This window comes from Trichoplax adhaerens, genomic scaffold, assembly GCF_000150275.1.
Source record: "Trichoplax adhaerens TRIADscaffold_2 genomic scaffold, whole genome shotgun sequence".
Taxonomy (NCBI): domain Eukaryota; kingdom Metazoa; phylum Placozoa; class Uniplacotomia; order Trichoplacea; family Trichoplacidae; genus Trichoplax; species Trichoplax adhaerens.
The window spans coordinates 6,780,736-6,924,914 of NW_002060944.1; the positions used below are offsets into that span (position 1 = coordinate 6,780,736).

The following is a 144,179-nucleotide window of genomic DNA, read 5'->3' on the forward strand; positions in this document are numbered from 1 at the left end:
GCCAATTTTTTTACTACATTATTACATTAGAGCCGTAATTAAGAGAAATGAGAAGGAAAAGAAGTGATCAAACTTCAGAAACTTTTGATGAGAATTTTTTTACTTTTATTCTAGATTATTAATAAGCTTTATATCGCAATTTGATGTTTTATTCAAGTCATGCAAATAAAATGGATATTTCGTTCGCTATCATTGCCTTCACTTATAATATGACATTGCTCTCTATTCTATCAGCTAATTGGAATCTTGTATTATTACTTCTAGTTGATATGTCATCGAATGGCCATCGCTGTCATCAAAGGTTTGCTGCATCAAGTAGCTATCAATCTGATCAACCCTCTCATCATGCCATAGATAGGAATAAACATCAGGATTTGCCTTATCATGGAAAAGCTAAATCACCTGATTTATTATCACCAATATCAGCCCATGATCGATATCAACAAGGCCGCCAACAACAAGATAGAACAAATCAAAACTATAAAGCAGATAATTATCGACAACCTCACGATGTAATTAGAGAATTTCAATCAGAACAACAGATTAATAGTAACGATGATGCCGATATTGATGATGAAATTCATCCAGTTGTATGCTGGTATTTACATAAAGACGAATGGCCAAGGAAATATTTTGTTAAACTATCCCAATGGAGATATCCTTTCATAGATGGATTTAATATTATCAAGTAGTTAGATAGAATTCGGTCTTTAATTAACCTTGATTATATCTAGCTCTCTCATTTCTGCAAGTAGCCACTTTATACGCGTACCCTTCATTAGTTTACCAGTCTTTAAAATTATCTACAATACAGAATGACCTAACTATAAAGATTGGTCATAATTATACTGTACCTTAATAATGACGACTAGTTCATCAAAATTGCAAATCATGTAATACGTATCATCTAATATATATTGAATTTATAGTATTTATATGCGTAGCATAATTATTAACTTTTATTTATTTTTATATCCTCATTCTAAAAGTATTGGCCTTAACTTTTGCTTTCTCACATGGTTCGAGCGAATTACAATCATCGTTATCTTAATTAACTGCGTTACTTTAGGCTCTTATAATCCAGCTGGTCAATTTAAAAATAATACTTGCGTGGATAGCACATGTCAAATAACGAGTGTGGTCGACAATATTATATTTGGTTATTTTGTAGTAGAAATGATTATCAAAATGGTCGCTTTAGGTGTTTTTGGTAAATATGCCTATTTTTCAAGTGGCTGGAATCGATTAGATTTTATAATTGTCTTAACTGGGTAAGTTAGTCAAGTTTACAAGTGCGGCTAAGCATGACTAGAATATAGGGCACAGTAAAATATAAATACTCAATACTATATGCTTATCTTACCTATAATGAGATCTACACCCTATCTATCTTGATAACTGATGATCTAAATAAATTCTGCAAAGCTTATTGCTAGCAATATAACGTAGAATCTCATGAAAAGTGAGATATTATTGTGATTAATGCATCAAAATTCTTGCCATAATTTCTAGATGCCTGGAATATTTAATTAATGAAGGAGAGTTTTTAACGATTATACGTACAGTCCGCGTTTTAAGACCACTAAGAGCAATTAATCGCGTTCCGAGTAAGTAATTTTATTCTATTAACCATATAGCAAATACATTGTTTCTATCAGGGCAATAAAATTATCAATCTAATGAACGATGACTTGGGTTGGAAATTCGATGACATTGAGTAAAGCGTATCCATGCAATCCTAGTTAATATCAAATTTTTTTCCATCTTTCAATTTATAGGCATGCGGTTATTGGTTAATCTCTTACTAGATACTTTACCATTACTTGGCAATGTTTTAATGTTATGCTTCATAGTATTTTCTATATTTGGTATCGTTGGTGTTCAATTATGGAAAGGTATTCTGCGTAGCCGATGCACTTTACAACAGAATATCACTGCGCCACCAGGGTAAGGTCTTGCAAGTATCATAGTACTACCTTTACCGCTATATGTCAGTAACGAGTTAAAACTATCTCTCTGTATTCTTCTATTTCCTTTCCCAATCTCTTGTATTTTAGACTTATTCTATATTTATTTTACGTATTTCGATGCATGTAATTATAAAGATCAGTAACTTTAAATTAGATTTAATGTTAGAGCTAGTTGAATGTATTAGTTATAGCTGAAATTATATACTATAGGTGTGAGTATTTTAAATTAACGATGACTTTTTTATCATTACCTAGCATCTTTTTATATCGATACTATTTACCGAGCTACGAAGATCCTGACTATGTTTGCAGCTTACCTGAGTATAATGGGATCCATCACTGTAGAGATCTAACATTATCCAACCTAACGTTAGACTTAACATGCAAAATAACAAACCAAACATTAGCCAGTCAGTATGGGGACGGAACATGTACAGAATATCTTCAGTTCTACGATACATGTAGTACCAGCGGACCAAATATATTCTACGATAATATTTCATTTGACAACTTCGCTATGGCATTTATAGCAATATTTCAGGTAGAATCTTTCAGTATTTGAAACTAAAGTTGAATATACACTTTAGATATAATGATCGTCGAAAAATGTTGCATCAAGGATCTAGATGTAGATTCAGTATTCATACCTGTAGATTTATGAATATGTGCTTATAGTGAATGATCATGCAGTTCTATTTGCACGTAATAAATGTGATGAAAAATAATATTATAATATATTATAAATACATTGTATTTAGACTTGATAAAATATGATCAAAGTTCAGATCAGAACATCATATAAAATGTAAATAATGGGCAAATAATTGTTGTATATTATCCATGGCTAGGTAATTACGTTAGAAGCATGGGTAGATATCATGTATGCCATTCAAGATGGACATGCTTCCATAGATTGGATCTATTTTGTAATTTTAATATTGGTAAGCAAATTTTAAATTCAAAAATTAATTTGTTACACGATAACCTTAGGTACCTATTAATGGAGTACATCAGGTTGCATATATGAATATAGATTTATTTATGTATATAATCCATGCTATTAGTTAGAATATAGAACCTTAGCCGTCAATGCATACTAAATCACTAATATTCTTTGTTATTAAATACAGATTGGTTCCCTCTTTTTACTCAATTTTACATTGGTGGTTATGGCTACGCAATTTTCTGAAACTAAACGTAGAGTTACTAAAAAAGCAAGAAATAGCCCATCTGCTATAAGATCTCGTCGTGGCTCATTTAGCACATTGTCTAGCAGCGCCGAATCGCGGACATGCTATAATGAAACAATTCGTTTAATACGCCGCATAATACTATACATAGCATATTTGATCCAGCAATTCTATAGTCGATGTTTAAAAAAAATGTAAGTACTGTTATAAAACTGATAGGGTAAGCTACTAAAAAAATAAATGTAGCTATTTCGGTGTAGTAAATAAATTCTGAAGCTAAAATCTTGTGCTAAAAACTTGTCAATAAGTTTCTTTATGTAGTCTAAACTAACCAAATTGCGACTTTACAATGAAGTTTAAAGTACTATAATCGTAGGATTAAGACCTTATCACACAGTAATAGAACGATATAATCCTGTAACAACGATATAATAATCCTTATTTCTATCCCTATTTATGATAGCTGGAACCGTTTATACAATCGATGTCTAATATGTAAAAGGAAATGGAGCTCTCGCCATCAACGTTCAACCTCTATGAGTGAAAGCCGCGTTAATGGAAATGCTAAATTTACTTCTGATGATCAGCGATTAGATCGCTTGCATCAAAATTTCTTTCTGCCTGATATAGACGGATCATGTTTATCTGATGGTACTGAAAGATCAACATATTTAGCATTTCGATTAGATAATTGGCGTCAACGATCTTACTCTCAGAATACTACTACAACCAGCCAAATCTATCAGGAATCAGCACTTCGTGATCGATTAGGAAAGCGTAATGGTGATCTTGCAATCAATAATTCGCTATACGATGGAACAACTGATAATGACGGCGATACACCTATCCATCCGTTAGAAAGTAATACCGAATTACAATTATTCAATTTTCAACTCCGTCATCAACCGGATGGTGTAAGTTTGACTACCGATCTATCCAATAAACTTACCAATTATCAAAAATTAAAGCAGCGGATCCGACGACTTCGAGTTCGCTGTTGTATATTCACAAAGAGTCAAAAATTTTCTTTAATCGTTTTATTTGCAATTCTCGCCAACACGATTGTAATGGCTATTGAGCATCATAATCAGGTAAAATCAATTTTAACAATGTATAATGCAGTTGTAAATTCTTTCGTTACATATATGCACAAGCACAAATTTAATAAGGCCTCCAGTAAATTAATCTTATAAAAGCGCTTAGCAATAAATTTTAAATTGGAGAAGAGGCGATGACTAAGTATATAGTTACAGTTCACTTCGTCCTACTATTAAATATTCAAAATCGTTATTATCCTACTGTACTATAAAATTACAGTTATCGTGATAACTGACAACGAATAATATGCTATAAGGGTAGGAGATATAGAAATGATATTAGAATTTATTTTTTATATACGGACATATTCGTGCGTCTGAATATCTTGATTATACTAATTCCTATTGTATTATAACATTAAAATCTTAAGCCCACGTATCAAATCCAAGCCTTGGAAGTTTGCAATATCATTTTTACGATATTCTTTACCCTGGAAATGGTATTTAAGCTCTTCGCGCTGGGCTTACTACACTACGCTAAAGATAGTTTTAACGTTTTCGATGCCATCATTGTCATAGTTAGGTGAGAATTATAATAGAAAATTAGCATTATCAGCTTAAAATCTATAAGTCAGATGAATCTATATACTCGATACATCATAATTTAATAGATACATTTTAGTTCTACTACATAAATATGGTGCTATTGCAGATCGAATGATGATAATATAGTCAGCAAGTTAAAATAATTCGGTAGTCAGTTTCAAAGCAATATTGACCATTTTAAATAGTAGAGATCACTAGCTTTTTACTTTATAAGTAGAAAGCGTATGGACTATCTTAATGACTAGAAGATTCACATGATACTTAACAATGCGCGTCTAATGATAAACTAGAATTAATATCAATCTAACCGTTTACCTAAGTGAAATTCTTAATCTTTATATCCACACTATACTTTAATTATAGTGCCAATGATCATGAATCAAATAATATGTTAAATCATTCGATGCGTACAATTAAAAGTAAATTTTGCAAGTTAAAAATGATAGAGATTGTTAGCTCATTAATTTATATGTGATGAATTACTTAGTAATGTATTGGCCGAAACAAGAGCTAAGAGTGATCGTATTTAATTTTAATTTAGAGGTGTTTTAAATTACATGCGGTACCATAATTATAAAAGTAATGTTTACTTTTATTTCCTGGCTCTCTAACTGGACCATAAAGATTAATATTTTTGTATTTGTGTCGTTTTAATCTTTGTTAGCCTTGTTGAAATTGCTACTGATGGCAAGGGATTATCTGTTCTACGATCTTTCCGATTATTGAGAATCTTTAAGATTGTTCGCTTTCTGCCAACACTACAACGTCAAATGATGGTCATGGCGCAAACATTCGATAATGTTGTCATCTTTCTTGGATTACTATTCCTATTTATGTTCACTTTCAGCATATTAGGAATGCATCTTTTCGGTAATCGATTCTGCTTAGCACGCGTAAAGGATGGCCCAGTCGTTTGTTCGCGTAAAAATTTCGATAGTTTACTATGGGCATTTGTAACGGTCTTTCAGGTTAGCAATCTACACTATTAGTACATTAAATCGTAGTAATTTTATCTCGTAATTAATTATTAAATAAAAAGCTTTTTTTCTTCAAACTATGCATATTACTTGCATATATAAAATTAGATTTTAACACAAGAAGATTGGAACGTCGTCATGTATGATGGGATGTTAGCTCGTGGTAAATGGGCTGCAATTTACTTCCTAGCTTTGGTCACATTAGGCAATTATGTGCTACTTAATCTATTGGTTGCTATATTAGTTAACGGTTTCCAAGAGCAGGAGAAGGTATAATACATATATCAATATTTCTGGTTATAGCTGATATGCTTTTCAAATATTATCATGTTTCCAAGACATTCTTCATATTAACTACTGTAGCTATATACCGCATTTATTGACTAATCTAAAGGAACATAATGCTGTAGACTGCTTAAATTTATATATATATATATATATATATATAGCCAGCTATTCATACTAGTCTAGTCCTCAAATCCAGAAAAGCCTAATAATATACGCTAATAATATTCTATTAAAATTAAAATTAATCAAGGACGAAAAGAATCGTAAGAAAGATCTAACTGCTAAAATGGGAAGGGCTTTAAAACACTATTGTGACAGTATTACTGATGTACGATCAGAGGATCAACCTGCCAATCGGCAGGTAAATGCTCCAGATGAAAATTCAGGCTATCAAGTCGGTAAGGATTTGCAAGGAATTCCCACTACACAAATTGTTGAAGGTTATTATGGTAAAAGCACACCGATTTGCGATCATCAAAGTTGTGCTATGGAATCATCTGCATTAAGTCAGTCAAACAAGAGAGAAGAAGATGGTGATAGTCAAACTGAATTCTATATACGAACTTTCCAATCTTCGTCTTTATCGTGCAATCACAATCAAGAAGAAGAACAACAACAACTACCAAATCTGGTAGATCCTAATGAAGTCCAAATATTTCCGTGTCGCGTTCCAATTGGTCCTCGAGATCCACCACAGAGCAAAAATAAATTTGCAAAGTTAAGACGCCTGATGCCATGGGTCAGTACTGATTATCGATATTAATTCTATCCCTGAGATTAATGATATCGACTTTTTATTTCATTCCTCCTGGAAATATGAAAATATGCAAGTTTAGATTTGCCATTAGTATAAAGTAATTGACATCTATTTTTTGATACTACAACTACTAAGAGATCTATGCTAATATTGGCAATCACTATACGCATTTTTATCTTTTACCATCCTAAATCAGTCTCAGTAAATCCTGTTAAATGATATAATTACAATTAACTCATATAGTAAATCACGAAACGTAAGATCTTACAATTTTTATAATAAGTAGTTCACAAACTGTAGTGTATCAGTATTCAAATAGCAGAGAAATTTAAATTTACATTCATTTCCATCGTTTATCGTATATATTTAGAAGTCAAAACAGAAATGGCAAGCAATACGTCGAAAATATTGGATTTGCCCCGAAGAAGTGAATAACCCTAACTGGCTAACAAGACATCGGAATCATTCCTTGCTCATACTACCTAAAGAAAATAGGTTAGAATTTTGTAAATAATACTATTTCGGTTTCTTGAAAAAAATACTCCCTGTTGCAGTATTGGAGTATTGGAAATTATTCTTATGACTATTTCTCTTAACCAATATTTTTAGTAACTACAGCAATTATGATGGAACAAGTTAATAAATATCTGATTATTTGATTCATTTACTAGCCTTTTGTTTTTAAATATCAACTTATACACGCTTTTTGGAGATAATGTCAACCTAATCTTTTTGCGATCTTAATTATACGTACTTATATATCAAATATTTTTATAACACAATAATTAAACGTTATTTAGACAGAGAATAAATTAATTAAGCATATTAATTTATCGTTATTTCCAGGCTTAGTTAAAGCAGTGTTAAATCAAAGTATGATAAAATACAAAGTCTATCAAAAAAATTACCAAAGTTGACCTAAACAATTCTAATTCAGGTTTCGGAAATGGTGTAAAAATGTGGTTAAAAATCCCTACTTCGATCGTATTATATTGGTAGTTATCATTTTTAACTGCGTTACATTGGCCATGGAAAGACCAGGAATAGATCCGAATAGTATGGTATGTAGAATGAAAGCAATAAGCATTATTGAAATAATTTCGTCTCATCTGCGAGATATACTGTACTAATAAATGAAATTTTGCAAAATTTGTCTTTACATGAAATTTTATTCTGTACGGTATATGAGCATTTCAGGTAATAGAGTAAAATAAATTTTAAAATTAAATTCTATACTACTAGGAAAGGCATTTCTTAAACTTGATGGTTATCATCTTTACCTTCATCTTTACAAGCGAAATGATAATCAAGGTTGGTTGTTTCTCTCTGCTTCGTTTAAACTAAATTAGTACGGTAGTGTCAGTCCTAATGATGCTTATTGCTGGATTGTAGGTTCTAGCTTTGGGCTTAGTAACCGGCGATAAAAGCTATTTGAGAAATGGCTGGAACGTTCTTGATTTACTTTTGGTTATTATTTCATGGGTGGATCTAATTATAACATATACTGGTGGTGCCTCTAATATCTTGGGAGTTTTACGGATACTACGTGGATTTCGCACCTTACGTCCACTCAGGTAAATGATAATTAACGATTAATTCTTAACGGCTTCCTTCCCCGATTTCCTTGTGATTGAATACTATCAAGATATCTAACCTATATGGACTATCTGACCAATTAGATCAAATTTATAGATAATTTTTTATGAATATGAATGTCTTATGTAGACTCGTTCATGTATAGCAAGCACACGTTGGAAATTGCTATTTTTGGAGTAGCTATTACAATAGCCTTTTAAGCTTCATACTGTAATCCATATTTGGAAAAGCAGCTCCAGCTAGTGGATATTATCACATTTATAGTACATCTAAAATACAATTAAGAAGAATTAGCTTGGTTATACTAACCTCCTTATATTACTGACCTAGTGAAGGGATTGTGTTAGAGCTTTTCTTAATCATAGGTGTATAGCATTATTTACCAACTAGATTATTTTGTTTCATTATCTATCGACCTAACTATTCCATTCTTAATTTATCTAATAGAGTTATTAATCGTGCTCCTGGATTGAAGCTGGTCGTTCAAACGCTATTCTCTTCCTTGAAAGCTATTGGCAACATTGTTATAATATGTGTAGCTTTCTTTGTTATTTTTGGTATTTTAGGAGTTCAGGTAATTACGATTTAATGCTGCGAGCAGCGATAGAGTTTATCATAATAAGAAATAATATTTAATAGACAGAATATCAACAACATCCATTAGCTCTAATATGTTATATACTGGTAAAATGAATTATTTATCAGATAGTTATATCCAATTTTCTAAATAGAAGAAAAATTCTCTTGTTACAGTCCAAATTTTGTCCTAATGTAGCAATGCCGGTAGAATTAATCTTGACATAGTAATTTTGACAACATTAATATCAATATGAGTCCGCAGATATGTTAGATTTAGTTATTTTAAAAGTTGGCAATGCTAGGCTACGGTTTGATAATTATAAGCTTGATATCAAGTTATAATTTTTAAATAAGTTAGTTTAGCTAATATTAAAATGCTAACATGGGTGAGAAATATTGCATTTATTACTTTAAGAAATACTAGAGAGCAATAATTATAACGTAGTAATCTTGTTACTGAATTTGTTCCATAAATATGCTAAATTAGCTATAATATTTATTGAACATTGATAGAATTAGCAATTAACAACACCTTTGTTAATATGGATATCACTTTTTAAATCGCAATATTTAGTTGTTTAGCGGCAAATTTTACTACTGTAAAGCTACTGATGATGTGGAAAATAAGACTCAGTGCGTTGAGCAATATGGACTATCAGAATGGGTTAATCGACCGTATAACTTTGATGATTTAGTCAATGTAAGTACTTTTATAGTATATTTAAGGGTTCTCTATTATCCTCATGATATATTCACAAAGATCATGCTTTAATTTATTTCACTAACTAAACTAACACCCAAGTTACTACTTTTGAACTGTTTAGGCTTCTCTATCACTTTTTGTCATTAGTAGTAAAGACGGCTGGATGGATATTACATATCATGGCATTGATGCCCGAGGTGTTGATTTGCAAGTAAGTTCTAAAAGCTTAAACAGTGACATTATTAATGATCTTCATCGCCAATGATTATTGAAGCTAATTTTATATAAATTATTACTTCATGAAGAAGGTTGCAAATTTTTGCAAAGCTTGTAATCTTTTTTCGTTGTCAAGATAATTTTACGATTAGCTTCACATACTAAATATTACCATTTCGAATATACTTATTTGATTTATCCCTGTATGATGTTTTGATTAGCCAAAGAAGAATCATAACGTTGTGGTCTTACTCTATTTCATCTCCTTCCTTTTATTGGTTGGATTTTTCGTATTAAATATGTTTGTTGGAGTAGTAGTTGAAAATTTTCATAAATGCCAGGAGGAACATGAGCGAAGACAGCGAGAAAAGAAAAGAAATAGAAAGTTACAACGAGCTAAAAAGAATCAAAATAAAGCAAATGCTAAGAGTGTGTCCCAGATATTTTGCATAGTATAAGTTCTCAACTTAACGGAAGTTAGAGAACAATTTTATAGTATAGCCCTATTAAAGCTGTTTGCCTAATTCTAATCAGTCATGATCGCCACAATTAACTTTAACTTATTCTATTTTAGAAGTTATAATTAAGAAGAAAGTAAAAGAGAAGAAAAAAAATCATATACCACCAGTGGAAGATTATCCAGCGTGGCGTCGAAAGTTATACCGATTCTGTGTTCATCGTTATTTCGACATTACTATTACCATTGTGATTGCAGTTAATATTATTTTTATGGCGACTGAGCACTATAAAATGTCTCAGGTAATCTATAACTATAACATTACAGACCACTTAACTGCAAATAGCATTAGTTATCTTAGCCAGGATACTGATTAAATATTATAACCTCTGCAATTATCTAGGCTTGGGAAGAAGTCCATAAATATGCAAATTATTTCTTCACTGTTGTCTTTACATTGGAAGCTGTAATCCATTTAGTGGCATTTGGTGTTGTATATTATTTCAGAGATCGGTAAGATTAAATATTAAATGATGGATAGAATAAAATGGTAGCTAATGTTTTCACTTGGCATCTACGTATATTATTGCTCTCTTATATTCGTTTCCTATATTAAAATTGACAATTTTTTACAATAATTGGTGTTCAGTATTTACTTTAAAATCAGTTTAGATTAAAAATTTAAAGTCTTATTTTTCAAAGTTGGTGCGCTAAGAAGTAATAAAAGTGATCATAGTAATTATTTAATTGATTCGTATGTAGTATACTTCATTATTATTTCTATTCGCATTTGATGTAGGTGGAATATCTTTGACCTGTTAATCGTTATACTAAGTTGGACTGGTATTATTATCGAAAGCCAGGTCCTTAGCAATCCAACAATTAATCCTACTATTATTCGAGTCATGAGATTGTTAAGAATTGTACGAAGTAAGTATATCAAAACATTATCTTAAAATTGCTATCTCTTTAGTTAAGGTCCTTTTCATAACGATAATTAGAGTAAAGCCTTCATCTTGGAGATTCTCTCCGTTGAAATCTAGACTTTCGATTGTCTATATCGTTATGTATCGTGTATTCAGTTTGTTATACTATAACATTCATATTCTGGAATATTGAAAAATTAATTAATCTTATAATAATTCTAATTCTGTCTGTTATAACTGTTAACTTGCGCCATATTTTGTATCGCAGTATTGAAACTAATTAAAGCAGCAAAGGGTATCCGATCTCTCTTACGAACGATTATGAATGCAATGCCACAGGTATTTATTAGTTCTTAGCGATATACTCGTATTGAATTATAGATGATACGCTGCTACGATCCGAATTAGAATCCATGTTAAAACAAAATATTTCCATATTTAGGTGGTCAATTTGGGTATGCTATTTTTTCTATTATTCTTTATATTTGCTGCGCTCGGTATTGAATTGTTTGGCCGTTTAGGTAAATTATTTCAGTCATTTTCTAGTATACTTTTCCATCATTTAGCTAGGAGTATAGTTTTGTTCAACCGGTGCATACATTAGACTTAATATCATATTCTATTTGTTTAGATTGTACAACGGACAATCCTTGTAATGGTTTAAGTCAGCACGCTAATTTTAAAACATTTGGCATGGCTATGTTGACATTATTTCGTATTGCAACGGGTGATAACTGGCAAGGTATTTTACAGGTTGGTATATAGTCATCCATTCTTAGTACTCCAAAATAAAAGTAAAATTATTTTGCATAAATAATATGAGTATTATGTTATATACTAATGCATGAAATGTTTTACGGTATGAATATTATCAATAAACCCGTCAGAAGTATATATATATATATAGCGTGCTACTAGTTTGACATGATAATCTTGATAATCATTTAATTTTCCCTTCTATTAGGATACTTTAAGAGAGAATTGCGATAGGAGTGAAAATTGCCAGCAAAATTGTTGCTCCAACCCTATCTTGTCTTCATTATTTTTTGTGATCTTCGTTTTAGCAGCTCAATACGTCTTAACCAATGTTGTCGTCGCTGTCCTGATGAAACATTTAGAAGAATCTGACGAGAAAGAAAACAACGATCTCGATCCCGGTAGTAGTAGCGCAAAGGAAAGCCAAGGTTTAGATGATGGAATGACTGAATCCAATAATTATTATCCACCAGGCTTAACAGATATCCACCTGTCATCTAACCATAAAAATTTAGATAAAATTGGAGAAGATTATACAACGCATCAATTCGATCAAAATCATACCCTTAAATCACCTCTACCCTATCAAAATAAATATGCTCGAATTACCGTCAGCCGATCAATCACAGCTATCGTACCTCAAAAATCTACATTAGATCAAGCTGAAAATGAAGTTGTTATGCAAGATAAATTTCAAGTCCACGACATTAGGACTAAATCATCCTATCCATTAGATGATCATGACGATGTAGAAGATCAGATGGAATTAACGGCTTCCATTCATTGTGAAAATCGGAAATTACATCGACAAGGACAAAATAGCGATGATGGTCATCCATATCTACAGCAACATTCACCTTTATTTAGACATCAATCTTACGAGTCCAATTGCCACCATGGATCGATTCAGAGTGATTTTAATAGTTTTAGCAACTTGTCATCTGATACTAGCTCCTTTTCTGAAAATCCATTGAAAAGTAACAATAGTAAAGATAATCCAACGAGAGACCGTATTTATACAGCGGATGATCTAAATCGAATTCTATCAAAAAAGAGAAAATCGGTAATTATGATTCTTTCGTGATAGGCCTTTTTGTTTATACGCAGTGCAGATGTTGTAAAAATGTATACAATATAAAATGTAGATAAATAAATTATATTAACAGTTGAAACTGTTGGTTTTTTCAGCTAAAACGTAGCAATAGTTGGGATTTCAGTTTCACCTCGGAATTCAGCAATCATCGACGCTACCCATGTTCTAAGAAAAAAACTATCTATCCTTTTCATTATCCGTCTACTAAATTATCTAAAGATGATAGCACGATACCTGATCAACCTATGGTCGTTATTGCTAAAGAGAAAAAGGTCACATTACCTCGAAAAATGATTCAAACATTAGTATAATACATCTGGATAAATTTAATCAATATCAAGATTATAAAGGTTACAATTTTAAAGATAATCTCTGCATTTCAATATGAATTATTATACTGATGTAGAACAGCTTGTACGTTATGGTAATTCTATCATCTTAATGGCCTAATTGAACATAATTTTCTGAAAAAAGACCATACTGATCCTAGTTTAGTATTGCTAACTAAGCTAGTAACACCAATAAGAGTAAACTTTGTCAAATTTGGTTCTATTATAATAATTGGGGCTAAGTATGGAGAAAATTATGGTCATGTCTTAAAGATTAAAGCTATAACTGATCGTTTAAGCCAAATTAACTTTGTTTTATTCGATTTTATATGAGCAATATGAGTTTAAATTGATAGTTTACTAGTCTAACTGTGTTGTTACTACTATTTTACCGAGAGTCAACAAAAATTATTATTATTTCGTTTTATTGCATTATAAATTGTATTATTATACCGCTATGGGATTTACTATAGGAAATTTGTGACTTTCCTACAATCAAAATAGGATTTTTTTCTTTTCGATATTAGCAAATAAAGTCCTTCGCTATAGTATATTATTTGCATGAAAACAGGAGTTAGTGGATAGCATATCTTTAACAGGACTTTAACCTATTGCTAATTCTACAAGTATATTGACCAAGTATATTGATTTTAGATTGTCCTATCCGATTTAAAGACTATACTGCATATGTATGCTAGCACAATTAATGTTGTGATGCATGATTTGAATGTAAAAAAATTGACTAAATCGGCTTTATCTATTTTTCATATCGCTTTCATCATAAAGTATTGAAAATTAAACTGTTTCAACTTCTTTAGATGATGTAACAGATATATTTAAGCATTTTGTTATTTTATCATACAACAATAACTACCATGTATTATGGCTTCAATCTACTTTTGAAATGATCGTACTATTGGAATTACATCTTATATTTCAATTTTAATGAGGTCAACTGTTTCAATTTTAAACTCTTTCTTGCTGTACTAGTGGGTACTATGTCCGTAAAAAGTATCTAGAAAAAAATGAACTTGCTAGTAATACTCGATGTCAAACATTGACCTATTACAATATTTCAAGTTTTTATAGCTATTAATTTCTGTGTTTAATAGAATAATTTTATATGCGTACACAGTATATAGAATACCATTTTGGGAATGGATGATATTTTTATCATCATAATAAAAATTGAACATTTATTATTGTTATTCGGCATTCAACTTTAGGAAAATACAGCTGTTGTGTATGTAATTACGTTACCTAGTGAATTATGATAGCAAAAGACGAAGTATTGTGGTGCCAATTAGCTCTCTATTATTTACTCAAAAGACAATTTTGAGCACCAAATATTGATAGAGCATATTTATTGAATACGAACATAGATTATGCTTTTATTATTTACTCGTTAATAGTACTTACTAGCATTGATAAATAATTGTATCAAGTGACAAATCTTATGAAACTTTACGATACGAGTAAGGCTATATTAAAGTATGAACGACTAACATGATTAGTTTCTCTATTTTGTTTCTTTTTTGATTTGAATAAGTTATATTGATATCAGTCATTTTAAGTGAACGTTCATTAATTTCTTTCTATGATTAGCGTTTTCGGTTATTGCAATTAATTGCTAAATTGATACAATGGAGAAAATGAAATAGAATTTTGATCTGATAGCTTGTTATCTGAGCTTGGCATTTTCACACTTTTCCTAATCTATGATATTAACCTTGTTTCTATTTTACTTATTCAGAAAGATATCTTCTTTCGAAGGCTTTAACTACGTTTTATACCACACTAAGATAAAGCATTTGTAGTTGCAAAGAAGTAAAAAGCTTATTTTAAGATGTCAATTACGGTTGAAGGGATATTTCAATTTATAGCTCTATTATTATAATACATAATAGCGATTGTTATAAACATAGATATACGCAATGAATAATCGTTGAAATTATTTATCTTATCTAGATCGAGTGGCTCATTAACATTATTTACTGTATCAATAGCTGCAGCTTCTCGATGTAGCTTTGAAAATTGATATCGAAACGGTCGATCCATAGATTAATGCTCATATGTAATTACTAAGTTGGGAAGGTTCTTTATTCAACGTGAGTAATTTACTTATAACAGATCGAGTTCGAGTATATTATGTATTTTTATACGCGTAGAAGATAACATATCCTATTCATTTCTACATAAGCCAATGATCAGCTCATTCTCCATTTGTTTACATTTTCTTATTCGTACAAAATCAGGGGATATCGTGTTAGTAGCAATTTTCCATCTAGTTTTAATGAATAATTATAGGAAATTAACATCCAAGAGGTTTATTTATAGATTAAGAATTGAAGTTGGAGCTGAGGAAAAAGAAGTTTCGACAGCGATAGTTGAAAATGCACTCCAATGCCGTCACTGATTGCTACAAATCGAGTAACGACGAAAATTAACTTTACCATACTGCTAGAAATGACTAGGTGAACTACACAAAACTAAACCCGAACCTTATTTAAAAAAATTAACCAATTTATAGTACAGTATGAGCAATGAGAGGAGGAGTATCGTTCAATTAAAAAAAATTAACCAAGTTATAGTACAGTAACATAAACATTTGTAATGGGGGAGTATTGTTAAATAGAAATAAAAGTGTGTAGCGATTTATTAAATTATGCAATATGTATAATAATGCCAAGGATAAATCGTTAGTGGTAGTAACAGTAGCTTTTCAATGTCGTGTTGAACATTCATTTTACAGCGTTAATCTAATATGGATTAACGCTTATAGAAATCAGCTCGTAAAAGTTTTACCAAGTATAGCACATTGACTTATAATCAATCGGCCTCAAGCCGATTATTACAGGGTTTATCAAGTCGCCATGGAGACTTTTTCGACTATAATTGCTATACGAGTATTTATAGTCATGCATTGTCCTTCATTTTCTGTTTTCTTGTTTTTTCAAAATTAGGGATATGCGCGTGCAGTAGTGTCAGAAGCGATTTTTCAATAAGTTATTAGAAATGATTATAGGGAACTAATATCAATAGCATTAATTCCTCTATTTAATTTTTAGAATAACCAGCTTAGAAAAAATGTCTTTGTAAAGTAGAATAATGATGATAAGTTTTATAGCCAGCCAGATTCTAGTCGATTATTATAAGGCACCCAATGTCACGTCCAAGACGTTAATCTGTCCATTCATTTTTAATAATAACCAGCTTGGAAAAATATCTTTGTAACGTAGAATAATAATTGTACATTGACAGCCAGGCAGATTCTAAATGATTATTATAAAGCATCCTACGAGTATATCCTATCTTATGTGTTATTGTAAAGCACCATATATCAAACCCGATGTATCATTCTTCTGTTAGAATGATGTTTATGATCAGCTGATGTCGGATTTTATATCGCTAGTAATCAATTACAAATTACAATAACGAAGAGCAACATCTCGACCTAGTTTTGATGGTTGATTCCAAGCAATTGATGTCACAAAGGTTAGCCTATCCATTAGTGTTAATATGGTCAATTGAAAGAGTTTTGGATAATAGTTAAAATGGCATACATCGAATGGTTAGATACCGGTATTGGTATACCATGCCATCCATTTTTCTACATCAACTACGGTATAAAAGTCTAGCATACATTTATTTCACTTAAATTAGTGGAACATTAATCTTATTTGGGCTACATTGAACTGCAAATGAATGTTCCATTCACAGCAAGCATCCAATAACCAATCTCGTATATCCCATACAAGAGCGATAAGTGATTATCGTTATGATGGAGTTGTACCGTGGGCAAATGTCAAGAAAGACAAGCTTAACAGTAGGCTCGTCATGTTAAAATTTCCTCGTTGTCAATCTAGATTGGTAATAACGGTGAACACAATCTGCCTACCATTTATGAACGAATATTATGGCAATCTGCCGCAGCTAACGCAGACGATATACCAAACTATAATACCTTAATGCCAATAGCGGAAAATGTCGAATTGTTCAATATCATTTTTACTTCCTTTCATTGGTTCTATCGATATTGACTACTTCTAAAGTTTATGATCGTTAGGCTTTGCAAATCAACAGACGAATATCGTATACTATTCGCCGTACGATAAAGACCTGTATAGTAAAGTAAATCCTACCCTAGCCCTAACCCTAACCCTACCATAATCTATATTCACTACTTGACCCTCTTCGACCCTCGTCCATGATTTCTGATGCCATAAACTACGGCAATCAATCCTACTATGATCTCGTATGCTGGTTACTCTTAGTCCGTGCTGTGCTGCCAGGAACTATCAAACACGAAAGAGAGGGGTGACCACCGGCTATTTGTAATAATTTGAGCTTATTACATTATTGTAGCTATGTGTGTTGAAAAAGTACTAATAACGATGCTAATAATATGAAATTAAAGCTCTATACGACGTAGAATAGTCGCTGTGTTGAATACGTAAAGCAATTGTAGATGATGGCTGATATAATAAAACGGTATATTTGTATCATTGGTGTTTGTACTGCATTGGAGATTTGCTCTATTTTAATGGCTTCAAATTGGAGTTGGTAGATTGCCAACCTAATTGGTTACAAAGCTCAATCACTACCTAGATCATTGGAAGATACGTATCGCCTTCTATAGCCGTGCGTTACTGTTATTCTGATCTACGCGTATTTCAGAATATTAAATTTCTACTCAATGTCCTGTTATAATAAACATAAAGTATATTGGCAATAAGTGTATCCTTTACGTGGTTACTCTACTTCTAGTCTTGCATCTACTTGCCTATTTCTATCTGTTTTGCGCTCATGGTAGTCAAAAACTCTGATCTTCCATAATCGCTAAAAAGATATTACGCTGTATGTCTAAATCTGCGCAACGTTTAGTTGGTTGCGCACAGTTATTCCGATATAGTAAAATGGCCAGGAAGATAGATATTTACGAGTATAATGAGTCTTTCCATTTTTAGAAATGAAATGATACTCTGCTCCATTATGCAACTGGAGCAGCACTCCACTATACCATTCGACGTGGAGATACTTGTACGATGTAATTATTCTATGTCGACTACTCTGTCCTGCTATGATTAATATGAAAGATAGCAGTAACAATTACTGTAGTGATATATTTTAATGTGGTCGCTCTCTCTTCTACCCTTGTACCTATTTACCTAGTTCTACCCTGTTTTGTATTTATTTCAATTCAAAACTTGGACTACTTTAACCCAGGGCTCCAAACCATGATAGTGCTGACTGTGCTTAAATTGTAGTATGTTGTAGAAGCCATAATTCATATGTATTTATTACGTAGTCTTACTTTCTTCTCCCCTTCTACCTGTTTCGTATTTATTGCAATTCAAAACTCGGACCTTTTTGGACTATTTTAACACAGGGCTCCAAATAATGATAGTGTTGATTGTGCTTAAGTTATAGAAGCCATAATTCATATATGTTTATGGCGTAGTCTTGCTTTCTTCTCCCCTTCTACCTGTTTTGTAGTCATTGCAATTCAAAACCATGACCTTCTTGGACTATTTTAACCCAGGGCTCCAAATAATGATATTGTTGATCGTGCTTAAGTTATAGAAGGCATAATTCATATATGTTTATGGCGTAGTCTTGCTTTCTTCTCCCCTTCTACCTGTTTTATAATCATTGCAATTCAAAACCATGACCTTTTTGGACTATTTTAACCCAGGGCTCCAAATAATGATATTGTTGATCGTGCTTAAGTTATAGAAGGCATAATTCATATATGTTTATTACTTAGTCTTGCTTTCTTCTCCCCTTCTACCTGTTTTATAATCATTGCAATTCAAAACCATGACCTTTTTGGACTATTTTAACCCAGGGCTCCAAATAATGATATTGTTGATCGTGCTTAAGTTATAGAAGGCATAATTCATATATGTTTATTACTTAGTCTTGCTTTCTTCTCCCCTTCTACCTGTTTTATAATCATTGCAATTCAAAACCATGACCTTTTTGGACTATTTTAACCCAGGGCTCCAAATAATGATATTGTTGATCGTGCTTAAGTTATAGAAGGCATAATTCATATATGTTTATTACTTAGTCTTGCTTTCTTCTCCCCTTCTACCTGTTTTATAATCATTGCAATTCAAAACCATGACCTTTTTGGACTATTTTAACCCAGGGCTCCAAATAATGATATTGTTGATTGTGCTTAAGTTATAGAAGGCATAATTCATATATGTTTATGGCGTAGTCTTGCTTTCTTCTCCCCTTCTACCTGTTTTGTAGTCATTGCAATCCAAAACCATGACCTTCTTGGACTATTTTAATCCATAGCTCCAAACAATGATAGTGTTGATTGTGCTTGAGTTATAGAATTTATATGTATTTTTTATGTAGTCATGCTTCTTCTCCGCTTCTATCTACTTACCTCGTTCTACCTGTTTTATATTCATTGCAATCCAAAACGGCTAGCACCATTTTAAGCCAGTGCTCCCTCCATCCATGATATTATTGAGGATTATGCTTCACTTTTCCACCCCACTATTCAATTGTTTTCGTCTTTGCCCTTTTAAAATCGCACTGTTGCTTACATGGTTGCTTTTAGAATGGATTAATCCATCCTATCGATGTTGTATGCATGGACTAATGGAAGAAAAGAGGCAAAAGATTTTCTTCCATAAGTCCATGATGTTGATTCTCCATATTGGAAAGTTTCAGTACTGAAAATAGGCAAGAGTATAGTGTATGTATAATGACTTGTAGTATAGTCTCTATGACCAGTCAAGTGTGAGCAAGCACATTTTTGGGTGTGAACGCGCCTTCAATACGACTACTCAAACAGTACTCTTACAATACGATTGGCTAGATGGCGCTCGGTCATGATCCCGGTTACTATGTTCTACTATAGGCAAGTTGAAAAATAAATCGATAACCCAACACCAACTACCCTAACCCATCTACCACTCAACAACAAGTAGAATTCGTATGAGAACGAAAGGAACAACAAACAAGGCGATGGAGGCAGCGCCTTCTTGATCAAATCCAGACATTGAATGAAGGCCTCAGTAGGCAACAAGACTGCCAGCATCCGCCAACTTTTTCAACTTGTTGTTGATGATGGCATCGAGAAATAGCCATGATGGCAATCGACGAGATCTATCCAGTTGGGTCAAATTGAATGTAGGTGGGCAATATTTCCTCACCACCAGGATGACACTGTGTAAAGATGAAAATTCTTTTTTATGCCGTTTATGTAATAACGATCCTGATCTTCCATCGGATAAAGTAAGTCCAACACCATTTAATTCATCCAGTACTGCATGCAGTGTGTAAATTGATGGAGGGGCAATGGATGCCACGTATAGGATAGATGTTAGCCAATTGGATCATTTTATGTTCTTGTTATGCTTACCCTTTATCAATCCCTTCATTGGATGATGTTTCCATTCAGCTTTACAAGTGATTTATAGGGTAGAGAGAGAGAGAGAGAGAGAGAGATCAACATCTGTCCCATGGGTTGAGTCGACGACAAGCGATGGAAATGCTGCAAAAGCCAAATTACTGTAGATACTGTACGAGAGGAGAGAGAGAGAGATCAATTAAAATTGTTGTTGTACGACAGGCAAAATCCCATCGATTTGATGGTAGCATTGCTTACTTTCTCTGCCTTTCATCCAATAGTCATCATCATTCAATAGAGACAAGATATTCGTTTGTAAAATTGACTTTCTTGCAACGACCGTAAAACCCTCTTGCCTATGTTGTCATGGCTAGAACATGGCTACAACTGGACTTGTCTTGCTTCTTTTAGCCAGTGATTGAAGGCGAAAAATAATGTAAAATGATGTCCATGATACAAAATGGAGGATGATGCATTCAATAGTCGACTCTTATCCATTACATTCGATCTCTTCTTCATCTTTTTTTATGATGTATTATTTTGCTTGTGCTACTCATAGAAATAGAGACAAGCGATCGTTGACAACATGGAGTTAGAAGAGTAGAAGAAAATTCCACTTTATCCATCATATGATCATCATGTCAAGAAATGATTGCACTTTTTTTTCCAACTCCTTGTTATCCATCGTGTATCCAAGCACAGGACAATAAAAGGAATACAATTTAATCATTCCTAGATACAGTAGGTCCATAACTTGATTGCCACCATGTCTATCCAATGTTCCTAAAAGCAGACCTGAAGAAATAACCGATGCTCAACTTAAAACGATATCTGTGGCACTGGAGAAGAAATAGACAATAAATGACCATTCGACACAATTTCTACATCATATTTAGAATTGGCTAGAAAAAGATAAAATACATGGACCTAAAATAGTCGTCAATAATCCTGATGAGCCACACTATGATGATCGTCAATCATTCTAGGACTGCAAGAGGTAGCATTCAAAGTATTCAACTCCTTCTTCTATCTTTTCCGATCATCTAATGTAAATAGATTAGGGGAAAAAATAAAAGTCATCATTTAATAATAATATTATTATCATCATCATCAATATACTGTTATCCATCTTCAATTGCTACTGGTGATGAAAGCCCAAATTTCCATCCATTCTAGGGAGAAAACCATGACCTCCTCTATCCCTATCTTCCCTAGTGCTAAACCAACACGACGAACCGCTAGCGATATTCGAAAGTATTGAAACTGCCTATCCATCCATCTTGAGAAGATGAATCAACCAATAGATACTAGTTTACAATGGAATATTTTTGTATTCCAAGTCCATTAGTTTACGTGCTGACTGTGTCTTTCATTTATAGCCCAAGTCACATTCTCTAGTGCTATATTACGACGTTAAGAGGACAGCATTAGCAACATCTTGTTAATACAAAACATCAACGTTCTAAAAAGGAATTCATCCTTCCTTTTTTCCTTATTTTTTAATCAATATTCTTCAGAGACTTTCGCTTTTTATCTAAACTCGACTACCCTAACTTGTTCTCTTGCTATTGCTATCTAACTAATACAATATATAACATGGTATCCAGATTGAAGTAAATTGCTGGCATAATCAAAGCATTGCCATGGCCCTAACTTCAATTCATTCATTTTATTACCTATTTTTACCATCATTGTACCATGATGATAAAATAACCCCCAAAATGGCCTTTCACATGATTGTAATCTAATTTGAAAGGACAGTAAGACTTTTAGCCAGCTATATAATTATCCCATCGATCATGATATAATTACATTTTATCAAATTGAATTCAATAACTCTACCGCTGTAGTCTGGTAATAGACATTGTCCATCATCAAATACTTGATTCTATTTGAGTAAGATAGGGAAACAATATCCAACGTTGAATGAATCCTTTCCTAATCAGGAGATGGAATTATTACTTCCACTTTCAAGTACAGAATTAGTTTATTTTAATAATCCCTTCGACGTTTATCATGGCCATCTTTTATCAAATACGTCGACGGCGATGAATTGGATAATGTAGGAATAAGACATTGCCGTAGGATCGATGACTACCATACTCTATTCTGATTCATTCTAATGAAGGATCAAGTCTATTTTATTTCAACATCTTGTATTTACTGTAGGGTTAGGCTTTAGTTTTTCCTAGCCTAGCCAGAAAACATGAAAGTAAAACCAATTCAATCTACCCGTCGGAGACACTAATCTTATTCGGATCAAGACTTTTGAAGGAATTGATTTAGTAAACAAATTGGAAGAAATCAATATGGTCAAGACCATATTGATTTTACTTGATTTTTTCCAATTTTCAAGTCAAGTTGTCAACTACCCAATTATAGTGTAACAAACTAAGACAACAACAAGGTAGACAGAATTTGCCTTTTCTTCACTAATAGTTACATATTCAAACGATGTTGCCATTAGGTACTCATGCTAGTCTATGATTGCCTTATTCTGTCATGATTTATTTACAGCTGTCTGCATTGCTGTTTAAAAATAGACTTTTTGAATACCACTCTTTTGAAGTAGGCAATGGAGAATTATCCTTGTCTTGGAGACGATTGTCGTATACAGTACTGTACTACTGGTATATCAAATTGGATTTATTAATTAATTATTATCGGCCATCGAATCGATATGAAAGAGATCCGATAGCTTCTACATGATGACCATGATCGAAAGATACGCTAAAAAAGGAGATTCATGATCGGCTTGATCTCTAGAATACAAAAGTAGGGAATGTAAAGTTCAACTTGTCTCGAAAGATTGCCAAATACTATATCCGCTTGGATTATGACAATCGGCCATCGAGTCGATTTAAAAGAGATGAGATAGTTCCTACAGGATCATGATAATCGATAGAGATGCTAACAAGAAACTCTAGATCAGCTTGAATAATATTTTTACTTCCTTGCTCACAATGAACAAGACAAAAGTGTTTTTTTTCCCCCGTTCCTTTGCATCACTTTAGAGGGCAACTAGACCCTTGCGCTATTCTATAATTCAATAGCAAAATTGTCTTGCCAATCATTGACAGATTCCAATTAAAGCAATACTGTATATAGGTCTAGCTTGTACTCTTCCCAAAGTATGCAATCTATCCATTGCCATTACTATTGGTCCTTTTAGTAGTGAATAGTGGCGAGAAATTGGCTTCCAAATTACAACTAGTGTCACAATTTTAAATATTAACATGTAGCTAACGCTTATCACTTTCATCTACTGTCCAACAGACTTCTATCTTGCTTGATATTATATCAGATTAAAACGTTAAAATATTGGGTTATAACTTTCTCCCTCGACAATAGTATACGAGTACTGTAGTTGAATTATGGACAAGTAGAAAACCAACAACTAGTCTTCTTCTTCTTCTTGTAGCCTTTGCCTAAATCGATTCTATCATCGGTTATTGCACCAGTACTACCATTTTGTAAGCGAAAGCAGAATAAAGAATATTGATGGAGGATTCAACTAGATCGAAATAGTAAATGATGATCATCATTTTATAACCGAGTTTGAGTACTGCTTAACAATCAATTAGTTACAAGCCAAGATATTATTATTTTTATTCATGTCTACACGTAAATCGACATCATCATCGTCATTTTAAATTATAGATGTTAATTACAAAGGTTGAATGGAGTCATCGTCAACAAATTCACCATTCTTACACTCGTTATTGTCAATTATACGAGTAATCATAAAGCGATGAGTTCGCTATAGTTCATAAATACGTGTAAATCAAGATCATGATCGCCATGAAAATACCACACTAGTACATCCTAAACGAGAAGTTAATCTTGATGTGCAAACTCGTTAGGTTGATATCATTTTGACGATCATTGAATTGATGAATTTTAATGGTAAAGGATGAGTTGGTCATGATGAACAAATGTGCAAAATCCATCTTGCTATTTCAAAACTACTCGATGTAAATCCTACACATTTCTCAGTTATGGATTGTAAAAGTATCGAATCCACGTTATCATCGCCTTGTCGATACTACTAGATATCAATCCTACACGATGAATGTATTGAGTACAGTAGAATGATTTAAAATCCTCAACGATGAGTTAAAGTCATGCTTTACAAATATATCAATCCACGTAACCATTTCAATACTACTCGATATACAGGACATTTTTAAGGAGAAATTAGTCATGGTTTACAAAGACGTATCTATCATCAACATTATCATCGCTCATTTAATTCTACTACCGTAGATATCAATCCTAAACGATAAATTAATCATGGTTTAAGTACACTTCTGAGCTTTTTAAAATCCACGTTATCATCACCATTTCAATATTACTACATGTGTATAGTATATCTTAAAGGAGAAGTTAGTCATGATTTGCCAATGTATCCAATGTACATTATCATCGCTATTTTAATTCTAAACGATACGTTAATCATGGGTTAAGTACACGTTATCATCACCATTTCGATACTACTAGATATATCCAGTCAATCTAAAGAAGAAGTTATATGTTCAACTACATTAATTATCATCCCTATTTTTAAGTCTACTAGATATAAATCCTAAACGATACGTTAATCATAGTTCAGTATACGTATGAATTTTTTTTAAATTTACGTTATCATTGCTATTTCGATACTACTAGATATACAGTAAATCTTAAGGAGAAGTTATATGTTCAACTACATTAATTATCATCCCTATTTTTAAGTCTACTAGATATAAATCCTAAACGATACGTTAATCAAGGTTTAAGTACGCGTATGAGTTTTTTTAAAATCCACGTTATCATCACTATTTTAACACTACTAGATATAAATCCTAAACCGATAAATTCATTGTTGTTCACAACGATATCCACATTATCTTGGCCAATTCAATACTATTCGATAGAAATTCTTACCGATAAATTAGTTGTTATCAACATATTTTTAAGTGGATAACCTGATAATTAATAGAATCAACGTAAAGAATGGTTTTAGCATCGTCAACAATGTCATCAATGCTAATGAAATAGTCAATTGGATGGATAAACCTCGACTTGAGTATTGTTAGCAAATTTATCAACATAATATTAGAAATCTTCTTAGCAACATCGACAGGCAATCAATGTTTAAGTGACTGTGTATTTGTATTTTAGTGAAAGAGCAGTCTGATATTACTCATCATCATGTTGAATGGCTTTAGCCATGATAAACACAACAAATTCATGAGTATTATGAACATGCCATACTATCCAATTTCTTTTATTGCCTATCCCGTTTTAACCACTCCTTTCTATTATATTATTACCAATATCGTCTATCCTTTTACTTTATTATTTCAACTATATAGTGATATAGTGATGTTATTTACCTACAGTACAGTAAGCTAGATTGCGCTATTATTGTTGCCTTTGATTGGGAATTGATATGGATAGACTAGATTACCTCTTTCCTTTATATCATGATTAGCCGAATAAATGTCTCTCTAGTCCGTGATAGAAGATAGATTTTACTCAACATCATTCTTGCATCAATACAATTGCTACTGTAAGAAAATTTCTATCGTCAACAGACAATAACACCCTTTATAAATGACTTCAAGAAGACTCTATAGCTATCACTGTTTTCAATCATCCAATTTAACCACATCCTCAAGCTTTCCCCTAATTGCTGGTAGTAATGACAAGAATAATAATGGTCCATCTCAAGGGTTATTTATTGAGCGTAGAGTAGAAATTGATCTGACCACATTACTATCTACCTATAAATCATTGGACATATCGGCCATAAATGTTAGCTTTAATTTTTTCTCAAGAGATATCGAATTTTTTAAAATGCTATACCAAAACTATCATCAACATCATTGATGCTTCTTGAAAGGTTCAAGATAATATCCACCAATGTGAACTTGGATTTACTTCTAAGAAGATATCGAGAGAAAGCATATCTGAAAATGCTCTATTAGCCATCATAGATGCTATAAATGCTTCTGAAAGGTGCACGATATCGACCATCAATGCTAGCTTTCATTTTCCTTGAGTGGATAGCAAGGGGCATAGTTAAAAATGCTACCCTCAACATCTTCGACAAGATATCGAAAGGCCATATTCTAAAAACTAGCATTATGGCTACAACAAGTTCCAAGATATCAACCATAAATGTTAGCTTTGATATTTCACTGAGTAGATTTGGAAAGAGCCTTGTCTAAAAATGCTATTCTAGCCACCATAAATCATTATGACAAGGAACAGGTAATATCAAACCAATGTTGAAATCATTTTAACGGCTCGTTTCCCTAATAAGAAAAGTACACCTATCAACCCTAAACTAGCCCTAATGGAGATGACATATTGCTGCTTATCATTTTCGGTTAATCAATTTTTTTTCTCTCAGGACATTGAAATTAAAAATCCTACAAAACCTAAATTAATCATCATGGACGCCAAACGCTATTTAAGTCATTTAACTTTACTTAACTTAACAAGTCTTGCTTAAGTCTTAAGAAAGTCTTGAAAACCAAAACTAAACTTCATATAACTAGCTATAGTGATTAATGAAATACCCTTAGAGCCATAGCTTTTGGCATACTAATATCAAATCCTAAATGTTACTCTTTTCTTTTCATGATACTAAAATCGAACTTGCTACAGACGCTTAAGATATGCTTGACCCATAGTTTAATTTTATCGATATTATTATACTTGGAAATACATACCTTATAGAAGTGAATCTAAATCATAGACGTTATACATCGTCATTTTCCTGCTATTATAAATAACTGAGAAATCAAAATCTTTCTCAAGATACCATAAGCTTTTAAAAACTAAACTACCCATCTATCACTGATACGATACATTGCCGTTTCTAAAGGACTATGTACACTACAAAAACCATAATAATCTGTATTAAAGTCATCACATGTCGTGTTAATTAATTTTTACAATCCAGTATATCATCGTTTGCCATAGTTTACCAATTTTGACCTTCAATTGCCTATCGTAAAATGTCAAATATAGCCTATATCAATTAAGAAACTGAGCAATCATGGACGTTTTGATCTTCAAAGCGATACCCTGACTCAATAAGTAACGATCATGAACATATCGGTTATACGAAAATATGTTAATTACAAGGTGGAGGCGGAAAGTGCAAACTCTACGTTGAAGAATTTTCCATTCTGAACAAACACCTTGATGGACATATCCGCTTTAATAATTTTGGATATCAAAATTGATTCCCACTTCTCTCTTTTTCCATAGAAGTCTACCATTTCCTGATCATTTTTAAATTCTTTTAACGTAGGAACTACTCAATTAATTATAAATATCTTTCCAAGAATTGGATAGAAAATAGGTGGTGCTGTATCTCATTGATAGTCTTGATACTTACGTTGAAAAAATTTCTCGATCAAATAAATCATCAACATATAACATCCAAGTCTTGTCTCAAGTTCAATCTTCCTCTCTTTGATACTATATCCATGCTGCAACAGATTTAACATGATAAATGGATTAAACCACTGATAGGCAATGATGTTAGTTAACCCAACTTGAATATTTCTAAATTCTCCCATTAAAAAAGCCTTAACTCGACTATTTTTATTACTTCTACACTTTTAAATACATTAAATGATATCCTACTATTGAAATACCCGACAATGCTGTATTAGAATTTGACCTCCTAGTCTATTTGATGGACTTTTTTTTCAATGCTAGGGTAATTCAAGGTCTTTCTTTTTTTCGATATACTTAATTTATTATATCAACTTCGTTATGATTATGATTGATACAGAGTTAATATCTCCATTGAGTATTCATCCACATCTCCTCAATTGTCTCTCAAGTTGATGCCAATTAAATTGATATCACATATTAATCCATCTGCATTACACCTCCGTATCAAGTAAACACATTTGTTGATGCTATTTAGTAGCTTTTGAAAGATGTAAAATTGAATTTTACATATTTAATTATTAATGTAACTACATTATGTTAAGGAGATAGATGCATTGATGGAGTTGAAATAGTTTCAATCTTGTTGAAACCACCTATTAGAATTTCCACCCCCTAAATTCGTCTTCCTATTCAATACGAAGAGATTAGACCTTTCTAAACTAATAGACCTCATGAATAATTTCAATTTTTGAAAATTTCTCAATTTCATTAGCAGACTGGCGTAAACATCTTAATAGGGTAGATAAGACATACTTAGCTCTTGCTTTCACGCAGTTAATATTTGCCTAGCAGTATTCTATACCAAAATGATACATTATAATGTACTAGAGGTAGCACTTTGTAGCATCTAGTATATTGTTTTGCCCTAACCTTAAAATTAAAACAAAAATAGTTAGATTAATTATTATTAGTTTTTATTACTAGATTGCTTGTATCAGTAACATTATGAAGAAAGTACTTTTATACCCATGATACTGATGGCGTAATATCTTATTTCCGTTTTGTTATTAGGATGAAAATGGAGCTTACATGATTGACCGTGACCCACGTTATTTTAGGCCTATTCTGAATTTTTTACGTCATAGCAAGTTAATTATTGATAAGGATATCCCTTTGGAAGGTAGACCTTAACAATTATTGCCGCATAAACTACTTTATTATCTTATGATATATTGATATTTGTCTTCGTTGACGATTAATATCTTCTTTGTAATAATATCTTTATATCATTAAATTTCAACATCAAATCATGAGTCCATAGGTAGATACTTACTGTTGAAAAATCAAATTTGATTTAACTATCAGTGCAGTAATACATAACAAGTCAAGTATGTAACGAGTTAATCTTAACATTATTCTTAATGCTGTACAATGCGAAAAAGCGAGTGATGTTGTCTCTACACTAGATGTCATGATTTTGCTATAGTCTCGATCTGATAACTTTAATTAAAAAATATAGGTCTGCTATTGACGTTTGCAGTACTTATCGATAAATAGGCTCAATATACAGTATATAGCATCAAGTCAAGCAAAGTTGCATAACATTACCCATTCTTACAATGTTTAATAAATTATAAATTTGCTAGTAGCTTTTTTCAGTTAATTTCTTATCTCTCTTTAAAATATGAGTACTCAGTATTTACTATTGAATATATCCATGTTTAGGGGTCTTAGAAGAAGCTGAATTCTTTAATATGGAAAATTTAGTACAATTAACTCAGAGGCGTATTGAAGCTAGAGATTCCAAAGCTAAGGTAGAAATATATGAATAACATTTGCTATTGTGCTGTCTGTCAAAATTAGACATTCGATCAAATTTTATAGCATCATTTAACTACTTTTTAGAAACCATCCAATCATGTTTATCGTGTAATACAATGCCAAGAAGCTGAATTAACTCATTTAGTGTCTACAATGTCAGATGGGTGGAGATTTGAGCAGGTATATTTCAATATTAAAATTTACAAGTTAATGTTTTAGATTTTAAGCATTTATTATTTGCACGATAAAACACTTTCAGTAACGCTATCGTTTTATATTTAGGTCATCAATCTAGGATCAGGCTACACCTATGGCAATGAAGATCAATCAGAATTATTATGTGTCGTTTCACGTGATATAAGAGATTAAAAAAGAAAGCACCGTGATGTCATAAATCCAAGCACTAGTTATATGAGAATCAACCGGATAAAAACTATAGACTGTAAAGTTTCTGGTAATATCAAGAATATCGGCTTTCTTTATATGGTATTTGAATCAGACATAAAACAGGGCAATAGTCACTTTCAGCGAAATGATAAAAATGATATTGTTTACTTGCTACTTACTTAATCTAATATAGCATTTTTCTTGTAATTGCCTTTTTTATCAACGGATACTAATGAATCTTGCGAATCTTCTAATTTGCGATCGATAATTTAATGCTAAATATTTCTATAACTATACTGTATCATTACCGTCTTCCATTGTTGTAGGCATCAATTAATATTTCCGATGATTCCTACATTATTAAGCCACGACCGTACTAATTATAATTGTAATGAAATTAGAATATAAGCTGTAGGTTACTTATATAGTATTCCATTATCACAGATCTACTCACTGACTCTACATGATAAATAATCCAGATATTGGAGGTTTATAAAAAATTTTTTAAAAGTTTACTTTGCTGCATTTTTTGTATTAAGGTACTGTACTTTACTGTATATCCTACAATTTATTCGACTTCCTATTATGTAATCAGATGCATATAGGATATTGTGATATTGTGTATCCTAACTGATAGGATTTTCAATTAATTTCGTCAACTGAATTTTTATCACCTGAGGAAGGAGAATCGAATTGTTCAAATTACCCTATGCGCATTTAAGTATAATTTCGCTGCACATCACAGCTATAATAAACTTCCTATCGGTTACATTTCTCGTTCTATCTTGCGCTGTATACGCTAACACTTTATGCTTAACTTATATATTTAACTTAATTCTTATGATGAATTGTCTTCAACGATATGTTAAATCATTGTTCCATGATGCTCTATTATAATAATTTCGTATTATTATCATAGTCTTACTGATAGTATGAACAATTTAATAATATCTGATTAAATTGTTATTATTACTGCTATAAGTAAACGAGGTAGCTGCGAATTATTAGCGTCAAAATAAGTTTTAATCAATCCGTATTTTAACTATCAGCATATGCATTAATAAAGTTTAAAGTAAAAAATTGTCCTTGTATAAGACGGCTAGTATAATTAAATTGATGTTATAATTAGTTGATTATCAGAAAGTGTCTATTTGAGCACACATACTGCACATAAGTAGGTCTTAAAGTTATGGTCTAAAAACGTAATCTAATTAAAAGTACTTAGCCTCAATCATTCAATACAAAAGTAACTACCACGACGGGTATACTTTCTTTTTAAGAGATTGAATCCAGCTATCGTTAGATGCTATTACCACTTAGATGGATTACTTTATATTGCATCTTTACTCGTTCTTCATAAAGAACCAATCGTATGAAAGAGTACCAGTGCAGCGAGATTTTTTAAGCCTTCTACTGGCGGTATTGCTGTTAGTTTAAGATGCTTACATAAGTCAATAGAGATCACCAAATGCATTTCAACTTTGCTATTTTCGTGATCGATAAGCTTTTTTCAGCTATTTGATAGTTTTTAAGTGGCATAGCTAACAACTTTGTTGATGGTATATCTTCAAATTGTAACTATAAAGTCTATTAAATATACAAGCCATACTACTGCTTGGTTTACTATACTATTGTACAGTACTATAGCAAAATTGAAATACACTTAGTCTACTCTATAAACAAGTTTCTGCTGAAGATTGATCATTAATTGTTATTATAATAATAGACAGTAATTAAAACAATAAGTAACGTAAAATCGTATCACGAGCTGCATGGGCTTCAAAAATCTTCCATTTGCAGTGCTTTACAGTGCAGCAGTTATAAATTGATAACAGTGCATCATCGATTAAACGGTTTGTGTAAATCAAGTTCTCGCTGTCGGTAGAGTTTCTACTGCTGATGGAAACCGATCGATAATTATAAGAAGCAAGTAAGAAATTAAAGAGATTTGTACTGTCAAAACAATCATTATAAGTGAAGAAGAAGACGTCATGGATCCATGGGTCGTCGCTGTAACTCAACATTGCTCCTACTTATATCTAATATTAGCAACTATCGATATATGGCTTATCGCAATACGAGCGTATGGATAGCGTATCCTGGTCGAATGGGTCAAAACAACAATCGTTCCACTTTAATAACTGGTTGCGATTCAGGATTTAGCAATTTATTAGCTAAGTCTTTAGATTGGATTGATGTCATGTATTTGCTGCATGCTTAACCCAGTAAGGAGCCACCCAGCTAGCTCAATCGACTTCATCACGGGTAAAAACATTCATGATGGATGTTATACAGCAGCAAGACATTGTAAATGCTTACTGCATGATCAAGGCTACGCTACGAGAGGATAGAGGTATATGGGCAGTAGTCAATAATGCAGGTATACTACGAGCTGGATTAATTGATTGGATGCCAATGCAAGAATATAAAAAGGCCGCTGATGTCAATCTACGGGGAATAGCATCGGTTACTAAGAGTTTTTACCTATGGTCATTCGTGAACAAGGTCGATTTGTAAATGCGGTTAGTTTATACGGTATCTTACCATATGAATACATAGGTGCTTAAACCATCTCCAAATTTGCTGCAGTTCAGTATGTCGGGAAAATATTTCTGTGTGTTCTACGAGGATTGAGCACTTGTGGAGGGACGGCGATCATATTATTCCAATAATATATTATAAAAGCCTGACGGTAATGGATAATTCATTTACTTAACATACGTATTCCATGCTTGTAATCTACTCTTGTCTTTTACCTTACGTACGTTGTAACTTTAATAAGTTAAATTATGGCTATCTGAGCAGATATTAACGGTAACCAATGAAATAAACAACGTTTCCGGATTCTATACTCGTATACTAATAGTATTATGCAAACTAATTTAGGTTCGGTTACTATCGAAATAGCCCTGAACAGTGCAGATATCTACTAGTAACACCAAATGACGCGGATGCATTTTCGTAGTTATCGCATATAACAAACAAATAAATTGGTATTAGGCTTCGTTATCAAGTCACAAACAATTTTTTAATGATAATCGGTATCTGATCATTTGATAAATGATCGTCATCGTTAAATACTACAACTGGTTCATCCCCTTGTATTTGATCTTGCTGCTGTCTTGGCTATACTAAGTGCAGACAGTGAACGCATGGCATAGACTACTAAAAAAGACCTTTTAGTTGTCCATGACTGTGGTGAGTAACCTACGTTTTCGTATCGAGTAAATTGATTACACTTATGTGCATACTTTCTTAATTTAATGTACTCAATATTGAAATGTTGGAAGAGTTAAAAATATAAAGAGGACGAAAAATAATTTTATGATTGAATTTGTAAACTTATATGTTTTATATTTCCACTATTTTTAATCTACTCGTGCAGTTCATAACATTTCAGCCATTAAAAAGGATCTGATCTATCACATATTGCAATAAATATACCATTTTAACCTTATTACTTGAGCATATTTTACCTTCATGAATACATCAATAGAAGAATAAATATAGATAACCTTAATCTCCTAATAAGCAAATCGATTTCTATCGCTATAACCTCCGTAACATGGATTTAGCGTAACAAATTATAATACTGTAAGTTATCGGTGATGCAATAGTTAATACTAATACATAATTGCATAAAAGAAGTTTACTACTTATGATACTATTGGTAAATACAACATGAAGTCAATAAGCAGAGTATCTTTTACGGTCTTGCCAATTAGTAAACTGTAGGAATTTTAGGGCTATCCGAGTAGGCGATTATCAAGTCGTCTAACGCAGGACTTTATAATGATAGTTATAATCTTACGAATACCGAAATTACAAAATTTTGGTATCTTCTTATACAAAGGGAAATGCTATACAGCTTAAAAGCTGAAAAGAAAATTTATTGAGCCCGGAGCGACTACTGCCGGCGAATGGCAATTCGCTCGGTCTTTTATACCATCCCCACTCATTTGTGGGGCATACTAGTAAATTACTCCTTCCACAAATTGTATAAGTTACTATAGGGAATTACTCCCAGACAATTAACATTACTTAGTATGAGCTTGGATAGTAAACAGACACTAATGAAAAACAACCAATTATGGTGCTAATCAGCGAGCCTGAGCTCAGCACCAATACATGTAATTAATTATTGGAGCAATGCGCTCCCATAAGCTAATCCTATATTAAACGATATTATATCTAGCTACATATAATTAATCCTTGTTGATTGCTCCATTATTGTAAACAACCAGTACTAGTGCCCCATGGTTGTCTACCAAAATGGTAAACAACAGGGTTAATTAATTGTTATTACCTAATTTATAATTTACGGAGCTACACTTCGTAACAGATAGTTATAATCTTACGAATACCGAAATTACAAAATTTTGGTATCTTCTTATACAAAGGGAAATGTTATACAGCTTAAAAGCTGAAAAGAAAATTTATTTCGATCAATTCTACGTAGTATTTCATCTTTTTGGTCTCCTATTTTAAGATAAGAGATTATTTTATTACTTATTCTATGCTTTAATTGATTTCATATTTCTCCATAAAACATAAGAATATGCTTACTCACGATGTAGGTGTAGCCATTACATATGGTAAATCATGAATATCAATTAGCTAATCAATCAAAAAAGTCAATAATTAATTAGCTAATTAACGTAGAATGTTTATTTATTTCATGTGTATGGAAATTTATTGCATGTAAATTGAGATTGGGAGGAAGTAGCAACATGGCAAAATGAAAATAGTAAAGAAATAATAAGTGACTTGATAATTTTTTCTCTTTCTAGATTGATAGCTGCAGATGTTATTTCCATTTAATCATCTACTAACATATTACATGTAGAAATCTCGCCAATGGATGGCTGATCATTGCCGGTATGTTATACAGCTTGTAGTTATCTTCTATACTTCACCGGCCAGAAGGGCTAGTCTTCGTCTCAATATAACTACTAAGCTATGGAAGAGAACGATTATCCTGCTCTATTTGCTTAAACTAACATCATAATAGTTTCCAAATGTAATTAAAAGGCTAGTAGACTCAATAGTATGCGACTGGGTATTATTGACTTGTATACTCGTATGTAGCGGAAATTATATATAAAAAATCACCGTTTGACGTCCTCATAGGAATACCATATCAAGAATGATCGTTATTCTCTCCTGTCTACAATATGGCATTGCCAAGATTTATTCTTGTAGATAGCTGCTAATTAACACTAAATAAATTAGTTTGCATTAAATTAAACATAGCTAGAAATTCCATGTTAACCATTTTCGTAAGGTTAAAGATAGAAATTTTGCATTCGGGCAACGATATTTGGTAAGCAATGTTGGAACTGTCAAAATATCACTACGTTTGCTTAGTATCAAATATCATCCTTAAATTTACAGTGAGTAGCAGTATCGAAGAACACCTGGAGCCTTTTTAATTGTTTCTCATCACTAAAACAAAGTAATAATTACATTTTCAGAACTTCTATTTGTCCTTCTATACATTAAGGAACATGCTATCATAAATATTGGTCATTTAATAGCAGCCAGCTCTATCGTTATCCAAGAGAATTGATTCATCGCAGGTAATGAGGAAGTTATACTTGCAATTAAAGTTTCTTTTCGACTTTCTTTTGTTTAATGTCTTAGTTAGGATAGCATTTCATTCTTCCATCCTATGTCGTACTATACATTTCTTTTTAGATCATATTCCTATATAGAATATGATCTTTTGCTATTAAGCAGATTTAACGCAATGAATTGCTCTTAATGATGCTATTTTTGATCGGCCTTCAGGTACTGTAGCACTTAAAGTTTATTTTGAAAAGGAGAGTCAAAACTTTTTTTATTGGTCATTGATCTTTGTCAGTAGCTCTCTTACTATTGCTATATCGTGATATAGAGCTAGTCCCTACAAAAATCTAGCTTATTTTTCCGTTACACTCTAATACGATACGTATTCTTTGCCTTCAGACAGGTTTACTACAGTTACACTTAGCTATGTTATTTATGGATCTTAAATAGACATTATCGTTTGGAAGAGATCCTACTTGTTATTTCTGCTAACGATTGCAGTCAAGAAGAATTATTCATATCCGCTTCAAGTAGGATTTAAAAGCTGATTCAATGATAAATAATCGGGCTATTCTACTAGCTATTTCCATTACAGAATGCAATTATTCATCATTTCCTAGTAAAAGCTTCAGGTTCTTAAATGATAGGATGCCTTAGTGGTTCTTACTTTATTAGCGGCAGTTGTTTATGGATTTAAAGAAGAATTTAAAACTTGTGCAATTAGTATACATAAGCGCCATTCTTGTCAATTCCTTACGTGATAAACTATAAAGTAATAATTTAATTATCTACACTATTTGCATCATTCCGTATTTTTAATCTAAGAAATGGCGTTATTCTTCCTATAAGGCCATTTATTTAACAAAGCATCATCGTTCAATTAAACTGCCTTTACTGATAAACTCTGAATATAATTTGAAATAGCCTTGGTAGACAGTAAAAATTTTCATTGAAAGCATACAATGGCTAATTTATGTAGTATAATGAGGCTTTATTGCCTATTACGGGTAGCCATTTACTTTAGTAACTGTGTAACAGTTTATAACACACATATAGCATTTTATCGAATAGGTTATTGTCGATTACACATCGATGTCAATAACTCTATTTTCCATTTATTTTATAACATTTGACCGCAGATTTTATTGTTTCCTATCCAATAGGAACAACAATGTCTTTATGTTTAAAAGAATATTTTCGATCATTAGAATTAAAGCTATATTACATAATAATAGTGTCTTTATGCCACCAAGAAGAATGAGAAGAACTTATCAATACAGCCATTTTAACTGACTATAACATATATCAAGATATAATAATGGTCATAGATAACATCAGTAAGAATGCATAGGCGTATAGGCTATTGATAAAGAAATTAGCAATTTTCATTACTCTCCAAGTTCAATATGGTAGTCTACTTCTATTAATTGATACCATTTATTGCGTTATTAAATTAAAACTAAAAATGACAAGGGATTACAATAAAGATTACCTAAGATAGAGATGGTAATCTAGTCTTCATTTTTTAAGGATACATAATACATATGCTCGTAAACTAGGCCATACCGGTAATCAATATTAGTAGGAATTTGTATAAAAGTTTTTAACTAAGGACATGGTAATGATTATGGATACTGTGATGGAGGGTTCGATATCTCAGAGGATTGAGATTTAGTCGCCATTTACAATTATTACAACAAAGGGTTTATAAAAGTTATGCTTTATTGTAGGTTAGTAATATAAAGTACAGTGAGGTAGTTACGGTAGATCAGCGTGCAAGCTGTCGTAAGTAACGAGTAGAAGTATTAGACTGTGAGAGACTAACTAGAAGACTAACTGAGAGGCTAATGAACTCTGAGGTAGAAATCGCCGGTATTTATAGTTTTAAAGATAGAGCACATGCAGAGAATAGGATTGTGGAATTAGATACAACATATACCATAACAGGTTACAAAATAGCAGATGATTGTAGAAAACAGCGAGTACCGTAATAACTAAATACAGTAGTCTATATATGAATGTAGAGTAAGCGGACTGTAGATCTGTCTAAATATAAGAGCAATACAACATGTCTATATTTAAGAGTAGAATATAGTTACAGTATATTCTAAATACACTACAGATACTACTATCAATTGTACAGTAATACATTTAAAATTATTGGAGCAATTGCTGTGTCATTCACATATCATGACTGCTCCAATCTTGGTTATACAAGCTCAAGATTGTTGTCTACGTATTTCCTGGTCATTGATCTATCCTGATCGTTATGTTATTAAACTACAAATATCTTGATAATGATATTAAAAGCGACCTAAATTATGCATGTCTTCATTTATAAATTTTCTATTGCTAGTTATACTATATCACGTTGTAAAATAAGGAATTATAGATAGCCTGGGTATGATTATATAGGATGAAGAAGTAGATAATATACCCTTATTTGCAGTATTTTTGTTGATCATCATAAATTAATCGTATTAATAGTTAATAAATAAGAAAAGCTCATTAATATTTCATAGCTACTTCAATCGGAGTAGGCAAGCTCTATATAGTACTAATTAGGCTATGGATCGTAATATTAATCCGATATCTATTAATGTGTTTATATTTACTATTATTTTACTAGCTTGGGTCATCATCATTGGTAATACTGGAAATAGACTAACGTTAGGTAATTGCATTTTGCCGACATACACTACGAATAAAGTTTGTAACGAACTCTTCACGATAAGAATTGGACATTTCTCATTTTTTAGCTTGCAATATTACCAAGGCTCCATTTATTACTATTACACTGTAAAATGAATCATTTTTACAACGATAAATGTCCTCTTACGGCTGACTATTCAACTATAAACTCTTAAGTTCCTTTTATAATGTTTCGAACTGTAATGCCACAAGTGCAAACATCAAATCCTGTTTATGTGATGTCGCGTGTGTCAAGTTGAACTAAACCATACTTCGCGAAATTTTCAAAGCTTTTGCCGGTTGTTGTTATCAAAGTAGCATTATGAAATATCTTAAATATGACAACCTCTTAGTATAACAGGAACTAATATATTTAGCATAACGATATAGCTAATACTATATCTAATGTTCAATATCTAATGCATACTAGCTAATACCGTAGTTAATATTTATTACTATGTCTGGTACTTTACCTAATGGCTACTGTGATTAATATCGACAATCATTATATCAAGCATTCAATATCTAACAAAAATATCACACTCAATATTTAACACTATATTCAACTTTCAATACTCTCAATAAACAACATGGTTAATGTCTAATATCATATCCAACGCCCAGACTGAAAAAATGGTGATGTCTATAAGACTTCATCAGCTTTCTTTAGTTCTAATAAACTGCAGTTTATCTTCTGTTAAAATCAATCCATACTATAGACTCTTACTGAGGCGTATCAGAATTATACTGTGATAGAGAATAACTTACACTAAAAAATAACATTATTCCTAAACTTTCGCAAATGACTCATTATTCACTTAATTCAGTATATTGCAGTTAATAATATCATTAAAAATACCTCACGGAATGGCCTAGACAGAAGATAGAATCACTATGCAACTCTCATCAATATGCAAACTTAAATAGTAGCTTATAATTTCAATAATTGCGGGTTATTGTCTACTAAATAATTATAATATCACATTGCAGCATAGGTTATCGATATCATTGTAAATGATGAGATTTAAGACATAATTTATTATCTCTTGCATCCTCTCGTTACAAATTTCATACCATCAGCCCAGGCCGTCTAATATCTGAAATAAATGTAAAAGTCGCTCTAAAAACTGTAAATTATAATGATCAAAGAGCGTGTCGCATCTCTATAAGGCAACCAATAACGCATAGTGATAGGATTAACATTGGTATAAGCTCATAAGCCGTATATATAAATTTTTTGATAACATAATATGCTAGTTAGATGATTATACGGCAGTTTAATTTTTTGATGCTAATTGCGAAGATAAAAAATCGTATTTACTGAAAATAGAAAAGGACTCATGCGTTCACCTGATGTCGAAATTAGATAATCAATAAAGTAACGTACAATCTCTACCCGTATGTCTTCATCTTGAACGTCAATTTTTATCCATTATCGCTTCGCTATGCAATAAGAAGTCAACCGATATTCATACTAAGTAACGCCAAGAAATATTTACGTAACAGTCTAAATTAATTTCAATTTCGATCTTTGCTATTCAAATACGGGAATATACGCCTGAAATCCTATAAGCAGTTGATAAATTGATCATCGCTTGAGATAACTAACTTAAACATGTTCTCAAACAGGTTATTTGTCAACATTAAATAAACTGACGGAATAAGAAGGATTTTCAATTGGTCGAGGTCATTAACACGATCAGGTTGCCATTACATCGTATTCAATGTGATAATTATACTAGGGACAGACTTAATAGATCAATTAATCTGATATTGCATAGAAAAGTTGTTATTGTATTTGTTAAAGCAATAGTAATTTATACCTGTATAGCATGGAAAGTATAGCTCTGAAAATTAATTGCTGTTCCTTATTTGTTATAGCGATAGCAGTCATAGGAATATATTGTAATTTATTCTACTAATCTCAGATGGTTATCTTGCTATCATGGAAAATACATGGAAAAAAATTATGCAAGATTAAAGATTTATTTCCTACTCAATGAATTCATTGCCGCTAGAGGTATAAACTATTTTCATTTTAGATTAATCAGTTCCAATTTAAGTTCGAGTTTTAATCAATCAAAATAGATTCCGTTGATGATTATATGGCAGGATAGAAAATAACTGAGATAAATTAACTCAACGAGTATTTGAAGGTAAAGCTACTGTAATAAAATTAAACTCTAGTCTTTTCTTCAACTTATCATTTTAGGTAGTTCCAATTTCTGCGTAAGTTTAATCATCTCAAATTAGGTTTCAGTCGATCATTTGACATGATAACTTTGTCAAAATGAAATATAAAGTGAGCTGGAGTACAGCAAGATCTTGCTTACCTTTCAATTTAGTATCTTAATCGATTGCAGCTTTTGATCTATCTTGAATGGTGTCAAATTATGATTCATTGATGATTTTAACATGATAGAAATAATCTGGTGAAAGATGAAACAAGATCTGCAGCACGATAATAACAAACATAAGGTTACCTTTGGCCTTACATTTTACTTTCTTAGTTGATTCCGGTTTTCGATCAACCTCTGATGATATCAATCTTGTTCAAATAAGAACTAAAATAGAATAGTAATAACTCTTATTTGTTATCAGCATATTATTATCATTTATTGTAGAACCTTAACCACCTTCAATGCTGCTTAGTTGATGATCTGATAACTTTGCGAAAATTAGACATAACATGAACTCGAGTACTGCCGTAATAAGATCAATTCTTATTTCTTTTAACTTGTTATTTGTAATCGTTTTCAATTCTGCATAAGGTTAATCATCTTCAATCATGTTTAGTTCATGATATTAGAACTTATCCAAGATCGATACTCCAATAACTGCCGAATATTGTGAAATAAAGCACTCATCTACTCTCCGACTGCGTAAATAAGTTAGAGTGCTATAAATTACAACTGTAAAGACTATTTAGCTATGTGGATATTATTTTTGGTAATTACATGTATAAGTAGTTTTATCATTGAATCCTTTTCAATCATACTCAGTAGGTGACTTAATATGGTAATTTAGTTTGGCTCCAGTTTGTGTATAAGTTTAATCACCTTCAATCCCATTTAGTAAATAATTTGACATGATGAAATAGGATTTAATTCTTTCCTTAATTTCGAATTATTTCAATTGCTTCAAGATTTTGTTTAAGTTTAATCACATTCAATCCTATTTAGTTGATAATTTAAGTACAGTAATAAGATTTCACTATTGCCCTCCTAGCCGAATATTATTTCAGTCAGCTTCAACTTTTGTATAAGTTGAATTATCTCTAATCTTATTTAGCAAATGATTTGACATGATAGTTTTGCAAGAATTATACACAACATAAACTTAAATATGACAGTAATAAGGTTTAATTCTTGCCCTCCTTTCAGAATATCACTTCAATTAGCTACAATTTGTGTAGAAGTTTCATCGCCTTCAATCCTGTTTAATTGATAATTTGACATAATATGAACTAGGATACAGTACACTAGTAATAAAATTTAACTCATCCCCTCCATTCAGAACATCATTTCAATCGGCTCCAGTTGGTATATATAAATTTCATCATCTTTTATTATATTGAATCAATAATTAGATATAATAAATTTGCGAATATTAAAACAAAACATGATAAAGTTTAACTCCTCTCCTTCATTTGGAATATCATTTCAATCGCTTCCAATTGGTGTATAAATTTCATCATCTTTAATTATATTAATGCAATCATTGGACATGGTAAATATGATAAAATTCAACCCATCTCCTCCATTCAAATATCATTTCAATCTGTTGTAGTTTATACTTAAGTTCCATCACCTTCCATTATGTTAAATCGATGATTTGAAACGGTAAATATAAAATTCTACTCATTCCCTTCATCCAGAATGCCTTTCCAATCGATTTTAATTTGTACATCAATTTGAACACCTTTAATTATATTGAGTCGATAATCATTTGACGCGATCAATTTACAAAAATTCAACATAACTCGAATACAACAGTGACAAAATTTAACTTTTGCCCTCCCTTCAGTCTATTATTTTTTCAATTGGCTGCAGCGAATGTATAAGTTTCATCGCCTTCCATTATAATTAACCGATGATTTGATCGAATAACTTGGCGATGATAATATGCGCTGGAACAAAGCAAACTCTCGCTTTCCGCTAATTATCATCGCTGATTTTAATTCTAATCGGTATTAAACTCCATCAAATCATGTTGAGTATTTCGATATGATAGGAAGAACCTGGTGAAAAAATTAAACAAGAGCTGTTGCACAATAATGACAATAAGTTAAAACTCTTGCCTTCCTTTTCATACTCTATTTTTCACTATTGTTATGTTGATGATTTAGTATATTGTTCAGATCCTATCATCATTCTATTGAATGGTAGGCAAGTCTATTCTATATAATAATTAATATTCAATTGAATATCGGCTAATCATCAACTAGACATAAGCTTTATTGCATGATTTGCCAGACTCATTTTTTACGTCGTCATTGGTCTTATAGCTCATCAAAATTTACCTTGTAAAAGTTTGTTCAGGATTTACTGGGGAAAATTAACTGAAAGATTAGACAAAAAACTGCATTAGCTAGTCATCAAGACAATCCACTACGGTAGACTATCGTTAGTAAGGTGGAAAAAGACAAGTAAGTCATTAATATGGCTATTTAATCCTCTCCATCGTGGTAGTTATTGATATGGGTTGGGTTTTAATAATGTTTTCTAATTCTGTTTGTACAGTAACTATTCATCATTACTTTTACTGGGACCCATCTCCAATTCTTAATCAACATTCCTATTTCTTTAAATTGATCGATTTGCTCTATTTCCTTTTCAGGAACCCAAGTTGCAGTAGGAGAAATTCTCGTCTCAATTCTTCTATCAGATCAAGCTATTAAGAAAGGAAATTGGTAAGGTTTGCCTCCTTTTTACAATTGCTACGCTAAAGCTCCAAGTATAGCTCAAGGTTGTCTTCATCTCGCCTATTTACAACTTTCAACGCAAATTTATTTCGATCTAAATAGACGAAAGATCAAGATAGCTCAAAGAATAAAGGAAAGAAAGCTACCATGTCGAATGTACAGGAATTACAGAAGCAAACCGATTTCATCTATAAGGTATTCTTTATTATTTTCTCCCTTGACAAATACTTCAAATAAATGCAATCTCTAGAATAATGGTGATAAAATACTTTGCTATTCCTGTCTGGATTTTCTATTCCTACTCCTACGTTCCATAGTTTATTTTTAGACTAGATAATCATTAGCATGAAACCATTTCTTTTTTTTATCAACGTCAAACTTGTTGCCACTTATTCGTCTATTCTTACTTATAATCTACAGAATTTCAAAGAGCGATAAAAATGAGAGATTAAAAAAACCAGCTTATAATGATTTCAACGATAAACGGAATGGCCTATCACTAATTAACACTTTCTTATGATTAATCCAAGGTAGTTCGTAGGCTGATCTGAGATAGTACTAAAGATGTAAAAGGCACTAGCATAGTCATAGAAAGTGCTATTCTTTCCCTTCTTGTCACAAAATATTTTATATTTTATGAAATTCGTTTTTACCAAATCAATTGATCAAATTATACGTTCATTTCTACTAATTCATTTCGATAGTTCATTATGTATTCTATTCATATCAGGCTTAAAAATGACATAGATTTCGACCCACTTTTCATCCCGTTATTGCCTTTCCATTTCCTTCTATAGCAATATTATGAAGGCCTAAATAGATTCAAAAGTCAGTAAAATAAACAGTTCGAAATACAGATGGCTATTTCCTTCTTGCTTTTATGATCAAGATAGAATAAACATATTTTCTATTGAGCTACAGTATTTTATACCGACAGCATGAAATGATATCCTTGCATTACCACTTCATCTCGGTCGTGCATTTAACGTACTGGTATCCAATTTAAAAGTACTCACTCAAAATCAGTTTTAACCAAGGTTTATCCGTCCTTTCCTTTTACAGACAATATAATAGCAGGATAAAGTAGATTCAAAAGTCAATGACAACCTAGAGAGACAACTAAACTGGCTACTCTCTCCTCATCGCTACACTTAAATGTCCATTCTTTCGAGCACTCGTACTCTACATCTCTAATATCAAAAAATAGCTTTGCTAATTCGTTAGGGTAATATCTTGTATCTATTGGGCATCTTATTTGAAATAAAAATATCAATCTTTTAACGAGACTTTATAAAACTTGAGCTATTTCATTCCTTTAAAACAATAATTTATGATATGAAATGATCCATAAGTACTCGTATGATAGGGAAAAGTATTTTAAATGAATACGAGTAGTACTGGTACTATTTCCCTGACTTATTCCTTCAGTGATGATAGGATAGATTTTTTTCCACAGTAATACTTTAAATTTATGTACTTAATGTTATTAATTTCTATCGATAGTGCTCGATATAGATATTTTATTTGTTCCATCTACTTTTATAATATCATTTACAAGCAAGTTTTGATCACTTTCGGGCTATATTTTTTCTCTTATGTCAACAATATTATAAATATGGTCATCTTTACCGAATCACTTTATAATTGTTTTGAAATCATTAACTATTCCAACGGAATGGGTATATTAGATAGAGAGGTCTTTGAAGCGTTCTAGAAGAATCTTTTCGATTAAATATTATGTATTACAGCAAATTTAGGTACAGTCAATGTTAAGCGAGCCCCTTACTATCATTTTCTTCCCATGAAAGTGATACTGATGATAAAATTTATTATCTTAAACTAAACTACTTGGGAATTACTTCAAAAGTAACATCTTCTCCAACAGAGTGCATGCCGAAATAAGGTAGAATAGTCCTTCTATCCACTACCTTAGAAGAATTATTATTGACTTATCTAGTTCCATTTTAGCAAAATTAGAATCTTCCTTATGCTAAGCAAGTCTTTACTATAAAATTCCCTATAGGTTAGTGTTTTAAGCAAATTCATGATGGCTCCAATAATTAAGCTACTTCACGATCCCGCTTGAAAGCTACATTTTTTCATTAAAGTGGGTATACCAGACAGAATAATCAGCTCTTTCCGCCATTATAGCATCACTTTCACTTAACTTAGTTGGTATAATGGTAATTAGAACTTTTGGGAGAGCTATTTGTTAATATAAAACCAACTGACTATTCTTTTAATAAGTTTACTTATTAAATTAAATCAATCAACCCACCATCTCAATATAAAATCAACTCATCACCTTGGTACAGAAAAGGAAAATGTTGATTGTGCAAGTAGATATTTCCATATTTTTCAACTTTCTATGCAATGCTTATCGTAGTCAAATTTACTAATAGAATTTTGACTTTTTTTGTGATTTTGTTAGGGAGTTGTAGAGGTTTATATTTTATTCCCTTGCTTGTGTAATTATTCAATCGATTTTTTCTTTTCCTACACAAACTTTTATTGTTAATGTAAAGTAGAATTTATAATCATTTCATTACTACCAAAAGAATGGAAGGAAGGATTGAGCTAATCATAATTACAAATCATTCTTTTATGCCTGGTTGCCTATAAATGAAGATTAAATTTCATTTAAATTATTCAAATTTGGATATTATCCACTCATAGAATAAAGTAGAGGAAGTGAATCATTTCAATTAGGAGGGAGAGAGACAGGGGTAACTAATTGATTCGAATGCTGTATAGTTCTTATCGAATCCCTATCTAGTCTATCAATTACCTCCATTTAAATACTCTATCCGAATTCGGAACTAACGAAATATTTGGAAGAAGCTGAAGAGTTGTAATCATGGTGATAGATTAAACTATGAGAAGGGGCAGAGAGTCAGTAATGTAATCATTCGTTTACGTTCTATGTTAACCTTTACTTAATCCTACTACTCTGAGACTTCAACCTTCTAGTCTAAATTTTCAAGAAGAATATTAGTATACTATAGGGAAGGAAGTAAAGGATTAGAGGTACAATCATTCATATATAAACTTCGATTAAATATTATTAAACAACGACTCTCGATTTTAGTTTAAAAAAGATTAAATCAATATTCAGCTTTACTACTCCAAGACCTCCAATTCATTCGTTTAAATTTTAAAGAGGAATAAAAGCATACTATAGTTTCAGTCTAAAAAGGGTACCGTATCGTATGAAGTAATTATTCTAGTGAGAGGATAGATAAAGAAATAGCCTCGATAGAGAGTGTGCTAAGGAGAAGAAGAGAAATAGATACTTAAGAATAAAACAGAATCACTCAATCATATCCTATTGATCTATATTGATTTATAATGCTTGTGAGACTTGAAAATCGCTCATCTAAATTCTAATAGAGCGAGTATAGTAAGAAGAATTTTTCCAAATACAGGGGAGGAGAAATGAGGTTTTAAGACAAGGTCCAATTATATTTCTTTTCTTTCAACCTTTCATGGAATATCATTGAGGTTAAGATTTACAAGGTTTATCCCACTGATTAAAGTTGCTAATTAACTTTCAATCAATAAGTCTAGGATACTGTCACTAGCCACTTATTAAAGCAGAATAGTTTTAAATTTACGCATAACTATTTAGCTTTTATCCTATCAATCGTTGTAATTCGCTCTATGTTGAATCGATGACAGTCTTAATATTAATTTTAATGAGCAATCTACGGCATAGATCTACAACTTTTCTTGGATATAAATCAATACCCATTATTTAATTGACCGATTTTTCATGACTAGATAAGAAACGATTACTAAAATTAGGCTAGGAGACTAAAATCATAACTTCAATGATTACTGTCGTAATTCCCTTTCGACTTTCCATACATACTAGGATATTTTTTCATATCTTTTCAACAAAAATAGCTATCGACATTCTTAGAATCTAGCTTCAGCGAGCTATATCTAAATTACGATAGAAAAGCAGTAATAGCCAGCCAAGATTCTAGTTTAAATCTAAATTTAATAACTCTTAACGTAAGGACAGCTGTCGATATTCGTAAAACTCTACTTTGGATCCAGGTTTAGTGAATTACAATATAATAGCTGGAGTAACAATACTGATATCTATAAAGCTCTAATTTGAATTAAAGTTTAGTATTTCATTCCTAATATAAAAGCAGCGGTCAATATTCTTAAAACTTTACTTCGGATCAAATTTTAGCTAATTATACTATATGTACACTGCAATGGCTAACTAACATCAGTAAAACTCAAATTTGAGTCTAACTGTAGTAAATTATAAGGCAACAGTAACTGATAATATCTAAGATTCTACTTTGAATCTAACTTTAGTAAATTGCAATTTAAAGCAATAGCGAGTATTTCATGTCCTTAAAATTCTAATTTAAAATTCAGCTATAGCAAATTTTAATATAAGGATAGCAGTGGATAGTAATGGATATTCCGGGTTTTTACTTTGCATACAATTAGTAGTCAATATCCTTAAATTCTACTAAGTTATATAGTAATAGGAAAACAAAACAGCAAGTCGTGAACAGCTTTCTAATTTAGCCCAAACTCAATCATCATAAGTTATACGAATGACATAAGACAATAATTCACTTATGATTGCTATGTTGTCGACAAGAAAATCTTCCCCTTATTTTTTTCATAATATTCAATTCTTTACCTACAAATGTATAATGATCTTTTGTACTGATCAAGAAATGTCTTGATCTATTTCGGATTTAAAATTTCTTAGATACCTATGATATTTATATTTTTTGGGTGAGAGCATATATTGGTCAAAAAATAAGCTCATACTACCACCAGAGCTTTCTTCGACCATGCGATTGCATTTATAAAACAGCTTTAATTTGGTTCATCAATAATTAACGACGATGATGCCATTTTTTCGTCTTAATTATTTACTAATCTTGTCTTCCATTATGATTAGAATGTTAATGAGAAAGTCCATCCTGCATTACGTGAACTATTGATCGCTAGCCGTGGATATCAAAAAGCTCAGCAAGGTAAAATTTAGGTTCTTTCTGACTATGATCTAGTTGGTAATTTTACTTGGTAATTCTACTAGTATTGAACACGGTTTTGACGAATAGTATAATGGTTTGTTAGAGAGTAGAAATTGACATAAATTGTATCTTTTTTGACGCATTTCGGTCATAATAGATAACCTTAGCTTTTTGTGATAGATTTACTATTTGATTTCATCCTATCTACAGAATTAGACAAAGCTCACAACGTTTTTGTTGACTGCTTGGCAAAGATAGAGCGGATGGCAAAAACTTCCAGTGGTCCTTCAAAAGAAATCGGTGAGTTTACTGATATGAAAATGCTTTAGGTGGCTAATTCTATTCTAGGAAATATATTTTCTTTTCGATTTTTTACTTCGAAATAAGATCAGTTTTACTAATTACATCAAAGCTTCCTCTGGAATCATCGATATTCCGCAGCTATTTATAAAATATCAACTCTATTCGTATACCAATTGAGAGTTTATTATTACGTTTCTTATGTAACTGTATTACAATAGGAGATGCAATTGGAGGGATTGTGGATTATTATAAAGAATCTGAAAAAAGCAAACAGCAACTAGTAAGATATGAAATTCTAGTATAGAATAAGTTGTTTCCTCCTTCTAATTGAACGTTAATGTCTATTAAAATTCGCATTTGATACTGATGAAACTATGCAAGATAAATATCGCTGTTGGCGTCATAAACTATGTACTGTATTAATATATGAATTCGTATAATAATGTACGAGTATGCAGTAGCTAGATCTTAAACTAGTCTTTAATTTGATGATTGGACTATATCATTCCGTAGCATTTAATGATCGAGTTTAGGATTATCTAATAACTAGCTTGCACTATCTTGATTATATAGTCATCTCGCGTAATGTCATATTATATAGTCAAAGAATGAAGAGAAGCTAGTAGTATGGGGCATTAAGACTTTAGAAAGATTGATCAAATTAATGTTAATATTGGATTATCTTATAATCTAGTCTAAAGCATTTTATGGAGAATATATACTGCCACTAGAAACAACTTTGGAAGCCCAAATTCACAATATAACGGTAATAGTTTTAGCATTTTCTATATCAGTATTTTCATTTCCATTGTCGGTTTCCTTACGGCGATCTTTAGCATAAGTTTCGCTAATGAAAACTTTGTTTATACTATGCAAAAGTTTGTCAAACTGTAGATGAATATGTAAATGAATTAAAGTATTAATCGTATTAAATATATTAATTACTTGATTCTAATCTATCGATAGAAAATTAACAAAGTCTTCTCATCAAACTTTAAAGCTAAATGCGACGTAAGTATAGTGATAGTATCATATCTATTATTTTATCCAACTTTGTTGTGACTATCGTCATAGACTCATAGTGTCTTACTAGTAGCAGTTATCCAAGCAAATATTATGATATTACAAATTATTAGCTTAATGGTGATACATAGATGTATAAAGGACGGATTATAATTATTTTTATTGTAAGATAAAACGATTTCATGCTTCTACGTATAAGAGATTATTTTTATTTTAAATAATGATTTAGGGTCTTGATAAAGCACGTGGTGAATTAAAAAAAGTAAAAAGAAAGAGTCAGGGCAAGAAAGGAATCACCGGGAAATATGAAGAAAAGGTCAATGATTGTGAAGCCGAATACAATAAGAAGCAAAATGAATTAGAAGCTTACACAGTTCTTGAATTTGAAAGGGTAACAGATGAATTTATTAGCTAGGTTGCACGCCATCAACTGGTTGATTTTTGAGTAAATTAATACAAGTGGTAATGTTCATGATGGAAAGTACAATCGTTGAGATACAAGACCTCTTAACGCAAGAGGACAATTTATACGATATCATATAGCGTACTATAGATGAAATTAGTACTAATTTAGGTATTTTTGGCATTAGGCTTTAAACGAGGAAAGAAAACGATATTGTATGGTTCTTGACTACACTTGTGAGGCATTAAGTAGAGAGTCAACAAATTATGCTAAGGTAATTCCTATTATCTTTATAATTGCAATCTCCGCAGATATCGTAAGCTTTTTATGCGATTTTAAAGGTTAGAACTCAACCAGTCTTATCTTGTTAGTAAAAAGCTAGTGTTTGCCATCATTTACTACTTCAATCCATTAGAATAGCTATAATTTAATGTTTTTCTTGATCGATTGAAAATTCACGAATGAGCTGATCTATTGGCATTGGTAATCGATGCATGTTATTTACTAATATTTGCACATGAAATCATTTTAGAATCACAACTTTTTGAAAGATCGTATTCCTGCTTGGCGAGCTTTATTTCGAGATGAAGCTTCCATGGCTCAACAGAAACAATCCATAGATTCTTTAGATAGCAATGACATGTTGCTTAGGGTTAGTAGCTTTGTTTCCTTAGAAATGTGACATTAGAATTATTTCCTAAATTTCGTTATAGTTTTTAATGTACTTTTTAAATTCTCTCTAGTCACATTCATTAGTGCATGCTCTAACTCAACGAAAGGAAGTAACTGATTTAGCACAAAAGTAAGAACCCTACTTGGATTATTTTCAATAATTTTTATTACACCAACTATAGATTATTATGATATTGATCTAAATACCAGTATTAATACATATTTATCACTATCCTTTGCTTAATCACTTTGTAGTAGCCAAACTCTTGTAGCTCTTTATGATCTAGACGCCGATACCCAGGATAAACTTGCATTACATGAAGTAAGTTACAATGTGACCTTTAAAGGCTAATCGAAAAAGAAATTGCGTAACCTTCTGTAAAAACAATTTTTGTTAATATTCCGTTGGGATTTGGTATTAGCTATTTGATTAATGATCCTACTCAAATATAAGAGATTCCCTTGTTACCTAAGCTACCCCAAATTCGACCAATCATATAATAATATAGCCGATAAAAAATAACTTTTACTGCTGGGAGACATTTCTCATTATCTTAGATAATCTAAATTCGATTAATTGTATTTTTACATAGTTTATAAAATAACTTATTTACACGTTAGAGAAATTTCTTATTGCTTTAGCTCACTTAAAATCGAACTATTGTACTGTATATGTACATATCTCATAAAATAGTTCTTACATATAAGAAACTTTTCTTATTAACTAACCTAAATTAACTTTAGCGATTAAAAATACTGCTCATTACCTAGCTAGACTGAGTTCTAGTTACTGTTTATGCATATACTGTAGCAGGAAAATGGGTTTTACTGGCGTTACCTTGTCATTTTTTTAAGCTATTTAATTGTACAGGTAGAGCGCAAAACAATTCTCTTTCCCATTAAGATTTTTAAACATTTTTCCTTTTAGGGAGATAATATCAAGACCTTAGGGCAACCAGCAAATGGCTGGCAATATGGTACAAATACTAACACAGGAAGGTAATTTAAATCATAACAAGTTCATATTATTTTATTAACATCTAAATTAAGGTTAATAGTATTCATTCTTATATTCTTATTATTTAGCGAGTCATAATCAATTACTCCATGTATTATTAAATGCTACTTTTGTTGTTGTAGGTCAGGATGGTTTCCGCTGACTTATACAGGAAGGGAATCTCCGTAAGTATTTCAATCCTAGTAAAATCTATGGGATACAATCACATCATGATTGTGCATACATATATACTGGCTATACTGCTACTGATATAAATAAAATGGGTATCTGATGAATGCTATTTTTTACATAACACGGCAATCCTGAACTAGCAGTAACCGAACTAAGCGAGGTGGCAGTCTTGCTGAGGTAGGCCAGACTATTGACTATGCTTCTCATCGAAGGCAAAGTAGTAGTCGAATTGAGCAAGTAGGGCCGGCAACAATATCTCCCATTGGAACAACTCCATTCCAATACGACATATCTTCGCCATCGACATCACCAGTCAGTAAACAGTACACAAGGGACTAATCCATCATCTGCACCAGTAAATAATGCCGCATTTTAGAGTACTAAAGGTCAAGTATGCTACGGTAAGATGAAGTTATTGACTTATTGATAAATAATTTTTGTAACCTTAGAAGCTGATATATTTAGCAGATTCTCTAATAATGTATTGATGAAAGTTATATCGTGATAGTAGAATAACATATACATCGGCATACATTTGAATGACTTACGTTTGCAAAGTTTTTATTATGGCAAAACTTGCAGTTTAGGATCAAAGCGTGCGCTATGCTTTTCTTTAAATTGAAGATGAATGTTAAACTTTATTTTAATTTTTTGTTTCCTTCTTGATTTTAGGTCATTTATACCAATTGAAACGTCCAATGTTAGCCATAACAGAGAAAATTCTACGTAATCTTAGCTATATCATATAACTCTTTCAAACCCTATTTTTTTCTACATTATAGACATTTTTTTGGTTACTAATATTGTTGCATGTTTTGTCTTGAGAAATAAATTAGAAACGATAATCATTACCAGGTGATACGGATATGTCATCACAAATGACACTCGTATAGTAATGTAATTGAAAAAGTTTGGTTGATATTGTAACAGTTGAATTGAATTAAATATTTAAGTTGAAAAAAACTTTCATTTTTGTTATTCTAACATATAACTAGCCCAATTACATTCTAGAATCAGTGCATTACTGTGATTTTTAATATCTAAATTAACATAGTAGAATACCTATTGACAAAATTGCTTTGTTCTGATAACTGATGGTTACTATTAATTCTAATTTTGAGTAGGCAAATTATTTTTAGTTATACTATTGTGTGGCTTTCATGACAGCTACTGTAATTTGCGGAAATGCGTAACAAAATATGGACTTTGCACTTTTATGACATAATCTACACCAGATAAGAACTCGGAGTTGATAATAGATTCTCTACGCTAGCTGAAAAATTACACAACTAATTACTTGAAATTTTTCGTCTACTATCCTATCAATGGCTACCTGAATATACTTAGCGATTCATATTAAGAGAAATTTATGAAAGTATGTTTTGAGTGTTTATTTCCTAAAATTTCTTCAGTATGATTTATAGTTTACCCGTTCGGTTTAATATTCTAGCCTTCGAATTCATATTAGCTTGTAAAAAATGTTAGTAATACGCCATTCGAATGGTTCATGCATTGCAATAAATAAAGCTCAACGACTATTGACATAGCGTCACTGTTCATCTAACTATTTGGTGATTTTTGAAGCTAGTTTATAACAATGATGACATAATAAATTTCGATTGATTCACTTTATAAATATTACACATATTACATATGTAATCACAGGAAATTATTTTATCTCTTGATTTCCTAATTCAGATAAATTTATTCGTAGGTATTCACGTGATAGGTGATCAGCCTAATAAAAAAAATAATTGTTAGCGAATTGAAAGGTTGGACTTTAATAAAAACAAAAAATCAGCTCACTATGATACGTAATACATACTTGTCGAATAGGCTCAGGCAATCTGTATTTACAGGAAGCTAATACTATCTTCGTCGCGGTTTTAAGATCTAAGCGATGGCCAACGGATACATAAATAGGTCTAGTTGACTGCTCTGAACTTCTTAACGCCTGCAATTATAACACAGAAATGGTTTTATAGAGGTCTAATTATATTGATTTATATATAAGTATGTGCTGTGAAGGTTGGATTGTATATCTTCACGCCTAGTGGCTTCCGATGATTAATATTGGCATTTCCTATTACTTTAACTTTATCGATAATATAGACGGGTTACAGTTAAACTAATAGGCAACGCCTGTTTCACTCATAAATCATTTCACTCACCATGCCTAAAATAACTCCCGAGCGATTGGTCAACGGAAATGAATCACCTTTAGTACTGAGTTGTGCAATCTAAGCCAGTACATCATAGTATTTTAGGAGTTATTACATTGAAATACAGTAGATCTACAAACATGATTAGATTGTATTTTATGTAAAGACCTGATCCATATGTTTACTATCTCGAGCAATCCCGTGGACTTCCAATAAATTTTTAGCTACTCCAATTGTAGGAATATCCGCCAGTACTCCTAGATGGCATGCTGATCCAAATTCTGTAAATACACAAGTATATATATGTTAGATGTATCAATTGAGAAATTTGGGGTAAATTGTTAATGTGTATGATTTCAGCATAGCACCCATACACAGTATAAACTAGATAGTAATTAGTAATAACGTTGAAATTAAATACTTGAAAGTGCAATTATCGTCATTACTAACAGGTATAAATTGGCAGTCACTAAAGAAATAAAAAAAGTGTCAGTTTATCACTTGAAGATGGTGTTATACCGCTTACCTTGATGATGTAGAATCCCATTACCATCTACCAGTATTACCTACAAGATTGGATAGTGAAAGGTTACTAAAGAGTAGATAAAAGTACAGTATAGCAACATTATGTACGGTTTCAATCACATGTAGATTTATGGAAGTGAGTGATTGATAACACTATTATGAGAAAGAATTTTTATACTTGGGGTAATAGGGAAGGCTGTTCCTGTCTTAATTTATTTATGCAATAACTTAGATGTTCAAATTCACGAAAGGCTAAAAATCCAGGTATATATGGCTGATTTACATGGACAATTCCAGAGTAATTGGAGTAGACCAACTAGGAGCATAAAGATATGTTAAGGCAGGGCAATTAGAGTCAAGATATATCAAGATAGAGTAATTCGATGTAATCATAATAAGCTGCTGTATAGTAGTACAATAAGTTAACATTAGCCAAGACAGGATATAAAATTATGAGTATCAGTACAGCATCGTCAAATAACTACATTGCAGATATTGATCGTACAAATTGTATTGGCTATTAGTAAACTTACTTCCATTTCAGGAAATTTTAGTACAACAAGGGAGGCACACGCATAAAAAGGATTTGACTTAGAGTAGGATTGGTCGATTCCGCCAATATAATGCAATCCATGTAAAGAGACGTTGTTATCGTTGTTATTAGCAGGTAACCAGCTCACCTGGTTGTTGGTTATTAACGATTTCTTTAATTCATTTTGCTGTCTATTTAATAAAATTCAAAGCCAGATTATTGTCTATTCTGCACGTATTATATGATAGCACCGCTTGTGACTGAATGTTACAAAATCCATACGAGTCAATGAATTAATTAATTACATAATTATTGGAGTAGCAAAATAGTAAATAAACTGTCATGATGGTTGAGTTTATTCAAATGTTGAGAAAGAAAGCACTGTGTACAATATCAAATATCGATACTATCAGTAGACATTGTTAACAAGAGTGTACTTGTCGCTCGACCAATATTGAATCTTATAGCATCCTTCACCATCATGGATGTATTACTATATTGTATTTGGATTGCTCCGACCGGTTATTGATACAGATCTTACCTAATCCAATCTTGCTTAACACTATCATTTGGCTGGCATTGAGTCTTACTTGGATCTACAGACATGGTCTACAGATGAGCTGCTGGCGGAGTACCTGAGTTATTCGTTGGAGAGCAGATCGGTAATATTGCATGGACAGCATTGAAAGTAGGATGGATATACAGTACAGTAAGAAGACTTGCTACCCTAACCAATTGATACTGGTGTTTGCAGGCAAATTTGCAGCTAGGTTTTCGTTTCCATTCCACCACTAATATACATAGACAGTAAAAGGTCAAAATGATTCTTGTTTTGAAGCCCTGATGGCTACAGTCCACACGGCGTAAGTAATACTGTACGCGCTGTACTGTACGGTATGGCATGTTGACTAATTCTGCCCAGTATATGGAAAATATAGTGGGATAGCGTTGATTTTCTCTCGAAATTATTACTGTCTGCCTTCAACTATTCTTGCATAAATCATGTGCAAATTACTGTCGACGTAGTTTCTTGATTTGCACACGATTGCACTCTAAAGTACAGCGCAGTTGGGTGAAGACTCGATACCAGAGAGTTGGATTGGATACCCTGCAGTAGAGAGCTGCAAAAGGACGAAATGGACAGCTTGACTTAGCTGGAAGTTCACATCCCTGGTAGAGACCTTGGAGAAAATGTTCTCCCAAATTGAAGTAGTCCATGTTGACATGGTTTACAGTCACAATCAGTGCCGAGATTGGGAAGAGGAAATCCCTTGTCCGTTGCTTGTAAAGAGTACTCACCGCATAGTGCATAGTGTAGTACATACCAGGATCCTGAATTTAGCCATTTTTGATGGCAGACATCTATCAGCGGGCCCGGCACGGCACGGCAGGGTACTGTACAGTGTACAGTGTACAGTACAGTACACTATACTGTACAGTACGGTGTTGGTGGAGAAAACGAATGTCCCAACTGCGGTTCTACAGTACTGTACTGTACTGTACACTGTAGTGTCTACAGTACTGTACTGTAAATAAATCCCGGTGGCAAAAAGAAAAAGGAAACTTCAAACAATGACGTCATTGTGGACGGGAGTTGGTGACCCACTACAGTACAGTAAGTGTAGCAGTGACAAGGTGACATTTGGATTGCTCTTTAAAATAATGTTGGAATACTACTATTCTAGTGGTCTCTGATGCTATACGGAATACTATTCTAGTGGTCTCTGTTGCTATACGGAATACTATTCTAATGGTCTTTGCTGCTATACGGAATACTATTCTAGTGTGACAATCCACTCTTTCTTTGTAAGGTCAAGTCTTCGAGTTGCGTCATAACAACATTAAACGACGTACAGTACAGTACAGTATCGCCGCCAACTTACAGTACTGTACTGTGTTATTATTTAAGTATACTATACCGTAGCATTGATACGGTAAGACTTGTACTGTACTGTACGTTCTGCATTTGGAAGTGACTGCTACGCAAGTCAGTGCAGTACGCACGTACCGTCGACAGTGACCGAAAGAGAGCTGTCAATCGTTGGAGAAGGTGACACGTACATCACAGTTCGTTCTTAGTGCAAGGCGACACCACCGACATTCTTTCTTTCTTTCTATTCTTGGCTACTTCTAGAGAGCAGTTTTCGCTTACTCAACTTTCTTGGATGGATTCCGCTTAAATCTTGGTTAAGATTCTTGTTCCATTGGTTTGGAAAGAAAAGAAAAAACGGTAAGTTTGTTATTGTAGCTGTCCATGGAATGACAAGGATTAATGTGTTGAAATGGACTAAATTGTGTCGACGAGAAGTTGGAGCGGCAAAGACGAGTTACTTCCACTCTTGATTGACAGTCAAAGTTGATCAAGAAAAAAATGGAATGTCTTAATACAGCTAATCAATCCTACCAGTGATTGTTACCTTTTAGTAGAATACTGTACATTCATTTTGGTTATTGCAGTTCGGTATACTGTATGGATCATTTTTATATTGAACGACTGTCGATTAACCGCAAAACTGTTTTCAACCTGTACCCAAAGACAGGGATATCCACTTTGATTGGTTATTACAGTCGAGTCGAAAGGTCATAGACCTGATCGACCGAACAGCCCATACTAGCTTAATCAATTGAATAACGAGACTACGATTAGCCATTGAACCAAGGCTTACTATGATAAAGTGCATTTCGACTCTACTGTATGTCCATGGAGAAGTCTACTTGGACAGGATAGATTAACGTACATCACCAGAATCATCCACTTTTTGGACTTGCCATCACGGCAGATGAAATAAATCCAACGATGCTATTGATTCATGGATTAATTAGCAGTTGAACGTGATCGATTTGGTAATGACTGCCCCCCATTCAATACAAACATAGGACTACTTCTTTTCATGTCCTAGAAAGATTAGTTGGATAGGATCGTTGAAATCGCTATGGAGAATCACCTTGATAAGGAGAGACTAGAGATTAAATAAATAAATACAGTAGAGCCATGGCTATCTTCACCATGTATGTCATCATTTCTGCACTTTTATCAATGGATTAGTAGAGAATTACTATCGACTTCGCTCTGATTGTCACAATTAGATTAAAGTATGAACTCGTCCTACTGTTTTTGGGGAATATGTAAAAGATGAGCTGTAGTAGTCCTCCATTGAACATAGTTTAGTACGAGTACGCGTATTCTCGACGCATAGGCTCAATCCTTTCACCGGTACCGTCAAGCTAAAGAGTAGATGAAAGGGGTCGAGCGATTCTAATTTTGACGTTAATCAATCAATCAATGAGCAATTGAGCACTCTCTATTTGCTACACTACTGATCAGATTCAAGTCTTTGCCACTTCTTTCTGTGCTATGTTAAAAAGATTCATTGAACATGATCTTCCAAATTTGTTCTTGTATAATTAGTTGAAGGATAATGCTATATTAAGACATAACTAGGGGTTAATGAAGCGTGCGATGGTCTAGTTTCAACTGAAATTATTTCAATTTTGTTTTCTTTAATTCAAAGATAGTGGTTGCAATACACATTTGCAGGACTATGGTAATAGTTAAATGAATTTCTGAAGCAATTACCATAAATATAGGCGACATCTTCAAGTATGGACTAAATTTCAACTATTTTGCAACAACACTTGTACTACCAGTGATCAATCAATGTAATCGTCAACCTTGTACGTACATAATAAGCAACATCGTCATCATCCTTGAAAAGTAGCACTTTAAATTCAAAATGAAAATCCTAATATTAAAGATATGTTTATGGTCGTTATTATGCTGTCAATCACTAGCAGATCTTCCAGGTATGATAAATCAATTTTAAAAATTCACATTGAATCTTGAACTTATATGTACATTGTACAGTACGGTGCAACTTGAAACGGTTCAGGCTTATTTTCTATGATATTAAAATTGACTGTAAATGCTGCTAATACCAATACCTAATACCCTTCTTGATCTTAACACCATCATTATTCTTATAGATTTACCAAACGCTAGTAAATTAATTATAAGTTTAGAACGTAGTAATTCGCAATAAAGTCACGTTCAGTCGTGCACGTATACTCTTTCTGTACTGAAATCGTTAGTACTACGTGCAATTTTTTTATATATTTTTAGCATCAACTTGCTAAAGACATCTTCTGTGCAATACAGTAGATAAAGAGATAGTATGCAAAGCTTACATTGTCTATCTGCTATCATTATATAAATACTCTTCTATCAATTTTTAGCTTTATATCTGTGACATTTTTCTAATACATTATCGGCACATTTATTAAATTGTTACACCCCGTAGTCTTTAGAATGTATAACGTACTATATACGGTATATTGCACGTTGACAGTAGTTATAGCAATATAAAGAAAGCACCTATGGGTTGCGCATAGCATGATAGTAAAATAATAAATAAATCGCAAAAATCATTTATTATTTCTACAACTACAAAAGTAAATCATACTACTATTTCTGTAAGCATAGCTTGATGTGATATAACAAATACGAAATAAAATAAATACGTACAAACGATCAATTTAAATAAGTGATCGACCTCTACTCAAAATCATGACAATGATCTAGTCATAAATTGATACAGTACTAAATCTAGGCTAAAACGTATCGATAATAATGTAGTTGCTACCATGAAGGCGGACAGAATTAATAATTTTTATCACTTATTTTGTGAACAAACTTTACAAACAATATATAAGGCATATACTATTGCATATTGCAGTAACATCTCAAAGATGTACAGGGATAGATAAATCGATGGATAAGAGAGAATTTTTCGCAAGGATGACACTTTTTCTCTTATTTAACAATTTATATTCTTTTAGGATGGGAAAACGTGCGTATTAACATGAATAATATTGGTCCAACAGTTTATGGGGCGAATTCGATAACTCATGCTATTGTAACCAACATTCCCCATGATTATCATGACTTTTACTACATCTGGCATGTGAATGAAGATATCTTCAGTTTTCAAGTATATCATGCCTATAATGAAACTAAATATATTTACCAGTGGGATAGTGATGATATCGGCATGAATACGGTTCATGTCTGTCTATTTAAAGGTCCATTTACAATGATAAAATGTAACTCAACCAAGGTCCTGGTCAATTGTAAGTCAACAAATTCTAGTTTACTGTATCCTTAATGAAAATTTTGTTCTTCAATCTAAATCTAGTAAAATCTCTGTAATATTACACTATTAAGTGAATAACTATTTGGGTTGAAGTGACTTTATTTACATCAGTTTATATGGTGCATTGTGGTGCTAGATGTTTGCGTCAGTGGCTACTACTTGGCTCGTTCAGCTAGATATTAGCTATTTACTGGAATTATAAAAATACGTCTTAGTAATTGTGTAGTGATAATTGCTAACCATGCATAGTAATAATTTTTACTACTGACATAATAAACATACGTGTATAGCAACTCACGATTATCGTTGCAATGAGATGAATTCAACAATTGATATAGTGCTAGTTTAGATATTCGGTTATATGTTTACTTACTTTTCTATATGAAGATATTGGACTACGTTTAATTCTAAATGAATAGGTAATAAAATAAAATCCTGCGAAATCTATATAATGATAATGATAATTATAATTATCACTATATACATATCGCAAGATTTTAAATCGTTAGCCTTTACACTGTGAATACTATGCTATTTGCTATAGTTAAACAATCTATAATAGTTGTCGTACATTATTATAGTGATTATAATACTTAGTTATTACAATTTTATCACTAAAACCGTTGGTAATGTTTCATGTAGCTCATCTACAAGTTAACTTTAAAGTTCAGCGAACGTCTGGCTCATGGCTTCAAACGGATATCTTTCCACTTGGAACGGTCAATATTAGTTGCAGCTTAATTGATCCCAGTGCCTTCTTCGAGAATTCGACTATTACTTATAATTGGACTACAGGAGATGGTCGCGGATATACCAATGCATCGTTGAATGCTTCTTACTGGACAACTCAGCATAAATATATCACTACCGGGCTTCATGTCCTTAAAGTCAATGTGTCAACGACCGGCCCAAATTCTGCTAAATATTATGGCATTGCAACTGAGAACATTACAATTTACGGTAACTGATTCAATGTTGAAATTTAATTTTAATTTAAACCAGTCATTTTATAACAACTTTGAAATTATTACACAACGTAGAACCCATCACAGGAATGAAAGTGGAGCCAGATAAAGCGATAGCTGATCGTCGTATTAATTTGACTGCTAGTTGCAATGGAACGTAAGAACAATAAATTTATTTAACATTCTCGTTATATTTATATTTCTGAAGCGCAATAAATGATTAATTAAAACCTTACAGTATTGCTAAAAGTAAAATTCTTATAAAAATTTTCAATATTTTTGAATACTCATTTCAACTCTTTAATTTTTGTTCGACTAAAATTTACTATGGCTAGTGGGCCTGTATACTTTGAATGGTTTATTATCCGTGGAGATGAATGTCGATTTAATGACCCAAACGTCACTAGAATTACTACTTTGAGTCAAGATCAGTGTTTTTCAGTATTAGAATATACCTTTAACTCTTCAGGTGTTTATTGTGTTAATGTTACGGCTGTAAATTTTGGAGGTAGTTACCTTAAGAAATCTATACTTCACATAAGCGGTAAGAGTTTCAATCTTTGGAGCCTACTATTTAATTCTCTTTAAGATGATATGATTGAGTTTATGTATTGCTTGTTATATCTCTAATTAAACAATTATCTATAATAGGAACGGTATCGCCTGCAATTACGGCAACAATCGCGGCTGCGATAATACTTATATTTATTTCTCTGTTACTACTTTACATCATGTACGCTCAAACTACCACTCGCAAACGACGAGTAGAAGTTGCTAGTTTTGATTATCTACTTCCACCACCGCAAGATGAAAGAAGTACGTTTAAGAAATTGACTGATTGGTTTAAAAGTCGTGATCAAAATGATAATAATCGCCTGCCGTTACTTATCGATACGGGTGATAATTACGGTAGCATCACTCCCAACAGATTAGATAATAATGTTTATGAGCTTTAAAAGAACAAGTCATAATCCTTATTATAAAGTATCTGTCAGATTATTTTTGTTTATTGAGATCAGTTTAAGATCGAAAAAGAGAAAGTATTGCGATCTCGATCGTAGTTTAAAATTATGATAGAATTATTTCACCTACTTGCATAGCGCTTAGGTATTAATAATATTATTTTCTATATAAAATTCAACCTAAACGAACTTGGAATAGTACTTTAAGTCAACATCGCGAAGTAATTTCAATTTAGAAGACATGTATTGTTTGACTTAACATATAATTATATCAAACTTCTTTCGGTATCTTGCTCTAAAAGAACGACTGTATTATGTAAATTTTGAAATCTACAGCAGTACGAGTATTGCACTACTAAGGCACTTATTTAATGTTGTATAAGATATTAATTAAGATTAGAGGAATATTTTGAAAACTAAATACAGTGTCTGTAAATTGTAAGATAATTTTAGGTATTGCAATTCGCGATACTAATTATTATTACTAGTTTACATAGAAATTACATTTTTATTGGATGGTTTATTTGATGTTAACTTCTGTACAGGCACTTGGTACGATAACTAATGTGTAAAGTATGAAATAAAAAAATCATTTATTTAGTTTGTACTGTGTCCATTCTCATTGTAAATATGCGTAAATTTTGCTGTGGGGTTTTAAAAAAGGGTATTTTAATCACTGCAATCGAATAACGTTCCTTTATGTTAAGCCATTATCAGATCATAACGATGATGCTATTACTCATGTTTGGTATAAGCTACAACAAACATGCTTAAAGTATGGTTTGTATGATATCATCTGCAAGTTGTCCGCTTATTTGCAAATGTTATCATAATGACTGCAATTTCGCTTAGAATCAAATAACAGCATCTACGAATCCAGATATGATTTATCGGACTGATCTGTAATCACTATAAAAATTTGTTATGTACTAATAGAAATTTTAAGACTACAGATATGTATGCTATAGTCTAAGTCCTTACGGTTAACAATAGCAATTTTATTAAATATTACGTGGTGATGTCATATTAGATTAGATCATTGTCGTAAATTACTACAGTAACTTTATCTTCGTCTTAGATATATAAAGAAATTTTCCATATTAAAAGCAATGCGAAAGATCAATGCTGTTCTGAACATTAACATATAGTAAAAGAAATTTAGTAAAAAGCATAGTTATCATAGGATTTGTTGAAATTGACTCCCAATTTGATAATCGCATGAGTGATAACTATGTCAACTGTACATACAATAATGCTCTAACTACAATGTAGATAATTAAGAGCACTTCCAAACTGTGATAGCTAAGTTGCCTCCGAAAAACATGTATAATAAATTCTTGACTTCATGAGTAATTTCAAATCCATAACCTTCTCCAACAAGTGCATGCCAAGACGAACCAAATTTACGATCCATATTCTCCTTGATCATTCTTGCTGCACTCTATAGAATTTCATATTGAGACTTAATATTAACAATATTTTACCTTGCATACAGATTATTGCCTTTATTGAAAAATTTTAACTTTCCTGCTGATATTTAATAGTATACGTATATTAAACTGTTCCTATGTGTCATCGCATGGCTAAGTAAGTTACCTCGTTATTGCTGGGATATTTTTCGACGGCTGTAACACATAGTTCCATTGCTTCATTTCTCATTTCATCCGGCATATCGGAGTGCTAGATATAATTTAATAATCAGTTTGACGTCTAAAAAGCAGTCTATGTTTCATTATAAACTTAGGATCAATACAGTAGTATATATATATACCTATATATAAATCATTTAATCACTCCAAATAATAATAAAAAAATATTTAAAATGAGGATAGGCATGTACTGTGTTATTCTAATTCTTCAAAGTAAGAAATATCCTCTTCCTATTAATCAAAACGTTGACTTGATGTAGTATACATAAAAGTACGACATACTCTAATCAAAGGATAGTTGTGTAATCGACGGAAATCATAAGCTCCATCTCCGGCACCAGTACCTCCTCCAGTGATAATTTCTCCGCCGTCTTCCATCTTGATTAAGTTAACGATGTCGCTACTATTGCACTGTGTGACTTTATTGCTAGTCTGGATCTTTGCAAAACTTTGGTAGTCATGGAGATGTTGTAAGCGGTTTTATTGGGCCTCGTCTTTACTATATAGTGTTTATATCGTACGCAAATGAAAGCTAATATTACTGTAATTAGACCTTCCCGCTCTACTGTAGGGTAATTTTATGTCGCTATAGATACCCTAGTATCAAGCTGTACAGTATACCGTATGCTACTATAGTGTACGGTATAGGACTGTATCCGCTGAAACTGTACTTTACCGTATACTGTACTATATAGCGATCGTCATGACAACCTGAAGTAACACAATTTCAAAATCTTCATACTGAGCAAGGTGGGAGATTTTAAAATAATCGCCAATATTCGATAATTAATTATAACCAATTCTATAGTATCTACGGTATAGAATCTGTCATAAATCGCATTTATAGACTAGTAAATCATCGGAAAGACTGCTACTGGTCTACAGTGTATAGTATTTGAGTAATTATAATTAGCTATAAATACAGTCCAATGACTCAACACTATATAAGCAATAACAACGTATTTCGAAATTTATGGCGATAGAAATTGACCATCTCTGATTATAGACACCATCAAGAACTTCTCTGATTTATTACATATATAAAATAAATCATCTAACTCCTAATTTGGTAGGTATTTATTATTTTTTAGAAATGATTATGAACTGATTTCTGTATCGAAATTTAAAGTGTTAAATAGATTTATTGGATGATCATCTTAGGTCCAGCTTGACCTAGTTCAACGTCAATCCAAGCATTGGCTGGAACACTGCATCGACGAATAATATACAATTACAGCACTTCTAAGTGGAATGAAAGATCCTTATTATAAATTTTTAGATATTGATGTAGTATTCCTATTTACTGTATCAAGTTAAGAAATAACAACTTCAGAAATTTGGTCCTTGTGTTGCTGAAGCCATTAAAACTATCAATAAGTATTATAACGGTAAGCGCTATGATTAATACGAGCTCGTATATTGATTTACTCGTATGCCAAACTGTGTCTTAATATTAAAATAACTAACAACGAAACACCTTTAACTATATATCTTTAACTATATAGTTAATGGCTAGCCTGGCAAGAATAAAAAAATCGAAAAAAAAGGGTGTTGATAGTAGAGCTGAAAATAGTTCGCCTGCTACTGCTAAGGAAGTAAATGTGGTCTCCGAAAGGGAATTAAAACTTAGGACTAAGTTAGTACCTGTCTCCCAATAATATTATTTACGATATTTAATGCCTTATTATGTCGTATATCAATATACAGTATTTACGTTGTTTGATAGTTGTGATAACATTATAAAGATCAAATTAAAATATTAATGGCAATTATTTGTGAGCCTATCTAATTTGCGTTAACGATCTTACAACATATAACTTTTATTTTAATTAAATCCGTGTCCTGTTGTGTTTTGTTCACAGTTTAGCAAATTTAAACGAAGAATTAGAGAAAGTTAAAAACCAAGTCGCTGAAGTGTATCCTTTCTTAGACAAGTAGTAATTGTAGAATGAATACAATATGACAAAATTTTGATATAATGTAGTTCTAATTGCTTTATAGACTTAATTACAGCATAAATACTATGTATTTTCATATCAAGCAGGATATATTTGCTCCCTCTATTACCTTCTTAAGTGTTATATATGTATTATGCCTAAACTTATCAAAGTCAGAAAGAAAATGAATGGTTACAAGAAGAAGCCAGAAGAACAAGGATTGAAAGTGTATGTTCTTGTAATGTTAATATTTGCAAAATATTGGCTAGTTGGTAGCTATATGACTTGTGTTGTAGGATGTAAAATCTGTAGTGAATTCAGTATTGAATTTCGGTAACATTATGATATCTTCTAGCATGAGTACATGTCATACATGTCGAAGAAAACAAATAAGAGACAATCAGCTGTTGTATCGTTAAGTGACAAAAATCAAGAAGAAATTCAGAAAATTGCAGAGCAGAAACGTCAAATGATGCAAGAATATGAAGCAAAAAAAACTGGTTTGTTTATTAATGCACTTTATTGCTACAGTATATTAGCAATATTGTGATTTAGTATTGCAGTAGATGATAATTTTATGCACTATACTTACAAAATTAACATTAACAACTACTGTTACTTTATAGAACTTCGTCAGGTTATTCTAGAGAAGGAGAGCGAACTTGCACGGATTAATAAAGATTTATCAGAGCTAGCTGAATATAAGGTCTCAAAGACTACATACGTGTATATGTTTATGATATGTGCCTTTACTTATAAGATAGGATAGTGTGTGATGTATATTACAATATTTTCGTGTGCTGTAGACTCTACAAGGAGAGCAGCAAGCAGAAATAAAAAAATTAGAAAAGGAAGTTTCACAAATGCGAAAACATCATACAGAAAATATCCAAATTCTAAAGTCGAAGTTTTTGAAGGAAAAGAAAGATTTTCAAAAAGAATCAGAGTCTAAAATACAACAACTTGAAAAGCAAGCTAATCAGGTTTAGAAAAGTCAAATTTTATAGGACTATGTTCACTTTTGAAATAATTTGTGACAAGACGTTCAGTAATCAGACTAAGAAATACTCCTATTAGTTATGCTTAATACGGTATGGATTAGACTAACTTTACTTATTAATCTCTCAAACAGGAAGCCATGCAATGTCTGAAGGAATTTACGGATGGGATAAAGTCTGAGAATAGAGTACTACGTAAAGAACTTTTAAACTTAATTCGGAATGTGCGGGCTTTACAGGACTGTAAAAAACAGTTAGAAAATCAGCGACAGACATTGTCTCAAGAGCGCCAGTATGCTCAAGATCTAAAAAAGTTAAGAGGTATAAGAGACAACGCCAGTAATAATTTCTCGTTATACGATACTAAATTCTTAGATAAAGACTTGCAATAATTTAAGCTCGAGCATAATTTCGAAAGTACAACCTTTCAAAGATTATTAAAGAACTCTTACATGATACCGTTGTATATAACAAAAATGCGTTACTATTTTAACCGTGAATCTATGAACAAAATAAAAAATTTTCCTTAACCTAAATTCTCGGCCTCCTATTACTCACATCATCAGGATAATAAAAAAGTATCGCTCTCCATATTTAATGTTTCGCCGGACAAGCAAACAATTCTCAACTACGATTGCCTACTATTAATGAAACTGAAGTAGCTATGCGTACGCTGTTTCATATTGAAACTGTAGGATTTTATAACTATCTTAATCTGATTTTATAATTCATTTTAACAGTGCTAATAAATTAGAATCCATTCGCATCCTTATGCATTTGCGGCCATCGTAGACCAAGTTTTATTCTCAAGAGATTAAAAGAACTAATAGACTTAAACGCACATTTACGGATCACTTTACTTAAATATAGGTTATGGTATGATCTAAAGGTCTATGATGACAGATCAGTTACAGATTTGACACTATATTTGCGGTTTACACATACATAGTGTATCATGCATACGCTATACAGTTACAATTTATCCTTTGTAATTAGCACAATTTCATTTTCAATATTAAATAAGAATGCTTTTTAATATTATTATAGTACATTTTGGTGCCAATGTTATTCTATCCGTGAAGAGAAACAACTAAATTTACAAAGTTAATACCATATCAGACAGTAATCATTATCGATCAGAGACAGTATCAATAACCTTGTAATTATTATAAATTACATTAATTTTCTTCCATTTCAAAATCCTATTACGTTGCAAAAGAGTAGCCAATACGATGAAAGGAGAACCACAGTGAGACTATAGCTTATTCAATGATATTTAAACTAATTACTTTAAAATATCTATTCGGTTTCTAGCTTTTCCGGCGGTGGCCCACATGGCTGTAACATTTTCTAAATAAAATTTCAATTCTCTAATTAGTGCTCAGTTGCATATAAAACGCACTAATAAACTCAATTACACCATTCTGATCAATTACCTGTAGCATGACAAATCTTATACGTTCGCGAGATTCATTATCTACCAAGGCGAAATATGATAACAGATCATGATGACCAATAAAAGAGGCATAAGTATCTCGATGCTGGTTATTCATCCATTCGCTACAAGATGAAGAAGTAGAAATGGTCATGTAGTAAAGTTATTAATTGATTTCACTTTAAAATAAGGCATCAGTTTATAATTTAATTTTGAAATCTTAAGATACGGACAAGATTTTAAAAAATGCACAAATTATATCCTATTGCATGTTCAATCATCGGGTCATTAAACCATAGGAATTGGACTTACTATTTGGTCGTGTCTGCATGGCCTGTACCAACGTATTTGGATTGTACTATAATTGAGTATCAAATTTGAATGGATACAGTATTTGTTAATTCATATGACGATTTTATACCCATCACGGTAGGGAGTAAAAGTTACGGTTAGATAGTATTACTGTAAACCGAATCACGGCATTACGTTGTACTATTTTTTTGTAATAGAAACTTACAATGCTCAACTTGACTGTGAATATTGTATCTATCGGCCTAGGAGTAGATAAAAGAATGAGTTATTAGAATCGGACATATGGCAAAATGGATAATAAGCTGGTAGATTCGCTCAAGATATTTTCTAGTTTTACAGATGCTTTTTTTGATCAACTTGATGCGAATGGAGTAGAAAGAGAATTTCAAGATGTTTACAGTTTACAACACTAAATGTTTTGTATTACCTATTCTAAATTTATAATTGCAATTTTCTATCAGCAATTACTATCTAATCTGCATACTGCCAATTTGATATCCTTTTTATTGCAAATTGATGTAATTGCAACTTGTACATTGAAGTTGTATGTCCCTATTGAAGCTCGAATGACTACATACTGTACTACTGTTGAATTATTCTCCTATACCATACAGTGTAGGAATGATTAGCTCGTGTTATGCTACAATACATAATAAAGAATGAAACATCTATAACTTAATCTCACCATAGTACTTGAGTTATGAAATGGATGATGCTTGACAGCTGATTTGCTTTCTTTCTCGATTCCTTTTCCTGCTTTTACAGTCTCGCCACGAATTGTATCCCACAACGACCTATCCACGAGATATGTACAGTACAATTGTACATACATCAATATTTTCAAGATAACTGTTGTATTAAGCTAAACATGTATAGCATATCAAGTTATAACAAGGAAGAGAATCTAAAACTACGTATTGCATCCATTGCTAACCTTGTAAGGTTTCCGATGCGAAAGACGATCAGTTCTATCTGGAAAGGATTTCTTGGGAAAGCTCGACTTGTCTCTTGTGGTTGCCTAGCCAGCGTGAGTGCATGAGAGCAGTACTGTACGTACTAGTACTGCAGATCGGTGTTAGCTGTTATGTCTGATACCGAGGTATACACTATATACTATACTATAGTGGACTACAGCAGTTAACCGTGACAGTACCAACACTGGGTCCTGTAATTTGTTATTGCCATACTGTACTGTACTGTACTGTACAGTGTACAGTACCGCACAGTGTGACGCACTGTACACTGTACACTGTACGGTATTGTACCGTATTCAAAGTGGTTACACATGACCGTACAGTACTATACTGTACAATGTACTGTAGCATTGCAGTACTTACTACTCAAGCCCTGGACTGTACTGTAACTAATAGAAAGCGGTTAAAGATTGTAATTTAAAAAACAAATTTGCCCAGTTACACCAGGCCTTCGGTCTTCAAAACATAAATATCAACGATCATGTTGGGAAATTCTCCATGAATAGTGTGATTTAATATAACTATCTCCAAGGTAAAAAGGACGCGATAGAAGGGTATTAGGCTTGTTAGTTGCTTGACATTTAGTGATGGATTTTATTGTTATTGCTATACACGTTATGCTTTGGAACGATCTGAATAGGCCGATTGAGTAAATTGTTTAGACTGGAATGAAAGAGCATTCCAAAATGCGTAAATAGATATGATAATTTACAGTAGATCTTGCGTATCTTAAGTTATATTATTATTATTTATCATATAGTACTGTAGGTTAATGATACAAATTCCTTTATGATAATAGAGCTTCTGATAGTAAACAGTAAATAATACTTAGATGCCAGTAATTATACTCTGCAATCGATGTCAAATGAAGCTAATTTCCAGTTCATAGTAACTTTTAAAATTCTAACATGATGGTCGATTTTATTGTAGAATATTGAATAGTAATTGGATTCATGTACATGTAGGACATAACACGGTATCAAAAATTTTTAATTTCTTATAGGTTTAGTACAACGACATGCTACACAGTGAAAATCAGGACGACTTATGTCTCAATAAGATCTTCACCAAAGATCGAGAAGTTGGCAACGAAGCAGTCTGGTCGGTATCATCATGTAAACCAGGCCTAGGAATTCATCAGTTATTAGACAATAGCTATGAAACTTATTGGCAATCAGATGGTTCACAGCCGCATCTCATCAACATTCAGTTCTTTAAAAAAACTTATATAAGCTGTCTAAAAATTTACACAGATTTCAAGCTGGACGAAAGTTACACACCCAAAGAGATTTCTGTTCGTGTCGGCTTGCATGATCATGATTTACACGAAATACATAAAATGGAATTAAACGAGCCAGATGGTTGGATAACCATCCCACTAAATATTAGAGCATTCCTATTGCAGCTAGCTATACTCTCAAATCATCAGAATGGACGTAATAGCCATCTTCGACAGATTAAAGTATGTGTACCTGCTGATAGCGATTATATATTCAATCATAAGTATAGTAATAATGAAATGAGATCTTATGCAATGGATCGATGATGATAAAAATCGTAAAATCTATCTATTTTTCAGCATTATGAGGTAATTTTAGCAACTTTTCTTTTTAAATGATTGTACTGTATGATTTTATATTTGAGATATAATGTGTACTGTACTAATAGATGTATGTAAATCGTGACATACTCTATTATTCTACTAAGATAATTAATGTACTGTATTTGGATTTAATCGTAATAGACTGATCTACACTAATTAAAGGGAAACTTGCTATATTTCGGCTATAGCTTGTTATTAGTACATGGCTTACGATGTATCGATAATCGCAAGTTTAATCCTAATAGCGTCTAAGTAAGAATACAGCAGTACTCTTTATAGGGCACAATTATAAATCGATTGACAATTCTTTTTTAAACTATTAAGAATTCTCAATGCGTTGGCTATTTAATTAGAGACCCATGTAACAATCCTGATATGCAGCACAGTAATACAGGTATAATTCGATAACCATCAGTACAACAATTTGCGACCTGTGCTTATACTTGTTACTACACTTGAACCTTACTCAAAAATGTATCTATAATGGGAGTTTATCCAGACAAGGTGCGCTTTGCCATCTGAATAATGTAATGCAAATAAAGTATGTACTATTAAAGCTCTTATGACTGATGTAATGGCTGACTGCAAGACACTTCATTACATTTCCATAGTGTCGTACATATACACACTACAGTAGAGACTGAATACTATTTGTTAGTTAATCTTTTAACGGGTAATTGAGATAGATTATATAATTAGCAAGTATCATTCATCGTATATCTACTCTACTAGGGGAACTCAATTATCATTTGCTCATAAGAACATGATGATACATTTACACGTCTGAATTTAAAATTGATAGAAAAGTACTAACTCTACTCAATGACATGTAAATGTCAGTACTCATGGCTAGATATTTAAATTATTCCAATTAGGCATAACCATAACAACGATCAATACCAAAGATCACTACAGTACCAGTTAGATTGCAACTAAAGTACTTTCCAACACTAGTCAAAGAAGCAACACCGACGCTATACAATAATGTTCTATTATGACTGCACTATATATGAAAGGCGAGCTAACAAACTTATGTGTTCAAGGAAGAATCTAAACAACAAATAAGCAAATAATTTCAATCTTGTTCATAAAAACACTCCATTTATTGACATATGACAAAAGATATAAAAGAATATACCAATCATAAAGAAATCATGATGAGAAATCGGTAATAATAAATTGTTGAAATATCATTAGCATAATTAAATAAAAAGCGAGATACTGTAATAGCATGTGTAAAATTTCGAAAATTTGCAACCAATATTTACGTAGATAGTTGAAATACAGTAATCAGATCGAGATAGGGCATTTTAGTTGAAACATGTAAGCCCTGTTGAGTAATGTAAAACTAATGTCATCATTAACAAGCTTAAAAATAACTTTAATATACAAAGACGATATTATCATTACCAAGGAGTCATGCTTTCAGGACTAGGAACCGGTAAGTAATATTAATTGGTCCTAACAAAGATGTCGGGACATTACTACTTACTCTTTCAAGTACTGTTATAATTTCATTCCGTTATTACCAACATTTTCCTCGTATAACAAAAATTAAATTCAAATAGATTTCTATTACCATAAAAACTGAGGGTAATATTTACTTAAAGAAGCAATAACGAGAATCCGCTTCCTTCATTGAAGATTCTACAAGAGTAGACAGCGTCCAGACTTCTTGGGTCCTTTCTTCTGGGGGAAAAGAACGGCTCGTATAGCTTCATCAAAAACCACTTTTAGACCGTGTTGTGTCAGTGCAGAGCATTCTAAATACTTGACAGCGCCAATTTCTTTACTCATTTGTAAACCAGATTGGTAACTTATAGGGACACCATTTTTTTCTTTCAATTTTTCCACAGTTTCCTTGTGATCACGTAAATCTAATTTAGTTCCAACTAAAATTATTGGAACATCTGGACAATGATGCCGAACTTCAGGATACCACTAAATTATTCATTGATGATATCAAAGAAATATGGATTCAATCGTATGTTAGCAATTGTATGATTAACTCTACTGAATATATTATTGGTACCAACCTTTGCTCGAACATTTTCATAAGAAGAAGGGCTTATAAGTGAAAAGCAAATGAGAAAAACGTTCTACATATGTATAAAATATTATAATATACAAATTAGTACAGTATACTTTAAGATTGAGAAGTAGACACAGAAACTACTAAATCTATCCCCCAAAAATACCGTCTGCGGATACGATAAGGGTCGCAGACGATCATAATCTTCTTGTCCTGTAGGATAATAAAGAGATTGATTTTATAAATTTTTATCTATTGCACAATCAACGAGCCTGAAATGGTGAAAGTTCAAAATTTTTACAAAAAGTTACCTGCTGTATCCCATAGTCCCAAATTAACAGGCTTTCCATCAACCAAAACATTCGCTGAATAATTATCAAATCTATATAGGGTTAGATATAACCGACGCGGTGAATTCAGTCAAATACTGTACATATATAGGTATCGTTTTATCTATCTATCATAAACCTTTCCGGTATACATTATTTTACCAATCAATCACTTACAGTTACAAGTTGTAGCAATGCATTGATACTTACACAGTTGGGATATACTCTCCGGGGAACGCATTTGTAGTATAGCTGATCAGTAGACAGGTTTTACCGACAGCCCTAGGTATTTATTGAAGTTAATTTGTTTAGAGTTAACATCAGGCAACATAAAACAAACCTAACTGGGAGTTATTGCGTATGCGAAACATTTTAATGTATTAAAATTTATTTAAAATAGAAATCCCGCCAACATATTAGTTAATACGATTTTAAAAGTGAACGATTTTGGGAAAAAAATGCCAAGCCAATCATTCCCAATACAGTACCCAACAGAAGTTGATAATGTCATGATATTCCGCGGTATATTGCTTTCAAATAGAAATCCCACCAACATATTAGTTAATACGATTCTAAAAAGTGACGATTTAGAAAAAAAATGCCAAGCCAATCATTCTCAATACAGTACACAACAGAAGTTGATAATGTCATGATATTCCGCGGTATATTGCTTTCAAATAGAAATCCCACCAACATATTAGTTAATACGATTCTAAAAAGTGACGATTTAGAAAAAAAATGCCAAGCCAATCATTCTCAATACAGTACACAACAGAAGTTGATAATGTCATGATATTTCGCGGTATATTGCTAACTAGGCAGCTTTAGATAGCTACAGTACAGGCAGTAGGTATACTGTATTGGAAGAGAAATTGTAGGTCATTGGCGAGAGAATAAAAATCATAGAGTAAACAGCATACTATAAGAAGCTGTCGTTGTCTTTAATGCTTGCATTCATAGTATTTGTCTTTCCGTATTGATAATTAATACATTATTGAGAAGTAAAAGAACTGTAAGCATGTTCATAACCATAATTTATTGTTAAATTGCGGTTGTACTATACTACAGTAGCATCAAATAGTTCGTTATTAAAGTTACCGTCAATTATTAAAATCAGATTAATCTAAAGCGGCGCGTAATTTCGCTTATCAAAGTGACAGGAGTTTACTATTTACAGTAATTATTAGTTACTTAATTCATAAGACTCAGTATGGACAAAATCGGAACTTTTTCATCGCAGTTCAGCAGCTTGGGCATATCCTAAATTTTATCAGTATAAACTTTTTTTGTCAATCTATTCTATCAACCAGACAACTCGTAGTGGATCGATCACTATCGCTTTAAGATTTCAATTTTCTCCATTCTAAACTGAGTGGACTAAAATGGTACATCATTCAATGCAATACTGTATCTAGCTACAGTATTGTACAGTATAACTCAATAGCGGTCCCATCAATTAATTATTATAGACCAATACTACAGTACAAGAGGATAACTAGGGAAGAGCAATCTAGAATTCTAGATTCATTATTGTAGTGTTATTACAGATGCTAGTCCAGTTAATATAACCACGTAATGTAGATATTTGAGCAAATTAACACTAATGATTGAGAAATAATGGCAAGTGTTCATGTATAACGCTGTAATAAATTTGCATAAACTACCAGTGGTTAATCCATGCTCTCATCGTTGTTGCAAAATGGAATACCTCATATGTATATATCATCAATTATATTATTGACGTATGCATACTGTTGCACCGCAACAGGTGGGTAAATAATTATAAAAATAATAATAAAACATTTCAGTCCTGTACAGTAGACTTAGTCGTACGGTACTCTGGGTAAACAAAAAAAAAAGAAGGAGTATAGTACTGCATTACTGTTGATGATCTAGTCCTTAGCCGCCATCAACATCAAACTATACAGTGCTAGAGAGAGAGAGAGAGAGATCCCAAAATCTAAGAATGCAATGTGGATTGATTTTTCTCTCCTTGACACCGTATCTTCTACAGTACAGTCCTATCGTGCTTGTACAGCGCGACCATGGGAAAGGGGTGCACCCCGGTAAAAGTGGAGAATTCTTGCATACAGACCCAAACTACCACGATGGTTTAGGATGAAAAAAAAAAAAAAGTCTTTATTTCGTCTAGTTGCAAGAGTCGACTAATGAAGTTTGTTAAAAGCAGTAGTAGGAACTAGCCCGTAAATAGGATTTTTATCTTAACGCGCTGTGAAGACAGTAAAAACTAATGACAACGTTGTCAATGAATCAATCTTTCAATTTCTAGTACTGCGCTGAAGGTAACGCACTTCATCAAGTGGGTTCAAGGGGGGGGGGGGAAATTAAAACAAGTGATAATGTACTGCACTATTAATGAACAAGATTCATTTTATTTTACAAAGTTGATCGAATACTTTGTTGTACCTCATCCAAATACTGTACCAATTCGCCTCAAAACGACGCACAACTACTTTTGCGTCAACACAGGCAGTCATGATATTGAAGAGCGCAGGATTTTGAATGCAATGTAGAAAAGTCATTTGTCATGGCGCAGGAGGAGCAATTAAGATAGATCGAGTACTTTGATAAATACTTATAGTAAAATTAAAATGTAATTAATGATATCGCTTTCATCATTGAATAAAGGAAGGGGATTGATCTTTTGTATAAAAAGGCTGCCATTAAAATAAAATGGAAATTTGGGTATACGCCCAAAGGAAAAATTATTTCATGCCGTAGTAGCATTGGCTGGCATTATTCCGTTGAAGATCTACCAGTACCTATAGTACTTTACTATACATGATGGGACTACCACTGGTGTAGTGTATGTCATGAATACTGCTGTGGATGTCACGCACAGTACTGTTGGCCTACTGCTATCCTTCCTCATGGAAAATGTTCCGCAAACAACAATTTATGCTGATATACATTTTCCAAGTTGCAATTGAAGTGATTACTGTAGTCATGAGTTAGGAGGTATGGCTGCCTTTGCGTAGTCTATGGTATAGTATCATGCCGATTGGTTGGTTATCGGTTTGCTGCTATGATCCACTTTTTTAAGTGAATACCCACACTTAGTCGTCTGTCAGTGGACGACTACGACTGTCCTGTCCTTGGCAATATCCACTCTTTGTATCTTGTTGAAGTAATAGCAATAACGTTTGAAATTTGACTTGTAGTGAAGTAAAATGAAAAGAACAATTGCATTTATAGCCCCCATTGGTGGACTCTTATTGGTATTGCAAATCATCCAGTGTGGCAATATTGATCCCTGTGTGCTTGTATGCTGGTTGAAAAGTACTTTTGAAAAAAAAACTTTGAGTATTGTGCCTACAGTAAGCATTTTGAAATGATTGCTTTTCTACTTCAGTCGCTACTATAGAGTACTGTTGATGTTTGCTTGAAAAATAGGGAATAAAGTGTATTTTACTAATGGTTGTGTTGAAGATGAATGCATCGTTGAAATAAAAATGATGGTTTAAGCGACGGCTAGAGGGGGGTAGTATTGGTGAGAGGGGTGAAAAAGTTGGTGTTGAAAAGCTCTTGGCAGTATGCAGTTACTACGTCTACCGTGTAGGTATAGACACCCCCCCAAAAGGAAGAAAATTTCACTGCAATAGCAAGGAAAGACGTTGCCACTGCACAATGCGTCGGTTTTCTTTCCATTGCTCAACTACTCCTTCATTTCTACTCTTGTCGTTTGTCATGGTCGTTGATGAAAGTATGATGGCGATTGTTGGGTTTGAAAGCGCTTGACTAACGTGAACAAGATTGTGTGTGTGTGTGTGTATGTTGGCCACTGTTGGGTGATTTGTCCATTGGAAGTGGCGTCTAGTCAAGTACAGGAAGCGAAATCCTACTGGGCTTTCAAGAGTAGGGAAGAAGGCAGCCCAAGACAGTTGATTTTTTTCTATCACATGGATATTATTCAAGCGTAACCTCATTTTTTTCCTATCATGCCCATTAGACACCTACAAGCACTTTTTGCGAATTGTTGAATACTTACCCATCACCGACGACGACGCACTTTATCGATTGCATGGCGCTTCACAAATAGCGTGCCAAAATGATTAGGGTAAGAGCCGGTTTGGCAAAGATCAATTTGGTGGCGCAGTCCTGTCCTCAATTCTACAGTATAATCCAGTGATTGGACCAAGTAAGCAAGAGGTAACAAAGTCTTTCCCAACACTACTGCGATCCAACCACGGCAATTGCCAGTGTCCCGCAATCACTCCAGTCCATGGGTTAAATACCCGATTTTCACAATACCGTACTACAGTAGGACAAACCCAAATACGGTCACCACACGACGGTACCGTCTACAGTGCATTGCACTGTAGACGGTACACCCTAGTGCTCAAAAGAGTGGAGCAGACGCAGCACACCGCAGTGCTAAAAATAGTGGGCAGACGCCAGCCACCTGTAGTCTGTAGGATTTGACTGGCATAGGCGAGTACCGTCCTTTACTGTCATGGCCATTTTGAAAGCAAGATCGCCATTTGCCATTTCTTGGTAGTATATATTGATTGCCACGACACTAGTGCACACTACTGTCATGGCCATTTCCAAAGTAAGATTGCTACTACTGCCATTTCCAAAGCAAGATCGCCATTTGCCATTTTGTCGTAGCACGTATTGATTGCCACGACACTAGTGCACACTACTGTCATGGCCATTTCCAAAGCAAGATTGCTATTGCCACGACACTAGTGCACACTACTGTCATGGCCATTTCCAAAGTAAGATTGCTACTACTGCCATTTCCAAAGCAAGATCGCCATTTGCCATTTTGTCGTAGCACGTATTGATTGCCACGACACTAGTGCACACTACTGTCATGGCCATTTCCAAAGCAAGATTGCTATTGCCACGACACTAGTGCACACTACTGTCGTGGCCATTTCCAAAGCAACATTGCTATTGCCACGACACTAGTGCACACTACTGTCATGGCCATTTCCAAAGCAACATTGCTATTGCCACGACACTAGTGCACACTACTGTCGTGGCCATTTCCAAAGCAACATTGCTATTGCCACGACACTAGTGCACACTACTGTCATGGCCATTTCCAAAGCAACATTGCTATTGCCACGACACTAGTGCACACTACCGTCATGGCCATTTCCAAAGCAAGATCGCCATTTCCTAGGGCCCCGTACAGCACGTATTGATTGCTACGACACTAGTGTACACTACTGTCATGGCCATTTCAAAAGGAAGATTCCTATTTGCCATTTCCTAGTGCCGTACACCACGTATTGATTGCTACCACACTAGTGTACTTATATCAATACCCCAAGCGATCTATTACGCGTTTCTAGAAGATACGGAGAGGAGACTATCATGACCAAATGTCACTTCCAAAATCTAGAAATCATTTCCTGTATTTTTTCCGTAGAAAGGAACTCTTTGAAAATTGCACTGAAACTATTATTAGCGGCAGGATACGGAATTCACTTATACTACTGTATAAAAATCCTGTCACCATCATCGGTACGGCGACTGTTACTTCTTGATGGTCACAAGACTTTGATAGTCTATTTTTGGAATATTATTATTTGAACTGGACTAGTGATAGGCTTGATCATGCTGTAGTGATGCTCCTATCTTCATGTTGAAATCGAAATGATAATACATGTATTATATACCATGTACTCGTGCAGTATTGCTTTTACGATCGTTGCTATAAGACTACTGCGATCTATCCGTATAACCCTATAATACTCGCATACTAGCCTCGTTTGTTGGCTTGTAGGAATAAAATTGCGCAAACATTTTTACTATACTGGCTTAAAATATCTCCTGAAATATGCATGCATTCAAATTAAACTTTCACGCCAAGATCGATCATTTATGCGCAGCATATCTAGAAGAAATAGCTAGAATTAATATCGTACAGCACTAGACCAAAATGTTGAATTCATGTGGAGATCAAACATCGTATAAAAATTCAATATTATTATTGCAGAGCACTGTCACATGAGTAAAATGTAATGCGCAACATACAGTACTCTATGGTTCTGCTTCGGAGGTAAATTATGCCGCAATACTTGACAACAGTATATTCTGTCTTTATCTCCATTACTATAACCTACTGTACATACTGTATACGTATGGCTAGGCCTCACTGTGATTTACAATAACAACTTTATTAAATATAGTAATGAGATGACATTTTAATGCGTAATATGGCACGGCAATTTGGAAAAGCACAGCAGGATCCAAATATGACTGATGTGCATTCTCCTGTGTTCTACATAGTACCGTTCACACCAGTATATTCGGAATACATATATAAATGTTTGCATACTACAGTGTACAGTACTGTATTGTATATTTATTGCTATAGTGTGTGTATTTAAACATAGTTTAATTAAAGCTTGAAAATGTAAATAAACCACCGCGATACGATTGGCAGCTAAAATTGGCCAGTTAGCCCTTATAAATATGCATGAGTTGTGACATTTTGTATTTTTATAAATAGATTATTACGAATATTTCAGTTTATTTCTGATGTACTGTATATCGCTTATTTCATTAAAAATCGATAATTATGGTTAGATAACAACTGACTTCCTTTAAGATTATTTAATGAATTGAATGGTATATAATTATTATAAAAGTATTTTATATTGTACTGGTATTTGACAAATAAATACATTCAGCGTAGTTTAGCAATTATTTATACAAGTATGGATTACTGTGACCACTCACTTTCTGAAAGTGGTGTTTGTGTAACTATAGCAAAAAGCAACGTTAGAAATTTTCAAATTTCTTACATATACGCTCCACATCATGATATTTCACAATGGTATGTTATCCTTTGGTCAATATTAAAACTGGGTCAATGCTTGGTTATTCTACTGCGAAAGTAGCTGGGCTAAATTAAGTTAAGATGATGTACCGCGTACAGGGGTACATTATCCTTAAACCGATCCAACTACTCCAGTAATGATCTGTTACTAAATTGATTTATACATGTGACAACGTAAGCTATTCTGTTATCTTTATAGCCTTATAATTCATTTATTTAAATACAGTACATAGAAAGCACGGTATAGAGATATCAATCATCACCACCTTTCGTGATAGTTATCAGATACATGTCATATCAGTCTTGTGAACGTAATCACTATGCAGGTAAGAAGCACGTATGTCCAATATGACATGTATCAGAATATTCTTGGACTATTCACTATAACACAAATTCTATCGCATAAGTTATTATACAAGTTTTTCTACATAGTTTTATTAGAATATTCTATGTTATGATTCCCTTTAACTTTTGCTGTGCTGCTTTACATACTGCTTTCTAGTTCAAATAATGACATTTACGCTTCGTTTCGCTTAACTTTATTCACTGTTAGAGTACACACTAAATAAAGTTAACCGAAACAAAAAAGTAGCTTTTACAGCCTAAAACAAACACGGGTTGTTTAAATGTTTTAAACCAAGTTAGATAAAGCATATTAGTATTGTGTAGTCTGTGAGTACGTTCCCGTATTAATGAAAGTACAGTACTACCAATCAACACTCCTCCTTATACTTTCAACTTATCATTTACTTACTGGACATTTAATTCTAAATGATAGCTTAGTCTAAAAGAGTTATGAAATCTTTAAACTTAGCTGCTGTAGATAAAAGCCATTTCACTGTCGGTAATACGTTAAAAAATATTATAAATTCCCTTCTACGAATATTCAATTTCTACGCGTATAAAACTGCTAAAATATGAATCGATCTGAGGTGAACAATATCGAAACTAAATTAGAATATAATACAGCCGCTACGCCATTTACTTCATAGTAAACCGCAATTACAATTCCTTAATTGTTTTTGTTATAGCCGAAACTTTATATTATAGTCTAACATATTGCGTTTATAATTCTCATTCCCCGTACTTTATTGCGTGCACACAGCAAGGAATACCGTCTCCACTTTATAACGCAGTATTTACAGCTATATCATTCATTTCATGACCTAGTTATTTAAACATTTAAATTTCATAAGTAAGCGTAAATTCAATAATTTTTAATAAATCGTATATTCATTTCAACGGTTTGTTTTGAAGTAATGATATAACAAACAAATTCTATGACTAAGAGTACTTTTTAAGCAGTCCTATTTCCCATGTTGATAATTGACTAGTGGACAGCTTAGTGATTTACAGATTTATTTACATGTATTTATTTACAACAGAGTATGAGAGCTTAAAATTGTGAATGACATTAGTACATTTAAAATTAGATCGAAAAATTGATAATCTACAATAATAATTACAATGTTCTTTACGAAATATAGATATATGACTTATACTTGCAAGATCAGTTACTTTGCAGTACTGCATTTTATCCATACTTTACATTTAAAAAATTACATGTTATAATTACAGTATATCAAATATTATAAATTCGCTCAGTAGTATTTGTACATGAACCAAGGATAATGTTCATGGGTCTACACCCGTTATTAGTTGTTAACTATTAAAATCTATCTTGACGTCTTTATATATAGCATTTTAAAATAATGATCTAGCTTCATTGATTATAATTATCTAGCCGTACTAATTAAACAGCATAGTAATTTTAATTAAGTGAATCATCCAATTCTCTGCTGATAAACACACGGTACCTATAATTAATTAAAAGTGCATCTTTCTATGCAGTAAAGATACGCTCGTTTGTCAACCATTTTATAATAGCAAATGTGATAAATACGACATATTCCGGTTTCATTACTACAGCCTTGATTGGCTGAAATTGAATAAATTTAACGTTGGGTGAGATAGATATAATAGCCTCGAATTTCATTTTATAGGATGATACCATCTGATTGATGTAAAATAGTCGATTTCATCGCATGTTCGTGGATAGTTTTGTAAAGTTTGGCATTCAAACCTTACTTAATTATCTACTTTAGCTTTCACAATCTTGCAATAAATACAGGTAAATGTAGCAATAAATATTAGGCTATTGATTAAAATCACCACAAAATACTATCACGCAATGTATATCGTTATTCAAAAATCTTCGTCGATAATAGTTAGATATGTAATCAGATTTATATCATTGCTGCATTTTATGAATATTATCCTATGTCTGAAGGAAAAGTATACAACTTCGTTATTAATTACGTATTACCGTCAGCAAAAGTATACTCAACAATTGTAATAAACAATCAGATACAAAACTAGAAATAATGAAAGTTACTTGGTTATCCTTTATAAATATTACGTCACAATATTATAATATCGTGCTAAATTAGCCGCAAAAAGGGATATCAATATTCGTATGATTATCTTAACAATGAGGATAGCATTTTAAGACGGAAATATGATAAAAGTGAAATTTCAATGGTATTTGCAAAAGTGCTACATCACAAAATATTATTATTCCAGTATTCATGTTGTATTATAGAATATAAGGAAAGTAATGCATCTGATAAAGTATTATTGGTATTTATGTAATATCAATAAACATATTATTTGATTTTTCGTGATGCAAATTTACATTCTTTATGTTACAACTTTTAACAATGATAACGTTATTAATCTTGATACATTTTTAATTATCTACAGCTAGTAAATTTTCGTATATTGCACTGTAGTAATTTTAAGCAATTACAGTGAGTTATGCATCAGTATAATATTGCTATCCTACAGTGTATTGCTCTCGCACGTTAAGATCCATCGCACTACAGCAGCTGAATGAAGACTCATGTTCAGTAGAATAAATTTTGGATGATTAATGGATGATAAAAACATTTCAAAAATTAGGTTCATCTATTTACATTGCCCGGTGTTGATCTTAGTTTAGTTACTGTATTACCTTTACATTTAATGTAATGTCTTACTGTATCGTACTGGTATCGAACACTTAGGACAATGTAGTTATTTTGTCCAACTTTAACTTATAGTGTGAGTGTATTGCACTTCTAATAATCGCATATGGAGTGGATTCTCTACTAAGTCAAGTTCTTAAATTTTGAGAGCAAGAAAAATGTTTTTGTGAAATCATTTGATAGATCAACACCAACCATCTGAAATTCTTAAATTTATTAGTTGTTATTATAAAATGATTATATTTATTTAAATTATCACTGTTACACATTCAATAGTATTTTCATCAAAGCTGTTATTATGACTATTTAATGAATACGGCTACGGCACAGTTTTGATAATGATCTGTGGCCTTCAAGTTATTTCAATAACGGTTTTCTATATCGCATTCCATACAGTTTTGACTCATCTTTTACAGTCTGATCGTACATGTATCGTATTAAAATTAAAGAATAAGCGCAGTATAATTTTTTTCTTTTGTAGATGAATATAAAACAGTATAACATCTGTAGATTAATAGCTGTTAATGTCTAAGGAACAAGTCTTAGTTTTGCGCTATCGGCATAAAGTTAGGGAATTGAGAGTGAGTGCTTGTCATCTAATAATAGAATACGCGAATTCATTAAAGTAGTCAAAAATAAACATACTACGTAGATGAGAGAGAACTCGGATTCATATTTAGCAACGGTTTCTCAACTATCACAAATGTAAAAAGCTGTACACGATGGCTTAAATAAATTCATAGTAGAGATCTTAAATACGAATGTATTGATCTTATTTTTAGCTCAAATAACATTTACTCCACTCGAAAATTCTATTATTCTTTGCGATTTTTATATATTCCAAGATCCTTTTTTTGTGATTTAATTCTGGCATTTTTCTTCTTGATTTGATGGGAATGATACGATACGCCCGTAGGGTAATAGTAATGCAGCCAATGATAATTTCTTGTTCATCATTGTGAATTTTGTATGGCAAAAATGAGCTTTTAGTAATAATGGTAGGCAAGATAAAACTGGTGCGCTTTTACATAATATATGCATATCGCATATTACAGTAGACTTAATGTCCCCTTCGGGTAATGAACGGATGTAACATTTTCCAAGACACGTGTAATAAGCTTGGTGGTATTGCTCATAAATCATTCGACGTCTTATTAGATATGGATTTCTCTTGCTTATTGCTTCTGCCATCGTCGCTATTACTATCGGAGTCTTCGTGTTTTCTAAACAAGAATGAATTTAATTAATGAACTTGATACTAATCTACACTAAAGCAAGACCATCATTTGTAACTGCATATCTTGTCGACTGGTAAATATTTTTATCTCTACCTCGCTTTGATAGTTTACCGGATGATATAAATTGTATTATATTTGGAATGTATGTAGCTTAATCCTATGTCGAGCTAAGAATTTTAGTGTACCCTGTAAGGATGTAATGATATTTACCAAATTGTTACCTTTTCTTGACTTTAGATTTTGGACCCCAGTTTGGCTCCGGATTGACCTGGTATCGAACTAACCCGAGTTTCCTTGATTCCGGATTTGCTCCAGGCAAGATGTCAAATGAAGCCTCAATGCTAACACATAAATAGATTATAGAACAATTAAAAGTAAGGTATTGCTAGCTACTTGTTTTAAGCACTTCCTTACGAGAAATGGGATACTGAATCTATTATAGTCTTTGAGTATAGATACTACCTAGGCTCCTTTTGGAGAATTTTTTCACCAGGACCACGTAATTTCTTTTTACTTACAGGGTTTTTCTTAGCCTATAATTAGATGCATAACACATATTCAGATATTACATAAATATATTGGAATCAGCAATTATATTCCTAGTATTACACTTATTTTGTGTCGTAAATGACCAATATCAAATGATAACAATTTCTATTGAATTTAAAATATTAAACTAAGAATAAAGCAGCAGCGTAGCCCAGGTATTCTGGTAATAAATTGTATATAACAAACCCAACATCTCATTACATCCCAAACAACACTGTTCGAAGCATCAGTTTTAAAAGCACTCTTGTGTGCGTGCGTAGATGACACTTTGTAGCCAAGTTGAAGTAATGCAGATCTTCAGATAGGTTGATAAGAGGAAATACTGTATATTAGAATTACTTAGTCTGTAGAATCAAAGTGGTTATCTGTAAACTTTAATAACTACCTTATTTTAAGGAACGGTATGCACACGGAATGAATAGAATTAGCTAAGGAATCTGTCACATAGTAAAGCGGTTGGTCAGGAATTTCCTATAAGTAATGAAAATAATGTTATTACACCTTTGCTTGTTATGTAAGTTACCGTATTATAATGGCTAAATATTGCAAAAAAATTGCCAAAAATATAAAGGAATTTTGCATACTTCTGATATGACGGACAGTAGGCCTATTATCCTGTTCGATGTTTTGTAAAGGTTTCGTTCAGAGGCTACCGCCTTCAAGAGTTCAGTCGTGAATTTAAGATCATGGATCGGTTCGGACCAGATAGGGCCGCCTAACTGAGGTTAATGTTAATGAAATCGTTTCGTAGTTATTTAAAGATTCTTGCACTCCATATTAGCATACAATTGATTTAAAAATTGACTGCAATTCATTGCGATCTTAGAACTTGTTATAATCCTTTTCAAAATAATTGTACAGCATAAGCAAGATAATTACGGTATTGTGAGCGTTTTGTGACATGGTATCGTTAATTTCAAGGTGTAAATGACGCAACGCAGTTAATAAATCATTTCAACTCTGATTATCTTCAATGCTATAGCTATTTCATATAGCTTCAGTTCAGAGGTTGGCTATTCAATAATTTGCTGCAAAGTACGGTAGTCATTTATTGCTTGAACACTATTCTTGCATTAGGAAAGCTTAAGATATTTATATCATACTGCAGTTCTACAGTTTCAGTAATTAATTAACAGTAGGAGCCCTCAATTTTATCACTAGCTAATTTTGTAGAACTACCTTTAATTTCGAGTCACACTCTGTACATTTTTGATTTTCCATGTTGAATTTTGCAGGTTGAAAGTTTTGGCTAATGTAACAAATCAATGGCAATCAAGAAAGTTAGCTGAAATTGGAGCAATCAGCATCAAATATAGCTCGAGTTATCTCATGATAACATACTTATTGCCTGTATCAGCCTTACTTCCGAGCGGCTGCAAGTAGAAGCTATCGCACGATGTACATTGGAAAACAAATGATTTCTTACTACAAGAAAAGTTATTGCATTTTAGTTAATACTTTAAAACGGGTACACTGTATCTACTTTGTACTAGTACATTATGCAGTAACCTTGAATCGTAAAAATTTGTGTAAAGCAATTGGGTAAGAGTCTCGACTAAGTTTCAGCTAACCTGGCAGATCTGTTAACTTCCGTTTTCCCGTAAAATACTCTAACAAATACACGAATATAATAGTCCACGCTGACAGAAAGTAATGGTACGATATATCTTCCATATCTGTTGGCATTACTTTCAATCGAGGAAAGAGCAATTCTTAAAGCCTGTAAGGGTTTCAATAAGTGAGTGTATGTACAGTATATATAAGAAGTTAGAACTTTTATTTATGAACGAAGTTAGATCAATTTACTGTGCTACCATTTCATGGCAGTGCTTGCTTCGCAATGAGACCGATCCATACTTAGCAAAACAGCTTCCGGCATGATTACCACAAAGCACAGCCATGTCAGTACACGTTATACACAGAAGTCCTAGAAAGTAAACATATCCGATAACTGCACGCCCTTTCAATTCTTACTTTATTTAATCGTCCATTTAGCATTACACCAATACATTAGATAGCACTGATAGCTGTTGTATTCCTGATTAAAAAAAGTATTATGTAGTATTTACCTCCGTCGCTAACACTTTGTACAGCTGCATCTAAGAAGATAGCGGGCGAGCCATAAGGATCGATGTCGACTACCTGAAATTGATCATCTAACGAGTTACTGTTATCGTACATCATCATCCTAAAAGACAATTGTAAAAGTGGCAATCAAAAGTGTGTCATTGAATTATGATCGCCTTCTCTAACACTATAAAGAGGCTACCTCTTGACCATAAAATTAGGATTATTTAACATTGCTATTCGATACCTTGCATCGCCGAAATGGGGTTGAACAACATGACCAATTTTATTATATTCAATATTGCGTTCTATGCATTTAAATGAACTTGGATTATTATCATTGGCAATAACTGCTTTGATTTTAGGCAATTCCAAGGCATAACGAATACTACGAAGTCCTGTTGCAGATAACCCCTCGAAGATAGTGAAACCCTTCTGCATGGCGTGCAAATAGGAAGATGAATGAATATTACAATATTTCTGTTTAGTATCAAAATTGGATCGAGAGCATTAGTCTAATGCACTTGATCCATCAAAATCTGGATTACAAGACCGATACAATGTATGAAGAAGACTGTAATTTATAAGAATGGAATTGAAGATAGAAACAAAACAATCATCACAACTATCCTGAAGATCACTTTTGCTCACCTCGACAGCAGCAGACAGATTCCTCCTTACTTTACACTGCGTTGATACCTCTTTCTGGCAGGTTTTGATAAATTGTTTAATAACCGCGATACTAAGATGGGATCAATAAAGATGATGTTAACACTTCCTCGTTTCAATGCACCTACGTATTGATAGGACAACAGCAAGATATCCATCTTTGCAATTTGTACGTACAGTTAACATAGAGACATTGAATAGCAATAATAAGAGTTGGAAAGATCGAGATTGAAGGGGTGGGTAACTGCATGCAATTTATTCACTTCTCATACTACAGTTGGCTATCCTACCTGATGTCACGATTGAATGTTTGTATAGGATTGTAAAAAGCATCCTGATCATCATTCAGAATCTTAGCTTGGCCTTCTTCGATTTTTGTCATGTCGCTATAACTACTGTTAGAATCCATTTGACATGAATTAAAGCCTGATCGACAAGTTATTGATCGATTGAATATGAACTTGGGTACTACAGATGATTTGCAATGATACAATGATGAAGACAAACGAACAATAAATTTGCTATAGTTGCTGCTAATGATTCGAATTACTGAGCAACACATCGCATCGTTTCCCAGCTCATCATGCTTTAACTACTCGTTTATTTGCCCGTTCGGATTAATATTCTACACATCTAATGAATATCATGATGGAGGCAGGTATCATGCAATGAAGGCAGCAAGCACTTTGTCCGTGCTGTACTGAGCGTGCTCGTGTTTACAGTACATTGTACAGTAGGGTTTTCGCCTTAACAGGGCTTTCTACTGTACAGTACAGTACAGTACTGCGCTGTACAGTGTACTACACTGTACACTGTACAGTCTAGGACATGGACTACTAAACTACACCTACAATAGTGTACTATAGAGACCTGTGAAAATGTTCTGTCTCGCGACGAAATGCACGATACAGTACAGTACTGCACAGTGTACAGTGCATGACAGTACTGTACTGATCCTTTCAAAGTACTGTACAGTACTGTACGGTGCATAGTGTACAGTAAGAGTACAGTACATTTTATTGGTATCGCATGGAGAATACTGTACTGTAGTGGGAAATGGCCGAATAAAACGATCAAACGATGGTTTAACCTTTTAAATACAGAATACTGTAGTGGGAAATGACCGAATAAAACGATCAAACGATATGCCTTGGTATTACTGTATTTTGTAGTGAACGGCTACTTGTCATCTCATCTCCACCATACAGTAGGTATGAGTTACCGCTAGTAGGCTGCGGGCAATGATACTAATAGAGTTTATGATTGCAGTACAGTATTGTAGTAAACGGCTAGTTATCATCTCATCTCTACCATACAGTACAGTTGCGTATGGTATGAGTTTCCGCCAGCAGGCTACGGGAAATGATAGTACAGTACAGTACACAAAAATTTCACTGTACACAGTACTGTACTGTATCGTGCATTTCGTCGTGAGACAGAACATTTTCACAGGCCTTTATAGTACACTATTGTAGGTGTAATTTAGTAGTCCATGGACTGGACTGTACAGTGTACCGCGCAGTACCGTACTGTAGTTTAGCACTGTACTGTACTGTACAGTGTACAGTACTGTATTGTGCATTTCCTCGGGAGACAGAATATTTTCACAGGTCTCTATAGTACACTATTGTAGTTGTAGTTTAGTAGTCCATGTCCTGGACTGCACATTGTACAGTATACCGCGCAGTACCGTAGCTTAGCACTGTACAGTGTACAGTACAACAATAATAAAAATGGACAATAGTCTACAGTACACTATTGTCCATTTTTATTATTGTTTTATGATTTCATTATTATGATTTCATTATTAAATGAAATCATTATTGGAGTCCAAGTTGGCCGCGATAATGCCAAATAAGGGCAAAAAAGTGAAAAGCTAAAATTGGCAGCAACAAATGGTGGCAACGCGCAAAATGCCTAAATTTAGGGCATTACCTCACCCTCGTAGCCATGCAGAATTATTAGTTGTACTTGGTCTAGTTGGAGGGACTGAACTGATTTTTGCTACTGTGTAGCACCATACTGTACTGTACGTTGCTTGCCAGCGGGATTCTACAGCGCATACGAATTCATTAATAGGAAATGAAATTCAATTCAATTTCATTATTAACGAAACATCAGTTGCTTTGCAGCATCTTGTAGTTTGATTCAGTACTGGTTCAATGCTGTGCAGTATAGTGTATACTATTCGATGGCAAATAAAAACAAAAAAAAATCAGCCTTCTATAGTAGTGTACACTGTACAGTATACCGGCATTACCGCCCCAGGGCTGAGACCTCGGTTCAGACAGACAGAAGCTGATACAGGATGACGATGACGTAATTTTCCGTATCGGTCATACTAAGTCATACTGTCTGTATGGCTGTATGGGATTATCGACTTGAAACGATGATGTCACCGTTGAATGGAGAAGCATACAGTACGTACAGTACAGTACAGTACTGTACAGTACAGCACTGCACTGTAGTTTTAGTACGGTACCATACAGGATTCCAGTCCGCTTTGTACAGTACTGTATTGTACTGTACAGTGTACAGTACTGTATAATAAGGAGTTGGAGTTGTCGACTGAGTGCTATGCAAGCGACGTGAAATAGTGAGTGAAGCGTCTGTCCCAAACTCGCCACCATTGAACTGCCAGCCTCCATTTTGAACATTTGATTTTCTTGCCTAGATTGGCTTCTTCAAATCGTACAGCTAGCAATGTTATCATCATTCTTTGCATTATCATCGGGCTCATTTAATATTAGAAACTATGTGCTAAAGCCGCAGGTCATTCTACGATTTGCATCTTGGGTGAGTATACAGTATCAATAGATATGGACAAATTGAATAGCATAAAAACCAATCTGGCCATGTGATTGATGATGATGTGATTTGCAATCATGCATGCTTTCAACTTGTAGAATGCTCTAATTTTATTCTACGCTATCATTAATTGGACTACAATACAAAACGTACAAGCATTGCCTCTACCTTGGATGATGATATTCACTGTCTGCAGACGCCTTATCCACTTGTATTATCGCCTAAAAGAAATTGTAGTCATTAATTTACTAGCCTAATGAAGAAGAATCAACTGATAAACTGTAGATATGGACACTGCCTTCATGGATGAATTAACAATCCCAAAAGATTGCAATGATAGATAGGACTACAGTATTGCACTAGCAATAGACTGCACAACTAACTTGTAGAGAGATGCAGCTGTAGGAATAGAAGAGTAAGGGAAGATACAATGTTGTTTTTCCTTACTCTTAAGCCATATTCTACGCTACTTGCATTATTTACACAATGTCTTGAAGGAAAATCGAAAGGAATCAACCTGGTGCTGTTGATTCATGATGCAAACCTATAGTATACTGTACTGTACTGTCATCGTCGTTACTTTAATCGCAATTTTTTCGCAAACAACTTTATCTTCCAAAATTAACATAGCATGATCGACTACACTATTTCGCCGTAATGGATTGATTGACTATGTTGAACGATTATAAATGTTAACTTAGCATGTTTTCAATCAGCCATCATTTGTAGTTTTGCGACTTACTTCATCATAGTTAATACGTTAGTCACCAGGGTAAAACAATGTTATTAATGAATTTAATAAAATATTTTAATTTAGGCAAGCCCTGATTGAAATTCACGAACTACCAGCATTAATGATACTCATAGTCAATGAAGGCCTCATGTTCAATGCAAAATAAAACTTCCCTTAGCTAATGTACATACGCAACTTAGTACGATCAACCAATTAAATGAATCGCTTACAAGCAGATAAATTACTGTACGGTATACATTGAATCACAATTCGTTTCTTGCTTTATTATCAAACTTACGCATTGTGGTGTACCTAAAGGACTAGTGCTCGCTCTCTTGAGCTTTTAGGTAAACTAAAAGTCTACCGAGCTGTGCAAATAATGCTATTACTGTACTAAGGAAATTGATGTTAAAATGTAGATCAAGTTGGGTAATAAATCAAGAGTGATTTAAAAAGGTATTGAATATCTCCAAATTGTAGGCTACTACAGTCATGCAATTTTTGCTATTTACCTTCAGTATAGACTCAAAACGGCGCCATGTTTTTACTATTTGTGATACTTTACTACAGTCAGAAAGTAATAAAAGACTGAAAGCAGAATTGAAAAGTTTTATTAGACATGCAATGCATTTCAACTTGCCGGCCTCACTAACGATCGATGACAGTCCTCAGGAATACTGTACGAATAGATTCATAAAGTGCACATTGGCGCGATATTTAGTACAGACCTAAAATATTTATAATTACGTTAGAAGATTTGTCTCTCAATAAAATGAATGGATGAGTTTGAACGTATATGATATTGATTGCTCTGCAACGATCAATAAAGAATCGTAGCTGATTTACCTGAATTACTAAACTACTCTAACCTTCGCATAAGTAAAATTCGACGTACTGTAATTGAACGCGTTCTAAAATGATGCTGTACACATTGTAGATAACATATGAGCACCGCAAAGTTTGAAATGTAATTAAATATTCATCTACCAATAAGTGCATTATTCTCATCTTATTTGTTATCCTGCTTGTTAGGTATTCGCTATTATTGTTTTTGGTTGCCTAACGTCAGCCCGTAGCGAATTTAGAGGTTTTTGTCCTTTAAATGGCGATAATAATGCTTGCAACTATGGAATTGCTATTGGTGTAATTGCATTTTTGGGCCTGATGGTATTCCTCTTTTTGGACGCATTTGTTGATCGTATTATCGATTTAACAACTAAAAAGCGTATAGTAATTGCAGATTTAGCTTTTACGAGTCTGTGGACGTTACTCTGGTTCATAGGATTCTGTTATATGACCAACAAATGGTCCATAGCGCCCAAGGCTCCTTTTAGCGCTGTCCCTGGCGTCGTTACGAATGTTAACTCGGCTCTTGCATTTACCTTTTTTTCAGTACTTACTTGGGTAAGATGGTTGTTTTTTTAAATCAATGTGAAAGTCGTAATTTGATTAAATCTTACAACTTAGTTGTACTATCTACTACGAATAAATTCTTCTTTTTTTATGTACTATTGATTCTATAATATAATGCTTTAGGAGTATATTCTTATTAGAAATAGATACCTTATCGTTACGCTGTTTTTCTCTTTATAGGGTGCATTAATTTATTTCGGTGTTCAACAATATCGAAATGCTGAAAATCCAAATACACAACAGCAACAGGCGCAACCAGGCTATGACTATCCAAATGTAGGTACATCTAGCCAAGTCCCATCGCAGCAGACCCCTTCACAAACTTATCAAGAGCCTTTTACTCCACAAGAGCCAGTTACAGAAGAAAAAAAAGCAGATATGCCTCCTCCTTATATTCCGCCAAACTATTAAGTTTATAGATGATTTGTATTTCAAGTCTTGCCTATAGTGAGCTGGTATAAATTTCTATGTAGTTCTTGCTTTAAGATTAATATTAATAAATCTTAACTAGTAGTTGGTTAGCTCACTGATTTACGCTGTAAATTGGACAGTTAAAAGAGCTGTATAGAATTTGCTCAATAAAAACATTTTAATTCCGTATACAATTAGAAAACTTGTCTTATTTTCGAATTGGTCCAGGTTTGCCATTACAACACGATAGAACTCTCATTGAACTTCTTCAATTTACTTCCCGGTGACTCAATTAGCTTTTTAGCAAGGTTTTGCAAAAGAACTTTCGATTCTGCTTTGATTAATCGAATTTATAAAATCGTACAGAATTTTTCTAAATATGATATACTGTATTATGTATATTTCGCTATCTATCCGGAATCACTGGTATCAAATGGAATAATTATTGAAGATATACTGTCTTCAATTCTCTTTCAATAAGTTTTTAACATGCTGAGAATCCTTCATTGAAAAATCATTTAACTTAAGGCGATACGACTTCAGCTCCGCCTTATATTCATTCTAGCGTAGATAAGATTCTGTAAAGAATCTTTCAAATAGTATGTTATTTAACAGTTAGTTCTTCTTTAAGTTCTAACGTAGTTGAAAGATGGCACGCTCAAAAAATCGGTACTATAATCCATTAAATGGAACTTACCAAGTCATTTAAAATATCTGATTAGATATTACGAATAAATTTGTTAAGCTAAAAGCACCATTATCCAAGTTATTTCTCTTAACTGTACGAGTAACAAACAATGAAGCTCCTGTCATGCGACAACGGAAGTAAGTCATGTATATCTTTTACAGCTGGACAATATTAGAATTGGGCGCATTTTAATGTAAATGCTCCACGTAAAGTTTTGTAATAAGCAGTAGTAAGCAATTATTATCTTCATGCATTATTAATTAATGCCTGGTGTGGTCTTAATTACCTAAGATGAAATAATTGAATGCACTCAGCATCTATAGCTCTTCTAATAAGGTATTTACCGCAGACAAGTAAAGATTTGCTATAATTACATTACTTAAGAAGCTCCTCCAAATGTAAACAATAAAATTTCAATGATCAAGCACTTACTTCAATCGATATAAATCATACAAGTCTGTTATCAAGCATTTTTTTACTGCCTACAAGTAATATAGTTGAACCGATATTGTATGCTGATTTGTCGGCAATTTTAGTTATAGGGATAGCATGTTTACAATTGAATCTATAAATTAAGTTGTTAAATGCGTACATTGTTATATTTTGCAGATTTCAATGTTTTTAATAATTATAACAAGCTCGATTAATACGAAGAACTGTGAGATGACAAATAATTATCATGAGTTCCAGTAAAGGGTTCTTGTTTTGTTGATGAATTGCCAATTTGGACAGCAACGGGTGAGTAGTCATGTTTCGAATTTCTGTCAAATATCATCTCCGAATAATAGTGAAAGTCAGCCTGAGACGATGATTGATATGCAAGGTATGTCTGCAAGCTCTATTAAATAAAATTAAGTTATAGTTAATGAATATCATTCAACAGGTGCAATTCTATCGTAGAAGAGAAAAAAGAGAGAGTTTTAGTATATTCAAATTCAATCATTCTTGAGTAGCATCATACTACTAGATTAGAATGTGCCTGAATGCCTAAGAAAAAGTTTAATCACTACAAAGAAAAATGTAAAAGGCAAATAGATTTAAATTTATATACAAAATACAGAATCTACTTTATGTGAACATACCCATGATAGTATGGAGAAAAAAGAAAAGGCAACAGCGGCACTGGTATCTGGATAATACGGCCGATTAACGATAGCCAAGTATAAAAATATAGCAAACCATAATAATGATAAAAGTAGGGAAATCAGAAAATCGCAGATAACAAATTTTCTTTTGATGTTAGCATCCTGTTTTCCATCAATATTAAAGTCATAGTAAATGAATATCATAGCGATGAGGAATGTAATTACGCCAAACGCTAAACCGACATTGCAAGCTTGGTAGTCATTCATAGGGCAATAATGACGATCGATTCGAGAAGCCATAATAGCGAAGACGATCATGGAGAAGAGCTGCCAAATTAAGACAAAAAATTATTCATTTAGATGAACAATATCAAACGCCTTATGTTGATCAATTTTTTCCTATTAAGTTAAGTTTAATAAATTATAAATCATGCCACTGTACAATATCGCAATGTTATAAAGTACATGATTATCTGCTATTCGATTTCTACAGCATTGGGTAAAATTTGAAATCAATTATTTTAATGGCATTTATGAATCATAGAAAGCATTATGCAATATACGCGTATTTTCAGTAAGGCATTTTAAACGTAAAGATATTATCAAGCTATTGCAATTGAATCAATCCGTATGAAGAGGTAGCAAAAGTTTTAACTAGGAGTATTTTTGCATGGTTGATGCTAATTTGAATGCTGGACTGCTACAACTACAGCTATTGATGAAAAGATTTTCAAGTATCACACCACACTTTTCACTATTTATGAAGTAGTGCATCATGACGTTGATATTTGTCAGCTAGATGTCGAATTTAGATAAGTAAGCAAATTCTACTGTACTGTATTACCTGCCATGCATTTTTCAAGCAAGCTACAGTCTAATCCATCATCATTTTAGGAGTACCATGATATGGCATTTTCCACAATATACAGCAATATACTATACTACATCATAAAGTTCTTATTATTTAATTCCACAAATAGACAGTTTACATCGACGTATTAAGTCAGCTTTACTGTATCACCTATTGTGTCATTTTCTTAGGCTATTGTCGGATCGATAATTAGAATCATTTTAAGGTATGCTTTGTCTTATATGTATTTTCTCCAATGTGAAGTGATGTGGTCCACCACTCGATGTTCCACTTTCCATGACATAACCATAATCCTCATCATTATTGACTTCCTTAATCGTCTGGCATAATTGAACGTCGTATATTGTAGCAAGCTTGCATTCCACATGTACAGTATAATGGTTATATTGCAACGTACTGTACATCGCTGATATCATATGGCACCGCCGTGTTTATAACGTCTGTCTATCGATCGATTGGGATCAGCTTAGTTCAATCATTTGGAAATAAGATGTTTACAATACGAGTAGACTGCAATTGACTTTAATCTTCAAATTGAAAATAATGTCTTTCCTTAACGATCGAACTCAATTACATGATCGATCCGATTCTACTCCTGGTTGCCATGGAGTCAATTGCGAGTCATTCATAAAAATGAGAGAAATGCTGCATGAAAAGCGACATCATATCGCATGAATAAAGTAGGGCAGACATACAGAACGCATCCTACATTCAACGAATTGCCTCACTCTACCAACAATCTATTCTATGTATGAATTAGGAGTATTAAGACGACTGGTTTGATCATACTGTGGTGACATGAGCAACTTCCATCTGCATATATATACATTCTGTGCATTTGTACGATCACAGTTGTTGAATGATGTACACTAATGAAAACTCTTGTCCTACGTACCGTGAATAACCTTGTCATTAAAGCCTGTAACTGTGCATGATTCATGAGTATGATGGACTATTGCAAATGTTGGACACCCAATCAATCTGTTGATCTCCTAAACTTGGTGTACAGTATAGAGAGTCCATTTTACTTTGTATTGGTGCTCATCGACTACTGCATGTCAATAATAGAATCCAAGCTAACAAAGCGAAACTGAAGTTGCAGTAAGGCTAATCAAGACATTGTTGATGTCATCATATGATACACATAACACGCTACGACAGTCATTCAACGCTCATTTATTGCTTTAATCTATTGCAATAAGGCGCTGCATCTTTGTCTTACCCATGAAGCCAATCTCGTTATAAGAGCAAGTCTCATATTCAGACGTGTTGGTGGAAGAAACATCCAGGTAGAAGGTAAGCAGAGGAATGGTCGGGCAATCAACAACTTGTTTCACTGACGTTCAGTGAAGCGATCCAAGTTTCAAGTGCTCCAGTATAGTGTACAGTACAGTACAGTACAGTATGCTAAACGATACATAGTACTGTAGAATAAGGTACTGTACACTGTAGTACTGTCCTGTTGGCTACAATACAGTGTACTGTAAAGTACAGTACATCGTACAGTAGTCTACCGTCCACGTGTACTGAGTGGAGACCTGTCTTCGGTTCGGTGCGGCTCGGAACCAGTCTGAGTGTGATTATTTTGGATGGCACCCTGAAAATATAGAATTGTATAGGCTAAATCAGACCTAAATTAGATCAATTGTCTATTTAGTACAGTACAGTACAGTACTGTAGGAGTAGACGTTTTCAAGCACCCTGAAAACATACAATTGTATAAGCTAAATCAGGCCCAAACTAAATCAATTGTACAGTACAGTACAGTATGGTGAGTACAGACTGTACACTGTACGATGCTTTACTTACAGTACTAATTGTAGAAGCTCAATCAGGCCCAAACTACAGTACAGTACTGTAGATCAAGTCTACAGTATATTTAGTACCCTACTGTACCGTACTGTACCGTACCGTATTGTAGGTGTAGACGTTTTTCCCATTCTTGCGACCCTAACTTTAAAACCCAAATTGGCCAAAACTGCAATCATCAGCATTTTTGGCCATTGGAAACCGGAATACTCCATCCAATTTTCAATTCATTGAGGTAAGATATTGATATTCTAACCGGATCATGGTAGTATACTGCTGTGGCTAGAAAATTCGATTGTATTTTGCAGTTTCTTTTATTGAATTCTCTGTCATGCTAACTTCTTGACTTCATTTATTCATTGCGACGGAGGACTGCCTTACATCATTGATGCCATCCTAGGTAGCAATGAAACATATTTTCATTTCCTTATCGGTTGTCTTAGCTTAGCCTTGTAAAACCAATAATAATTCAGTTACCGCCATGATGATTTAGCATCCATTAGGCTCAAACTACAACCTGCTATAAACTAACATTGGATCACCTATCCACATTTTTCGCTATAAAATAAAGTTCCAATCACAAACCAATTGGGCCCAACAACTCATTCCCAGTTCAAATCAACTCATGGTGCACTAATATACTGTATGCGTACACTGTCAACGTTTGCATCTGCACAATGGCTAGGCTTACTATCTTACTATCCGTGTTAGTTTTCTGAAATTCTACTTCCATTCATCGCTATACAGTTCTATTTCAGTCAGTAAACTAAGCGTGTGAAAATGACAAAGAAAGTCATACATGCAATAATACAGTTGTAGTCGATGAAACGCCCATGATAGGGTAGCAGTAGACCGCAAGACGGAGATCGATTTGGTAAGAGGGGGCCGGTGAGTCTGTCACATGGAGACCGAATTCATCAAATCAGACAATTTTACCCATGATTGCAATTAGTTACCAGCCACTCAACAACGGGCTACTTATTTTTAAAAAAGTGATTCATTTTTACATCAGTATTGTAACCACATGATACAGTTATACCATAGATGATCAGTAATATCATAAAATCTTTGATAGCTCTCATAACAGAGCGATTCATTGTGGTTGCAGTAGTAATTAGCGATCGTGCATTAGTAGATTGCCGTTACCTAGCTGAAGAACAAACTAGCCGTCAAAGGTTGAAAACATAAAGATAGAGAACCTACAGCGACAATATTGATAGAATCCCAGCCAGAGAAAATTAAAATCTTATTTACAACTTGTCTTAGCATTACAAACTGCGATGGTCATTACCATATTAACCCTATTGGTTGTATCAATTTTATAATTTCAGGAATAGAGATTGCAATGGCTGCTTGTTTGCAAACATTGCAGGATCAAGGTGTTATTAAGCGTACCTGTGTTCTTTGTTGTCATCCATGCGAAATTGAATGCTTTGGTTCATGCAATCATCCTGTCTGTTATAAATGTATGACTAAATTAAGGATACTATGTCAAGATAATTATTGCCCTGTTTGCAGATCATGCTTGGAAAAGGTTTGTACGTAGAAGCTAACAAAATATTCTACGAGAATAAATTAGATAAGCTACTCTCTGGCATTAATCTCCGAATTCGTACAATACTATATACAGTAATTACATGAACAAATTAAAATGGAATACTGTATGCACTAACGTAAAAATCAAGCATAAGAAGTTGAGATGCATTAATTTCTATAGTATTTTTTCATTACTCATGCTAGCTTTAACTTATCAGCCATGCTTGCTGAAAAGCAAATACTGGATTACTATGTCCGTCCACCAGATATTACCTTAGTATTTAGAGAACTATTTTGCCATAGTTCAAGATTTGAAATATCTACGTACTGTATTATGCAGTGTTTTAATTCATATATACAGTATAGTATATTTAGAGTGTCTAATCATACTACTTTTAAATCTTACGTCATCATAAGGTGGTATATACAGACAGAGTCCAACCTTTTGAAGAATTGGATATCAATTCGATGCACCAGTGTAAAACACTACCAGGATTGTACTTTGTATCATCAGAGAGTTTATATTTATGTCAACAACTCCTGGTTCATCGTTGTCAAATATGTATTACAAAACCAACCTTTAAGAATTTTAACAACTTTCTAGGCCATATGAAAGATACACATAAAAGATACTTCTGTTACCTTTGCATTAAACACCTAAAACTATTTACACATGAACGGCGACCGTATAGCAAACCAGATTTAAATATCCATTTGAAAAGAGGCGATAGTGATAATAAATCTTACAAAGGACATCCTGTATGTAAATTTTGTAAAAAGCATTACTTTGACGATGATGATCTTTATCTTCACTTGCACAACGATCATTTTAGTTGTCATTTTTGCCCAGCTGATGAATACTATGACAATTATGAGTCTTTAAGGGCGCACTTTAAAAGCAACCATTTTTTATGTGAATATGACGCTTGTGCAGATGAAAAATTTGTTAACGCATTCTCTACTGATATCGATTATAAAGCACATTTGGCTCTGAAGCATAAACATCTTTTAAATCGTGCAGAAGAACGCAGAATTAGGCATATCGATATCGATTTAACGTACTCCAGAAGCAATGATAGTAGGACAACTGGTAAAAATCGCAGAGGCGACACTTATGATAGGTAAGAATATTTCCTCATTCTGTATATCATCTTTTCGCTTTCTATAAGCACTTTGTATTATTTTACTGATTACGCTAAAGACTAGCAATGCTGATATATACTTATTATTATTATACAGATCACAGGTTACCGATGATGATTTTGTAAGGGAAGAGACAAAGGATAGCCAGGAAGCTGTCTCACTTACAGGAGATTACGAAGATGAATTTCCATCTTTGTTTAATAAAGTATCAAAAAATTCTGGTTTTCTTACTGATCATTCAGGAGCCGGTACCAATTATACTTCTGCTGTCAAGGAATCTCGCATAGACCGAAACCATAATCGATCTGTGCCACAACGTACAACTCAACAAAAGACTGCTTATCAAAAAGCCGTTAATATTGGAAACTCATTGGTATCAGAAGAAGACTTTCCATCCCTTACTACTACCTCATCGACTGGAAATCGTACTGGTTTACATCGACAAAACGCATCTTCATCCAATTGGAAATCTTTAACATATGACCATAAAGCAGCGCCTAAACAGAATCAAAATTTGGGCCACGAAGTGAAGAAAAATGTACCACAAAAGGTGGGCAAATTGTTAGAAGATTTTCCATCTTTACCAACTAAAACAGCTGTTAAAAACCCTAATTTTATGAATGACTTCAATAAGCCTAACGCAACCAAGTCATCATGGGGAAAGTCGTCGATACCTAATTCTGCTGATCGTAACATTAGTAATTCATCCAAGTATGACCAAAAAGAATCTAGCAATGCTCTAACGGGTTCGAAAGCCCTTACTAATTCGAAAAAAGCATCAAAGAGTAAAGGAAAGAAGAAATCGAATTCAATGTCGAATAGCGCTGACAATTGTATTAGTAACCACAATCAAAAAGGAAAGGCTTCCACGAAGAATGAGGAAAAGTACGTGAATAAAAGTTTCGTACACCCTACAAATAGTTCAGTAACAACAGCATCAGAAGAAGATTTCCCTTCTCTGCCGCTTAGTCAAAAGCCTCCGGATCCTTTTTTTCGCCACGAGTCTCACAGTGAATATACAGGAATAGCACCCGCCATAGATAGACCTAAATATCAAGACAATTATGATTATTTATCAGCCGGAAAGACGACTAAGGGAATAAGTACCTCGTCTGCCCAATCATGCTCCGATACAGCATCAGCTAATTTTTCTACGGAAGACTTCCCAGGACTGCCGCAAAAGGATAAAGTCAAATATGCTTGGCTGGATAAAGAGCAGAAAGTCAAAGCCCAGAAATCACAGTGGAAGGTGCCTTCAAATGATTCGTCGAAGTCCAGTGTTGATGCAAAGTCAATTCAGCAGACACTAGATACCGCAGCATCGGTACGCCCCCCTCCCGGCATTGGTGTAGCTTTATTACACCAAGATAACAGCTTAAGCGCAGAAATAGGGGATGATGCATTTATGAACGACTTACTAAGAGCGTCTGATAATCAAGCAATGAAAAATAATGTTAAGAAAGTTATAAAACCTCCTCCAGGTCTTGACATTTCTAACGTAACCGATTCAAATATTAGTAAGATAACAGGACTCATGGCCAATTCTTCCGTTAGCAACGTAAAAGAAGATATGAAATATGCGCCCCCAATCGATGCCAAGAAAAGAGGAACTGATTTATTAAGCTTGATTTCTAAAAATTTAAAGTCAAATCAAAAATTAAACGATTTTAAGAGAATGTCTGCAGATTATCGGAAGAGCAATATCTCTACCGCTAAATTTTACACTCATTGTCACGAGCTATTCGGGAATTATTTCTATCAAATTTTACCTGAAATGGTTGCACTTATGCCGGACATAAAACAGCAAAACGATCTTTTCAAAGTTTGGTGCGATTCTATAGATCATATAAAATCTCGAAAGAAAATATGGCGTGCTGTAAAAGAAGAAGACGGTATAGATCTCGATTCGATTTGTAGTTGTTTGCCTTGTCCAAACTGCGGTCAAATTGTTATAGAAAGTGATTTCGATAATCACATTGTTAATCACTCCAATTTTATTACTGGATGAGGAAACAAATAAGGCCATAGGTGTTATAAACAACTATAAATTGCAAATTTGTTTTACGAAGAGTAAGGAAAAAATCTAAATATTAATGATTGTGTCTTGGCTCCTACTTAAAGTAGGCGAAATATATCATTTTTACTAATACATATATGACGTTTTAAATGCAGAAATCTAAAAATTTGACTTAAATTCAGTAAAAGCATTGATATGTCCCTTATTTTTACCGGGAGAATTTTAGCTGTATGGGTATGATGTACTTGAAATGACAACGCTTGTTATAAGGTGGTACCAAAATTTACTTTTATAAACTATCTCTTTTCAATATACATTTTTAAGACAATACTTGATTATGAGATGAATCAAAAGTAAATGCCAATGATATGCGTGTTGGATTAACTTTTATTTAAGTAAACTCTGATTAATAATAAGGCAACTAGCGGTTCGTATCTCTGTCAGAAGTAGCCCTGCCGTTGCATGTAATCTTAAAAGATAACTAACTTAATAGCTCTTTCCTACACAAACGTATTAAGAACTATTGGAGATTTCAGTATCATTCTGAACCAGGCAAAACTAACTTGCAATATGTGATTAATTGGCAGTGTATGTACATTATATTTTGTAGTTTTTATAACAAGTGACTGTTAGTACTTTACACAAATCGCGTTGTTACATTGGTTAGATCTAAAAATGGAAGCTAAGCTATCGGGAACGAATAAACATTTGTGGGTTATCGATTTTAGAATGTTTACCATGAACTTTATTTAACCTGAATAAGATGCTACTCTAATTAGTATATACTGTACATTGATTACTGAGATTAAGGATTAAGTATTCTAGCAACAACGTAACGCCAACTTATGGTAACTAAAACAAAACAGTTTGCGTTGGGCTAGGGAACTATTTACAATTATACGTATATCATGTCATTATTATAACCGCCACCACTTCTCAGCTATATAATTTCATTCTCTTACTAAACGTACCCACTCAATCATATCATATCGGTTAAATTAATTGAATATGATATCCTTTTATTTTTGTTTGAACGCTCGTTGATACGATAAAAAAAAAATCGGTCACGATCATTTCTAATATTTTGTACATTGCCGTTATGGAAATAAGCCTCAAAAAATTAATAGACAATATTCTAGAGACGATGCAACTATGGAGTTTTTCTTCACTCCCTGGATGTATTCCTTAATTGAAATAATCTTTAAGAAGTAAAATTAGCATAACCTATTGTAGCACATTAAGAACCACCGTTTTAAGCATACGATAATATACCTTTGGCACGATAGGAAACGTAATTCATCGTAATGAAATTAGTTAAGTTTATACGTTATCGTTCAGGTATAGTCGAATTATCTACTTCTATATAGTACATTGTCTGCTTACTCTTTAACGTATAGAAAGATTACGTCATATTATGGACGCGTATAACAAAATCAACATTAGTAAAATTTTGAATGATTACAAGGATGAAATTAGTAAGTTTACCAAAGACTGTATACCAATTTTAGTATAAATATCTATAATGATTTGGTCAAATCGTACTTGATGTTTTCAATTAAAGTAGTAAATACAATTGCAAATCAACGTAATCAATACATATTCAATTGCCGTTAGTTACTTAGTCAGCGTTTGAGAATTAATCTTCTAATGGTTCATCCTCTAGAACTTCCTCCTCATATTCTGCGGCTGCTTGAGCCTCTAAGTCGTTAGTATTCTCATCATTATCATATTTAATAGATTCTTCTTCATGGACAACATCTTCTCTAGCTTCTCCGATACGCTCAAATTCTTCAGTTGGCTGATCTACGACAGCTAATGAATACATAAAATGATAGCATTATTTATCAGTCAGTCAATACATGAATAGATAATGTAAAAATTAATTTACATCTTTAAATAATATGTATAACCGGTTTATGTACAGTACTGATAAAATATGCTAATCGCATTATGCTACTCTCGTCTGTAAATATAACTACGATAAGAATAACTTAAAATTATTGTTACAAAATGTTGTTATATCGTCGTAAAATTACACATCTCATATGAGAATCCTCTTCATTTATTACAACGTTGATTTGTTTACCTCGGCTTTCTCCAGTAAAGCCATTTGAGTCTAACTTCGATTGGGGTTGTGTCCGTTCAAGGAGCTTCTTATCTCGAGTATCTTTTGCATTCTTCTCAGATTCGATAATTTGATGGAAAGCTTCCTCTGCAACAGTCACCAAATCTTCTTCTTCTTCTCTTTGATTCGGTTCCTCTTTTGAACTATGAATTTTTAAATACATTTTAATATAATTGTAATCAATCTTACTTATTCAAATAGAGTAAAACATCTATACTGTTAACAAGAAGCTGTATGCAATATATCCTCATAATTATTTTTATGTACTATGATATCTCAACTTAATAATAAAAAGTGATCCATTAATGTGTAGTATGATAACATAAGATTTCAAAACTCACTTTTCCTTCATTTTACTCCTAATCCTCATCTCGCGATAACGAGCCTCTAATATTTTTTCTCGCTTGGTCTCGCGTTCAAACATCTATCAAATTATATCAGTGAGAAATATTGATGTCAAGTTGAATACAACTGTCTACAGTTTAATTCATAAATAGCTTTTACTGATTTATATAACTTACAGCTCCTACGGACGCCTTTTCATTTCTTTGCAATGTGCACAATCCTTCCGATAATTCTAGCAATGTTGTCGTACCACTGTGTGATCCACACGCCACTAATCGACCATGGTCTTGTATGCGCAAAGATAATAGAGCTTCATCACAAACCTATTAATTAATTTATAATCAAATTTGTGGGTATTAATAATGAATAATAAACAATTATCCTTTAATATCTTAAATGATGTCTTATGATATACCTGTAGACTCAGAGTGGGATCATTCTGCTTAAATAAATAATCCCATACATCTAGGGTACCATCCATTCTAGTAGTAAAGAAAACTGCGGGGCGCACTGGACTCCAACAACCGTCAGTTAAGTATGACATATGATATCTGTAATTTTAGGTTTATATAATGAGATATTTAAATTTATCGTCTGCACATTTAAGAAATTTTAAGTAAAATAGCCTTCAAACACTTACTTTGACCACATGATAGAAGATTCACGCAAATCTTCTGACCAAATCTATAAAACAATATATTGACTTTACTATAAGCTATTACAAGAAAATATTAGTAAATGGGCACGATAGTGCAATTTTTTGTGTGCTAACCCTAGCAGTCCAATCGCCAATGGTCAAGAAATTTTTGGGAAAGAATGGATTACGTTGTAACGAATAGACTGGGCCGTGATGGCTATTATACACTGCTACGATCTTTTCCGTGGACGATTTTGCTTTACGATTACATGCAAGAACATAGCCTTGTTCTGTTCCAACCATAAATTTCGTTGGCTATCAAGAATTAGAATGTCAGATAGGAGTTAAATAATCTAAACGGGCGTTAAGATTCCCAATAGTTTAAGTAATAATTCCATTCAAAATATACTGGGGAGTCATATTCAAGTTATAAAGAATTGCTACTTACAATTGTTGGCTCATATTCCAATGCCACGCCACCAAGTACTTTTCTACCAACTTTAGATACATCTAATTTCATTGTTTCTGTCGGTTCACCGATCTTACGAATATCCCACCATAATACATATCCATCAGTAGACGTTGAAAAGCACTCAGTTCCTTTAAAAAATAATTTTATTTATTAAACTCCCATTCTTTAATAACTTCAAATCTAATGATTAATATTGCATATTCACCTGTTTTAGATTGAAGAAAGATCGTCTTATAAACCGGATCTCGATGACTGTGTTCGATAGGAGATACTTCGACAGGTTGCGAACCTTTTCTTGTATCCCAAAATGCTAGATAATCAAGGGCAAATACAAATAAATATTAGAGGGAGCAATTTTGAATTTTTTGGGTATTTTGTGTAACCTAAGAGGTTCTAGATGGACGAACGATATTGAGAGATTGCACTTACCAACTTGCCCATTGTAACAACCTCCAACGAGTATATGAGAATCCTTGGGATTATATTCAAGACAAACCAAAGGCGATGCGGGTTTTAGTGTAAGGTCTGGCTTATTAGGGCTTTCTAATAATGTAACAGTTGTAAAATTAAGAAAAATTGAACATTTCTAATATATGATTTGTTAAGTAGTTATTTACATATTAATGATATATTATAATAAATTAGTAGATAATATATAACTATTTATGTACCTATGTCCCATATATAAGAGTCAAGACAAGTATCAGAGGAAGCTTTTTGAAATTCTAGAATGGAATAAGCAACTGCTAGTTTGCGTGCACCATCTGGGAACCAGGAAATATGTGTAGCTGTTCGTTTAATTTCATTAGGATCTCTAGTAAAACAATGTTACGGTTAAGAATATGAGACATGGGAATATATGAGATTTGTTAATTTATTTATTATAATTAGCACTGTAGATATCATAAAAGCACTGAATACTTATACGGATACCAACCTGAAAACATTGACCGTTTTGGCGAAAGGTGATTGACTTGAAGAATCAATATCGGCTTCCGCAAAATATTCCTCATAGATATCAACAGCGTTATTTTGCTTAATGCAATGCTCCATCACCTGTATTATAAAATATTACATTTAGGCAAAAGCTATAAAATATATTTACAGTTTAACAGGATGTGAAATTTTCTATTTTTAAGATAGATTTAAAACTTTAATAGATCAATGGTATTTCTATTAATGTGATTAGCTATAGTACTGCGTGTATAAATTAAATTTCTATGGACGATACAAGCTATCACTAGGATGAGTTCGGTATCGTGATATCTAAAATAGCGATAGTGGTAATTTTCCAATAGATTAATGTAAAATTATAATTTGGGTCGTTGAAACCGAATACTGTTACGATTGTACGTGATTATTAACGTACACTTCCGAGCTGTTGAATTGTTTGTACATATGCTTCATCTTTTTCCACTTTCTTCCTATATCGAATAGTCTGCTCCACTTCTTGAGGGTTAATATCTTTTGGCCAACCTCCTTCGACATGATTTACCCCTCTATTTTCTGTTTCGAATCTTTCAGTATTAACCTTTTAATAAAGCAATAGTGTATTTTAATATCGACTCAGCTAAATCAAAAGTTATTTTTGATCATCATGGATAAAAACTATAACTAAAGTTTAGTTTACCTCATGTTCAGACATCTCAGGTACACTTTGTATCCCCGTATCCACTGGACTTTTTTCAACGAAATTGTTTAATAAAGATGAATCGGGTTGAATATCGACCAATAATTCCGCTGGTCGATCAGAGAATTGGCATTGCTTGCCAAATTCGGATCGTTTCTTGGTATAAACATAGACAATCTCCATGATTGAAATAGGTTTCTCCCTTATGATTTATAATCTCAACAGGCAATAGGATTAATGTCTGCCTTGTTGAACTCCACAACTAAACGAAGCTGGTTGCTAACATAAAATTTGGTTGCTAAGGATTTCCAATGTAGGCGAATTTTCACAGTACAAGGCACTGTAAAGTAGGGTGTATAGTACTGTAGTCTACAATACAAAGTACAATCCTGGCTTGTGAAATGGAAAAATTTTGTTGATCCAAAAATTGGAAGATTAATTTCGACATAGTTATAGTACAGCAAAGAAATTCAAGTCTTGATAATTGTATATAGCTAATTTAGCTCCGGTATGAGTGAGTCGCAATCATATAAAATAGGACTTTCTAATGCAAGAATTTTTCATTTTAACAGCTTTTAGTATGGAGAAAATCGCGGTATGTACAGAGTGTACTGTACAGTGTACAGTCTATAGAATATTGGAGAGAAGGGACTGTACACTGTACACTGTACAGTACAGTACAGCAAAGAGTACAGTACAGTACAGCAAAGAGTACAGTACTGTACAGTACGTTTCAGTGGATCCATATTGAACTGTTCATTTGTACTGTACAGTACAATACTGTACTGTACGTACTGTACAGTACTTAGTAGTACAGTACACTAAGTGCAGTATACTGTAGCACTTACCAGCGCATAGTACTGTACTGTATACCGTAGTGTGTATACGCTGAGTCATGCACCTGTAAAAAACGAGAACTACTCATTTTGGTAGGAAGCTCCAATGCGGTTTGTAAAGCAGTATAGCATTCGATAGCGTGATTGCGTCACTGTCAGCAAGATTTCTGCACAATGGCTGAAGGTAAGAGAGGCTTGCAAGTATGCAATTTTCAACTGGATATTAAAGCATTGGAAAATAATGTTGATAATCTATTTTGGCTATAGAAGGAGCTCAAAAAGCTACCGGCAAGATTAAATCGGTCGTTTTGATTCTATCTGGTAAAGGAGGTGTTGGTAAAAGTACTGTAGCGTCACAAATTGCATTGGAATTAGCAAATGGAGGAAACAAGGTCGGTTACATTGAGTTATTCATTCAAAATGGATTCCATCTCTTTTCGTAGCTAGCATTCAAGGATGCTATCCCAGTGAATGAATGGTATAATATACCATTATACCGTAAAGTGCATCATTTCTTCATGCCATTAGCGCACTGCTAGTTGTATGCTTTGCCAAGAAATGAATGAGACCCCCAAAATGTGCTACACTGTAGTTACTCTACTGTATAACATGGAAGGTCTCTGTTGGGTAGAATACCCTTAATATGCATTAAATGCAATCTTATGTGAAATGAACCAATTGAACGTGATAGCATGAGTATTTTTATATTAATGGAGTAATCGAAAAAGTAATAATATGCAGTATAACGGTCTATACTGCTGCATTCTAATAATGGAATAGTTAGGTGATAAATACAGCATTGCAGCTTTATGCTTATTGCACGAGTATAGTAGATCAGCTACAGCCTACAGCAGCATACTTTAAATGTAAATAGGGTGTTAAAGCAAATCATTTTGGCTATTAATATTGGATCTACTATGCATAGACTCTTTCTTTTTCTATGTCCTTATTATTGTAAACATCATATGTACTATACAATCGCAGCTGCGAAGTTAGTACTGTAATAACTTACATATATTTAGTAATACTGTAAAATAAAATCAACGAATACAAGCAAGCAATGAATGTCGAAAGCATTCTATCTATACTGTTAATTTTGTAGGTTGGAATTTTAGATGTTGATCTATGTGGCCCAAGCATTCCGCGAGTTTTGGGATTAGAAGATAAGGATGTCCATCAATGTGCAGATGGGTTAGTAGAAGCAATTAGAAGCATACTCCGATACTCGTATACTGTAATGTGCATCTAGTGATGAACAATGCTACCACGTATCCTACCGTGTTTGCATTAGTGTATAGTATTCTTAGTAATCATCATCTTTACTATTCTCTGCCCTTTCAAGTTGGATTCCGGTGTATGCTGACAAAAATGAAAAACTGGCAGTAATGTCGATTGGATTTCTATTACGTAATAGCAAAGATGCTGTAGTTTGGAGAGGGCCTAAAAAAAATGGTAAAATACAAGTATTCCTACTATCATCTGTGCAGTGTATATTTACATCATGCTGTTTACTAGAGTTTAATAGCTAGCAGTAGAAACTATGTATTACCTGCTATCGTGAACAAGATTGTTATGAATACGCTTCTCTAGCTATGATTAAGCAATTTTTATCCGATGTGGTATGGGGCGACTTAGACTATCTTATAATTGATACTCCTCCAGGTAACTTTCTGTTTTAAATTTTTAGACTATGCGTAATTTACTATTAATATGGTATCATCTATTTAATGTGTTATTCTATTCTTCTACAGGTACTTCAGATGAACACATTACAGTAGCTGAAAATGTCAGAGGTTTAAATCTTACTGGAGCTGTAATGGTCACTACACCTCAAGTAAATACGTTATCATACTTTTGTAAGCGAACCTACCTAATATGGTTAGTACTTTCTCAATAAGACATTGATACTTGCTACGTATAGGCGGTTGCTTTAGGTGATGTTAGAAGAGAAATAACCTTTTGTAAGAAGGTTGGAATTCCTATTGTTGGCATCGTTGAAAATATGAGTGGTTATACCTGCCCTAATTGTTCGGTGCGTACAGCAATGTTAAATACTCGATAGGAAGCAATATAAATTACTAATTTGAACAATTGTACGGATGTAATGCTACTTCCAACTTAATTATGTCATCTGTTAATTTTTGTGTCTTTATTGTGTAGGAATGCACTAATATATTCTCTAAAGGCGGAGGTGAAGCACTAGCCCAACTTACGCAAGTACCATTTCTAGGTGATGAGGGAGTTCCTGAAGATTATTGTATTAATGATACTTTGTAATCTATTACTGATTGTATACAATTGCTCGACATACTGTAGGTTGCTTACCACTTGATCCGAAATTGACGATGTCGATAGAAGATGGGAAATCTTTCACTGAATTGTACTCAGAATCACCAACTGCGTTAGCCATCAGGGAAATTATCCGACCGTTAATAACTTCTTAACGATCACGTTTGATAATTTAGAATTATTAACAGAATTATATAAATAATATAATTTCTACATTGTTAAGATACGATTTTGATTGGACGAGCGTATTTGCTTAAAAACATTTTTTAATGGATGTGGTTAACCTCTTTGTAATATTATGTGATCATCGATGATGAAACAATTAGATAGTTTATTTCATGATTGATTATCTTTCAAGATTTGCGTCTTCAAAAAATTTGATTCTATTTATCGAGCAAAACCTATACTAATACCCGAATAATTGTAAAGGTTAAAATTATAAATGACTATATAATAAATTCTCCTATCAGTACCGATGACAACAGGGTAACGATGAGCATTCAAAAATTGTAGGAAACGATATCGTCTCCAATGCTACAGCTCGTATAGTGACATATGCAGTTTTGATAAAATTTAACATTGTATTATTTAAAAAGCGGAGTGAACATATTAGTTAGCGTTCGATCTCAATTGCATTATCTTCAGCAGTAATAGGTACTGATTGGCTATGATTAATATCAAAGATTATTTCCACATTCGACAATTGTGATATTTCTTTTCTTAGCCTATCTATCCATAGATTCAACATAGACATATTGTTTCCACGAAGCATACAAGTACCTACAACTAGACCTGAAAAAAAATAGTATTGGATAGATGTAAATAACTATACCAACTGAATGATAAAATACAACAAGTATATCATACTGAAAAGAAACAATACCAGTAGTATTCTTCTACCAATGAAAAATAGTTGCACAAAATAATATCAGCAAATCAAATTTATATTCATAATTACCCTCTTCATTTTTTTCTTCACCAATTTGAACGCTAGCATGGGCTCTAAGTACGTAATAATACTGGGGGTATTTGCTTAGCCATACCCTAAAAGGGCCCTCAACAAGTAATGGCTTGGAAGTGTCATAATTGGTTAAAAATTGCTTTTGATTAGGACTTTGAATTGCGAGGAGAAATTTATCTTCACCATTTTTTTTGTCATGCTAATAAATGCACAATCAAAATGAAATTATCATCATTAAGCAATTTATACTAAAATCCTGCAGTATATGATTCCCACCAATGTAAGTAAACTATTCAGCTCTATACAAATATAAAGTCTATAATCTGTTTTTCTACTACCTCGTATATGGTAATGACTCCATCTGAGCCAGCAATTCTTTGCAAAGCAATGCTTCCTAATTCTATTGGATCAGTAGGCACTGGGGAAGGCAGTTTATACGGATTTATGTCTTTGAATCGGGTAAACCAATACTCAATTCGTTGCGCTTTCTGCAATGGGAAACTTTTTCTACCGAAAACGTCGTATAATATACGATATGTATCTTCGTTGGGCAGAATACCTTCTTCCTCCATCTTTGTTAACACATCCAAAGCACAGTCAATTTGTGGATGCGGTTTAGGCCATACAACATCTAACCAGCTACGATTGACAAAACGATCTTTTGGAAAAACGTCTAGAAGTTTATTATAAGTTTCAATATCTTGTTCCAATTCAAATTTATCAATTAAACTTAATGCTGAATAAATAAAGTCAACATGACCACGGCGTTGGCGATCCCTAGCGTTAAACTTGTCAATAGCCTGATGGAAGCTATCTTTCTGCTTGGTCTGTAGGGCTTCCTCTAATATTGCTCCAACAGTTATTAAATTTTTGATTTTATCATTAGATTTAAATCTCTTAACTATTATTGGTGCGGAGGCGATCATTGTAGGTCGCCGCAGTAATCCATGATGTAAACGATTGCAACGTGAAAACGTCCAAGTATGATTCCAATTCGACAGTACAGCCGTTATTATCTTGGTAACGCTAGTGTTTGTAATACGAATATAACCTGCCCTAATTTTGTGTACCTGCATTTCCACTTTTCGATCTCTATCAAGTGCCAAATCCTAAAGCTTGATTCTAAATGAGTAAATACGATGTGTGAGTATTCAAATTAGGGCTCAGGAGTGAACAGATTGAGTTTTCACCCTCATACTATAGATATAAAGTGAGCAATGGTCATCTAGTTTTATTCTAAAATGCTTAATACTCCTATTTGCTGTATCAACACTTGATCTATTAAACTACAGTAGTCATTTTTTGCAGTAGAGAATAAAGCAGTGATCTTAAAAACATTTAGCTTTTATACTACACCGTAGTACGAGTATACTGTAAGCATGTGGCTTCCTTGCGCATGCAAACGAGCGTCAAGGTTTCTAAAACACAGTACTACATTTTGCACCTCATTATTATCTTGTAAATGCAATACTTGCATTCTAGTATAGCTTAATAAATCTAGAAATCAATGTGTTTTCGATTACCTCATTGATTTCATGCCTGGAGATTCCCTGAAATATCCGTATACACTATAGTACACTACAGAGCCGGAAATGACCTGCACAATCTTGTGGAGTTACAAGTTCAGCTGAAATAATAAAATCTCTATCAGATCAATTCGATTTCACAACAGCCTGATGATTCACAGTGGAGAGTAGAACTTAAGGTGAAGATTAGAACAAGTGGTTAAATATGGAGGCAGTTACTGCAGCTTTATAATGTCTGCTAATATCAAAAATTAATTTGAGCAATGGCTAGTACACCTAAAATCCTTGAACTATCCTACTAGCAGTACTAGGTTATATAACTTATTATAGTACTGCAGTGCCACCACGAGTACTGTACTCAGTGTGCTGGTACTGGTACAGTACCAGGCCGGTACAGTACAGTGTACAGTGTACAGTACAGTGTTGGTAACTCTATGGACTGTAACTTCTGGACAGCTCATGTGCACTACAGTATATCGTCAGTTATTGATGAAAAACATGTTCATTTGCATACTGTACTGTACTATCAACAACTGATGATGCAGCTCTTAAGCTCTTAAAGTCCTTTCCCAGTCTGTACAGTACTTTACTATGATGTACTATACAATACAAAACGGATGTCTTCGCGATCGGTGAAGTGCTGATCCGAATATGGAGAGAAATTCCTCAAATATTGCGCAAATAGCAACAATTACCACTGACCATTATTGATTGGCACTGTTTGGTGTGATTACTACTGAAAAATAGTAGTTTCAGTATGGTTTTTAGGCTCCCAGATCGGACTCTATCATCGGAGTAGCATCGATCTTCAGGACATCTATTTTGCACATTAGGCTGTGCGGTATACGCATGCGTAATGGACCCCTATATACCCAGTGCCTTACCGCGTGCTCCTCCTTTTCTAGTCGATATCGGCTTCCACTTGGCGTTAAGAACAGGTAAGGCTTGGAAATATTACTTAAATCCATTAAAAAATCACACTGTTCACGAATTCTTCTTGATTAGACGATGATATCAAATAGTCTGATACTATTAAGTCACTTTTCGATCATAATATTATAGTGAAATAGTGAAAATTGGATAGTTTGAAAAATTGAAAATCTTCAACAGTACTTTACAGTAACAGTATTAGAGTCGTTGTTTGGAAGGCAGCCTTCCTACTACGATCTAGATGTTGGATTCTGTTATATTTAGTGCATTAATTAATGGTTATTAAAGTAGAGTACAGCAATAGTCCCCAGCTTCTAATGTACTTGATCTTCTGCCTGTGATATGCAGTTGTCCAATATTATAGTGGTATTTTTCGACCATTACTATGAAGGAGTAAAACTCGGAGAGTTTATGGAAAGTTGTAAACGCTCCAAGTACAGTAGTTGTTTAGTCCTTCTATCCTGTATTGATGGGAACTTCCCTTCTACAATACTTTAAAATCTCTATTATGCGGTACTAGATATGGTATGATATAGTACACGAATAGTCGTTAAAGTAGAATATAGTTGTAATCCTCCACCTATTATACCGGTAAGTTTCAGAATTGAACGATAGTTAATTATTAAGACAATGTCGATATCATGGGTAGTTGTACAGTACAGTACTACATTAGCTTATGATCTAATCCGACTCTTGCATGCTCTGAATTTATTCAGCCGTATAATGGCGTAGTTACGCATCAGATCGCCAACATTTTCTATCCTTGACATAATAATACGTATTATACGGTACGAATTGGAAATCTTCGCTTGATGTGGAAATGATGAAAATTATTTTTTTTTCAGGTTGTCTACCGTTACTATTACTGACAGCTACAAGATGTCCGGAGGCTTAGACATTTTACGATTAACTGCTGACGATGTTTCAAAGATGTTAGCTGCTTCTGCTCATTTGGGCACCACAAATGTTGACTATCAAATGGAGCAGTATGTATTTAGGCGAAGAACTGATGGTAAATATGAAGTGAATCTACTAATATCCAACATTTGATCTTGATTACTGTATACGTATTGTGTACTACACAATTCGATCTCATTGCTAACCGATAATTACAATTAATAGTTCATAACTCCTTTTTTACTATTACCAAGGTGTCCACATTATTGATTTACGCCAAACTTGGGAAAAGTTATTGATAGCTGCTCGTATTATTGCATCAATCGAAAACCCAGCTGATGTTTGCGTTTTATCTGCTCGCCCCTATGGCCAGGTGATTTAAACGTAGTTATTAACAAAATAAAGCGATACAATTCAGTATCATACGAATAGTTCTGAAGATATAAATTCAACAAAGTTTTTTATTCCTTATAAACTGACAATATTCACGCTTGTATTTATTCAGAGGGCTGTTTTGAAATTTGCCAAATTCACCGGTGCCTCACCCATTGCTGGTCGTTTTACACCTGGTACCTTTACCAATCAAATCCAAAAGGCTTACCGTGAGCCACGTTTACTAATTGTCACCGATCCTCGTGTTGATCATCAGGTAAATATTAACAAATTAGTTGCCGCTTTTTGGAAACGATTCTTTCTAAGCGACTGTACCATACTTATTTCATACAGCCCATAACCGAGGCTTCCTATGTCAACATTCCTGTCATCGCTTTTTGCAACACTGACTCTCGACTACGATATATCGATGTTGGTATTCCTTGTAATAATAAGGTATAAAGAGCGCAAGTTAAAATCCACAGTAGTGCACAGTTTGCTGAAAAGATTTGAATGCACTCTTCGTTGCGTAGACTGTGTATCTTGATTTGTTTGCCTAAGCTTACTATGAAATTCTATTCTAACGTTAGGGTGCTCATGCTATCGGATTAATGTGGTGGTTATTAGCTAGAGAGGTATTACGTTTACGCGGTACTATCTCACGTGATACTGATTGGGAGCATATGCCTGATCTGTTCTTTTACAGGGATCCTGAAGAAGTACGTAAAAATTTGTAATATAGCTTTATGATTTAATGAAATGATACATGATTCGGCATGTAGAGTTAACATTAAATCACATTTGTGGACTATCTGCAGGTTGAAAAGGAAGAACAAGCTCAAAATAATAAGGTTGAGGAGGCTGCTACTACAGGCACTGATTGGGCAGCTTCAGCTGCTACCACCGATGCTGCTCCTACTACTCAAGATGTAAGTTAAAACTTTTTGGTTGGGTAATTATTTAATCAGGATCAGTTATACGCTCGTATTGTAACTGCAATATTGATATTCTCTTTAGTGGGCTGCGCCTGAACAATCACCTGCACTATCTGCAGCAGTACCTAGCAGTGCAGCACCTGTTGAAGAATGGTCCTCTAGTCCTTCTAAAGAGACCACTGAATGGGGCGCAAGCAATACTGCCGCTGCTGCCAAAAGTAGTTGGAGCAATGAAACCGGTGGCGAGTGGGGTGCTCAAGAAGGAGGCGAATGGGGATCGTAACCTCGTTGTAGTTTAGCGATGTAATTAACACGGATAATAAAAGCTTCTTATAAAATGGTCTGATGCCGGCGTTATCAATAAAAAATTGCTTCTGATTCGATAATGAAGCTTAATACCATACTATTTGTTTGTTTTATGCAATCACTAAATGCATCCACATTCCTTGGTGTTGCTAGTAGATATCTGCTCTGTTCAGGGTTATTTCGATAGTAACCGAACCTACGATAGTGTGTATAATACTATTGGTATACGAGTATAGAATCCGGAAGCGCTGTTTATTTCATTGGTTACCGTTAATATCTGTTGAGATAGCCGTAATTTAAAGTTACAACGTACGTAAGATAAAAAGGCAAGAGTAGATTGCAAGCATGTAATATGTATGTCTAGTAAATAAATTAATTAATTATCCATTGTCGTCCCTCCACAAGTGCTCAATCCTCGTGGAATACACAGAAGTATTTTCAGTATGCAATCTTACTAACATACTGTAGCATATCCAGTTATAAAACTTCAACAGCATCTAGTTTTTATTGATCTCTTGATTCATTACGTTAAGTAGTTACAATGGGTTAATGAAACTGAATCGAAGAGCAAATAAATGGCTTTCCTAGTAATATGAAAACAAAGTATTTTTAGAAGGCTAAAATACTATACGGTATTACACTTCACTGTAGCAAATTAATGGTGTAGAGTACAAGTAGATTGATATAGTACCGATAAACAGTGATTTAACAATTTACTTTGAATCTGCTGCTGAATGCGTATTATTACGTTTTCTGCCCGAAGGTAGAACAGGCCGTATTAATAGTTTACAGATAAAATCGGTTAACAGTGACGGTAAATGAGTGAGAGTTGAAAGAACGAATGCATCTAAACCTATGTAATAATCAGCTTTTGGTCGCTTTGATAGTATAGCGTCTTCAATAGCGTTAATGACCAAGTACAGTTTTGATGAGCCGAAGTCATGTAATGTTGTTGAGGTTGTAGGTACTAAAATAAGGAAGATAGCAATAGTTTGTCAATTTGTTAATTTTATCGATTTTATGACATGTAGTACTGTATTCAGTTCGTTCATAATAATAAAAATACTAGTTTATGCATAATCGCATGTAATAATATAATTCAGCGATATATGGGGATATTAGATATGTACAGTTATATACTTTTTCACTGCATTCAGGATGTTTATTGATGCCGATCAAAGAATAGCATATACATTATGAAATGCATATGAGGATGTCAATAATATGCAATATTGTGCATCATACCAACATAAGCGTTAATTGTGAGTGACAGTGGGGAATTTAGAATCAATTTACAGATTTAAAGTAAGTTAAGGTACGTAATACATTTGAATTTTGCATTGATAAATGGACTATTTGCCTATTTTAGTCAATAATACTAAGACTTGAGAATAAACAAGACAGTAGAATCTCATGTTATTAAATTGAAATGGCTGAGTCTGAATAAGCAGCCTCCATGATCATCATAGTAATCATTTATCAATATCAGTAGGGAAGGTACCTGCAGAAATAAATTCTTCGTCATAATTTTCCAAGGTTTCAGGGGGTAGATTTTCATACATTTTTTGAACATTCTGTAAAAGTGGTTGAGGTGAAACTAACGAGGATCGGAAGACACCTGGTTTAATACTGCTGACTTGAACGTTAAATGGTGCCATTTCTCGACGTAGTACACCAGTAAAGCCTTCTGCAGCAAATTTGGAGATGGTATAAGCGCCCATGTATTCATATGGTAAGACACCAGATAAACTAACCACATTTACAAATCGACCCTGTTCACGAATGACCATAGGTATAAAACGCTTCGTAACTGCTACCATTCCCCATAGATTGACATCAGCGACCTTTTTATATTCTTCCATTGGCATCCAATCAATTAATCCAGTTCGTAGTATACCTGCATTATTGACTACTGCCCATATACCTCTATCCTCTGGTAGCGCAGCCTTAATCATGCTGTAAGCATTTTCAATGTCTTGTTGCTGTGTAACATCCATCATGAATGTTTTGACCCGCGATGAAGTCGATTGAGCTAGCTGGGTAACTCCTTGCTGGGTTAAGCACGCAGCAAATACATGACATCCAATCAAATCTAAACGCTTAGCTAATAAATTGCCAAATCCTGAATCGCAACCAGTTATTAAAATGTAACGATTGTTGTTTTGACCCATTCGATCAGGATACGCTATCCATATTGCGATAAGCCATATCGTGATAGCGGCTAATATTAGATGTATGCAGGAGCAATGTTGAGTTACAGCGGCGATCCATCGATCCATGACGTCTTCTTCCTCACTTATAATGATTGTCTTGACAATACAAATATCTTGTAACTTCTGACTTGCTACTTATAATTATCGATCGGTTCACATCAGTAGTAGAAACTCTACCGACAGTGAGAACTTGATTTGCACAAACCGTTTAATCAATGATTGCACTGTTATCAATTTATACCTGCTACACTGCAGAGTGCTGCAAATGGAAGATTTTTGAAACCCTTGCAGCTCGTGAAACGATGTACGATGGATGGTACGATGCTGATTGTTTTCGACACTTGTTTACAGAGTAGACTAGTCGTATTTCAGTCTAAAATTGAAGCAGGTATGACGGAGTCAGTGGGCAGTGGAGCAAGTTTATTGCTGTTTGCTAATCAATTTTATTGGAGACACACGACAAAGTAAAACATGGAGCAAGAGACTATTTTATAGACTGCGAAGGAAAAATTTCAAAATACGCTTGTTAAAAGTAGTGCGCGTGCCTTTTCGACCCTAGCTCGGTACTTTCTATACTGTACAGTATTGGTGGATGACCGAATGAGTGCAATTACTATATGCGGTCTTCGGGGCACTAGAAAAAGAATGATGGATTTTTTTTCTAGTAATCGTTGTCTCATATACCAATACTGTAATGTAGCATGCAGGATTGATATTTAATTTTACAACGACATGTTCATATTCTTCAGATATCCTGAGTGAACAACACTACTTCTTATACAGTATGGGCAATGAATGTACATGGACATTGGACAGCCTACATGTACTGTGCTGAGCCTAAGCAGTAAACAGCCTGAATGGTTGTGTAGTTGTCATTAAAGGCTGACTTTCGAGTTACTGTTCATAAATAGAAATAGACTCTTCTTGCTTGCCTCGATTATATTATCATAGCCATTTCGTCACTTGTTCTATGATTTGGCAAAATCTGCCTTCTCCTTCGTTCTACTGTCCCCTGTACTTACTTTTACTTTATAGTACAGCACTATAAATACACTCTCGGCGAAAGCCGAGTCTCTATACTACAGTACATTCAGTACTAGTCATTATGGGTGTGACAAGAAGAACAACGCCTATACTCATTAAAATAGAATAGCGTATTCTTCCATTGCTTGGATATTATTGACAAGTCGTCCAGTTATTATTCAATTCACTTAGCGTTATTCCTCTGTGCTCTTATTCTAACCAGAAACGATTCAATCGTTGATATTGGACTAACTAGCAATCAAGCCGATAGGAGTGACCAAGACGATTGCTAATTTTATTGCTTGTAAACTGGATTGGATAAATTTAGAAATAAATTAATACGCGTATAATTTGACCAGATCGAGCGCTAACTACTTCTCACGTCATTCAATTTAGTAGAAGCGTTTTCAATCTCTCTCTCTCTCTCGCAAGTTTGGAGATCAGTCGTAGCCTAACCGCAACAATTATAGGAAAAAGATTATCGCTCCTCGATTGATTCGATAGCCATCATGATTTCACGCTTGCTGAGTAATATTCGCCGTCCTAGCCAAGATTTAACCCAACGTGAAGCTCTGCCTGGGTCCAAATTTACCAGTTTGGGTGATACATCAGTCCATACCGGATTAAGCAGTTCTATGCAAATATTACATGCTATTAATCAAGTAAGTTGATGAGAGCGCAATAATAGAATTAGAAAAGCGAGAGAAAAAATCACAAGATGGATCCATGTTAGTCATCAATGTCTTAAAATTGCTTTTATCATACTGTAGATACTGTACAAGACCACAATCTAAATTCTATTCATCTTAAGCTGATAATCAACTTAAATTCATCGTAATAATTCGATAAAAATAAAAAAAGGAAAAAATTGTCTTAAAGTTGCTTTCATACTGTATGTATGCGGAAGACCACTATCTAAATCCGATTAACTTGAAGCCATCCTATACAAAGTGTGTCTATGTACCATTAATTAACTAAGTTCATTATGATAATTAGATAATAATTATTAGAGAGGGAGAAAAAAATGGAATATTTTATCGATCATGGTTAATTCATACCATGAAATAGGCTTAGAAATGAAGTAATCATGGTAAACATCTTGAAATTGCTTTTCCAATACCAGATGCCTATCTCCCATAAATTTGAAGCACTTCTGTACAAATAAGCATTATACTTTACAAATCAACAATCATAATGGAGAAGAAAGGGCAAAGCATATCAACAGATTGTGTTAGTGCTATGGTCAAAATCTAAAAATCTGACCTACTAAATTTGTAGACAGAGTATAAGATAAGGCTATGATCGTTGACGTATGATAAATAATCGTTTTAAAATTATCGTGATACATACTATACGTCTAAAAGCCTAATTCAATTCGAATTTTAAATGATAAAGGTGAAGGAAACAAGTTTTACTTGAGCTTATAATAAACATTGATCTGATAGACAATCAACAAATGACAAAATTGTTATCCAGTGAATAACTAATCTCATCTTTCAATCTCGTTCTTTAGGTTATCCGCGACGGCGATATGAATCAATTTAATGAATTATTGCTTTCTGTTGGAGTCAATCTCGATATCTTAAATCGTTGTGATCATCATGGTTATTCACCTTTACATTATGCTGCTTACGCCAATAAAGTAGAAATAGCTAAAAAGTTACTTTCCAAGAAAGCAAGTAAGTTGCCCGACTAAATCGATCAGCAAGTCTTAAATTATATACACGCGTATTTATTATTCCTGCAAGTTACATATACGTAATATTGTTGATAAAAACTTCATATCGAATCAATTTATAATGAGGAGAGAACTTTTTTAACAATAAATTTGATTTAATCAAGGACTTGCTAATAGTAATACTGTAGTACACGTAGAATCCAATATGAATGAAATTAAATGACGTTAAAATTGTAGAAAGACGTTAATCAGTACTTATTTATGATTATGGAAATGGCTTAAATTAACCGATATAATAACTTTCAAATTTTAACTGCCGATATCTATCGTATAATTCGCTATGAATTAAGTTATGCTATACAACTCGCATTGATTCTGCTAGTAGATTAATCATATTGCCTATCAATCGAGATAAACGGCCTCGCTTATACCCTCTGTAATCCTAACTCCTTCATCTAATACTAGAATATCACTACAAATCATAGAGAGATGAAATGGATTTTTTTATACTGTCTTAACTCTATGTTAATTTTTTTATTTCGCTATCAGATATTAATAAGGAAGGAATTGACAAATTGACGCCTTTGCATATAGCGGCTAAATACAACGCTGTCGAGTAAGTCAAATTAATATCCGATTATTCATGGATTCGAAGTTATGCTTTAACAATCAATTATTGTATCGCAAAATTATATCTAAATATTCGTTTGACTTATGCCTTACCTTAAAGTTAAGTAATAACACGATGTAGTAGTTGGATTCGAAATTTTGGAATACTATTTATCTTTAAATTCTTTCCATAGAGCCGGCGTACAATATTAATGTAGTTTATCAGTTGTAACTACCCAAATCGACGTAGTTTGTAAAGTAAATTTGTTATAAACCTTGCTGTCTATAGTGATTTACAAATTAGCGGCTTCTAATAAATACTCTGAAAGGATTTTTAAATTATTATTAATCTAATAATAATCATTTCTAATGTGAAAACATTCAAAACGTAGCTGATACTGCTACACAATCTCTACATTTATACAAACTTCAATCAATCGATAACATGGATTACATTATCGCTTTGTTACTTTTAAAGATGACTTTGACAGTTTAAGATTTAGTCCTATCACATCGCGTGTCTTCCTGTTGTCATAGCTAGCTGACATCACACAGTAAAATGGTACGATGTATGCCATTGCAATTGATTCTAATGTAATTTTGAATAAATGTTACATAGGGTTATACCGGTGCTTTTGGAGAAGAAAGCCCATATTAATGCTAAATCAAAAAATGAACTTACCCCATTACATTTAGCAGCACGTAAAGGCCATCAAGAGTCTGTCAAAGTGCGTATAAAATGTAAAAGACTATCTTCATCTTTCATTTTATCAATTTTCACAATTCTATCATATCATTTTTAGTTGTTACTTGAAGCAAAAGGCATTGATGTTTCAGCTGCTGGTGAAGATGGCATTACTCCGTTACATTTAGCAATGATTGGCGGTAATATTGAAGTATCTCGATTGCTGGTTAGTTTCCAATACGCATACAAAGATATAATTCACCTGTTTAATTTACTTAATGTATAATCACGCGACATTTATAGTCTTACAGCAGTAAACTATTTAACGTTGGCTGTACGGTTAATATGCGACATAAGTAGTAGTTAAAGATTTACGTTTTTATTACGATTCACTAGCGATCTTTCTAACCTTGAAATTATAATATCACTTCCAGCTATCTTCGAATAATACGGGTCTACTGTCGATGGCAGCCGATGGTCGTACACCAATACATTTTGCAGCATCTGCCGGCAATCATGATATTATAACATTTTTAATCAGTTATGGTAAGGAAATGGGCTTTTTGTACGTTAGAATGACTTTTATTATCCTAAAAGATATTTACCATAGTATACCCATTAAATATTAGATTAAATCTTATATTTAAATCCTACTTTCTTATTCTGTCACAGTGCCCACTTGCGGTTTTAGCCCTGGGGACATTATTGATAAATCAGATGGTGTTGGTAATACTGCTCTCCATTTAGCTGTTCAATACGGCCATAAGAAGGTAACTAAAAGCCATACATTTCAAATATTACCTGAATAAATTGCTCAAGCCCTCATTGGATAAAATATACATATATCTGATATTTATTTATCTTAATCAGGCGGTCGAAGTTTGCCTTAATAATAATGCAAAAATTAACGAGCAGACGGTTAGTTACATTGAAATAATCATTTTATTCAAGGATCCAAACTCTGTATGAGACATTTAGTGTTGATATTAATTAATTCTGAAAGATGCGATTCTCGAGTTTTTTTAATTTAAATTTGATTGATACAGGTTTAGTAGATTAAGCAACATTAAATTGTGTATTAGACAGAGGTTGATGATGAGATAGCTTGAGCCTTGTACGTACTATTTGTTCTCAGTATTTTTAAGGCCTAGACTGATAGCTTACCCGGTAATAAAGTACTAAGCAGTATTCTCGGACATTAAGCGTTTATCCCTTTGCAAAATTTGAATGGGCGAGGACTACTGATTACATTAAATTGCCAACCTAACGTAGTAGCAGTCAGGGTATTACAGCAAGATATATACCAAAAATAATTCAATGCAGTATACTGTAAATTTATTATCGTTGCAGGGCAGTTTATGAATGTTGTTGTAAATGTCCAACAGATACGTTATAGTACTGACTACATTAGAATTTGATCATTGTTCATATAGTTTTATTATTATATGAAGTAATTTATAGCGTAAAATCATAGATAATTGTTCTAGTAATTCAGCTTCAAGATAAAGAATATTTCATTTTTTAAATATTTAGTTCAACTTAACGACACCCTTACATTTGGCTGCTCAAAATGGACATGATGAAATTATTGTTAGCTTGCTTAACGCTGGCTCACGAGTTAATATTGAAGATGCTGATGGATTAACTCCACTTAATAGGTATTATTTAGGACTGATTGTTGTCTCCTGTTGATACAGTTATGCATTTTAGCCACTACCATAAAACTAAACTAAGCTGTTTTCGTTTCTGACCTATAGAGCGGCATTATTTGGACGTCCGGAAGCTGTATCTGTATTAATCAATAAAGTTAGTAATAAAGATAAAATCCATGTAATGATTACGAAATGCTGATAATGTTGACTATGTCTACATCTGATTGAATTATTATTTCCTCCCCTTAGTAACATTGATTCATGAGAGTAATCGTGTACTACGTTTATTGGACCGTTTATTAAATAGTCAATTAATTATTATGAAGAAAAAGACTTGTTGAGAGCAAATTGCATTATATTTTCCCTTCATTTTTCAAGTTATGTTATTTTTATCAAACATTTCGTAAGATAAATATTAGAATTTCATTTTTTAATGAATGTTACTTTTAAGCTATAGCATTTAATAATAGATAATTTTGGAAGCATTAAGCGATCGTAAAACTTGACCATCAAATATATTTTGAATACAGTATAGACAATTTTTAGAATAGAACATCTAAATGTATCACAGTAAGTCCGTCATCAGTAAAAATTTGTATGGTAATTTGATGTCACTTCCCTGTTATATATATCCCTACGTCTATGATAGATTTTAACTTATTTGTTATTATTTATACACGATTAAATTTATTTTATTACGCTATTATAGTTACTAATATAGACTTATTATTTAGGGGGCTGTTATAGATTCCGCCGATGAAGAAGGATTCACGCCATTAATCAATGCTTGTAGAAAAGGCCATCAAGAGGTTGTCGATATACTATTAAACAATAAAGTTGACACTCAAATTTCTGATGGATCGGAAAGAACTTGCTTACATTGGGCTGTATTATCTGGAAATATTGAGATTATCAGATTGCTCATTAATGTAAGTGAATACGACAAAAAACGTATAGATCATGAATTGCACCGCTAGTATTTATAGCGTAATTAGTGCTTTACACAATCATGGAAACATGCAGCTAAGATATCATTATTATTTTTTTCCTATTTTTTTAGTGTAGTAGTAAAGAACTGATTGGTAAAGCAGATAGAAATGGCTCCACACCATTTCATTATTCAGCAGAGGGAGGTTATTACGAGGTTAGTTCTTAAAAACTTTTGCATAGATATCGTATAGTACGTAAGCAGCTTTCTGAGACTTTGCTATTTTTCATTTAATAAATAAGTTCATCAATTAGATTATCAGTAATAAGTAATAAAAAGTCTATAAAGTATCTTCTTATACATTTATCGCTGTAAGCACCACCTCGAGTATAATTAAATACGAGTATTATTTTTTTATGTATGTAGATTTTAGACTTCTTTCTACAGAATAAAGCTAATCCTACAAAAGAAGATGATGAAGAACATACCCCTCTGCATTTAGCTGCAATGTAAGTTTTTATAGATTCTCATTGATTTTTATTAATCTTGGTAGAACAAAGAATATTTTAAAATTCTATTATTCATATCAACATATACTAAAAGCTTACTTCTAATAAATGCAGTAGTTGTTACTAATTAAATTAGAATATATTATCTATTTACTTGTAAGTGACTAATTGGTACCGTATTCATATTCTCATGAGTTAAATTTATAGAATAAGGTATTATAAATATTTCCTTTAAGCATTAGAAATGCTATATAGATGCTCGTTACAAGCATTCAGATCAGAGAAAAGAGTTTACATCAAAATACTACAGTATTATTGTCATCGAACTTTTTCTCAAGTTTTGATTCACGTATTGATTACTACTGTTAATGATATTTTTGCAAAACTTAGGAATGGACATACTAGCTGCGTATCAATCTTATTAGCTGCTGATTCCTCTATAATTAATGATGCTAATATTAAAGGACAAACACCGGTCCATCTTGCATGCAAGCGTGGCCACATTGCGTGTGTTAAGGTGTTATTGCAGTATGGAGCAAATCTATCCCGGACGTAAGTTAAGAGTAAATAATAATAACCAACCAAAGAAAATAGTGATACTATACTGTATAGGTAATACCATTTCGAAGCAGTGATAATAAAATCAGTTTATAGATTTATTTTAGATTTACTATCTTTGCGAAACATCCTATAATTATGTTTTACCAATGTACTTGAACTACTATTCAAAAGGGATGATTATCGACTATCGCCGTTAGAGTATACTGCTATCTACGGTCATCCCGAAACTATGAAGATTTTACTCGAAAGTAAAGCATCCATCAACACAACTGATCGTAGTAAGGTTAGTTGAGTTTACAGAGATAGATAATATCTTAGCCTTTATATCTCAACCTAAGTATGATTTCTCACGGACATCTCTGTAGAATACTCCTCTGCATTTAGCGGCCAAATATGGGAATACTAAAATCATCCGATTACTTCTTGACAATGGTGCTGATATAACTGCCCTTAATGATCGGAGTCAAACATGCTTAGATGTAGCAATAGAAAACAAGAGAAAAGAGGCTGCAGTATCATTCGTAAAGCATAGAAGGTTAATATGGAGCCATTATTTGCTTTAAATATCCAAATTAATTCTTTTTCCTATCTCACAGTTAAACCAATTTCCTATGTTCTTATAATTCATGACTTTATACGTACTAGAGAATACGCGCGTAATTATCTATCAAATATTATAGTATTTTCTTTCAGTAGCAGTGATTAATAACGTATTTAAAAGCACTACTAGTCACTGTTTTATTCTTGACTGATTTTGTGATATGTTAAATCCTATCAGAAATGCCCTCGATTTAAGCCATAAGACTAACTGTATCAAAAAACTGAAGTATAGTATTGCTCCTTATTAGCAACTAAAACTTTAATTTACTGTCAAGACTAAAGTGCTGATTGTAATATATGACACAGTTTTCGATTGCGGATTGGATTGTAGTTCAGTTACAGTCGTATCATGGACCATTATACCCATTTAAACTAAATGTTACAAAGCGTTTATTTTGCATTTAGCTTCCGTATATAGTGAACTAAATATGTTTAATTATATTAAATATATTATATCATTTCCCCTCATATTATTAAGATGGCATGAAATACTTGAAGATTATGGCGGTAACAAAGAGCCTCCAATGAAGAAATTAATCGAAGTCTTACCGGAAGCGGCTAAGGTCTATTTTGTGTTATTGATGTGTATTCGTATTTTAATGTATTTATGACAGTAGCTCAAGTATCGGATCTATCTTACATTTTTTTTAGCTTAGTTCTAATTGTGTTATCGACGAATTTTCACAGTAGTTTGCAGTAGTAACAAAAGTAAATAATAATTTATTCGAAATAGGTTGTTTTAGATCGATCGATTGAATCATCTCCATTACCAGAAAAACATCCCAATTATACAGTAAGGCATACTATACATAATCTTATTTTTACTAAAACTTAAAAATTATTTAATTGCAAAAAGATGAGCCGAAGGACATCAAATTATGTTGAAACCGACAACAGTATTTTTTTAAGTGAAGCCATTTAATCATCACTGTTTTGTTACAGATTACCTACAATTATCAGTATATAGACACTGATCCAGCCGATCCACGCAGGAAAGGGCAACATTATTCAGCAATGAAAGTAAATATAAAGTAGCTATTAACAGTGATTGCTTGTGCTAAAATATTTACTATAATGTTACTCATTTTTGCCATAGAAACTGTGATTGATAAATGTGATTAATGTCTTACTACATCTAGGAAATGGTTGATAACGATCGTGAAGATCTTCTTAATCACCCATTATGTCAATCTTTGTTAAGTTTAAAGTGGTAAATAATAGTAAATAGGTCCATGACTGCTTCTCGAGAGCGGTCGACATGCATGATATTTGTGAAGTAATGAAATGAAAGTATACTAGATATCTGTATATTCTTTATCACTAACCCCTGCTTTTCAAATTTTGATGATAGGAACTTATATGGACGATGGTTTTTCATGCTTAATCTATTATCCTACGTCTTCTTTTTGACATTATTGACTACATTTGCTTCTGCAACTGCCACTAAGTCTTACAATTTAACATTTTATTGTCGTGACTGCTGTAATAGAAGTTATCAACCAAACTTAACTGCGGAATTTTATAACCTAACTCAGGTAAATTTTTACGAATAAATCGTTAATTTTGCCAATAATATTCAATAGCGTCTTAAAACGAGTTGATAATACTCTTATTATATAATTCTCAGCTCATACTTAAATTGAACCTATGTTGTTATTATATTTCTCACCCTACTTTATTAGCTACACAGCTGAATTCCGTTTATGTATTTATTTTATGCCATTAATACAGCTGTCACAACCGATGTGGTTTATTAAGTATATTACATTTGGTTTCGGATGTTTCGGGTTACTGAAAGAAATTGTTCAGTTGGTACAACAGGTAATAATAATTAAGTAATTGTTAGAAAATTCATTTCATTCATCTTTATAACAATACTTAAAAAGGGAGACAGTATTTAATTTACTCACTGTATACACTATCATAGACTACTAGATATATCAGGTACATCTAGTAGCCCATGATACTATACAGTTATTCTGCGGTTTGTAGCAAACTCTGTATAGGTGTTATAAAAATTTTCTAGCACAGGAAATTCGCTTAACTAAGCTATCTGAATCTAATCGATCAGTTTTATGTCGTAGAATAATGAGTTTTGATCAAATCCCAATTACTATACGCTAAGAATAATTATATATAATTGCTGTTACTATTTATTAAGATCATATTAAAGAAATTAGCTAAATTTCCTTAATCATTCCATTAAAATAATTAATCAAGAAATAAATAAGTAATAAATTCACCAATGATGAAACGAGAATTGTTACAACTTCGCTTTTAATCTTTTTATTTGATCTATGATCGCAGTAGACAAGTGAGAGTTTGCAAGGAGAAGAATTGTTTTAACAACTTGCTAGCATATAACATTGAAAACTAAAACAGTCTATGATGTTTTGATTATAGGGTGGTCGCTATTTTAACTTCGAAAATGCTTTAGAATGGGTACTGTATTTTTCTTCATTTCTGTACTTGTTCCCATTCTCATTCGATTCGGGAGTAAACTTTTTTCAAAGTTGCCCGCCTATCAAATCACAATTGCTATGGGGCTCAATTGCAATTGTTTTAGCCTGGATCAATATGTTGCTTTACTTCAAGCGGTTAGCATTATACTCTTTAGTTTATATCAGCCGCGATAGATAGTTACATCAGTATAAATAGATTGTTTTACAAAGATACCTAAATATAACTTTTATTAGAAGAATTAGATCTAAATGAATCAATCTTATTTATTTCATTTCTTACCAATTTAATATAGGTTTACAGTTGGGATATACGTTGTCATGTTTGTGACTGTATTAAAAAATGTACTGAAGGTAAATTTATTGTGTAATGTCGAAGCTAATTCAATCGGACTTAAATTCTTTACTGAAATAAGCATCATTTATGCCATTTATTATCAATAGGTTTTGATTCTGTTCAGTATGTTTATTATTGGATTTGGATTATCCTTTTATCGAGTCTCAAATGTACTTCGTTGTACAACATTTAACAACAATTGTACCGTTTTTAATCCGACGTCAGTAAGTGGTTGTTACCTCTTGAATTAGACCAAACCTAAGATCAAATACTTCATCTTTCAATGTTATACACAGGAGATCATTAAGAGGCTAATAAATAGAATTAAGATTCAGTTGTTAATGTTACGTTAAGAGTTGTAATTGACATCTTTACTTGATCACTGAGCTGCTCTAAATATGTATACCCTATGAATCGTGGAATAGGCATTTTATAATGTTACAATTCTACTTTTAGCTTACGGTCTTTGGGACACCAACCTTCTCTATGATTAAATCATTCATTATGATGCAAGGAGAATTTGAATTTGTTGACGACTTTGTTACTGGAGCAATCAGTCAAACAGCTAATCAAAGATTAACATATCCATATTTTACATTTGCGATATTTGTTATCTTCGTTATTATTATGGCTATCGTCTTAATGAATATGATGGTAATTGCATGAATTCCTATTCTTATAGGAAATGAATAATAGAGTACAATGTAGACTACTGTATGACAACTGTTATTACTAAAAATGACAACTTTAGGTTGGTTTAGCGGTAGGCGATATCGAAGCGGTTCAGAAATTTGCTAGCTTAAGTAGGATTAAAAGACAGGTAATGTCAACAGAAACGTCCTTATTTAGCATGGCATTTCTGTATTAATCTTTGGTAATGGAGTTGGTTAAATAGTAGAATTTGGCTGCTTATCTAAAGAAATTTCATAGAATAGTTTTAATCTTAAAATAACGTAAGGAACTTGTAAACTTATTTAAGGTGGAGTCATTCGATGATATGGAAAGTGTTTTACCGATAAGCATCCTAAAGTTGACCTATCGACCTAAAGTCGTTGCTAAACCTAACGTTACTAGATCAAAGGTACTGCTATGATATAATTTCTATTAATTGCGTCATATGCCTTTTCTGTAACTTAGTTAACATTTTATCTAAGGTAATATTTTTTCAATTTCTTGTATCAATACTTAATAAGAATTGTTATTTTATAACAATAATTTATTACGATGACCCGCTAGCGACTGTTGTAGTGGTTGTATAAGGTGTCTTTTGTGTTAATGTATCATTCATTTATTCTTACACGTTTAATAATACGCTTCATAATACGTCGGTCTATGCGTATCCGTACTTTAGTATGAAATAGTTTTTCTTGACTATTTTACCTTATTCACAAAATTGATCTGTTATGGCTCTCATAATGATAATTATTAGTTCCCGAGTTAAATATGGTGCAATTTTTTATGTACTATGTTCAAACGGAATATCATTTTATAGCAGTAATTAATATAATTTTATGTTCACACCGTTACTAATTTTCGTTTTAAGGCTTACGAATTTTTCAAGCTGGCACAAAAGAAGATCGAAGACTATACTTCTGAATACTTTGAAAGTAATACGCAAGATCGACAGACAGATTTAGTTAATTATTTCCAAGATGAAATTGAGACATATAAGAAAAGGTGCAAATATCACCTCATCTTTCAATTCGCAATTGATCTTTATTATATACTTACTTATCTGTGAACCTTTACTACTTTCTTGATATAATATTAGAATTGCATCATTACATGGTTATATGACGCTTCAAACAGAAGTGTTGATGAAGATTAATTCAAAACTGTGCAAAAAAGATGGCAAAGCATCTACTCTCCGCACACCTCGTCCCTCCAGTGCTCAACCGCTACCTTCTCGTATTGCTGATGAGCTAATTAATATAGCCAAGACAGCAACAGAACCAGATATAGGGGATGAACCAGTTGTAGTATCTAATGATGACGATCATTTATCGGCATTATAAGTTATTTTATGAGGGCTATTGACAGCGATATCTTAAAGGAACTCATCTATCTGTTTCTTGTAATTAGTAATGAATCCGCTAATATATTTATATTCGGTATAAATTTTATCTGCGCAATAGATATATATGACTCATGGAAACGAATATGATTAGCATTATCTGATATGCTATTAACGTGTGGTATTTTTATTCTTGCGAGTATCATAGAGAACAATATAATTACAAATGGCTATATATATTCCAGTTGCCAATTTTGTAGATGTACTATTAGTCAAATTCATGATCTAAGCCTTATCACATGGTCCGAGGTATTACTTTGACAAAATTCCATGGAATGCGCGGTCAATTAGACTAGTTGATTTTATCACTGTTTGCGCCGTCAGTGCGGTATTATCTTAGGTTTAACTATCCGTAAGATAAACTTTATTATGCTCTTATACGAATGTACTACGATATGTGTGACAGTATTCTCAATCTTTAATGATTACGGTTTACTAGCGATATTGCTATCTTACACCTAGTAACTTTTAAGGACTAAATATGTCGAATTACAACTTTGGTGTTAACCAAGTTCGAGTTTTATTTAATGAATGAAAGCCCAAGTATTTTTCTACCACTCTTAATAATTGAAGTCATCAAAGACTCCGCTTTAACTCCAATACTGATTAAAATTATCATGCTATAAGAAAATTTGCATGATTTCGGAATATTGTTTCGTTGGTATTGTTCAATATAGATCGCTCGACTGTTCTCGTTTGTTTTATTGGCATATCCTATTACTTGTTATTAAATTATAATCAAAATTGTTGACGTTTGGGTATTATTATTTATGCTTGCTCAAGATAATTCGAAATGGACTTTGTAGAAGATACACTTATTTAAAATTTCTTAAATGTATAGTATCACTAATTGCATAATAAAATTTACTTTCGGTTATTATGAGTTATCGTCTTGTAGCAACGTATAATCTGGGACACTTTATTCTATAGCAAGACCAATTTTCGATCACTAAGTATTTATAAGTAATGAATGATTTATTTCTCCATGAGCTTATATCGTAATAAGGTAAATTTTATGATCTAACAAGTGGAGAATCGATAAATGCAGCAGTAGTTTAATTGCCGTAATCAATCAACTGTAGTTAGACTAAACGTGGTGATAAGTGTAGCTTTAACAATATTGATAGGCAGTTAGTTTTTATTAACCTAGTAAAATGGTATAAAGTTATTGCTTCTATTGTAACTAGATTTTGATAGCATCAATAGAAAATTATTTTGGGTGGGTAATCTATAACTAACTCCATGTTACATCAAATCATAAAGTTATTAGAAGTTGATATTTAGCAATTTGCAATTCACAATTTTGTACAACTTGTTATTTGAAATATTTACGAAGCTTTGAAATTCTTCAAATTTAATTTACGGAGTATCGAGTTGCTCCACACCATTAAATAGAATAAACTAGGTTTTATGTAGAAATCTATTAATAATAATTAAGGTCCGTTGTTATAGCTAGTCCAGCGTATCGTCTACTTCAGATAAAGAAAAATCTCTCTATTCAATGAACAGTGTTGATTCTTGATATTCGTATTGTAATGATGTGAGTTTCAATCTATTCATTGCATCTCCTTATTAGATTAGCTACATCGCGAAATATTAAGAAGCCAGTTTAAAAACTTTAATAATTGATTGCATTTAGGCATTTATTATATCTTTTAGTAGTCGCATTAGCGTATTTTAATTTCTTTTTTAGATAACATGAAAATAACAGTACATTTTTTGTTCTATTTATTTTTATGGAAATCCTTAAAGTATTATAAGTGTTGTCCTGTTGTCTATCTTTGAATGTTTATCTTCATATATGCTGTGTATACGTTTGTAAAATATGAATGTTTCATTCTTCATACCTTCACATTTTTCTATAGCAAAGCTAACTATAAATCGTCTATTGGTTATTTTAAAGACAACACAGCTGAATTATTTATAATGTTATCATCTTCACATTTGACTCCTTGTCCTACTATTTCTATCGATTTCGTTGAATGTTATTGGATAAGCTTAATAGACATGAACATTGAGGGGGGAGTGTACAGTATTCTTTATTTGTTTTAATGGAACTGCATGATTAATGATCGACTACATCGAACTTGTAATCCATCTTCAACTTGCGATTTCTATAAGCACATACTATTAATTTGTCCTCTGTATCATACAATATTCTTCATTGTCAATTTTAATAAGGCTTCATGGCTCATCAGAAACCACATCTAGTTGTTTATCTCTGATTTAAAAATTACAGAGTATACTGGATAAAATGCAATCAACAAAATGATAATAGAATCGTTATGAAGAGTCATTGTAACTTCTTTCAACTATAATTTGCAAGCTATAAAATGCCACTAAAACAGTTTAAGCAATCACAGCATTTCAATCATAGTTGGCAATCAGTAAAATGATAATGGGCTGTTTTAAGCAATCATTACATTTATTTCAAGCATATTTGCAAACAACAAAATGGCTTTAAACACGGTTTTAAGCAATTATAACATTTACGTATTTTAAGCATAATTTGTAGCAACTGTTTCTAAGCCAAGTCATCATCATCAGACTATTAGTATAACACTAAAACACCCTAAAATAATGAACAGTCATCCTGCTGATGAAAGAAAGTTTGCAATATTCGTATGCCTAATTATCATGACTAGAATGTGGCCTGTGAATCAATCAATACCGGCTTTCCCTCCCACTTTACTAGCCAATGATGAATCGATAGTCAACTGATGATTTGCAAGCAACAAAATGGAACTACAATAATACAGTTTTTGAGCAATGATAGCATTAACAGTATTTTGAGCATAATTTTGTAGCAACTATTTTAGAACCAAATCATTATCGCCAGACTATTAGTGGAACGCCCTAAATAATTGGACAGTCATCCTGTTGATGAAAGAAAGGCTACAATATTCGTATACCTACCTGTGGTGACTAAAAAGTAGCCAGAGAGTCAATCAATACCGGCTTTCCTCTCCTACTTTATTAGCCAATAATGATTCGATCGATAGTCGACTGATGACGTTGTACTGATAAAGTAAAGTCTATTCTTATCTTTATCAATTTAACATTGTTCAATGAGGGGAAAACAATATAAAATTAAGGTGGGTTCTATTGTTTATTCATACCCAACCGCTGTTATCGCCACTATCTAAGGATCAAACAATAGACATTAATCCAATTAACTCTTATACGAGCCAAGTAAGAAAACTGTGCCCATTTTCTGCGCACGATAGCAGTGGTAATGTTCCCGATCCAGTCATTAAATCAAGTCATTTTGAGTAGAATACTCCTATAAATTAGTGGATGGAAACAGTTGATTTACAGCACCCAAATTATGTTTACTTTGCGAATATAGTCAATCCCTGTATTGGATAATAAGTATCACATCAACAATTTAACTACTACAACCATTATTAAGTTTTATTCATAGCCTGCGTACACTGTAGCGGCAGGCAACGAATTGTTGATCCTCCTGTAGGGAGTAACCTTGATTATCCTCTGCTTTTACGTCCACGATGGAATGAGATAATTAGAGAGCGAGTCTACTTTAGACACGCATAAAGATTGAAGTTGTTGGAGACTTTTATTGATATTAGTTGGGATATAATATCCCACTCTAGCCAGGCTTATAAATCGGCAAGATTGGTCGTTAAACTACAGCGTAAACGTCGTTAAGAATCTAGGTAAGAAAATATAGAATTGATCCATTTAAAATATCATCCCAATTCAAAGGAGTCTATGATAGAGTTCAGACTTGGATATAACATTCAAATCGTGAGAAAAATTTAATCAACACTATAAGATTGATTTGTCAAGTACTACTAGTCTAAATCGTCAAGACCTGTCCTAAACGATCTTTTATCGTAAGCATTTGCTCATGATTAATCTATATAAGAAAAATGGATTAATCCATTTTAAATATCATCTTAATTCAAGGGAGTCTACTGTACTGTATAGTAGAGTTTAGACTAGGACATAACATTCAAGTCTTGAGAAATTTGAGATTGATCTGTCAAGTATTAGTTATCCAAATCGTCGAACCGAGTCCCCTAATCGATCTTTTATCTTAAGCATTTACTGATAATTAATTAATCCGTACAAGAAAATGAATTAAGCTATTTTAAACATCATCTAATTCGGGGAGTCTATGATAGTGTTTAGACTTGGAAATAATATTCAGGCTGCGAGACATTTTGTCGATAGTACTAGGGATTTATTTATCGCGCGTTAGCAGATCAAATCGTCAAGACTTGTCACTAAGCTATCTTTGATCGTAAACACTTGCTGATAGTTAACCTGTATATAAGAAAAATGAATCAATCCATCAGTAAGTATAACCCTAATTTAAGGGAATCTACTGTAAAGCTTAGACTAGACAAAGTACTAAAGCTGTGTGATATTTTATCGATATTACTTGAGAATAGCTTATCATACTAACGTTAATAGGCCAAATCGCCAGGACTTGTTTCTGGACTGCGAGTATCTTTAATGGCAAGCATTTACTAATGATAGATTTATATAAGAGAAATGAATTAATACTTTTTCAAACATTAACCTAGTTTAAGGGAATCTATAGTAAAGCCTAGACTAGATAAAATACTAAAGTTATGGGATATTTTATCGAAATCCCTTGAGATAGATTTTTGTCATATTAGCTGGTAAACTGTCTTATTTCGCAAGTATTTACTAATCATTAAAGTAAGAATAACGAATTCATCGTTTCAAACATTAGATAGCTTTAGTCAGAGGTGTCTAAACTTTAAATAACATTATTCTGCCTTGAAATATCAAATCGATAAAACTAAAGATTGATTTATCTTCAGTTAGCAGGCCAATTCGTCTTTAAACTACTTCTATCGTCAACAATGGCTTATATTGCATAATAGATAATAAAGAATTAATTAATCTAAGTAAGAAATATGAATTAATCATTTTTAAACGTAATCATCACTAGAGGAATCTAGAGTATCGTCTAGGCTTTGTTGATATTACTCAAGGTCCATTTCGCTTACGATCACCATAGAGGTAAACGGGGAAGGAAAATTTGAATATTACGCTACAAAAACTCGTCTGTTAACATTGCTAATAAGTCATAGTACGTTAATTATGATCCAAGAAAGAGAAATGAGTTGAGTTTTCTTATTGAAAGCTTGAATATTTCATGACATCGACTTTGGTAGTATTCGATATACGTTTACTCTAAGATTGCTGCACACCATCGAGTTGAACATGGATTCTAACTTAATTTCGTCATATTGAACGATTTACGGTGATGATTTCCATCGCCCAGTCTTATAGTACACTCGATAATTGGGATAGAACTCATTCTAGATCGATATAAAAAAAACTAATCCATAAAAATCGTATAGACAACTGTTGACCACCATAATCTACTGGACAAGATATAACCAGTCATTGTGCATTAACCAATATTTTCATTTCTACGCCAACAACGTTAACTTTATTCAATCTTAGCTTTTCGTAATCAATGGCTAGTTGTCATGTTGTCTAACCTATTGGCGTAAATTCGTTGCGTCTAAAATAGCTCAGGATGTAGTAGAACGTTTTATAATAATCTATTCCATTTGTATAAGAAGGCTAGAATAGTCCACCTGGAAAACTATCGTAGTTGCCTAAGCAGTGTAGTAAAACCGGCAAATCGTCCGTAAACTACTTCATGAACAAACTCTTCTTAGTATTACATTATTCCCTATCATTTAATCTTGAATCATTTATTCTTGGAGTAAAGAAGAAGTTGGCTACCCCAGTCGCAGCGCGAACCGACAAAGCTTCTATAAATTACAGTAGCTCTTCAATCAACTATTCTTAGTATTATTCTCTATCATTTATTCTTGAAGTGAAGAAGTTGGCTAGTCTAGCCTCAGCACGAAACCATTCTCAGTATTACTCCTTGTCATTTATCCTTGTTGGAGTGAAAAAGACGTTGGCTAGTCCAGCTACAGCACAAACTGACAAACATTCTATAAGCTACAAGGTACTTCCTGAACAAAGTTTTCTTAGTACTGTATTCTTCCCTATCATTTATCCTTGAAGTGAAGAAGTTGCCAAGTCGGTTGGTGATTATCACGACAAATCCACTGTAAATCCTTTGAAGTAGAGACGAAGTTGCCTATTCTCGCTACAACACAAACCAACAAAGTCTCCGTAAACTACCTCCTGAACAAACTGTTGCTAGTATTGCCTTATTCTCTGTCATCGATCTCCGAAAAGGTTAACCATTTTTATCCCTGAAAAAAGTCCCTAGTCTAGCATCAACCACCATCATAAGCTACCCTACTACCATAGAGAAGCCCGGCCTTGTGGGTCTTTCATGCACGGTAGGATGGCTAGGGCATCGCTGTGAATATTATACGGGTGTATACGAGTGTTTGCATACAAAACCATGCTACGATTACTTGGTAAGGAAACATGTCCATCATTAAATCCATTCTTTCCGTCTCCATTACGGCCAACATGGATCAAATATCTTTCATACCGTTGTAAGATGGCTTTCAACGATTTGACGTGCTGAGAAAAAGTATTTATTGACTTCTGTAGTATTTACTTTAATAGAGTAAATTTGATTTCATTATGCAATCCAACCGGAAAAGAGTAAATTGGGGAATTCATTGCATACTGCCATTGAAAAAATTTTTTCTCATCAATGTTCACTTAACCTTGTCAACATTTCTAGCTTGAGGACTATAGAATCCAATCCAACTCAGGAAACATTTTACTCTATTACCGCTATATGTGATCCTGACCATTTCAGTCTATGAATTGAAAAGATTCATTTAACAAACGTTGTAACTTTTCAAGCGCCATTTTCCAAGTTTTGAAATTGTCAGTGAAATCTCCTTTACAAAGGGATTTTCAAGCATTCCATAACTATCCCAATAGTCATCTACTGTAAACATCAGTCAATCCAACTGCAATAGAGCTATGAAAAATTCTTGGTCACTGCAGTCAGCCATTGACTAACTAATTGTTATAATAATTAATTATTATTAAATTCATTTAGGATATTCAACAACATTTCAATATTATTCATTGGTTCCTGGCTTCTAGACGACAAAATCATAGTTCATTCAGTCATGAATCCAGGTGATCAAAAACAAATCGAATTAACTGTCAGAAATCCTGGCATCACTAATCGTAAACAAGGCCGTAAGAAAAATGACGATGAAAGACCTGGACGCAAGAACACTACCACTGGTATTTCCACTAACATCTATCAGGTCAGACATTAGAAATTAGTTTGTAAAGGATATCCGATTTTTGTTTACTTATTCTGCATTAGTAAGGAGTACATGGAATGACCTACCTACCTACTGTACTTGGCCTTTTAAAATACACGTCGACGGCATATTATTTCGTTCTGGTTTCTGCATGAACAATCGTCAAATTTTCAAGAAATATTTTAATCATTAGTAATTACTTCAATAGTACTCTATTTCTGGAAGAAGAGATTGTTTTCCCCTCTCCTTTATAAATGGGTTAGGAATTTTGCGATACGGTAGATTAGAAAGATAGAGATAATAATTGTTTAAAAAATAGTCTTTCAAGTGGAGTAATAATAAAATTATTTAAGAGTCCAGACTGTACGTGCACACGAACTATCACAAGTAGAATAATCTAGTTGTCGAATGTAAAGTAAAAGGTACAAGCATAGTAAGCGTACACGAAGTATAACGAACGAGGGATAAACTAGTATTTATAATTTTAAAGATCAGCAGTGATGCATTTATCCCTCTTCATATTATCGGCATTGATCGTTGATTGGTAGGCTTAGATTACTGCTTTGGGAAAAGTTCCTTGCTTGTCTTCTTTATAAATAGATCAATCATTTTATGATATTGTCCATTAAAATGATAGAATCAATGTCGTCTACAGTTGATAGACCTATGATAACCCTAATCCTAACCTTATACAGTACATCCATTTTAATTCACTTCAAATTGGAAGCATTTATTGCCGATTATTTATTAATAAATGGATCAGTAATTCCAACTTTATACTGTCTATTATTCTGAAAGATAGATGTAAGGAAGAGGTAAGTAATTAGCAACGAGATTGTTCCATCTCATAGTGTTTTCGGTAGGCCAAGTTACTCTCTCGAACTATACCAAAAACAACACCCCCAACTTTTCATACCTGTGCTGTATAGCTTGGATTTACAGAGGTTATCCAACAAGTTGACAGTCTACTGTCATAATAATAAAACATTCATAAATAACCATTACTGTATTGTTGATAACTTTTGATAGGTTGCATCTGTTGGAGATTGCGATACAATGCGAAATCTTCTTGACGACATTGAAGATATTAATATATGTAATAAAGATGGTTACTCCGTTATGCATTATGCCACTCGATATAATCGACACCGTATGATCGAATTACTACTTGAGCGCAGTGCAGGTATTTCAAGTTTAAAACATATTTGTAAACGTCTATATATTGATTGACCTACGTATATATTTGATTGCTTCACTATCTCACTCCATTAGATGTTAATGTTGATGGCGATGATGGTATGAAGCCTTTGCATGTTGCTGCAAAGCATAACGCTGTAGCAGCTATTAAAACACTATTATCCAAAGGAGCAGTAATTGACGCTGAAAATAAATATGGCAATACAGCTTTATATATTGCTGCAAGACGAGGAAACTTGGAGATATGCGAAGTAACTATATAACGATGCATTTATACTAATACGAGTATACTCACATGTGTTCATAGCTCAGTGATGAAATTTAACTATTATAACAAGAGTTGTAATGTGCAAAGTAACTGTATAATGATATATTTACATGATCGCTTGCTAGATGTATCCGTAGCTTAATACGTTCACCATTATTACAAGAATTTTTATGGATAACCATAGCTTTGAAATCTAATCTTACAGTAATTGGGCGTCCTTAAAACTTATTTTTCTATCACAACCCCTCGGTACAGTAGACTGTTTATTATCCACTATCGTAATAACATCTCTAGCGGTTATGTTAAATTAACAATTGGTCTTGGCACCATAATCATTTGCGCTAAATCTGATTTAAAAAGCAAGAAACATCGTATTGAATAGCTATAATATGCGGAAACACTTCATGTAAAATTATGCCCTAGGATTAATAAATTTCAAGACTAAGATTTCTGCTGTTGTAAATACAGTATAGTAGCCTTAAACAAGTAAGAAAGCGAAAAATTATAAAATTTAAATACTTACTTGCAATTTTTATTCCATAATAGCTTTTAACCTCGAATAATGCCGATGTCAATCATCCTGATCGAGATCAAGCAATTCCTCTCCATGCGGCTGCTATGAATGGCAATGTTGACGTTTTTAAGTTACTGGTTTGTGATGTTGTCAGTCCTCCGACTTTTAGTGTAAGCCATGCCTCACTGAATATGCCTTGTTGCTGCTATTACACACTTATAGTTACTGAAGAATGCAAATATTTTTACCGAAGCTTCCGATGGAGAAACGCCTCTACATTACGCGGCTGTATCTGGGCGATCTAAAATCATGTCTTATGTACTGGCCAACGGTACTATACGAGTATATCGCAAAACTTTAGATTTTATACATTAGCCCTAGTTATATTATATCCTATAAGTTAAGTATATTAAAAAATGTTTTTTACACCATGGATACTGATCATTATTTTATGCAATTCTTTTTAGCTAATTTGTGCAACTCTACTCCTTCTAAGCTACTTTCCTTAACGGATGGTTCTCAAGCCACAATATTGCATCGAGCAGTAGAAGGCGGCGATTTAGAGGTAGCCCATTAATTAATTTGACATCATCCATAATTTAGATATTTTTATAGAAGTTCATGTTATGTAGTGTTTCACTAATAATGTATAAAATAAGAATGGTATATGCTAACTACTATAAAAAAATCAAGTCCCTCACGCCAAAACTACTCTATATCTTCTGTATTTGCGTCAAATAAGTAATGTACTCATACTTATATAGTTATTAGTATTTGGTCAGATAATTTCGGATTAGTTTTATGAATTTTTCGACATTACTACTCCAATGTTGTATCAATATGATTAGTTAAAAAGAACGCTTATAGAACAATATTAACATCGATGATTCTGAATATATCCACCGTAGATATTAATTTGTATCTCAATGTGCCTTAATGTCACTAAAAGCTTTATTCCTTGATATCTGTAAAACTTTCTAGACTGTCCGTGTTTGCCTCGATTTTTCAGCATCTGTAAATGCTCAAATGGTAATTCAAGCTCAAAATATTACTTTTATGATATCGCATAGGAATTTCAACTTTGACCACGTAGCGTAAATGTTAGATGTAATAAGGTAGTCGTTCTTCATCGCCGTCTATTGTAGGAAAACGCTTTAACCCCTTTGCATCTGGCTGCTCATAGTGGTTACGCAGATATTGTTTATATCTTGATACAAAACGATGCTGTAGCAAACAGCTATGATGGTGATCGCAGAATTCCTTTACATAGTGCGGTCCTATCCAATAATTCTGATACGATTAAATGTTTAATTGCTAATGGCGGCGATGTCAACTATCGAGATGGCGATCATTTCACACCGTTGCTTTTAGCTTGTGCTAGCGGACTTCGTACAGCCACTGAATGTCTAATCTCCTTAGATGCGGATATATTTACAACCGATAAGCATGAGAGAACTTGCCTCCATCTATCCATCTTGTCACGCCAGTATGATATCCTTCACTACCTAATGTCGGTAATTGCGGAAAAACAATACATACGCTATTGCAAAATCGCCCTAATCGAGTTTTAATTGATATCTACAAATAGCGATCTCCTAAAATTTCAAGAAATTCTCAATATCTAATTTTCTATCAATTGTTCCTAGACTGATGCTAGCAATTTGGTTAATGCCGCTGATAGAAAAGGTTTAACACCGCTGCACTATGCCGCAAGACTTGGTAGTATTCGGGTTCGCAAAACTTTAATGATTACTGTACATTTCTAGAAATCTAATAAATACATCCAAGTATCTTAGTTATTGAATCTTAATATTGCTATTGATATAATAATTGACTTGCTTAAATTATCATTTTATTGTTTATAGGCGATCACAGAATTAGTCGAAGGAGGATGTAATATTACACTCACTGACGATGAAGATTACTCAGCTGTTCATTATGCAGCTAAGTATGTATTTTTATGATTGAAAACAAGAGAATGTATGATAGGATACGTAATATCAGTATCTTGCATTAGTAGTACGTAGAATTAAACTAAGTGAGATGTAGTGGACTCGATGGTGCAAAGTAACGGTACAATGTTGTAAACTATGACATTTCGAGTAAGCATTGATAAATTAATCTTACTTATTTAGAGAAGGGCATGTCAGCTGTGTGGAATATTTGGTTAGTGTTACGCCAAGTACTGCTAACGGCCGAGACGCCCTCGGGCAAACACCACTTCATTTAAGTGCAAAGAATGGTTTCGCTAGCGTTATTGAATTGCTGATTTTATTAGGATCCGATGTAAGCAGTAGGTGAGTGATCTTTTCAGTGAGTTAAGAATTTTTAATGTCAGTGTTTTATTCTGTGTTGTTGTTTTGCTATTCAACCTTTGATTAAATTATCGTAATAATATGCTCATGTTGAAAACAAGATAGCTATTTTAATTCTTGATTTATTATGGCAGAGACGATTCTTTATGGACACCTTTAATGCATGCAGCCGCCAATGGCCATCTGCAAGAACTAAAATTGTTACTTGAGAAAAACTCGGCTATAAATGATCAAGATAAAAATCAGGTATGAGTTATAACATCGTTCATGACACCAGCGTATTACAGATTTACTTAAGAAGCATTCTAACTAAGCTTAATGTCGATGATGTTGTCACGAGCGATGATGTTTATCATATTTTACT

At 33.1% G+C, this 144,179-nt stretch overlaps 18 protein-coding genes across 18 annotated transcripts; 10 read left to right on the plus strand and 8 right to left on the minus strand.

The window, feature by feature from the left end:
* Nucleotides 1-936: 936 nt before the first annotated feature.
* On the plus strand, nucleotides 937-12,440 carry TRIADDRAFT_21513 (uncharacterized protein; the record flags this gene model as incomplete). Its single annotated transcript, XM_002109508.1, has 26 exons — nucleotides 937-1,271; nucleotides 1,513-1,607; nucleotides 1,779-1,947; nucleotides 2,226-2,511; nucleotides 2,819-2,911; nucleotides 3,101-3,354; nucleotides 3,822-4,251; nucleotides 4,629-4,780; nucleotides 5,468-5,771; nucleotides 5,889-6,050; nucleotides 6,472-6,807; nucleotides 7,199-7,320; nucleotides 7,763-7,886; nucleotides 8,068-8,140; nucleotides 8,237-8,399; nucleotides 8,869-8,995; nucleotides 9,575-9,700; nucleotides 9,825-9,914; nucleotides 10,141-10,371; nucleotides 10,508-10,678; nucleotides 10,780-10,889; nucleotides 11,176-11,306; nucleotides 11,571-11,641; nucleotides 11,745-11,823; nucleotides 11,934-12,055; nucleotides 12,267-12,440. Coding segments are annotated over 26 exons (4,530 nt in total), but the record flags the coding sequence as incomplete, so codon positions are not given.
* An 8,132-nt stretch (nucleotides 12,441-20,572) lies between these two features.
* On the plus strand, nucleotides 20,573-30,446 carry TRIADDRAFT_20754 (uncharacterized protein; the record flags this gene model as incomplete). Its single annotated transcript, XM_002109509.1, has 5 exons — nucleotides 20,573-20,740; nucleotides 29,328-29,436; nucleotides 29,982-30,070; nucleotides 30,162-30,257; nucleotides 30,360-30,446. The coding sequence occupies 5 exons, from the start codon at nucleotides 20,573-20,575 to the stop codon at nucleotides 30,444-30,446; spliced, it is 549 nt and encodes a 182-aa protein (XP_002109545.1).
* Nucleotides 30,447-48,084: 17,638 nt separating this feature from the next.
* TRIADDRAFT_53684 (uncharacterized protein) lies at nucleotides 48,085-52,942 on the plus strand (the record flags this gene model as incomplete). Its single annotated transcript, XM_002109510.1, has 16 exons — nucleotides 48,085-48,097; nucleotides 48,392-48,417; nucleotides 48,587-48,662; nucleotides 48,873-48,962; nucleotides 49,184-49,245; nucleotides 49,660-49,731; nucleotides 49,932-49,976; nucleotides 50,218-50,379; nucleotides 50,579-50,665; nucleotides 50,924-51,043; nucleotides 51,135-51,193; nucleotides 51,319-51,385; nucleotides 51,992-52,062; nucleotides 52,204-52,245; nucleotides 52,393-52,564; nucleotides 52,925-52,942. 16 exons carry the CDS (start codon nucleotides 48,085-48,087, stop codon nucleotides 52,940-52,942), a joined length of 1,182 nt encoding a protein of 393 aa, XP_002109546.1.
* A 979-nt stretch (nucleotides 52,943-53,921) lies between these two features.
* On the minus strand, nucleotides 53,922-56,077 carry TRIADDRAFT_53685 (uncharacterized protein; the record flags this gene model as incomplete). Its single annotated transcript, XM_002110050.1, has 8 exons — nucleotides 53,922-53,990; nucleotides 54,078-54,206; nucleotides 54,424-54,492; nucleotides 54,583-54,695; nucleotides 54,941-54,980; nucleotides 55,118-55,255; nucleotides 55,473-55,662; nucleotides 56,013-56,077. 8 exons carry the CDS (start codon nucleotides 56,075-56,077, stop codon nucleotides 53,922-53,924), a joined length of 813 nt encoding a protein of 270 aa, XP_002110086.1.
* Nucleotides 56,078-59,205: 3,128 nt separating this feature from the next.
* TRIADDRAFT_53686 (uncharacterized protein) lies at nucleotides 59,206-61,589 on the plus strand (the record flags this gene model as incomplete). The annotated part of the gene is made up of 3 exons (XM_002109511.1): nucleotides 59,206-59,275; nucleotides 60,308-60,598; nucleotides 61,264-61,589. The coding sequence occupies 3 exons, from the start codon at nucleotides 59,206-59,208 to the stop codon at nucleotides 61,587-61,589; spliced, it is 687 nt and encodes a 228-aa protein (XP_002109547.1).
* Nucleotides 61,590-61,913: 324 nt separating this feature from the next.
* On the plus strand, nucleotides 61,914-62,542 carry TRIADDRAFT_53687 (uncharacterized protein; the record flags this gene model as incomplete). The annotated part of the gene is made up of 2 exons (XM_002109512.1): nucleotides 61,914-62,130; nucleotides 62,238-62,542. The coding sequence occupies 2 exons, from the start codon at nucleotides 61,914-61,916 to the stop codon at nucleotides 62,540-62,542; spliced, it is 522 nt and encodes a 173-aa protein (XP_002109548.1).
* Nucleotides 62,543-63,824: 1,282 nt separating this feature from the next.
* Nucleotides 63,825-64,575, minus strand: TRIADDRAFT_37233 (uncharacterized protein; the record flags this gene model as incomplete). Its single annotated transcript, XM_002110051.1, has 3 exons — nucleotides 63,825-63,989; nucleotides 64,145-64,228; nucleotides 64,480-64,575. The coding sequence occupies 3 exons, from the start codon at nucleotides 64,573-64,575 to the stop codon at nucleotides 63,825-63,827; spliced, it is 345 nt and encodes a 114-aa protein (XP_002110087.1).
* A 3,856-nt stretch (nucleotides 64,576-68,431) lies between these two features.
* On the minus strand, nucleotides 68,432-69,118 carry TRIADDRAFT_20490 (uncharacterized protein; the record flags this gene model as incomplete). The annotated part of the gene is made up of 4 exons (XM_002110052.1): nucleotides 68,432-68,482; nucleotides 68,569-68,692; nucleotides 68,880-68,925; nucleotides 69,085-69,118. Coding segments are annotated over 4 exons (255 nt in total), but the record flags the coding sequence as incomplete, so codon positions are not given.
* A 1,753-nt stretch (nucleotides 69,119-70,871) lies between these two features.
* On the plus strand, nucleotides 70,872-71,399 carry TRIADDRAFT_21690 (uncharacterized protein; the record flags this gene model as incomplete). The annotated part of the gene is made up of 1 exon (XM_002109513.1): nucleotides 70,872-71,399. One exon carries the CDS (start codon nucleotides 70,872-70,874, stop codon nucleotides 71,397-71,399), a length of 528 nt encoding a protein of 175 aa, XP_002109549.1.
* A 1,704-nt stretch (nucleotides 71,400-73,103) lies between these two features.
* Nucleotides 73,104-77,861, minus strand: TRIADDRAFT_49916 (uncharacterized protein; the record flags this gene model as incomplete). Its single annotated transcript, XM_002110053.1, has 6 exons — nucleotides 73,104-73,397; nucleotides 73,493-73,555; nucleotides 73,655-73,701; nucleotides 73,800-73,870; nucleotides 74,028-74,099; nucleotides 77,827-77,861. The coding sequence occupies 6 exons, from the start codon at nucleotides 77,859-77,861 to the stop codon at nucleotides 73,104-73,106; spliced, it is 582 nt and encodes a 193-aa protein (XP_002110089.1).
* A 6,934-nt stretch (nucleotides 77,862-84,795) lies between these two features.
* On the minus strand, nucleotides 84,796-88,568 carry TRIADDRAFT_53693 (uncharacterized protein; the record flags this gene model as incomplete). The annotated part of the gene is made up of 13 exons (XM_002110054.1): nucleotides 84,796-84,886; nucleotides 85,123-85,242; nucleotides 85,364-85,434; nucleotides 85,637-85,745; nucleotides 85,836-85,921; nucleotides 86,630-86,699; nucleotides 86,792-86,875; nucleotides 87,022-87,170; nucleotides 87,265-87,377; nucleotides 87,520-87,638; nucleotides 87,765-87,952; nucleotides 88,169-88,259; nucleotides 88,477-88,568. The coding sequence occupies 13 exons, from the start codon at nucleotides 88,566-88,568 to the stop codon at nucleotides 84,796-84,798; spliced, it is 1,383 nt and encodes a 460-aa protein (XP_002110090.1).
* A 1,977-nt stretch (nucleotides 88,569-90,545) lies between these two features.
* On the plus strand, nucleotides 90,546-93,551 carry TRIADDRAFT_63679 (expressed hypothetical protein; the record flags this gene model as incomplete). The annotated part of the gene is made up of 4 exons (XM_002109514.1): nucleotides 90,546-90,606; nucleotides 90,861-90,982; nucleotides 92,760-93,131; nucleotides 93,321-93,551. The coding sequence occupies 4 exons, from the start codon at nucleotides 90,546-90,548 to the stop codon at nucleotides 93,549-93,551; spliced, it is 786 nt and encodes a 261-aa protein (XP_002109550.1).
* A 5,798-nt stretch (nucleotides 93,552-99,349) lies between these two features.
* TRIADDRAFT_21250 (uncharacterized protein) lies at nucleotides 99,350-100,665 on the plus strand (the record flags this gene model as incomplete). Its single annotated transcript, XM_002109515.1, has 2 exons — nucleotides 99,350-99,538; nucleotides 99,958-100,665. 2 exons carry the CDS (start codon nucleotides 99,350-99,352, stop codon nucleotides 100,663-100,665), a joined length of 897 nt encoding a protein of 298 aa, XP_002109551.1.
* Nucleotides 100,666-104,703: 4,038 nt separating this feature from the next.
* TRIADDRAFT_20628 (uncharacterized protein) lies at nucleotides 104,704-108,092 on the minus strand (the record flags this gene model as incomplete). The annotated part of the gene is made up of 13 exons (XM_002110055.1): nucleotides 104,704-104,968; nucleotides 105,167-105,249; nucleotides 105,347-105,493; nucleotides 105,586-105,721; nucleotides 105,811-105,854; nucleotides 105,943-106,122; nucleotides 106,256-106,407; nucleotides 106,485-106,589; nucleotides 106,709-106,822; nucleotides 106,951-107,093; nucleotides 107,217-107,335; nucleotides 107,649-107,810; nucleotides 107,910-108,092. 13 exons carry the CDS (start codon nucleotides 108,090-108,092, stop codon nucleotides 104,704-104,706), a joined length of 1,833 nt encoding a protein of 610 aa, XP_002110091.1.
* Nucleotides 108,093-108,919: 827 nt separating this feature from the next.
* Nucleotides 108,920-111,189, plus strand: TRIADDRAFT_53697 (uncharacterized protein; the record flags this gene model as incomplete). The annotated part of the gene is made up of 9 exons (XM_002109516.1): nucleotides 108,920-108,929; nucleotides 109,013-109,137; nucleotides 109,848-109,936; nucleotides 110,088-110,197; nucleotides 110,336-110,407; nucleotides 110,497-110,579; nucleotides 110,667-110,777; nucleotides 110,906-110,975; nucleotides 111,062-111,189. The coding sequence occupies 9 exons, from the start codon at nucleotides 108,920-108,922 to the stop codon at nucleotides 111,187-111,189; spliced, it is 798 nt and encodes a 265-aa protein (XP_002109552.1).
* A 458-nt stretch (nucleotides 111,190-111,647) lies between these two features.
* TRIADDRAFT_53698 (uncharacterized protein) lies at nucleotides 111,648-113,071 on the minus strand (the record flags this gene model as incomplete). Its single annotated transcript, XM_002110056.1, has 3 exons — nucleotides 111,648-111,826; nucleotides 111,993-112,194; nucleotides 112,334-113,071. 3 exons carry the CDS (start codon nucleotides 113,069-113,071, stop codon nucleotides 111,648-111,650), a joined length of 1,119 nt encoding a protein of 372 aa, XP_002110092.1.
* Nucleotides 113,072-115,330: 2,259 nt separating this feature from the next.
* TRIADDRAFT_49917 (expressed hypothetical protein) lies at nucleotides 115,331-116,938 on the plus strand (the record flags this gene model as incomplete). Its single annotated transcript, XM_002109517.1, has 7 exons — nucleotides 115,331-115,463; nucleotides 115,603-115,721; nucleotides 115,854-115,997; nucleotides 116,075-116,176; nucleotides 116,311-116,439; nucleotides 116,539-116,571; nucleotides 116,738-116,938. The coding sequence occupies 7 exons, from the start codon at nucleotides 115,331-115,333 to the stop codon at nucleotides 116,936-116,938; spliced, it is 861 nt and encodes a 286-aa protein (XP_002109553.1).
* Nucleotides 116,939-118,433: 1,495 nt separating this feature from the next.
* TRIADDRAFT_21854 (uncharacterized protein) lies at nucleotides 118,434-119,132 on the minus strand (the record flags this gene model as incomplete). The annotated part of the gene is made up of 1 exon (XM_002110057.1): nucleotides 118,434-119,132. One exon carries the CDS (start codon nucleotides 119,130-119,132, stop codon nucleotides 118,434-118,436), a length of 699 nt encoding a protein of 232 aa, XP_002110093.1.
* Nucleotides 119,133-144,179: the final 25,047 nt, after the last annotated feature.